Source organism: Drosophila persimilis, unplaced genomic scaffold (genome assembly GCF_003286085.1).
Source record: "Drosophila persimilis strain 14011-0111.01,24,50 unplaced genomic scaffold, DperRS2 tig00000808-arrow-arrow-pilon, whole genome shotgun sequence".
In the NCBI taxonomy this organism is placed as follows: Eukaryota; Metazoa; Arthropoda; class Insecta; order Diptera; family Drosophilidae; genus Drosophila; species Drosophila persimilis.
The window spans coordinates 1,104,733-1,222,407 of NW_020825357.1; the positions used below are offsets into that span (position 1 = coordinate 1,104,733).

Sequence of the window (117,675 nt, forward strand, 5' to 3'; positions counted from 1 at the left end):
TTCTATAACTTTAAGGACATACGAGTTTGTCTGTGTGTGTGTGTGTGTGTGTGCCATAAATATCCATTTTGCCACTAGTATCCGAGGGTATCCACGGGGGCAAGGGCAACAGGCGTCAGCGAGGTGGCAAAGAACCGAATACTCGCCCCCCCGCCCCGCCCCCCCCAGAAGATGATTCAACATATCCCTCGAATGTTGCACCATTTGTTCTGGGATATTTTGAATTATTTTCCGGGTGGGGGAGGGGGGGGGGGGAGGGATTCGTCGTTGGATGGTGTTTTGGGGATTAAACATTTCGGTGCCACACTCCCTGGCCTCTGCGGCCCGATGCCACCCACAAAAATGGAGTCTCGTATCTTTTGTGTGGCAGGCATTTATGTACTTTTTCTGTTTTTCGTTTGACTCTTTCGATTTTGTTTTTCTTTTTTTTGGATACGATTTATCACAGCTTACAAAAATAAAATCATAAAATCAAAAACTCTAAGGATTAGAACTCTTTATATATGTAGATCGTGTAATGGCATCCCATCGGAGCCACGCCCACACGCGGGGCGGGGAGGGGACGCACACTCGTTCATCCAGATACATTTCTTCGCTCGCACTTTCCGTTCGAGTGGAGCCCGCACTCCCCCCCCCAACTGTGTGGGCATCGCTGGCACAATGGGATCTATCGATCAATCAATCAATCAATCATTACACCAATCTGTACATCATTCATTCAAAAGTACAAAAAGCTAGTAAAATCAAAGGAAAGGGGGATCGGGGGATGGGGGGATGGGGAATTGGGGGTAGGGGGAAAATATGCTTAAACTATGACTAAAGTTTTTCATTCGTTTGTCGTTTTTTTTTTTTGTTGTTTTTCTCTCTTGATGATTGACTTATTTGAGGCTCTTCTTCTTTTTGCTGCTGCTGGGGATCTGCGCCCACAGCCTGAAGAAGTACTCGTCGCGTTGCAGGAGCCTGCCCCGGGCATACGAATGGATATCGGCGTCCATGTTGTGGTCCCTCAGCCACGACGAGGTGTTGCAAGTGCTCATCTCAGTGCGTGGCTCGTCGGGCAGGCTTTCATGACCTGCAAAACGGAGGAAAAACGGGGGAATGATCTCTTCCTCTCTTCTGCCTGGAGGGCAAATCCCCTTCTGTTGATGCCTACCTGCTGTCATGACCTTGTAGGGCTCCTCCGATTCGAGAGGTTCGCTCAGACCGATCTCGTTCTTGGCGAATATCCGTATCATGTACTCGTGGTTCTCCTGCAGATCCCGGATCTGGAACCGCTGCACACCGGCCGGCACACGACCCACCTCTATCCACATGGTCTTCTTCATGTCGCGTATGGCAATGTGGTAGCCGAGCAGTGGCGCACCACCATCTGACTCGGGTATACCCCATTCGAATATGTGAGCATTGGCGGCTAGGACACGCGCCTCCAGGGGGGCAGTCGGCGGCGACGGAACGGCTGCGGAAAGGGGATACAAGAAGGGATTTCACGTTAAAGAGGGAATCTCGAGGGAGGAGGGCTTCCTGGGAGCCTTACTGGCATGTGTCTTGAGGGATATGCTCTCGGTGACGGCCGGGGCACCCAGGCCCATCTCGTTCTCAGCCGAGACACGGAACCAGTATTCGCATTTCTCCTTCAGATTATCGATCGTGTAGTGCAGCTGATGTGCATCTAGGGTTATGACCTTCGTCCAGGTCGTCGACGTCGAAGAGCGTTTCTCCACGCAGTAACCTGTGGAGAGAGCAGGAGACAGTTTTATGCGGGCCCTTTTGTCCACAGCTCTATCCAGGGTTTACCTGTGATTTCGGAACCACCGTTGCGCGCTGGAATCTCCCAATCGAGGGTCACGCTGCGGCTCGTCACGTCTGGGGCTCGCAGATTCTGTGGAGGCGATGGCGGGGCTGCAGGCAAAACAGAAAGAACGATTAAGGTTTTCCCCCTACTTCTCAGGGCTATGGTTTTCTACCTACCCATCGTACCAGGATCGTTTTCATTAGCTGTGTTAGAAGTGGCAGCAAAGCATTAGAAGCGTTTGTGTTTTTGTTTGACGAAAAGCAAAAGCAAAAGCAATAAGCATAAGGAAAAGCTTGGGTTTTGAGCGGAAAAAACTCACTTATTTTACGACCCACGAGGATCTTTTCTGTGGTCTCGTAGGCCTCGCTGGTGCCCGCCTCGTTGCGGGCGTAGATCCTGAAGAAGTAGCCCTTCGTGCGCAGGACCTGCTCCACATGGATGTTGGTGACAGTGCCCAGGGTAACGCCCACCGAACGGTAGACGGTTTCAGTCTCTTCCCTGATCTCCACGATGTACTCGAGGATCTTGGAGCCACCATCGCTCTCGGATGGCTCCCAGGCCAGGGTAAAGGAGGTGTCGTTCATGCCCGAGACATTGGTGGGGCCGCGCGGGGGTGAGGGTTTTTCTGGGGGTAATCAAGATACAGAATTGATACACCCATATTGTAGGTGTTTGATGATCTGCTTACCAAACTTCTTGGTTATCGTCACGGTCTCCGATTCCGTGGGCTCCGACTCTCCGATGGGATTGGCGGCCACCACACGGAACATGTATTGCGAGTTCATGGACAACTTTTGGATGGCATACGAGTGAATGTCCTTGTCAAAGTCGGACACCTTCATCCAGACGTTGTTCTGGACGTCGCACTTCTCGAGCGTGTACTTTTGGATGTCCAGACCGCCATCGTCCACCGGCGGTGTCCACTCCAGGATGATCGAGTCCTTCTTCACGTCCTTGATCTCCAGGGACTGCGGCCGGCTGGGCTTGTCGATCACCTGGACCGTGCACTCGACATACGAGGAGCCCGACTCATTCGTGGCCGTCACCTTGTACTTGCCAGAGTGTTCGCGGCTCAATTTCTTCACGGAATACGTCGATGTGGTCTCCGTGGTCTCAATGGACGTCTGTTCTGTCTGCTCGACGGAGTCCTTGTGCCAGGCGACCGTGGGCCGGGGATAGCCGCGCACCGTTGCTGGAATGGTGAGAGTGCTGCCTGTGCGGAGCTTCTGCTGCAGATACTTGTCCTCCACCTCGACGACGGGCCTCTGTTGCAGCTTCAGTCTACAGGAGGTCTCCACGGAGCCCCTCTCGTTGCTAGCCACACACGTGTACGTGGCTTCAGTCTCAATTGTTGTCTTTTCGATAATATATTTGGCCACACGGTTCTCGTAGCGCAGGCTGCTCGACGACTCGAACACCTGTCCGTTCCTCTTCCACACGACCCTTGGCTCTGGAATGCCGCCAAACACGCAGGACAGCGTGACCTCCTTGTCGAGCTCCGAGCACAGGTCCTGCAGGGGTTCGCGCACACTGGGCGCCTCGGTTTCGACCTTCGGCACCAGGCGAATGGGCGGCGACAGCGGCGATGGCGGGGAGGGTCCCACCTCGTTCACGGCTATCGAACGGAACACGTATTCAGTGTCGATCTTCAGCTTCGAGATGGTGTACGTGGTATCCTTGATTTTACGTATTTCAGTCCATCTGCAAAAACACAAAAAAAAAAGCTGGAATTGGGATCTTTTTCTTTTGGAAGAAACAACAAGAAGGGCGAAAAAACCTTTCCATTATGTTTTTGCTCCAAGGACAGTGCGTGGGCCTGAGCATATAGGGGTATGTGGATGTGTGTACCATCCAGAAAGTAGCATTTCGGACACCATAAAGTACAGAATCAATATCCGAGTCAATATAGTCCCAATGAGCGCCTAGAACTGTCTACCAGTTTGCCGAATCTGATTCAGATCGGATCATTATTATAGCCAGAATGAACAAATCAATTTTGCAGTGGCTACGCCTACCCCTTCCACGCACTTACTCATTCTATCACTGTCCCTCTCTCACACACTCTTTCTGCTGCAGTGCTGCGGTCGTAGCGACTTCCCCCTCCTTTTTGCTTCGTTCACTGCCGGCCAGTGTCGGGTTCTTCTGCCTGAGAGATCGGCTTCTTTTTTTCTCTCTCTCTCTCGCTTGCACACAGCTTTGCAAGGCAATTTGTATTGCATTTTTTTTGTCTGCTTTATGTTGTTTTTGTGCTCGAGAAATAATCTGCAAAGCGATAAGCGCCTCAACAACAACAAATGGACGCTGGTCTGGTTGAAGTTTTTGCTCATTTGCTTTTGTCTTGTATTTGTTTTTGTTTCAGGAAGTTGCAAAAGGGTGCGCGGGGTGTCAGGTAGAGAAAGGAGACCGCGATGCTTGGATTTTTTCTGTCTTTTTTCAGTGGGCAGATCTCGCATGCGATAAATGTATTGAGTGTGCCAGAGCAAAGCTCTCCCATGCTATCGTTCGGGCGATGCTTTCTTTAGAAATGCAATTTTAATGGACATAGCCATTTAAAGGCTCAATAAATTGGCCAGAAACAATGGAAGATGTTCTTGGCGCAGGCTGTCATATTCGATATAATCCCACCGTCAGAAGGGGGGCCTTGTTGAGTGGCAGGGGGAGGGGGGGGTGCTACTTACTTTTCTTCCTTAACATCATGGTATTCGAGAATGTATTCAATTATTTCGGACTTTCCATCATCCTCGGGTGCCTTCCAGTACAGCGTAATGGAGTCATGCATCACCTCCAGTGGCTGCGGAGTGCCAGGTGCCGTGGGTTTGCCTGCCGAAGGAAAGGATAGGATTATTTTAATTATGATTTGGGTCTTGCCACAGTTAGTGGCAGTGGCAGCTGTTGTACTTACGCATTATAACCAAATGTAGGCTGGCCTCTGCCTCGCCCACGGGATTCACCAGCTTCACCGTGTACTCGCCCTCGTCATCGTCGACAACCTTTCGCAGGGTCAGGGTGGCACACTGTTCATCAATCGATGGAGTAACGCGCTTTGACTTGGGTATGACAACATTCCGGGTGGTCCAAACGGCCTCCGGCTGGGGGGCACCGCCCGTGTACTTGACAGTGAAGGTGGCATCCTCGTTCTCCTTCACCTTCAAGGTCTGCTCCTTGTCAGAGGTAATGACGGGCGGCAGCTTGAGCTCCTCAACGCACAGCTTTGTGCTGCTGGTGACGTTCTCGGCCACACAGCTGATCTCGCCGGCATCCTCGTCGCCGGCCTCATGGATGACCAGGCGCCGGACAGTGCCCTCGACGAATACCTCATGCTTGGGATTGGGTTTGATGGGCTTACCCTTTTTGAACCAAGTGACCTCCACATCGGGCTGCGACAGCTCCACCGTGAACTCGGCATCGGTGGTCTTCGTGGCCAAGGTGACGTCTGGCAGGCGGACGACAAAGTCCACCAGTGGCTCCTCCACTGTCAGAGTGGCCTTGGAGGTTTGCTCGCCCACTTGGATGGAATATTCGCCGGCATCCTCTGGCCTGGCCTTGACTATGCGCAGGGCCTGCTTCTTGCCGTCGATGGCCAGTTGAACGCGGTCGTTGAACACCAGCTCCTTGCCGTTTTTGAACCACTTGACCAGGGCGTCGCCCTTGCTGAGCTCCAGCTCAAAGATGGCGTTCTCTCCCTTCGTGACGGAGACATCCTCCAGGGGATGGATGATCTCGGGCGGGAGCTCGATGACCGTGAGCTCACAGGAGCACTCGTGGCCCTCGATTTTGCAGGTGTACTCGCCCTCGTCGTGGATGGTCGTGTCGCGGATGACCAGACGACGCGACTTGCCGTCCTTGATGAATTCCACATTCTTGTTTTCGATCGTGATCTTCTCGCCGTCCTTGAACCAGGTGACCTCGGTGGCCTCCGTGGTCAGTTCGACGTCCAGAATGGCCGTATCCTTTTCGGTCACCTCGTAGTCCTCGAGGACCTTGATGAAGTCGGGCTTGCGCTGAAGGACCTCCACGGTGGAGGTGGTCTCCTGCTTCTTGACCTTGCACACGTACGTGCCGGAGTCCCTCAGATTGGTGTTCCGGATGACCAGCTTGTGCGTTTTGCCGTCCTCGACGACCACTCGGTGGTCCATGCCGGAGAGCTCTTTGCCGTTGAAGAACCACTTGGTGGTGACGACGTGGGAGGTCTCGCACTCGAGCGTCAACGATTGCACCTCCTCGATGGTGATGGTTTTCTTTAATTTCTTCGTGAACGTGACCTCGTCGACCTCCACGATCACGCGGGCGCCATGCGATGTCTTGCCAATGGGATTGCTGGCAATGCACTTGTAGTCCCCGGAATCGGTCTCCGGGTTGGCATCCTTGATGATCAGCTCGATCGTTTCGCCATCGTAGATCTGCTGGATGCGTTCGCTGGGGAACAGAGGGGCGTTGTTGAACAGCCACTGGACCTCGGGCACGGGATTGCCCGAGACCTTGGCGGGCAGACGTATCTCCCCCTTTTGCGGGACATTTTGCTCCTCGAAGCGCTCCACAAACAGCGGCGGCTCTGCATTTCCACTGGTGGGTTCTACGGGATGGAAAGAAGTAGCCACAAATTAGAGAATTTTCCGCAGGGAAAGACATCCTTCTATGCTGTAAGACACGGAACAAAACCTACCTTCAATCGTCAGATTGGCAGTGGTTTCCACACTGCCCAAGGGATTGACCGCCTTTACCGTGTACTCGCCCTTTTCGGACTTCTTGGGGGTGATCAGCGTCAGGGTGTGCACATCCTTGTCGGACTTGGCGTTCTTAACGGGCTTACCGTCCTTGTACCACGTGACCTTCGGCGGGGGATTGCCCACGATGTGGGTGGACAGGACAACGCTCTCGCCCTCGCGTATGACCATGTTGCGCAGTGGCTCGAGGATCTGGGGCGCCTCCTTCTGGCTGGTGCGCACCTTGAGGGTGATGGGCAGACGTGCCTCGCCCTCGCGATTGGTGGCAATCACCTCGTAGACGCCCTCCTGCGACTTCTTCACCTTGGTGATGTGCACCACGCTGCAGTACATGTGCATGTCCGATTCGGTGACGACTCGAATGTTCTTGATCTCCTCCTCGTCGATGTCCTCCCCGTTGAAGGTCCAGACAATGTCGGGCTCTGGCACAGCCACCAAACGGCACTCGAGAATCACGTTCGTGTTCTCGTCGACATACTGCGCCTTCGGCTTCTTCGAGAAGGTGGGCGGTATGCCCTCCAGAATGTCGGCCAGTGAGGACTCACGGGACATGCTGCGGCGCGACAGGGCAGTGGCGTCTGAGCCGTGATCCGACAGTGGACTCTCGACAATCAATTCCGTGGTGCTGGACGTGAAACCGGCGGCATTCTTGGCCACGCACGTGAATTTGCCAGCGTCCTCGGGGAACACCTCGCGAATGATCAGAGTGGCGACGTTATCGTCATCGTAGAAGATCTGGAAATCCTGCGAGGGCTTGATGATGGCCGTCTCGCGGAACCAGGCGATCTGCGGCCGAGGGCTGCCCTCGACCTTGCACTCGAACTGCACCGTGTAGCCGTCGGGCGTGTGGATGGGCTGCAGTTTCTCAATGAAACGCGGGGCAACGGGCTTGTCTTCGGGTCCCGGGCCTTAACAGATTCACAAAATCACAGAAAAACAGAACAACGATCATCGGTTTGTTAGTGAAACAATAAACGAGGACAGCAACAATACTCTCACAGTGGTTTTAGTTGGATCAAAGATTGGAGAACGCAGCGGGAGAGCCTAAGCTGTCCTCCCGGTTCATGGTTCTTCAATCTTTACACAGGATTCGAAAGAAGAATCAACTTACGTTCAAAGACCGGCAGCTTGTCGATCTTCTCGTGGAGCTTGTTCTGCACATACTGTGCATACTCCTCGGGCTCCATCAGGTACTGGGCTGGCACCCAGCCCTCCTCCTCGGTGATGCTCTTCTTCACGTACCACCACTCGGAGCTGTGGCGTCCCACCACGGTGACCTTTTCACCTTCCACCAGATTGATGGCCTCATCGTTGTCGGCAATGTAGTTGCATATCGAATACATGATATTGGGATTTTCAGATTCTAAAAGGTGCGCAAAGAGTGGAACGTAAGTGGAGGGTACTTTTGGGGAAGGAGGTGTACTCAGATTCCCATAAACGAAAGAGAATATTCAAAGAAATTTCTGTTTCGCTATAGAAAATGTCTCCATAAGGGAAACGAATCATTCAAAAACTCGATGTAGAAATTTCCCATAAGCGATTAGGCACATTTATTTCGTAAAATACAAACATGGACCATACGCCACGAGTGCTTCTAGGGCTTAATGTATTTGAATTATTGAAAATATTCAAGAAAAAGATTTAATAAAATTTTTTCAAGAAAAATTGAGTGAAATTTTGTAGTAAATTTATCATTGGAGGAGTATTCTGCGAATTGCCAATGGAACAGTGATTTTTGAATTGAAACATTGGCAAAGGAACATGACCCTTGATAATGGAACATTGGTAATGAAACTTTTGTGTTGAAACCTCTTTCTTTCATTACAATTGGGACTGGGACAATGGAACAATGATAATAGAACATGGATAAAGTGAAACAGTGGCCATGGAACATACCTTCGACATTCATTTCCCTGGTGATATTCAGCGAGGCGCCATCTGTACCGAAAGAGAAAAACAATGTTAATTTTCATTCCAGCGAAAAGTTCCAGAGATTTTTTATTTTTGTTGCAACAATAAATGGGTGGGTGGGGTGTGGGGTGGTTATGCATTAGCTACTGACACACAAATACTTTTGTCGGGTAAACATTTTACCTTGCCACACGCTGTGATATCATATAAGCAGAATGTATATGTTTTTTGTTTGTTTTCAGATTGAATAAAGCATTAGATTCCTCGCTCTAGACCTCTAGAGGCGGGAGCCCGACTTACCTTCATTGTAGAGTTGTTGGATAACCTTTCGCTTCTTTTTGAATGTCAGCGAATCCTCATCGTAGGTGATGGAGTCCCGCTTGGGCTGCCGGATGCCAATCAGGAACTGTTCCTCCTCCTCGTCCTGAACGGAGTAGCTGGGCTTTGGCTGCTTCTTGGGCTTCAGCTTGAAGTCGACCTCATCCGGCGGCAGCTCTTCCACCATGTACTCTTCGGGCTCCTCGACCTCATCGATGGTGTCCTCGTCGTCGCGTATTTCTTCGATGACTTGCTCCTGGCCATCGTCGTAGTCCTGCATGATCTTAATCTTTGCCTCGTCGGCGGCCTCGTTGTAGGTCTTCTTGATGGGTTTCTTGATCTTGATCTTGCCAGACATGGAGACCTCCTCCTCCGCGTAGGAGTCGAGGGCAATATTGAACTCCTGGTCGACATCCTCCTTGGTCTTTGTGCTTCTCGCACGGAAGGTCACGTTCTCCGTTTCCCCGTACTCTGGAATGTCCACCTTCTTCCGGCGCAGCTGCTTCTTCACGGTGTAGGCCTCCTCGTCCTCTTCGGTGATTTGCAGTGGCTTCTTCTTGGCCCTGGCGCTGACGACAAACTCTTCGATGTCCTCGCCCTCCTCGTACTCCTCTTCCTGGCGTTGGATGGACAGCTCGGCGGCAGCCTCGTCCAGGGTTTGCGGCTTCGCGGGGCGTTTCTTCAGGACAGTGCCGGTCTCTTCTACGCCCTCGTTGATCGTGTGGGGCTTCTTGAACGAGAGACTGAACTCGGTTTCCTCGTGCTCCTCCACTGAGGGTTCGAAAGGCTTCTTGGGCTTGCGGCGCACTATGACGGCCTCTTCGATGATTTCCTCCTCTTCGATTTCCACGGGCCTCTCCTCGACGACGGTCTGTTGCAGCTGCAACTCATCGGCGGCCTCCTCCACGGGTTTCTGTGGCTTCTTCTTCTTCTTGAGTTGCACCGTTTGATCGGAGGTCTCTTCGGTGACGATCTTCTCCTTTGGCAGCTTGACATCCACAGAGAATTCCTCTTCCTGGATCTCCTTGGGGGCCTTGGGCTTCAGTGTGACTTCAGCAACCACTTCTTCCGGTTCGACAGGTTCGGGTTTCTTCAGTTTGATCACGGCAGCATCCACAATGTCCTCGGGGACGGGTTCCGCCTTGGGAGCCTTCTTTTTCTTCACTTGCACCTCCTCGACGATTTCTTCTTCGACAATCGGTTCGGGGATGACCTCCTCTTCGATCTTGACGGTGAGTTCTTCGGCAGCGACCTCTTCCACGGGCTTCTTGGGCTTTTTCTTGACAATCTTTGCCTCTTCCTGGACCTCTTCGACCTTTGGCTTGGGTTTTAGGGTGACCTCAGCCTCGGGTTCCTCCACGACTTCGGGTGCCTTGGGTTTTTTCTTGGGCAGACGCACCTCTTCCTCCTTGGGCGCCTCTGGTTGTACCTCTTCGATCTCTGGCTGGGTCTCCGTGATGCCAATGGTGTACTCCTTGGGTTTTTCTTCGGGTACCTCTTCAGGCTTTTCTTCTGGGACCTCCTCGATCTCCTCAACGATTTCCTGGACCAGCTCTGGCTCTGCGGGCACCTCCTCTGTGATGGTTACCTTGAGCTCGGCGGCAGCCTCTTCGACTGGAGCCGCCTTCTTGGGCTTCTTTTTGATCTTGGCCTCCTCGGAGACCTCTTCCACGGGCTTCTTGGGCTTCAGTACAAACTCTGCCTCGGGCTCTTCCACCACTTCGGGGACAACTACTGGGGTCTTCTTTTTCTTCTTCTGCAGCGTGACCTGCTCCTCGGGCAGCTCCTCGACAGTGGGGACGGGCGTCTCCTCGATTTCCTCAATCTCTTGGACGAGCTCCACTTCGGGGGCCTGCTCTTCGATGACGGTGATCTTGAGTTCGGCGGCCTCCTCTTCGGTGGGTTGTTCGGGGACGATGGTGATGCTGGAAACAGCCTCGACCTCTTCGACGGGCTTTGGCGCCGGGATCGAGACGGCCGCTTCGGGCTCCTCCTTGACCTCTGGCTTGGGCTTCTTCTTGCGAATCACCTTGACCTCTTCCTCGATGGATTCCTCCACTATTTCCCGTGGAGTCTCTTCAATGACCTTTACCTTGTGCTCTTCGTAGACTTGGGGCTCGGGTTCTTCCACAATCGGTTCGGGTACGACCTCCTCCTCCTGGGGAATCTCCTCAACAGGTTTCTCGGGTGCTTCCGTTTCCGTGACCCCGATCCTGTAGGTCTTGTCCTCCACCTTTGGAGCCACAACTTCCTTGATTTCTGTGACCACTTCCTCGACTTCTTCGATGATGGGCGCCTCCTCGGGGATTTCCTCTGTGATTTGAATCTTTAGCTCCTCCGCCGCCACTTCCTTGACCTTCTTCTTGGGCTTTTTGGTCTTGATTTGGGCCTCCTCGGTGACCTCTTCGATGGGCTTGGGCTCCTTGAGGATTATCTCTGTGGCCGGCTCATCGGCGAAGGTCACCGATTGCTTGCGTTTCTTGACCGTGAACTGTGCCTCGCCTTGAGGCTCCTCCACGGGCTTTTCTGCGGCTTCCGTTTCGGAAATGCGTACCGTGAATTCTTGTGGTTTTTCCTCCACGATTATTTCCTGCTTTTCCACAATTTCCGGTTTGATTTCTTCGGGCACTTCTTCGGGAACCTCGGGGGCTGCCTCCGTTTCCACAACCTTGATCTCCAGTTCAGCGGCTGCCTCTTCAGGTTTCTTTGGCTTTTTGGTTTTCTTCTGTTTGATTTCGGTTTCCACATGGATTTCCTCCGTTTTCTTGGGTTCTGTCAGCACAAATTCGGCCTCCACTGCCTCGGGCTTGGGTTTGGGCTTCCGCTTGAAGACGGCCTCGGCTGGAGCTTCCTCCTCGGGCTGTTCTTCGATGGCAGTGACCTTTTCAGCCTCCGTTTCCTTGACGCTGATTTCATATGAATCGAAGGACTCGATAACCTGTTCCTCGGACTTCTCCTCCTCTACCTTGGGAGCTTCTTCGATCACTTCCACGGGCTTTTCCTCGACGGGGGCCTCAGTTTCTGTGACACTGAATTCGTATTCCTTGGGTTTCTTGGTCTTTTTCTTTTCTTGGGGTTTCTCCTCCACCACGACTTCCTCCTCTTCGACTGGTTGTATCTTTTCTTCTTCTACGACCACAATCTCTTCTTCCTTCACCTCTTTCTTGGGTTTCTTCTTGGACTTTTCCTTGACGGTTACCTCCTGGGGCAGGGGTTCCTCGGGTGTGGGTTCCGTAAGCTTCAGTTCAACCTCAAACTGCTCTGCTTCCTCGACGGGTTTCTCCACGGGAATTGTGACCTCTGCGGTGACCTCTTCAACCTCTGGTTCCTCGACCTGGGGCTCTTGGAGCGTCACCTCGTACTCTTCGGGCTGCTGTGGCTTTGGCTTCTTGCGGCGCGTCACAACCTTTTCTTCGATGACTTCTTCGGTGGTCTCGTGGCGCTCATCGAAGTCGATGACTCGCACCTTGTGCTCCTTGGGGGCCTCTTCGGGCTCCAGGACTGTCGTCGTGATCTTGTACTCCACGGGTATGTCCTCGGGGACTTCTTCGGGCTGCGGTGCCTCCTCCTTAACCTCCACTTGGGCGACCGGGGCCTCTTTGGGTTTCTTTTGCTTGACCTTCACCTCCTTGGGCTTTTCTTCTTCAATGGGAACCTCTTCGGGTGCCTCTTCCTGCTTCAGAGAGACCTCGAACTCCTGTGGGACTTCCTCGGAGACCTCCTCCTCCTTTGGTTGGATCTTCTTGGCCTTAGGTTTCTTTGGTTTCTTCGCTTCCTCTTGGGGAGTCTCTGGGATCTCCTCCGCTTTGGGTTCCTCGACCTTTGCCTGGACGATGGCTGCCTCCACGGGTGCCTCAGCCTCAGGGACCTTTGGCACTGGTTTCAGTTTGATTTGAGAGTCTGTTTCCTCTGGAGCTTCGCTTTCGGGAATGCGGAACTTCACCTCCTGTTCGGGTACCTCTTCCTCTTCCTTGGGCACGCCCGGGACAATCTCTGAGATGATTGTCTCCGGCTCTGGCTTCGACTTGTCCTTGGGCTTGTACTTGGTTTTCGTGGGCTTCTTCTGTTTCTCAGGCTTCTCCGGATGCTCAATGGGCTCCAGTTCCTCGGGCACGTACTCCGAAGGCTCAAAGTCCACGGGCTCGAAGGGCGGCACCACAAAGTGTCCTTCCTTGGGCTCCTTGGGCTGTTCCTCGACCACAACGACTTCCTTGGGCTTTCGCTGGAGCTCCACTTCCTCTTCGACCTCCTGGGGCTTCTGTGGGATCTTCTTGAGGGTGACATTCTCTGGCTGTTCCTCCTCCTTGGGCTTTTTCTTGCCCTTTCCGAGCTTTATTTTCACTTCTTCTTGCTTCTCCTCGGGCTTGGGAGTCTTTTCGGGCTTCTGGTAGGGCTTCTGCTCCTCGGGCTCCTCCTCGCTGCTGACATACTTCTCGTACTTCTCGAGCTCGACCTTCTCCAGGTCGTCCTTGATCTTTTTGATCTTCTTGGTCTTTGGTTTCTTGAACTTGAGGGCCTCTTCGGCCTCGTCGATGTTGCGCGAAAGCTCTCCATTGTCCTTCGTGGCGCCAATCTCGGTCAGCTTGGGTATCAATGGAGCCGGAGGATACTCGACCATGACCATGCGGGCCTTGAGCCGGAATTTGGGCAGCTGTACGGACTGCTCTTCGGTGGGTTTCTCCTTGCGTTTTCCTGGCTTCAGTTTGACCTGTTTCGGGACCTCTGCCGCCTCCACAATCTGCACTTTGGTGGGCTTCTGATCCTTTCGCTCGATTTTCATGGGCTCGAGATTGGCGAATTCCGGTTTCAGTTTCTTGGGCAGATCGAAATCGATCTTTTCGTACTTTTCGAGCTCCGTTTTCTCGATTTCCTGCTCCAGTAACTTGCGGATGATCTCATCGTGATCATCGGTTTTCTTTTTGATGATCTTCTTCTTTTTGGCCTTGGGCTTGCTGACATCCTCGGGCTGGTCCTCGGCAACGGGCTGCTCCTCCTCTTCCTCCACCTCCTCGATGATGGGCTGCGATTCCTCGATCTCTGCGATCTCATCGATGACTCGTATCTCGTGGATCTTCTCGGGCTGTTCCTCCTCCTCGACGATGGGCTCCTCGTGAATGATGCTGATTTGATAGTCCTTGTGTACCTCTGTCGCTTCACCTGTGTGGAAGATGCATCAACAGCTAAGTAAATTGTGATCTTAAGGGGCGCAAAAAGGATAAACCAGGATCCAGGATCCAGGATCCATTGGGGTTGGGTACCGTGCATTGCTTTTGCCAAAAAGCAAGCAAAAATCGTTGAAACTTTGGACAGAAGACATAATTTTTTGAAAGGCTATATTTACAGATACAGATAGAGATATGTATATATATTTACAGAAGGATTGAACATATTTTGTACAAAGGATTTAGGGATGTGTTAGCTGAAAGATGAAGGTTACGCATACATATATTCTACAAAGGATTTTGGGATATTTTGTAGGTGCAAGATGGATATTTTGTACAGAGGATTAGCTGAAAGATGGCGTTATGGTGGTGTTAAGTGGATCGTAAGAAACGGGTTAGAATGTAGGAACACACATGCGAAAAGGGTATTAATATTCGGGTTATTGTGTTGGAGGTTGGGGGCTTGGAAAAGGCTTTCCAGTGGAACGAACTGAAAAGGAGATTCAGAAGATCGTCAGCGACTAGGAAAGAATAGAAATTTAGAGAATTGTTGTGGGGTAGAGGGAAGACGCAACACGCGGTGTGGTATTCAACGAAAGGAACAAAAAAAACATAGGCGGACAGGCGCGAAAAGACAAAAGTCACAAAAGGAGCAAAAACGGAGCAATAGACACAGAAAAAAGGGAGCAAAAAGAGCAGCAAAAGACAGGGAAAAAGATAACAGAGATAACGGAGCGTAAAAGGAGTAAGAGACATAGAAAAAGAGCAGCAAAAGAAGTGGGCGAAAAACAGGAGAGTAAAAGAGCATTAAAAAAAATTTTACATTGAAAAAATGGAGCGTAAAAGGAGCGAAAAATATATAGAAAAAAGAGGAGTAAAAGTCAAGGAAAAAGAGGAGCAAAAAACGGAGCAATAGACATAGACAAAACGGAGAAACAGACACGGAAAGAATAAGGAAAAGGAAAAGAGTAAAACACGCAGAAGTGAACGGAGCAAAAATATGCTTTTGCTGCTGCTTGGCGGCGTCGGCGTGGGGTGGGATATTTTTTTCTTTTTTTTTTTCTCTTGGACTTGTTTTTTTTTTTTTTTTCTTTTTTTTTGTAGGTGTGTGTGGGGGGCGCTTCTCCAAAGCGAACTTACTTGTTGTTGTTTCTGTTTCAGGGCTTTCTTTGTGTGTTTCTGGTTTTGTTTTCTGTTTATGTTTAACTGTTTTCTGTGCTGTTGTTGTTGTTGTTGCTGTGGGTGCCTCTTCTTGCGGTGTAATTTGTGCAGTGGCTGTGTCCTCTTGTGCATGTATCGGTGTGCTTGTTGTTGTTGTTGTTGTGCTCTCTTCCTCATCGTCCTTGGGTATCTCTACAGTCGTCACGTATGTCTGCTCAGTGGGTTCGTCTGTCTCTGTCTTGGGTTTCTTCTGGGTCTTTGGTTTCTTTGTCTGGGGTTTGGTTGATTCGGGGCCTACCTCTACTGGCTGGGAATCCTCTTCCTCGGGAAGAACCTTTTCCTCCTCGGGAAGAGGAAGAGCCTCTTCTTTTTCTACCTCTTTTGGTGTCTCCTCTTCTATCAACTTCTTCACATAATCATCTAGCTCCTCCTTCTTTACCTTCTTGACGGTTTTCTTGGACTTTGGCTTGGGTTTCGGTACCTCTTCTTCGGGCTGTTCTTCCACGGGAACAACGACTGCCTCTGGCTGTGGCTCCTCATCCACAATGACCATCACGGAATCATTATCCTCGCTTTCGATGGTGGTTATCTTGAACGTGGTATCCTCCTTGGGTCCCTTTTTCTTCAGGACTCTCTTGGTGGTCTTTTCCTGAATGGGTTTACCCTCTTCCGTGACGATCTCCTGGATTTGAACCTCCTCCGGCTGGACCTCAACAATCTTTACCGGCAGAAGAGGCTCTTCTTCGGGAGCTTCTACCTCGAGGATCTTCACCTGGGCCAGTTCTTCGGGCACAGGCGAGGCTTCCTTCGTCGTTTGCTTGGCTTTCGGTTTCTTGTCCTTCTTTGGTTTGCCCTCGGGGGCTTCCTCAACCACATCGATGGGCTTTTCCGTGGGCTTGTCCCTGACAGTCGGTTCAAAGTCGAATTTCTCATACTTCTCCAACTCCGTCTTGGGCGTCTCCATGTCGATGAGCTTTTGTATGTAGTCGTGGATGTCGTCCTTCTTGACTTTCTTGGTTTTCTTCTTGGGTTCCTTGGGTTTCTCATCCTCTTTGGTGGGGGCCTCGGGCTCGTATTCCACAATTGTGATTTCCGCTTCCGGCTGATCATCCCTCAAGACTTCTATGATCTCGATTTGACCCTCGCCATCGGGTCGCTTGATCTTGCGCTTGGTGGTGACCTCCTTGTGGGTCTCCCCGGCGGCATCTGTGGTCTCCTTGACCTGCGTTTCGCTTTCGATGACCTCGATGGTGAAGGGCTTTTCTTCCTGGGGTTCTGCGGAGCTTTCCTTGATGGAAATTTGATAGGAATCGAGAGGAGTTTCTTCGGTGGTTTCTTGTGGCTTTTTGGATGGCTTTTTCTTTTGGGGTTTGTCTGTTGAAGCGGTTTCCTCCTTGACGGAAATGCTGAATATTTTATCGTCAGGTTTTTCAACATCGGATTCGATTTCTCTAACTTCCAGAGGCTCCTCCGGGAGTTCTTCTTCCTTTGGTGCTTCCTCAGAAACGATGACCTTTGCCTTTGGTTTCTTTTTCTTTTCAGGTTTCGGCGTTTCTTCCGTTTGATCGATCTCATGTTCGGGTTCTTCTACGATCGGCATCGAAACCTCCACAGTAAAGACCTCTTCTGGCTGAGGAGTATCCTCCGGCACGCTTTCCACGACAGAGATTTTCTCTGGTTCTGGTTTTTCCTCTTCAACAGCTGCCGGCTTCTCCTTCTTGGCCTTCTTTTTGGGCTTTTCTGGCGTTGGCTCCGATGGCGTTTCTTCTGCGACAGCCACAACAGCCTCCGGTTCGATAGGCTTTGGAGTTTCCTCCTCAATCACGGCCTTGATGAAGTCCTCGACATCATCCTTTTTGATCTTTTTCGTACGTTTCTGCTTGACCACAGGCTCGACATCTACCGTCTCCTCCGAGGGAGTTGTCGTGGTGACTGTGATCTCAGATTCATTTGTGTCTGCATCCGTGACCTCGACAATATCATGAACTACCTCCTGGGGACCCTTTTTCTGCTTGATTTTCTTTGTTTTGACGACCTTTTCCCTGACTTGACCCTCTTCGTCGGGCACCTGTTGAATCTCGACCGTTTCCTCGAGCACTACGATTTCAAAAGACTTTTCTTCGGGCTTTTCCGGCGAAAATTCTCTCACAGTGATCTTTAGTTTTGGCTCCTCCTTGGCCTCCTCTACCGTTGGTTGTTCTTCCTCGGGAATGGGGGTTTCTTCTTCGGATTCTTGGGGTTTTTCGGTGGGTTTTTCCTCATGAACCTTGACCTTTTTGGCGGGTTTCTTTTTCATTTTCACCGGCTCATCCAAGTCGATCTTTTCGTACTTTTCCAACTCTGTTTTTGGTATATCCTGCTCGATGAGTTTTTGAATATAATCGTGGAGATCGTCCTTGGGGACCTTCTTTGTTTTCCTGACCTTTTTGGGTGCCTCTTCCTGGGGAATGTCCTCCTTCAGAGGCTCCACCTCTTCGGTGTGCACTATGACCTCGTACTCGGGTGTGTCCCCCTCCGTCATGGTCTCCACAATTTCGATGATCTCCTCCTTGGGACCCACCTGCTTCTTGATCTTTCGCTTCGTGACCGTCTGCTTGGTGGTTTCCCCCTTGTCGTCTGTGATCTGCTGCTCCACGGCCTCCGTTTCGAGTTCTTGGATCTGGAAGGATGGTTCCTCCAAGGGCGCAGGTTCCTCCGACTCAACGACGATGGTTGTATGTTCGGGGAAGACTTCTTCGGGGATATGCTCATCGGATATGGCCTTGACCAAATATTCTGGCGATTCCTCTTGTGAGGGTTGCTTTTGAGTCTTGGGTTTCGAAGGTTTCTTGGTCTTTGGTTTGGGCTTATCGTCTGTGGCAGTCTCCTCTGTAACACCGACAGTGTAGGCAGGGGTTTCATCGGGCTTTTCAATGACGATTTCCATAGTTTCCACAAATATCTCCTCTGGTACTTGAGGTTCCTTCGAGTCCGCCTCTTCTTCTGTTTCTGTGACTGTATATTTCTTGGGAGATTTCTTTGCTTTTTTGGGTTTCTCCTCTATAATCTCTTCTGCCTCACTTTCCACGATTTCAATGGGTGCCTGTTCCACGAATTCCTCAATAACGTTGATGACATATTCCTCGATTTCATCTTTTTTCAATTGTTTCGGCTTCTTGAGGATCTTCTTTACGGGCTTGGGCTCTTCCTCGGTGATTTCCACCTCATCGGCGTTCACTTCAGTGACTGTCACCTCCGCAATGGGCTGATCCTCGCTGGTGGTTTCTGTGATCTCAAAGACCTTCTCCTGGGAACCCTTGCGGCGCAGAACCTTTCGCTTTTTGATGGTCACCTCCTTGATGGTGCCCTCTTCATCGGGCTGCTCGACGACCTCCACAGTTTGTTCGATTTCCTCCAAAGGAACAGCGGGGATCTCCTCCTTTTTGTCCTTTTTCTTCTTTTGGGGCTTTTCCTTCTTTGTCGGTATCGGTTTTTCCTCGGGACTCTCCAGGGGTTTCACGGCCTCCAAGAATTCATCGGCAACGTTGACCAAATATTTCGTAGAATCCTCTGTCTTCTGTGGCAGCTCCTGCACGTCCTCTGGGAAGATCTCCAACTCTTCCGGTTCCTCCACTTCTGGTTCGATTTCCTCGACATTGAATTCATGGATTGTCACAGGCAAACCATCCACCACGTCCACAGTTGTCTTGTGATGTGTCTTCACCTTCTTCTTGGGCTTCTTGGGCTTGTCATCCATCTCTGTTGGCTCGTACTGTTCCAGCTCCGTTTTCGTGATCTCCTGTTCGATCAGCTCTTGGATGTACTTGTCCAGATCGTCCTTGACGGGTTTCTTTTTCTTGATCTTCTGAACAATCTTCAGGGGTTGCTCCTCCGCGACGTCCTTCGGTGCGGCCTCCTCCGAGGGCACTTCAGTCGTTGTGAATTCTATGATGGCCTCGGGATTGTTCTCCTGGTACGTTTCTGTGATCTCAATGATGTACTCCTTGGGGCCATCCTTCTTCTTGAGTTTCTTTGTGGTCTTCACCTGCTTGACCTCCTCTCCCTTTTCGTTGACAATGTCTTCGATGACGGTTTCGGGGGCCAACTCCTCAATGCGGATTGTCTGCTGCTCCACGGGTTTCTTTGAAGGTTTCTTTGGCTTTGGAGTTTTTGGTTTTTGTTCGGGAATTTCCTCGGGAACATCGGATTCGACTTCCTCCTCCTCAAACCTCTGTGGTTCCACAAATTCTTCCAGGACGTTGATGATGTAGCTTTGAACTTCTTCTGGTTTCAGTTTCTTGGGTTTCTTGATGGGTTTCTTCTCCTTGATCTCGGGAACAACTTCCTCCGGCTTTTCTTCCTCTATAATCTCCACTATAGTCACCTCCGCCAAAGGTTCATCATTCGTTTTGGTTTCGGTAATCTCGAAGATCTGTTCCTTGGGTCCCTGTTTCCTGACGATCTTTTTCTTTTTCGTTTCCACCTTCTTTTCGGTGCCATCCTCTTCGGTTACCTTAACGATTTCCACGGATTCGGAGATGTCTTCAATCACTGGTTGTACCTTTTCAACGTCCTCGGGAAGTTCCTCAAACTTATAGGGCTCGACGTATTCTTCCAGAACATTGATGATGTAGTTTTTGACCTCTTCGGGCTTCAGTTTCTTGGGTTTTTTGATGGGCTTCGTTTCTTTGATCTCGGGAACGGCTTCCTTGGGTTTTTCTTCCTCGGTTATTTCGATGATGGTTACCTCCGCCAGAGGCTCATCGTTCGTTTTGGTTTCTGTGATCTCGAAGATCTGTTCCTTGGGTCCCTGTTTCCTGGAGACCTTCTTTTTCTTCACTTCCACCTTCTTTTCGGTGCCATCTTCTTCGGTGACCTTAGTGATCTCCACTGTTTCCGAAAGATCCTCAATGATGGGTTCCTCAAACTTGTAGGGTTCCACAAATTCTTCAAGGACATTGATCACATAATCCTTTACTTCTTCGGGCTTAAGTTTCTTCGGCTTCTTGATGGGTTTTTTCTCCTTGATCTCCGGACCTTCTTCCTTGGGGGTCTCTTCTTCGGTAATCTCCACAATGGAAACTTCAGCCAGAGGTTCATCATTCGTTATGGTTTCGGTGATCTCGAAGACCTGTTCATTGGGTCCCTGTTTCCTTGAAACCTTCTTCTTCCGGACCTCCACCTTCTTTGGAACACCATCCTCTTCAGTGACTTCTGTAATCTGCACAGTTTCGGGAAGTTCTTCAATAATGGGTTGTTCTTGTATCACCTCTTCAAACTTGTAGGGCTCTACAAATTCTTCCAGAACATTGATCACATAATTCTTGACATCTTCCGGTTTCAGTTTCTTGGGTTTCTTGATGGGTTTCTTCTCCTTGATCTCGGGAACAACTTCCTCCGGCTTTTCTTCCTCTATAATCTCGACTATAGTCACTTCAGCCAGAGGTTCATCATTCGTTTTGGTTTCGGTGATCTCGAAGATCTGTTCCTTGGGTCCCTGTTTCCTGGCGATCTTCTTCTTCTTCGTTTCCACCTTCTTTTCGGTGCCATCCTCTTCGGTTACCTTAACGATTTCCACGGATTCGGAGATGTCTTCAATCACTGGTTGTACCTTTTCAACGTCCTCGGGGAGTTCTTCAAACTTATAGGGCTCGACGTATTCTTCCAGAACATTGATGATGTAGTTTTTGACATCTTCGGGCTTCAGTTTCTTGGGTTTTTTGATGGGTTTCGTTTCTTTGATCTCGGGAACAGATTCCTTGGGCTTTTCTTCCTCGGTTACTTCGATGATGGTTACCTCTGCCAGAGGCTCATCGTTCGTTTTGGTTTCTGTGATCTCGAAGATCTGTTCCTTGGGTCCCTGTTTCCTGGAGACCTTCTTTTTCTTCACTTCCACCTTCTTTTCGGTGCCATCCTCTTCGGTGACCTTAGTGATCTCCACTGTTTCCGAAAGGTCCTCAATGACGGGTTCCTCAAACTTGTAGGGTTGCACCAATTCCTCAAGAACATTAACAACATAATTCTTGACTTCTTCGGGTTTCAGCTTCTTCGGTTTCTTGATGGGTTTTTTCTCCGTGATCTCTGGAACATCCTCCTTGGGTTCCTCCTCTGTAATCTCCACTATGGAAACCTCCGCCAGAGGTTCATCATTCGTTATGGTTTCGGTGATCTCAAATATCTGTTCTTTGGGTCCCTGTTTCCGTGAAACCTTCTTCTTTCGCACTTCAACCTTTTGTGGAACACCGTCCTCTTCGGTGACACGGACTTCCACCACTTCAGAAATGTCTTGAATGACGGGTTCTGGCTTTTCCTCTTCCAGCACCTTGATTTTCGCTGATTTCTTGGGCTTGGACTTGGGCTTCTCTTCAACGACCTTTACTTGCTGATCCGTGGGAGTTTCCTCGACATCTTCGTGATCGCTTTCCTCTACCACTTCAACGGGTTTGAGATCTTCATGATCGATCTCAAACTCTTGAATGATAACCTCATAGACTGTTGTGGGCACACCATCCACCACCTGAGTGGTTTTCTTGTGTTGTTTCTTGATTTTCTTGGGTTTCTTCACCTCCGATGTCGTGGACTCCGATACACGAACTTCGAATTCTTCCAGTTCTGGCTTCGGAATATCCTCTTCGATCAGTTCTTGGATAAAGTTGTCCAAACTTTCGGTCTTGGGCTTCTTTTTCTTGACGATCTTTATCTTGTGCTCCTCCTGGGGTTGTTCCTCCGTGACTGGTGTGATTTCTGTGGTTTGTATTACGACTTCTGCCTCGGGTTTGTTCTCTTCATAGGTTTCAATCACTTCAATGAGGTATTCCTTGGGTCCAGCCTTCTTTTTGAGCTTACGTTTGGTGATCACACGTTCCACTGTCTGTCCCTCCTCATTGACTGTTTCTTCGATGATTGTTTCGGGTGCTAGTTCTTCCACCCGAATTGTAAATTCAGATATGGGCTCTGTAGGGGCCTCTTCCTTTGGTTTCTTGGCGGGTTTCTTGATTTTCTTGGGTGTTGAGTCCCTAACTTCCACAGAATATGATTCGGCTTGGGGTGCTTCCTCTGATTCAGTTACAGATACAGTATCTTCTGTGATGGTTAATGTCTCTGGGGTTCTTTCAGGTTCCGTTTCTGTTATTTTCACCTTTTTCTGCTTTTCAGATTTCTTTTTCTTATCCTTGGGAAGGCTTCGAACTTCTTCTGGTTTCTCCTCTTCTGGGGAAACCTCTTGCAGGGCTTCCTCTTCAACAACAGTCGTGATAAAGGAGGTAATGTCCTCTTCTGGCGATTTCTCGCGCTCTGGAACCGGTGTATAATCTTCGGATATCTCCGCAATCAGCTCTGTAGGCGCCTCTTCCACAACCTTGACGATGTATTCCTTTAGTTTTTCCTTCTTCACCTTTTTCACTGTTTTCTTGGGTGCCTCCGGTTTATCTTCCTCAGGAGCATCCGTCGTATCTTCTGTTGTTTCTGTGGTTATCACGATGACCTTCGCCTCTTCGGGGATATCCTCGGGAGCCTCGGTTTCAATGATTTCAATCTCGTACACTTTGGAACCTTTCCTGGTCTTGACCTTTCGCTTTTTAGTGATTTTCTCTTCCTGGATGTCGAGTTCTTCAATGACTAGTGGCACAGTGTCCACTACCTCCTCGAGGACAACTATGGGTAGGGTTTCCTGTAGATCAGCAATTATTTCATCCAATTCCGGGACGATTTCCTCTTCTGGCTCTTCGATCTCCTCCTGTGGAGCCCGCTCCGAATCGATCTTCTTGATCAAGAACTCATCGTAGACCGGAATTATCTCCGTTTCAAGGGTTTCCTCTTCCTTGATGATTTTCTTGGCCTTGGGCTTCTTGGCCTTTGGCTTTTCCTTGGGCTCGTGTTCCGTGACTCCGATCTGAAGCGTTTCACCCTCTGGGAAGACGGGTTCCTGAGGCTTTGGTTTCTGTTTCTTGGCCTTCTTTGGCTTGCCATCCACATCGATTTTCTCGTATTTCTCTAACTCTGTCAAGGGAATCTCTGCGTTGATCAATTGCTGAATGTAGGCATCGAGTTCATCCTTTGTCATTTTCTTGGTTTTCTTCTTGGGCTTTTCTCTTGAAGGAATAACCTTCTCCTCCTCCTTTGCTTCGCTAGAGGTTATTGTTACTTCATAGAGCGGCTCTTCACCTTCAGAAGGCAAAGTTTCAACGATTTCAAGGATCTCTGTTTCATTACCCTTTTCATGGAGGATTCTGCGCTTCTTGGGTTGCTCCTCAGAAGGAGCCTCAGGCTGTAGTTCCGTGAGTTTTACCTCAAAGAAGTCTTCTGTACGAGTTTCATAGAACTTTTGTTCAGGTTCTTCCTTTATTTCGGCCACAAATTGCTCAAGTTCCTCTTGGTTCATGCGTTTGACCTTCTTTTTGAGTGTTTTCTTGGGTTTTCTATCAACCTGATCTGTTTCCGAACTTGTGATGGTAATTTCATAGATCTTTTCATCAGTATCTTTTGGTGAAACTTCCACTATTTCAATGGTGTTTTCCTCAAGATCAGTTTTCACCTTAATCTTGCGCTTTTTCTTGGGTTCTTTGATGGGTTTCCTCGGCGATTCCGCTGTTTCCTCGGGAGTGACTTCTGGCTGTAGTTCCACAACTTCATATTTGAAGAATGGCTTAAGTTTCACTTCTTCCTGGACATCCTCTGGTCGTTCGCCTTGACGGTAGCGCAGCTTTAGATCATCCTCGGGAGTTTCTTCAACGTCCTTCGGCTTTCCTGGAGTGATTTTGTGCTGAATTGTATCGGGTGACGGTGTAACCTTCTTCTTTCGCTTGTGCTTGGGTTTGTCGAGTGTTTCAGTGTCTTCAACGATAGATGTATCCGATTCTCCAGGTTGTTCCGAAGTTCTTTCGAAATCTGTCAGCTCCAAGGGCTCAAAGTGGATTGTGTCCTGTGGTTTCTCGGACTTTTTGGACTTCTTTTTCTTTGGAGCCTCCTCTTCGACCACATTTTGGGGTTTCTCTTCGATATCCTCTTCTTTGCCTTCGATTTTGACGGGTTTCAAGTGAACCTCTTCCAAGGTTTCGACATTCTGTGGAATCTTGCCCTTGCCAAGTTTTAGCTTTCGAATTTCCTCAGGAGTTTCCTCCGTTTTCTTCTTTCCACGCTTGTACTTGGGCTTGGGTTGCTCCTCATCCGAAGGTTGGCTCTCCTCAGAGTCAAAGGTCTCGAGATCGGGCTGCTCTAGCTCTGCCTTTGAGGGCTTGCGGTGTTTGAACTTCTTGGGACGCAGCCGCAGGACCTCTTCGGCCTCTTCGACATTGCGAGAGAGTTCTCCACTCTCCCGATGGGTATCCAACTCTGTCAGGACATACGGGAAGCAGTACGGAGAGTACGGTATGAACCGTATCCAACTCTTGAGTTTCTTGTTCTTGAAGGAAGCTTCGGCCTTCTTCTTTTTCTCCACCTCCGGGCGTTGCTTGGGCGTTTTCAGCTTCAGCATTTGTGGGAATTCGGCCACCGAGGTGATTTCCAACATTTTGGGTCGTTTAAATTCCATTTTCTCGATTTTCATGGGAGTCAGCTTCATTGGTTGGGGTTGCTTGAAGGACGAATCACGACGAGCCCTTTGCGGGAGCTCCATTTCCGTGCGCTGATATCCCTGAATGACTGTCTTGGGTATCTCCTGATGGATGAGGAACTGTATGTACTCATCCAATTCATCCCGTTTCGATTTAACGACCTTCTTTTTCTTGGGCTTGTCTTTCTTCTCACCAGTAGCAGTAGGACTCTCCTCAACCTTACCCTCTTCTATGACCACTAATTTCTTTGGTTTGCGTTTCTTAACCCCTGTCTTTTCCCCAGGACCCTCCTCTGTCAGTGTCGTCTCCCCTGTAGGACCCTCCTCTGTCAGTGTCTCCCCAGTAGGAGACTCCTCCTGCTCCTGTTCCTCCTCAACAATTGTCTCCCCCTCAATGGGAGCCTTGGTAGATGGTTTCTTTTTCTGTTTCTGTTTCTGTTTGGGTTCCTTCTTGTCGTCTCCTGCACTTACAACATCTTCGGGTTCTGTGATAGTGTACTCTTTGTTGTTCTGTTGGTCTGTTTTCGAGAAAGAATTATGTGTGTTTTTTTGTGTTAGAGCTAGACTAATGTTTTGTACACTCTTATATTTGCATTTTATATAATGCTTTAAAACACCTTCAAACTTTGTGTGGAACAAAGTTAAGTGTTTGGAAACATACCATACGCTTGCAAAAAAAAAAATTACTTTGTGTGTGGGTTAGAGATTTCATTTCAATTGAAAATGTACGCAATTTCGTTTTTGGTTTCAGAATTTTTGGATGTCACGTACAGAAAAGTGCAGTGTTAGTAAATATTTTGTGAGAATTTATGAAGTGTTTTCTCATGTTTGCATGTCTTTATGTTTTGTATAATGTTACGAGTGTGATTCTTTTGCTAAATACTGAAAGACTGAATGACTGAAGGACGTTTGTTCTTTGTTCTTTGAGACGCGGCTTGTGGTATAGTATATGGAGTACATGTTGTACATAGTATAGTTTGTTTATAAAGTAAAAATCACCTGTTGGCTCGCTGACTTCAACAATTTCAAGGTGTGGTGTTGATTGTGGTGTTGTAGTGTCTTCTGGAATGGGTTCGGTATCACTGAGTACCTCCTCAACAACGATGCCTTGCTCCTCCTGAGAGATTCGTTTCTGTTCGGTTTCTATTGTGGTCTCTCCATCTTCGTTTTGTACAGATTTGAATGTCGTTATGTATTCGGTTGTTGTGTTTTCGGGCTTTGCTTGTTTCTCCACTGTTTCGTTGTGTTTTGTTTTGTGTGTGGGGTTTTTTTTTCGTGTGGAATGTTTAAAGAAAATATGTTATTTACAGATCTAGATATCAGGAACTATAAGAATACTTTAAGTTGAATAAAATGTTGAAAAAAACTAAGAAATTTATGCGTATACTTCAATTTGTGTTGTAGAATGAATGTAGAATGGATAGTGTAGATAGTGTTTTTTGTGTTCTTACCCTTGGGTTTTTTGTGTGGCTTTTGTTTGTGTTTGTTGGTGGGTGAAACCTTTTCATCGTCGCATTTACTAATATCGATTATATCGGCGATATCAGAGAGATTTTCATCGCTTACAACCCGTATCAAGGAATAGGGCTCTTTGCCCTCTTCCTCGATTGTTTGTATCTGGAAATATTCCAGATCCTCTTCCTCTGGTCCCTGTTTCTTGAAGGTACGCGTCTTCGTCGTCTTCTTCTTTGGCTTCTTATTGCTGTCCAGCTCCTCGGTGAATGTTGTCTCCTCCGGCAACTCTTCAATCGGTATGGGGGCGAAATCATCAGCAGGCACAACCTCCACTTGAACTGTTGTCAGGGGTTCCTTGTCGTCTTCGACGACTGTCTGAACCGTTGTCACTTCGTCGAGTTTATCGTCGAGGTTCTTTTTGAAAGCCCTGGACTTGACTGTCTTCTTCTTTTTGGTACCATCTGGAGAAGTGTATTCCAGCTCTGCCACTTGTTCCGGCAGCTCCAAGGACTTATTGTCTTCCGGTTTCGATTCGGTTAGAGGCTGTTCTGTCACTGATATCGAATAGATGGGCTCTGCATCATCTTGTTCAATGATATCAATTTGAGTAACCTCTTCCATCTTGTCACTCGTCGGCTTTTTAATCACACGTTTCTTTGTTTTCACAATCTTTGGCGCACCTTCTTCGTCTACTGTTTCCGACTCCAGGACCTCATCGGGTAGTACCACTACCTCAGAGATCTTTTCCTCTGGCAGTTCAGGGAAGGGCAATTCAAAGTTCTCTACTGTCACCTTTGTCTTTGGCTCCTTTTCGTATTCCTCGACAGTTTGAATCTTAGTTACCTCCATGTTGGAGCCTTTGATCTTTTTGATAATTCGTGTCTTGACAACAGTCTTTGTGGGAGTACCATCTTCCTTCTCTGAAAGAATAACAGACTTTCTCTCAGGCAACTCGACCACAGTCTCCTCATCTTCAGGCTTTTGCACAATAACTCTCTTCTTAAGCTTCACTTTGCCACCAAATGGAGTCTTCAGATCAGTTTCTTCCACCGTGACTGTTGTCTCTGGCTTCTTGTTATCCTCTTCGACGGTTTCGATCTTGGTGACCTCTTGCTTATCACCCTTGACCTTCTTAATTACGCGAGTGCGTATCTTCTTCGTCTTGGGTTTGCCGTCTTCAGAGAAAGATTCCACCACGCGAACCTCTTCTGGAAGCTCTTCCACCTCATCGGGTTTCTCCTCTTCGTAAGGAACCTCCTCGACGGTGACGGTAGTCTCCGAAGGCTTGTCATCCTCCTCGACGGTTTCGATCTTTGTGACTTCTTGCTTGTCTCCCTTGACCTTCTTGATAACGCGAGTACGGATCTTCTTCTTCTTGGTCTTGCCATCTTCGGAAATGGTTTCCACCACACGAACCTCCTCTGGAAGCTCCTGGATCTCCTCGGGTTTCTCTTCTTCGTACGGGACCTCTTCGACGGTGACTGTAGTCTCCGAAGGCTTATCATCCTCCTCGACGGTTTCGATCTTGGTGACTTCTTGCTTGTCTCCCTTGACCTTCTTGATAACGCGAGTGCGGATCTTCTTCTTCTTGGGCTTGCCGTCTTCGGAAATGGTTTCCACCACACGAACCTCCTCTGGAAGCTCCTGGATCTCCTCGGGTTTCTCTTCTTCGTAAGGGACCTCTTCGACGGTGACGGTAGTCTCCGAAGGCTTGTCATCCTCCTCGACGGTTTCGATCTTGGTGACTTCTTGCTTGTCTCCCTTGACCTTCTTGATAACGCGAGTACGGATCTTCTTCTTCTTGGGCTTGCCGTCTTCGGAAATGGTTTCCACCACACGAACCTCCTCTGGAAGCTCCTGGATCTCCTCGGGTTTCTCTTCTTCGTAGGGGACCTCTTCGACGGTGACTGTAGTCTCGGGTACCTTGTCATCCTCCTCGACGGTTTCGATCTTGGTGACTTCTTGCTTGTCTCCCTTGACCTTCTTGATAACGCGAGTACGAATCTTCTTCTTCTTAGGCTTGCCGTCTTCGGAAATGGTTTCCACCACACGAACCTCCTCTGGAAGCTCCTGGATCTCCTCGGGTTTCTCTTCTTCGTACGGGACCTCTTCGACGGTGACTGTAGTCTCCGAAGGCTTGTCATCCTCCTCGACGGTTTCGATCTTGGAGACTTCTTGCTTGTCTCCCTTGACCTTCTTGATAACGCGAGTGCGGATCTTCTTCTTCTTGGGCTTGCCGTCTTCGGAAATGGTTTCCACCACACGAACCTCCTCTGGAAGCTCCTGGATCTCCTCGGGTTTCTCTTCTTCGTAAGGGACCTCTTCGACGGTGACGGTAGTCTCCGAAGGCTTGTCATCCTCCTCGACGGTTTCGATCTTGGTGACTTCTTGCTTGTCTCCCTTGACCTTCTTGATAACGCGAGTGCGGATCTTCTTCTTCTTGGGCTTGCCGTCTTCGGAAATGGTTTCCACCACACGAACCTCCTCTGGAAGCTCCTGGATCTCCTCGGGTTTCTCTTCTTCGTAAGGGACCTCTTCGACGGTGACCGTAGTCTCCGAAGGCTTGTCATCCTCCTCGACGGTTTCGATCTTGGTGACTTCTTGCTTGTCTCCCTTGACCTTCTTGATAACGCGAGTACGGATCTTCTTCTTCTTGGGCTTGCCGTCTTCGGAAATGGTTTCCACCACACGAACCTCCTCTGGAAGCTCCTGGATCTCCTCGGGTTTCTCTTCTTCGTAAGGGACCTCTTCGACGGTGACCGTAGTCTCCGAAGGCTTGTCATCCTCCTCGACGGTTTCGATCTTGGTGACTTCTTGCTTGTCTCCCTTGACCTTCTTGATAACGCGAGTACGGATCTTCTTCTTCTTGGGCTTGCCGTCTTCGGAAATGGTTTCCACCACACAAACCTCCTCTGGAAGCTCCTGGATCTCCTCGGGTTTCTCTTCTTCGTAAGGGACCTCTTCGACGGTGACGGTAGTCTCCGAAGGCTTGTCATCCTCCTCGACGGTTTCGATCTTGGTGACTTCTTGCTTGTCTCCCTTGACCTTCTTGATAACGCGAGTGCGGATCTTCTTCTTCTTGGGCTTGCCGTCTTCGGAAATGGTTTCCACCACACGAACCTCCTCTGGAAGCTCCTGGATCTCCTCGGGTTTCTCTTCTTCGTAAGGGACCTCTTCGACGGTGACGGTAGTCTCCGAAGGCTTGTCATCCTCCTCGACGGTTTCGATCTTGGTGACTTCTTGCTTGTCTCCCTTGACCTTCTTGATAACGCGAGTGCGGATCTTCTTCTTCTTGGGCTTGCCGTCTTCGGAAATGGTTTCCACCATACGAACCTCCTCTGGAAGCTCCTGGATCTCCTCGGGTTTCTCTTCTTCGTAAGGGACCTCTTCGACGGTGACGGTAGTCTCCGAAGGCTTGTCATCCTCCTCGACGGTTTCGATCTTGGTGACTTCTTGCTTGTCTCCCTTGACCTTCTTGATAACGCGAGTGCGGATCTTCTTCTTCTTGGGCTTGCCGTCTTCGGAAATGGTTTCCACCACACGAACCTCCTCTGGAAGCTCCTGGATCTCCTCGGGCTTCTCTTCTTCGTAGGGGACCTCTTCGACGGTGACTGTAGTCTCGGGTACCTTGTCATCCTCCTCGACGGTTTCGATCTTGGTGACTTCTTGCTTGTCTCCCTTGACCTTCTTGATAACGCGAGTACGAATCTTCTTCTTCTTAGGCTTGCCGTCTTCGGAAATGGTTTCCACCACACGAACCTCCTCTGGAAGCTCCTGGATCTCCTCGGGCTTCTCTTCTTCGTAGCGGACCTCTTCGACGGTGACTGTAGTCTCAGACGGTTTGTCATCCTCCTCGACGGTTTCGATCTTGGTGACTTCTTGCTTGTCTCCCTTGACCTTCTTGATAACGCGAGTGCGGATCTTCTTCTTCTTGGGCTTGCCGTCTTCGGAAATGGTTTCCACCACACGAACTTCCTCTGGAAGCTCTTCGATCTCCTCGGGCTTGTCCTCTTCGTAAGGGACCTCTTCGACGGTGACGGTAGTCTCCGAAGGCTTGTCATCCTCCTCGACGGTTTCGATCTTGGTGACTTCTTGCTTGTCTCCCTTGACCTTCTTGATAACGCGAGTGCGGATCTTCTTCTTCTTGGGCTTGCCGTCTTCGGAAATGGTTTCCACCACACGAACCTCCTCTGGAAGCTCCTGGATCTCCTCGGGTTTCTCTTCTTCGTAAGGGACCTCTTCGACGGTGACGGTAGTCTCCGAAGGCTTGTCATCCTCCTCGACGGTTTCGATCTTGGTGACTTCTTGCTTGTCTCCCTTGACCTTCTTGATAACGCGAGTGCGGATCTTCTTCTTCTTGGGCTTGCCGTCTTCGGAAATGGTTTCCACCACACGAACTTCCTCTGGAAGCTCTTCGATCTCCTCGGGCTTGTCCTCTTCGTAAGGGACCTCTTCGACGGTGACGGTAGTCTCCGAAGGCTGGTCATCCTCCTCGACGGTTTCGATCTTGGTGACTTCTTGCTTGTCTCCCTTGACCTTCTTGATAACGCGAGTGCGGATCTTCTTCTTCTTGGGCTTGCCGTCTTCGGAAATGGTTTCCACCACACGAACCTCCTCTGGAAGCTCCTGGATCTCCTCGGGCTTCTCTTCTTCGTAGGGGACCTCTTCGACGGTGACTGTAGTCTCGGGTACCTTGTCATCCTCCTCGACGGTTTCGATCTTGGTGACTTCTTGCTTGTCTCCCTTGACCTTCTTGATAACGCGAGTACGAATCTTCTTCTTCTTAGGCTTGCCGTCTTCGGAAATGGTTTCCACCACACGAACCTCCTCTGGAAGCTCCTGGATCTCCTCGGGCTTCTCTTCTTCGTAGAGGACCTCTTCGACGGTGACTGTAGTCTCAGACGGTTTGTCATCCTCCTCGACGGTTTCGATCTTGGTGACTTCTTGCTTGTCTCCCTTGACCTTCTTGATAACGCGAGTGCGGATCTTCTTCTTCTTGGGCTTGCCGTCTTCGGAAATGGTTTCCACCACACGAACTTCCTCTGGAAGCTCTTCGATCTCCTCGGGCTTGTCCTCTTCGTAAGGGACCTCTTCGACGGTGACGGTAGTCTCCGAAGGCTTGTCATCCTCCTCGACGGTTTCGATCTTGGTGACTTCTTGTTTGTCTCCCTTGACCTTCTTGATTACGCGAGTACGGATCTTCTTCTTCTTGGGTTTGCCATCTTCAGAGATAGATTCCACAACGCGAACCTCCTCTGGAAGCTCTTGGATCTCCTCGGGCTTCTCTTCTTTGTAAGGGACCTCTTCGACGGTGACGGTAGTCTCCGAAGGCTTGTCATCCTCCTCGACGGTTTCGATCTTGGTGACTTCTTGCTTGTCTCCCTTGACCTTCTTGATAACGCGAGTGCGGATCTTCTTCTTCTTGGGCTTGCCGTCTTCGGAAATGGTTTCCACCACACGAACCTCCTCTGGAAGCTCCTGGATCTCCTCGGGTTTCTCTTCTTCGTAAGGGACCTCTTCGACGGTGACTGTAGTCTCCGAAGGCTTGTCATCTTCCTCGACGGTTTCGATCTTGGTGACTTCTTGCTTGTCTCCCTTGACCTTCTTGATAACGCGAGTGCGGATCTTCTTCTTCTTGGGCTTGCCGTCTTCGGAAATGGTTTCCACCACACGAACTTCCTCTGGAAGCTCTTCGATCTCCTCGGGCTTGTCCTCTTCGTAAGGGACCTCTTCGACGGTGACGGTAGTCTCCGAAGGCTTGTCATCCTCCTCGACGGTTTCGATCTTGGTGACTTCTTGCTTGTCTCCCTTGACCTTCTTGATAACGCGAGTGCGGATCTTCTTCTTCTTGGGCTTGCCGTCTTCGGAAATGGTTTCCACCACACGAACCTCCTCTGGAAGCTCATGGATCTCCTCGGGTTTCTCTTCTTCGTAAGGGACCTCTTCGACGGTGACAGTAGTCTCAGAAGGCTTGTCATCCTCCTCGACGGTTTCGATCTTGGTGACTTCTTGCTTGTCGCCCTTGACCTTCTTGATAACGCGAGTGCGGATCTTCTTCTTCTTGGGCTTGCCGTCTTCGGAAATGGTTTCCACCACACGAACCTCCTCTGGAAGCTCCTGGATCTCCTCGGGTTTCTCTTCTTCGTAAGGGACCTCTTCGACGGTGACTGTAGTCTCCGAAGGCTTGTCATCCTCCTCGACGGTTTCGATCTTGGTGACTTCTTGCTTGTCTCCCTTGACCTTCTTGATAACGCGAGTACGAATCTTCTTCTTCTTAGGCTTGCCGTCTTCGGAAACTGTTTCCACCACACGAACCTCCTCTGGAAGCTCCTGGATCTCCTCGGGCTTCTCTTCTTCGTAGGGGACCTCTTCAATGGTGACTGTTGTCTCGGGTACCTTGTCATCCTCCTCGACGGTTTCGATCTTGGTGACTTCTTGCTTGTCTCCCTTGACCTTCTTGATAACGCGAGTGCGGATCTTCTTCTTCTTGGGCTTGCCGTCTTCGGAAATGGTTTCCACCACACGAACCTCCTCTGGAAGCTCATGGATCTCCTCGGGTTTCTCTTCTTCGTAAGGGACCTCTTCGACGGTGACAGTAGTCTCAGAAGGCTTGTCATCCTCCTCGACGGTTTCGATCTTGGTGACTTCTTGCTTGTCTCCCTTGACCTTCTTGATAACGCGAGTACGAATCTTCTTCTTCTTAGGCTTGCCGTCTTCGGAAACTGTTTCCACCACACGAACCTCCTCTGGAAGCTCCTGGATCTCCTCGGTCTTCTCTTCTTCGTAGGGGACCTCTTCAATGGTGACTGTTCTCTCGGGTACCTTGTCATCCTCCTCGACGGTTTCGATCTTGGTGACTTCTTGCTTGTCTCCCTTGACCTTCTTGATAACGCGAGTGCGGATCTTCTTCTTCTTGGGCTTGCCGTCTTCGGAAATGGTTTCCACCACACGAACCTCCCCTGGAAGCTCCTGGATCTCCTCGGGTTTCTCTTCTTCGTAAGGGACCTCTTCGACGGTGACAGTAGTCTCAGAAGGCTTGTCATCCTCCTCGACGGTTTCGATCTTGGTGACTTCTTGCTTGTCTCCCTTGACCTTCTTGATAACGCGAGTACGAATCTTCTTCTTCTTAGGCTTGCCGTCTTCGGAAACTGTTTCCACCACACGAACCTCCTCTGGAAGCTCCTGGATCTCCTCGGGTTTCTCTTCTTCGTAAGGGACCTCTTCGACGGTGACAGTAGTCTCAGAAGGCTTGTCATCCTCCTCGACGGTTTCGATCTTGGTGACTTCTTGCTTGTCTCCCTTGACCTTCTTGATAACGCGAGTGCGGATCTTCTTCTTCTTAGGCTTGCCGTCTTCGGAAACTGTTTCCACCACACGAACCTCCTCTGGAAGCCCCTGGATCTCCTCGGTCTTCTCTTCTTCGTAGGGGACCTCTTCTATGGTGACTGTTGTCTCGGGTACCTTGTCATCCTCCTCGACGGTTTCGATCTTGGTGACTTCTTGCTTGTCTCCCTTGACCTTCTTGATAACGCGAGTGCGGATCTTCTTCTTCTTGGGCTTGCCGTCTTCGGAAATGGTTTCCACCACACGAACCTCCTCTGGAAGCTCCTGGATCTCCTCGGGTTTCTCTTCTTCGTAAGGGACCTCTTCGACGGTGACAGTAGTCTCAGAAGGCTTGTCATCCTCCTCGACGGTTTCGATCTTGGTGACTTCGTGCTTGTCTCCCTTGACCTTCTTGATAACGCGAGTACGAATCTTCTTCTTCTTAGGCTTGCCGTCTTCGGAAACTGTTTCCACCACAATAACCTCCTCTGGAAGCTCCTGGATCTCCTCGGGTTTCTCTTCTTCGTAAGGGACCTCTTCGACGGTGACAGTAGTCTCAGAAGGCTTGTCATCCTCCTCGACGGTTTCGATCTTGGTGACTTCTTGCTTGTCTCCCTTGACCTTCTTGATAACGCGAGTACGAATCTTCTTCTTCTTAGGCTTGCCGTCTTCGGAAACTGTTTCCACCACACGAACCTCCTCTGGAAGCTCCTGGATCTCCTCGGGTTTCTCTTCTTCGTAAGGGACCTCTTCGACGGTGACAGTAGTCTCAGAAGGCTTGTCATCCTCCTCGACGGTTTCGATCTTGGTGACTTCTTGCTTGTCTCCCTTGACCTTCTTGATAACGCGAGTACGAATCTTCTTCTTCTTAGGCTTGCCGTCTTCGGAAACTGTTTCCACCACACGAACCTCCTCTGGAAGCTCCTGGATCTCCTCGGGCTTCTCTTCTTCGTAAGGAACCTCTTCGACGGTGACTGTAGTCTCCGACGGCTTGTCATCCTCCTCGACGGTTTCGATCTTGGTGACTTCTTGCTTGTCTCCCTTGACCTTCTTGATAACGCGAGTGCGGATCTTCTTCTTCTTGGGCTTGCCGTCTTCGGAAATGGTTTCCACCACACGAACCTCCTCTGGAAGCTCCTGGATCTCCTCGGGCTTCTCTTCTTCGTAGGGGACCTCTTCGACGGTGACTGTAGTCTCGGGTACCTTGTCATCCTCCTCGACGGTTTCGATCTTGGTGACTTCTTGCTTGTCGCCCTTGACCTTCTTGATTACCCGAGTGCGGATCTTCTTCTTCTTGGGCTTGCCGTCTTCGGAAATGGTTTCCACCACACGAACTTCCTCTGGAAGCTCCTGGAACTCCACGGGCTTCTCTTCTTCGTAAGGGACCTCTTCAACGGTGACTGTTGTCTCGGGTACCTTGTCATCCTCCTCGACGGTTTCGATCTTGGTGACTTCTTGTTTGTCTCCCTTGACCTTCTTGATAACGCGAGTACGGATCTTCTTCTTCTTGGGCTTGCCGTCTTCGGAAATGGTTTCCACCACACGAACCTCCTCTGGAAGCTCCTGGATCTCCTCGGGCTTCTCTTCTTCGTAGGGGACCTCTTCGACGGTGACGGTAGTCTCCGAAGGCTTGTCATCCTCCTCGACGGTCTCGATCTTGGTGACTTCTTGCTTGTCTCCCTTGACCTTCTTGATAACGCGAGTGCGGATCTTCTTCTTCTTGGGCTTGCCGTCTTCGGAAATGGTTTCCACCACACGAACCTCCTCTGGAAGCTCCTGGATCTCCTCGGGTTTCTCTTCTTCGTAAGGGACCTCTTCGACGGTGACGGTAGTCTCCGAAGGCTTGTCATCCTCCTCGACGGTTTCGATCTTGGTGACTTCTTGCTTGTCTCCCTTGACCTTCTTGATAACGCGAGTACGAATCTTCTTCTTCTTAGGCTTGCCGTCTTCGGAAATGGTTTCCACCACACAAACCTCCTCTGGAAGCTCCTGGATCTCCTCGGGTTTCTCTTCTTCGTAGGGAAACTCTTCGACGGTGACTGTAGTCTCCGACGGCTTGTCATCCTCCTCGACGGTTTCGATCTTGGTGACTTCTTGTTTGTCTCCCTTGACCTTCTTGATTACCCGAGTGCGGATCTTCTTCTTCTTGGGTTTGCCATCTTCAGAGATAGATTCTACAACGCGAACATCCTCTGGAAGCTCCTGGATCTCCTCGGGCTTCTCTTCTTCGAAGGGGACCTCTTCGACGGTGACTGTAGTCTCCGAAGGCTTGTCATCCTCCTCGACGGTTTCGATCTTGGTGACTTCTTGTTTGTCTCCCTTGACCTTCTTGATTACGCGAGTGCGGATCTTCTTCTTCTTGGGTGTGCCATCTTCAGAGATAGATTCTACAACGCGAACCTCCTCTGGAAGCTCCTGGATCTCCTCGGGTTTCACTTCTTCGTAAGGAACCTCTTCAACGGTGACAGTAGTCTCAGATGGCTTGTCATCCTCCTGAACGGTTTCGATCTTGGTAACTTCTTGCTTGTCTCCCTTGACCTTCTTGATTACGCGAGTGCGGATCTTCTTCTTCTTGGGTGTGCCATCTTCAGAGATAGATTCTACAACGCGAACCTCCTCTGGAAGCTCCTGGATCTCCTCGGGCTTCTCTTCTTCGTAGGGAACCTCTTCGACGGTGACTGTAGTCTCCGACGGCTTGTCATCCTCCTCGACGGTTTCGATCTTGGTGACTTCTTGTTTGTCTCCCTTGACCTTCTTGATTACGCGAGTGCGGATCTTCTTCTTCTTGGGTTTGCCATCTTCAGAGATATATTCCACAACGCGAACCTCCTCTGGAAGCTCCTGGATCTCCTCGGGTTTCTCTTCTTCGTAAGGAACCTCTTCAACGGTGACAGTAGTCTCAGATGGCTTGTCATCCTCCTGAACGGTTTCGATCTTGGTAACTTCTTGCTTGTCTCCCTTGACCTTCTTGATTACGCGAGTGCGGATCTTCTTCTTCTTGGGTGTGCCATCTTCAGAGATAGATTCTACAACGCGAACCTCTTCTGGCAGCTCCTGGATCTCCTCGGGCTTCTCTTCTTCGTAAGGAACCTCTTCGACGGTGACTGTAGTCTCCGACGGCTTGTCATCCTCCTCGACGGTTTCGATCTTAGTGACTTCTTGTTTGTCGCCCTTGACCTTCTTGATTACGCGAGTACGGATCTTCTTCTTCTTGGGTTTGCCATCTTCACAGATAGATTCCACAACGCGAACCTCCTCTGGAAGCTCTTGGATCTCCTCGGGCTTATCTTCTTCGTAAGGAACCTCTTCAACGGTGACAGTAGTCTCAGAAGGCTTGTCATCCTCCTCGACGGTTTCGATCTTGGTGACTTCGTGCTTGTCGCCCTTGACCTTCTTGATTACGCGAGTGCGGATCTTCTTCTTCTTGGGTTTGCCATCTTCAGAGATAGATTCTACAACGCGAACCTCCTCTGGAAGCTCCTGGATCTCCTCGGGCTTCTCTTCTTCGTAGGGGACCTCTTCGACGGTGACTGTAGTCTCGGGTACCTTGTCATCCTCCTCGACGGTTTCGATCTTGGTGACTTCTTGCTTGTCGCCCTTGACCTTCTTGATTACCCGAGTGCGGATCTTCTTCTTCTTGGGCTTGCCGTCTTCGGAAATGGTTTCCACCACACGAACCTCCTCTGGAAGCTCCTGAATCTCCTCGGGCTTCTCTTCTTTGTAGGGGACTTCTTCAACGGTGACTGTAGTCTCGGGTACCTTGTCATCCTCCTCGACGGTTTCGATCTTGGTGACTTCTTGCTTGTCGCCCTTGACCTTCTTGATTACCCGAGTGCGGATCTTCTTCTTCTTGGGCTTGCCGTCTTCGGAAATGGTTTCCACCACACGAACCTCCTCTGGAAGCTCCTGGATCTCCTCGGGCTTCTCTTCTTCGTAGGGGACCTCTTCGACGGAGACTGTAGTCTCCGCAGGCTTGTCATCCTCCTCGACGGTTTCGATCTTGGTGACTTCTTGCTTGTCGCCCTTGACCTTCTTGATTACGCGAGTACGTATCTTCTTCTTCTTGGGCTTGCCATCTTCAGAGAAAGATTCTACAACGCGAACCTCCTCTGGAAGCTCCTGAATCTCCTCGGGCTTCTCTTCTTCGTAGGGGACCTCTTCAACGGTGACTGTAGTCTCAGAAGGCTTGTCATCCTCCTCGACGGTTTCGATTTTGGTGACTTCTTGTTTGTCGCCCTTGACCTTCTTGATTACCCGAGTACGGATCTTCTTCTTCTTGGGCTTGCCGTCTTCAGAAATAGATTCCACAACGCGAACCTCCTCTGGAAGCTCGTGAATCTCCTCGGGCTTCTCTTCTTCGTAAGGAACCTCTTCAACGGTGACTGTAGTCTCGGGTACCTTGTCATCCTCTTCGACGGTTTCGATCTTGGTGACTTCTTGTTTGTCGCCCTTGACCTTCTTGATTACCCGAGTGCGGATCTTCTTCTTCTTGGGCTTGCCATCTTCAGAAATAGATTCCACAACGCGAACCTCATCTGGAAGCTCCTGGATCTCCTCGGGCTTCTCTTCTTCGTAGGGGACCTCTTCGACGGAGACTGTAGTCTCCGCAGGCTTGTCATCCTCCTCGACGATTTCGATCTTGGTGACTTCGTGCTTGTCGCCCTTGACCTTCTTGATTACGCGAGTACGGATCTTCTTCTTCTTGGGTTTGCCATCTTCAGAGATAGATTCTACAACGCGAACCTCCTCTGGAAGCTCCTGAATCTCCTCGGGCTTCTCTTCTTTGTAGGGGACTTCTTCAACGGTGACTGTAGTCTCGGGTACCTTGTCATCCTCCTCGACGGTTTCGATCTTGGTGACTTCTTGCTTGTCGCCCTTGACCTTCTTGATTACCCGAGTGCGGATCTTCTTCTTCTTGGGCTTGCCGTCTTCGGAAATGGTTTCCACCACACGAACCTCCTCTGGAAGCTCCTGGATCTCCTCGGGCTTCTCTTCTTCGTAGGGGACCTCTTCGACGGAGACTGTAGTCTCCGCAGGCTTGTCATCCTCCTCGACGGTTTCGATCTTGGTGACTTCTTGCTTGTCGCCCTTGACCTTCTTGATTACGCGAGTACGTATCTTCTTCTTCTTGGGCTTGCCATCTTCAGAGAAAGATTCTACAACGCGAACCTCCTCTGGAAGCTCCTGAATCTCCTCGGGCTTCTCTTCTTCGTAGGGGACCTCTTCAACGGTGACTGTAGTCTCAGAAGGCTTGTCATCCTCCTCGACGGTTTCGATTTTGGTAACTTCTTGTTTGTCGCCCTTGACCTTCTTGATTAGCCGAGTGCGGATCTTCTTCTTCTTGGGCTTGCCATCTTCAGAAATAGATTCCACAACGCGAACCTCCTCTGGAAGCTCGTGAATCTCCTCGGGCTTCTCTTCTTCGTAAGGAACCTCTTCAACGGTGACTGTAGTCTCGGGTACCTTGTCATCCTCTTCGACGGTTTCGATCTTGGTGACTTCTTGTTTGTCGCCCTTGACCTTCTTGATTACCCGAGTGCGGATCTTCTTCTTCTTGGGCTTGCCATCTTCAGAAATAGATTCCACAACGCGAACCTCCTCTGGAAGCTCCTGAATCTCCTCGGGCTTCTCTTCTTCGTAAGGAACCTCTTCAACGGTGACTGTAGTCTCGGGTACCTTGTCATCCTCCTCGACGGTTTCGATCTTGGTGACTTCTTGCTTGTCGCCCTTGACCTTCTTGATTACCCGAGTGCGGATCTTCTTCTTCTTGGGCTTGCCGTCTTCGGAGATAGATTCTACAACGCGAACCTCCTCTGGAAGCTCCTGAATCTCCTCGGGCTTCTCTTCTTCGTAGGGGACCTCTTCAACGGTGACTGTAGTCTCAGAAGGCTTGTCATCCTCCTCGACGGTTTCGATCTTGGTGACTTCTTGTTTGTCGCCCTTGACCTTCTTGATTACCCGAGTGCGGATCTTCTTCTTCTTGGGCTTGCCATCTTCAGAAATACATTCCACCACACGAACCTCCTCTGGAAGCTCCTGGATCTCCTCGGGTTTTTCTTCTTCGTAGGGGACCTCTTCGACGGTGACTGTAGTCTCGGGTACCTTGTCATCCTCTTCGACGGTTTCGATCTTGGTGACTTCTTGCTTGTCGCCCTTGACCTTCTTGATTACCCGAGTGCGGATCTTCTTCTTCTTGGGCTTGCCGTCTTCGGAGATAGATTCTACAACGCGAACCTCCTCTGGAAGCTCCTGAATCTCCTCGGGCTTCTCTTCTTCGTAGGGGACCTCTTCAACGGTGACTGTAGTCTCAGAAGGCTTGTCATCCTCCTCGACGGTTTCGATCTTGGTGACTTCTTGTTTGTCGCCCTTGACCTTCTTGATTACCCGAGTGCGGATCTTCTTCTTCTTGGGCTTGCCATCTTCACAAATAGATTCCACCACACGAACTTCCTCTGGAAGCTCCTGGATCTCCTCGGGTTTTTCTTCTTCGTAGGGGACCTCTTCGACGGTGACTGTAGTCTCGGGTACCTTGTCATCCTCTTCGACGGTTTCGATCTTGGTGACTTCGTGCTTGTCGCCCTTGACCTTCTTGATTACCCGAGTGCGGATCTTCTTCTTCTTGGGCTTGCCATCTTCAGAAATAAATTCCACAACGCGAACCTCCTCTGGAAGCTCCTGAATCTCCTCGGGCTTCTCTTCTTCGTAAAGAACCTCTTCGACGGTGACAGTAGTCTCAGAAGGCTTGTCATCCTCCTCGACGGTTTCGATCTTGGTGACTTCTTGCTTGTCTCCCTTGACCTTCTTGATAACGCGAGTACGAATCTTCTTCTTTTTGGGCTTGCCGTCTGCGGAAATAGTTTCGACAACGCGAACCTCCTCTGGAAGCTCCTGAATCTCCTCGGGCTTCTCTTCTTCGTAGGGGACCTCTTCAACGGTGACTGTAGTCTCAGAAGGCTTGTCATCCTCCTCGACTATTTCGATCTTGGTGACTTCTTGCTTGTCGCCCTTGACCTTCTTGATTACCCGAGTGCGGGTCTTCTTCTTTTTGGGCTTGCCGTCTGCGGAAATGGTTTCCACCACACGAACCTCCTCTGGAAGCTCCTGGATCTCCTCGGGCTTCTCTTCTTCGTAGCGGATCTCTTCGACGGAGACTGTAGTCTCCGCAGGCTTGTCATCCTCCTCGACGGCTTCGATCTTGGTGACTTCTTGTTTGTCGCCCTTGACCTTCTTGATAACGCGAGTACGAATCTTCTTCTTCTTGGGCTTGCCGTCTTCGGAGATAGATTCTACAACGCGAACCTCCTCTGGAAGCTCCTGAATCTCCTCGGGCTTCTCTTCTTCGTAAGGAACCTCTTCGACGGTGACTGTAGTCTCGGGTACCTTGTCATCCTCCTCGACGGTTTCGATCTTGGTGACTTCTTGCTTGTCGCCCTTGACCTTCTTGATTACCCGAGTGCGGATCTTCTTCTTCTTGGGCTTGCCGTCTTCGGAAATGGTTTCCACCACACGAACCTCCTCTGGAAGCTCTTGGATCTCCTCGGGCTTCTCTTCTTCGTAGGGGACCTCTTCAACGGTGACAGTAGTCTCAGAAGGCTTGTCATCCTCCTCGACGGTTTCGATCTTGGTGACTTCTTGTTTGTCGCCCTTGACCTTCTTGATTACGCGAGTGCGGATCTTCTTCTTCTTGGGTTTGCCATCTTCAGAGATAGATTCTACAACGCGAACCTCCTCTGGAAGCTCCTGGATCTCCTCGGGTTTCTCTTCTTCGTAGGGGACCTCTTCGACGGTGACTGTAGTCTCGGGTACCTTGTCATCCTCTTCGACGGTTTCGATCTTGGTGACTTCTTGCTTGTCGCCCTTGACCTTCTTGATTACGCGAGTGCGGATCTTCTTCTTCTTGGGCTTGCCATCTTCAGAGATAGATTCTACAACGCGAACCTCCTCTGGAAGCTCCTGAATCTCCTCGGGCTTCTCTTCTTCGTAGGGGACCTCTTCGACGGTGACTGTAGTCTCGGGTACCTTGTCATCCTCCTCGACGGTTTCGATCTTGGTGACTTCGTGCTTGTCTCCCTTGACCTTCTTGATAACGCGAGTACGGATCTTCTTCTTCTTGGGCTTGCCGTCTGCGGAAATAGTTTCGACAACGCGAACCTCCTCTGGAAGCTCCTGAATCTCCTCGGGTTTCTCTTCTTCGTAGGGGACCTCTTCGACGGTGACTGTAGTCTCGGGTACCTTGTCATCCTCTTCGACGGTTTCAATCTTGGTGACTTCTTGCTTGTCGCCCTTGACCTTCTTGATTACGCGAGTGCGGATCTTCTTCTTCTTGGGCTTGCCATCTTCAGAGATAGATTCTACAACGCGAACCTCCTCTGGAAGCTCCTGTATCTCCTCGGGCTTCTCTTCTTCGTAGGGGACCTCTTCGACGGTGACTGTAGTCTCGGGTACCTTGTCATCCTCCTCGACGGTTTCGATCTTGGTGACTTCGTGCTTGTCTCCCTTGACCTTCTTGATAACGCGAGTACGGATCTTCTTCTTCTTGGGCTTGCCGTCTTCTGAAATAGTTTCGACAACGCGAACCTCCTCTGGAAGCTCCTGAATCTCCTCGGGCTTCTCTTCTTCGTAAGGAACCTCTTCGACGGTGACTGTAGTCTCGGGTACCTTGTCATCCTCCTCGACGGTTTCGATCTTGGTGACTTCTTGCTTGTCGCCCTTGACCTTCTTGATTACCCGAGTGCGGATCTTCTTCTTCTTGGGCTTGCCGTCTTCGGAAATGGTTTCCACCACACGAACCTCCTCTGGAAGCTCTTGGATCTCCTCGGGCTTCTCTTCTTCGTAGGGGACCTCTTCAACGGTGACAGTAGTCTCAGAAGGCTTGTCATCCTCCTCGACGGTTTCGATCTTGGTGACTTCGTGCTTATCGCCCTTGACCTTCTTGATTACGCGAGTACGGATCTTCTTCTTCTTGGGTTTGCCATCTTCAGAGATAGATTCTACAACGCGAACCTCCTCTGGAAGCTCCTGGATCTGCTCGGGTTTTTCTTCTTCGTAAGGAACCTCTTCAACGGTGACTGTAGTCTCGGGTACCTTGTCATCCTCCTCGACGGTTTCGATCTTGGTGACTTCCTGTTTGTCTCCCTTGACCTTCTTGATTACCCGAGTACGGATCTTCTTCTTCTTGACTTTTCCGTCTTCCGCAATTTCCTCAATGACTTGCAGAGTTTCGGGGGTTTCCGTGATTGCGGTTTCATTAGTTTCTTGTTTGTGTTTGGGTGTTTTTTGTGGTGTGGTGTGTGGTGTGTCTGTGGTTTGTTTTGTATCTGTGTAAAAAAGTGTGCGTTTAATATAAAGTTCTGTTTGGAGAATGTGGGGTGTTTGCTTTGTTCTGTGTAATATGTGCTTGTGCTTTGGTTCTTGAGGGTCGAAGGGTGGGTGTAATGGAAGTAATACGCCTTTTTTTGCTGAACTTCTTAGACTAAACTTAGTTGGATACTTACCCACAGGTGGTGTTACCGTTTTAACTTTAAAAATCTCTTGTGTAATACTCTCCGCTAACAGTTTCTGTGTGTGGTCTTCATCTTTCGATGTGTAAATTGTGGCTTGTGACTCGTTTGTTGTGGAAAGTGCTACAGCATGTGTTACCCTTTCAGGGAGTGCAGTTTCAGGCATTGATATCGGGAGGAGGAGGTCAGAGGTATCCTCCGACACAAATTGTGTTGTTTGTAAAGCATTCTTCAGGGTATCCTCAACCAGTGTTGGGTGTAGCTTCTCCCCAGTGAGTGTGACTTTTGGACTCGTTGTTGTGGCTGTGTTGAATATGTCTGGTTGTTCTGTTGTGGCTATGGATGTGGTGTTTTCTTTGATACGTATACTTGCGTTCTGTGGCTGTATGTGTTGTTCCTCACTATCTAACCGATTGACATTCTCTTGTGCGATTGTTAGCTCATTCAGATACGTACTCTGTGTGGTTATCGAAGGAAGCGCTTGCTTTTCATCTACTTGAGGGCTTGAGATCCTCTCGCGAATGGTTCCCTTCTCATGCAACACACTTGTCACGGCTGCCACTCTTGTATCGGCTGGTGCCAGCTTTGCCTGTTCTCTGGATGGCGTTCCTTCTTCCAGCAAAGTGCTTACCACTTCACAGGGAAGCTGTTCGCTTTGAACAATGTTTTTGTGTGGCACAGTTTCTGGTGTTGCTTTGCCCTCCAGGGGCTTCTCAGTCGGAACACGACCCAAGGATGGCATCACAGACACCTCTTCCACCACCGAAACCTTCAACTCAGAAATGACAGTGGTATCCGTTGACGGGACTGCACTAATTGGCTTGAACTCTCCATGGCCCTCGATGTTCTCGTAGACATTTACGGTTGAGCTTTCGACGGGCTTAAGGAGCGTTTCTACAGAACGAGTCTTTGTGCGGATACGGTCGCCCTGCTCTACGACCATCTCTGGCGACTGCTCGTAGGTCTGTTGCTCGGCCACACTGGCAATCTCATGTGGCGCCTGGCGAGTGAGTTGGGCGTTACGCTCGTCTGGCTTTTGCAGGTCATACGATTCCTGGATGGAGCTGATGCCCAGAACCTCTTCGGTTACCAGAGACTTCTTCAGTTCAACGTTGGACACGCGCGCGGTGTCCCCATCGCGAATGGGTTCGAGCGGGAGATTTTCTTCCTTGAGAAGTGTTGATTGTATAGTTGTCACATGGGCACGATTGATTTCGGAATCCTCTACGATCTTTAGGTATTGACCGTCTTGTTCCGATATGTCCTTGATATCTTTTGTGATCTCATACGTATTGATCTCTGATATGGTGGTATGGACATTGGTTTCATCCGATTTGACCTTTGCTTGAGCAAGGCTCTCATACTCAATGATGGCTTCACTCGTCAGTTCGAGAGGTAATTGAGTTTCCACCATGTGCGATTGAGTGATCCTCTCGCTGGACGTGGGACTCACTTGGAATGTTACAGGACCTTGTGGCGTCTCTATTTTATTCACATTTTCCATGGGAATCACTTGAGTGATGAGTGTCTCCCTTTGTGTGCCTTCAATGAAGGCCTTGCCATACGATTCTTGAATGATCACCTGCAGGGTCTCTTCCTTATCCATAATTAAGTCATCGAATCGGACCTGGACCTTCCTAGAGTCCTCTCCACTGACTAGATGCCTCTGTGCCTCTTGTGGCGCTGTGGTCTGAGTATCCAAAATACTTTCGGAGGATTCCAGAGCAAACACATCTGATGTTGTGAGGCCTTGGAGGAGATCTACCACAGGTTTTGCTGTGGCCTCTTGGGGCTTGAGAGCTTCGATTGTAGACTCCTTTTGGAAGACACCCGGTTGTGTGTCCACCGATGTTGCCTTAAACATAACATCCATGGACTCAGCAGCACTTACGGGGACTATATCTGCAGTTATGGGTAAATTCTCCGACTTCTCGATACCCTGGACCTCGCTGACTGTTACCTCGTGCTTCCTGCCTTCATAGGTGGACTGTGCCACCCGCTCGTCTGTTGGAAGAGTGAGCAATTCGTCGACATCCTCCACAGTCTGCGTCCTTGTGGTGATCGGTAATCCAAGCAGTGAAGATATCCCATCTGCTGTGGCCACAGCATAGGTTTGTTCAGGCGTTGCAAGTATTTTCTCTGCCTCCACAGTTTGTTGCAGCTCTGTGGCATGAGTGTGTGCCAATTCGTGGGTGACTTGTGCCTGCTGCACGCTGCATTTATCAGTTGGACGATCTTCTCCCATGGATTCATAGACCGCTGTGGTGTCTACCATTTTTGCATGCAGATTGGTGTCATCCTCCGTTAGTTTTGCCTTCTGTTTGGGTGTACTTTCCTCGCCCAGCACCTTCTCCGATTCCAGAACCCTCTGATCCTCAAGGATGATGGAGTGGCTTAGATTGTCCTGAACTTTGAAGGCTGTTCGTTGATCTGTTGGCTTTTCTTCGAAAGGTTGCGTTCCATCAACGACCAGGCACTCGGTGACCATCGTATGCTTGTGTGGAACCATCGACTGTTGGGGGCTTAAGGTTTCTGGCTTTATGGAGTCCACAGATCTGGACACAGTGTCATATACGGTGGTCTCTGTAGATTTTGTTTCATTGAAAACATCCATTCTGGGTGAGGCATATTTATCCGAGACACTGAAGTCCTCTAGCTTTCCAGTGCTCTGGCTGTCCAGGACTCCCTCGGTAAGGGCTGCCGTCAGAAGGTCTGCCGACACAGGTCTTGCCTGCTCTGCCTCTGGGGCGACTACTCTCAGATCTTCCTCATGCTCAAAGGTGTTCTCCTGTCGAGCCAAGGCCAATCCAGTGGTGGAGTCCAGGGCAATCTTCACGAGCTGTTCGCTTGGCTGGGGCACGCCTTCCAGCAGCTCCTCTTTCTCCAGAACTTCTGTTTCACGCACATTTATCTCCTGGCAGCTAGTAATGACGGATTGCCCCGTGGCCGCATGTGGCAGGAGGCTGCTCAACTCCGTAACTTGATCCAAAATATCGACCTTCTCCGAGAGTGGGATTTTCTGTGAGAATTCATTGAGTTTTGGTTGAATCTGAACCTCCAGTGGTATTTCTTTGTCCCTCAACTCCTGTGTTCTTTCACTCACTATTGCTGTGGTGGTCTTTAAAGCTGAAGTTGTTTCCATGATTTCTACATTCGTCACGGATGATTTCTGATAATCCGGAGTGGCATAGTCCTGCAGTCCTTCGAGAAGGGTGATTTGCTCCACCTTGGGCAATGTGATTTCTCCTATGTTCAAATGTGCCTGTTGTTGTGGCAGTCTCTGCTGATCTTCGATGCCTTCCAACGATTCCATATGCTGCGATCTCTCGGTATTTGCCACCTGCAGCGCCCTGGCTGCACCAACGGCTGCCGATTGGACTGGATGTGGCTCTTCTAGGGGGATTTCGGTTTCCTGCTCCAAAGTCACGCACGAACTGGTCTCCAATTGTGGCAACAAATCAAAGTGGGACTCGGTTTGCTGTTCTTGTGGCTGGACATCCTTTGGTCGCGGCTGTAGACTTTCCAAAGACGAATTTTCCATAATATTGGTACCATATTGCTGCTGCATGCTGACATCTGCCCGGGCGGCCGTTGGTTTTCCTTCATGTGGTTGCTGCCCCGTGGACTCCATGGGCACTATCTCCATTCCCTCTGCATGCCTGAAGTCCTCTGTGGTGGGATGGGCCCTCGTTTGCTGTTCTTTTGGCAGGGTATCTGCAAGTTCGCTGCTCGTTTCGCTAATCTGTACGTTCGTTACCTCCAACGGGTGTTGGGTTTCATCCATTAAGACGGTTCCACTCTTGAGCTCTGGCTGTGGCTTCGCCTCCAGGTAGCTAGTTCCTTCCATAAGATCGGGCTTAAGTGCCACTCCAATGGGCATTGTATCTAGAACTTGAATTGCCGACACGGAACGTGTATCTGCCGGTGCGAGATCCCCAGAAGTTTGTCCCACATTAACCTCAAAGACTGTTGTTACTCTGAGATCCACAGGGACTATCTTTTCTACAGCGGACTGTTCTGTTTGGGGCGAATCCTGGGGGAATGCTTTCTCCTTTTCAGCCACCGTATCCTGCTTGATCTCGAGCGCTGTTTGCTCTACGATATTCATTGTGGCATCCAAAAACTCTGGCACTACGGAAAGGAGTTCCTTTTCGGTGTGAATCACAGTGGGAGCTGCCTGTATCTCTGCCACTAGCTCGCCATCAGATATGTTGATCTTTCCCTGTCCCTTGGGGTGTTCAACATCTGGAACAGAGCCCAAGGTGTCGTACAGAGCCTCCTGACTGCTTTCCGCAGCGCCATATGCCTTGGTTAGCGTTTCCTTTGCGGGTTTTGTGGTCTTCACAGGGGCTTCTATCAGGTCTTGGGCCATCTCCACGAGATTTGTCTCTAGAGTTTCGCCAATTGTCAAGGCACTCGATTGTCCTAGGGTACCCTCAACGACCTTTGGGGTCTCCTGCAAGCCCAAATAACTTGCTGCCTCCTCATTTGAGACGGTTTCTTGGGTTACAACATGGCGCTGGGTTTCCAACTCCATGATGGCGCTCTTTTCATCAGTCGTGAAGTCTGGGATTTGCTCTTCCAATGGACTATGGGCATCTGCTGTGATGTTGATCAATCCTTCGGTTAATACCAAGTGTTGCAAGGCCTTTGTGTCTGCCACTCGTGGCTTGGTTTCGCTTTCTTGGACGGACTCAAAGGGTTCTGTTTCTTGAGTGACGAGGGGAACTTCTTCTGGCTTAAGACGGACATCGGCAGTACCCTTTGTGGGCTGGGCTTCCAGGGGTATGGTGTCTACACTTTCTAGGACCTGCGAGGCCCTGGTACTTACGGACTTGTGCTCTAGAATACTCCTCGATGATGTCTCCTGGCGAATCTCCGATGCAGGTTTCAGTTCTCCCACAGAATCCTCTGGTTGGCATTCGCTTATGGCAAGACTTCGATTTGAAGCTAATTCTGGATAAATCTTCTCAGCTATTGGCTTTATCTGAACTACATCATTTCCCAAAGTTTCACCTATCGTTTCTTCGGTGATTAGAAGACTTTCCTGATCCAGGAAATGCGATTCTATAGTCTCCTCCTTCATGGACCTACTCTCCTTGAGCTGCTCAATGCCCTCCAATATTTGGGGATGCTCCTCTGTGAGCTCATGGGACAACAGAATGTCGCCATGCGCCTGCTGGCCTACAGTTTTCAGTGGCTGCAGATCATCTATGGGCTCCTCTATGCTTGGCGATTCCACCAGCAAAGGACGCGATTCCTTGACCTTGCGCTGGGCCTTTACGCTCTTGGGGATCTTCGAGGGCTTCAGCTCCTTGGGCGAGGCCTCTCGTGCCTCTGTTTCGGTGACATCCACTGCGTGTTGATGCCGCACTTCGATTTGTTCACCCAAACGAGTTTCTTGTGGCCTTTTGAAGTCCTGGGCCCCAACTTTTTCGAGTGCCACACACTCCTCACTGATGGCCAACACCTTCTGGGGCAGTATATCGTCCTGTACTTTAGCTGGTTGCGGTTTCGGTGTCGAAAGCTCTGTGGCCTCTGCACTGGCAATTGTTTCGACCGTGTCTCTGGGTAGATTTTGCATGGATAGTGTTTCATATGGCAATGGAAGCTCTTGCACTTCCTCGAGGGTTTCCTCCTCTTCGATGGGTGTGGTTTCTTCATGTTTCTGTAACTGTATCTGTTGCTGTACCTCTTCTTGTATCTGTATCTGTTGCTGTACCTCTTCCTGTATCTGTATTTGTTCTGTATGTTTCTTGTGCTTTTTCTGCGTTTTCCTTTTCACAATTTGCTGTTGGACAACAACCTCTTCTGCTGTTGCCTCTGCCTCTGCCTCTGCTTCTGCCTGTATGTGCACTTGTTCTTGTTGTACGAGTATCTGTTCTTGTTGTTGTAGTACTTGTATCTTTTCTTGTTGCTGTATGAATTGTTTATCCACTTTTGTGGTTGCTGTTTCTGTGAATGTAATGTTTATTAAACAATGACAATGTCTCGACCTCTCTACTAGTATTTGTGTGGTTGGTTGGTTGGTTTGTTGTGTTGCAAGAACAATAAATGAGATTTCAAAATATGCAGAAAGCCAGGCAATAAGCGTTCTATTCATCGATTAGTATCTGTAGTATACGAAGTATCTTATATAGCCAGTGCCGTAAAGCCGTAAAATGAGTTGCACAGAAAACATTTAAATCATTTCTTCGGGAATCGGTAATCGGTAATCGGTAAACGGGAATATCTTACCTCATGTGGCAGGGGTGTGGGCATCATCTTGGGGCATTTCGTGCATTTGATTGAAGCAGCTCTTCTACGTGTACTCTTGTCATCAAATGAGCATTTTGAAGAAGCAAAAGCATTATAGTGGGCATGAAAATCAATTGTTATATCGCTTATATGGTATTTATAGCTGCAGCAAGATATACATATACGATATATATAGCCTTTTTTTGTTGTTTAGTGATGGTTGATTAGCTGTTAATGGGGCATACTACTGTTTTTTTTTTTTAGACTCTTTGGAATACTCTTTAGAATATACACATGATTTTTTTGTTTGTTTCTCTTTTTTTTTAATTGTTATATTTTTGTAAATTATTTTGTTTTTCAATGTCATAAATATTAATATTTTTGAGACTGTAGTTCATATGGTGGGATCGTGGTTGGTTGGTGGTATACATCGTTACTGGTGGTAGGATTTCGTTATATATATTTTGTGGTTTTTTTTGTTTGTTTGTTTTACAGATCATCTGTGTTTATGTTCAAACCTTCTTCAACGATTATCGTTCGTTCCTCAATAAAAGTTTCCTCTGCACGAGGGTTATTTATTGTGGGATTCATGGGAGTCATGTGGTGCACGCAAAGGTAAGTATTTTTTGTTTACAAAGCAGATTTGACATGTTAAAAAGTAAAAAAAGAAAGATAAATAAATTTACATTTTCTTATCGCGTTTTATCTACCAGAAGCTTTTGCGGCAAATACTCACCGATTTTGACATGCGTTATAGCCTCGTGACTTTCAATTATTTGCGATGTCTCTACTATTCTCTAGATTTTCGATTTCACACAACCAAAAGTATATAAAAAAAAATTGATGAAAAAAAAAAATGTGAATACGTCAATCATTTATCTGAACGAATCAGAGCTCGCAAAAAACCCTCAGACACAGAAAAACCTATAACGAAAGCCTAGTACATCCGATCTTGTATCTTTAGAAAAAGCTTAGAGGGGGGGAAAAAAATGGTCTCGTAAGTCCGTTGTGAGAGAGAGAGGAAGACAAGAGTCTTATCGAAAAAAACCCATAAATTATAATAGATTTAATTATAAATTAAAAAAAGTCTAAAAAGGAGTATTTCTTGAGCAAAACAACATCAAATGTATCTTTGTATTAAAATAATTCAATTTTTTGTTCCTTTTTTTTTCCTTTGAAGATCCTAAAAGTGTCGAGGATTGTGTGCAAGCTCTGCTCCTAATTAATATCTCTTCTTTAAACCCAATTCAAAAACAGACATGAAATTTAAAATAGATATTTTCTTTCCAACAAAAAAAAAAAAAAAAACGAGAAACGACAAACGATTAACAGAATTTCAAACCTCCTTTCCGCATATCTTCCAGTCCTGCGATATGAAATCCTCCCTAACAAACTTTCGTATGACAATCTCGATCGTGATCTCGTATGTCTGTATCATACGTATAAAGGCCTTGAAGCCGACGGTGGCGGCCAGTATGGTCTCATCCTCGTTGGAAGATTCACTGAGGATTTGGGTGATCAACTCCTCGTGTCCTTCGCGCTCGACCAGCTGCACTAGAGCTGCCTGAGACTCGGGTTTCTTCAGGGAAATAAAGATATTCTGCTCGTACATGTACGTGATCTCGTAGTGAGTGCAGCCATAGCGCAGGAGGAGGCCGATGGTGGCCAGATCTCGGAGGGCTGCCTCGCCCGAGGCACCAAAGGATACGGCCTCAACGGACTCGAGCAGCCACTGGACCTCTTCGTGCTGCGATATCACATGTATATCCTCGATGCTGATGGTCTTTTGGGTGATTTTTGTACGTATCAGCTCGACGGTTTTTTTCAGTTCAATCGTTTTACTGGATGTGTATTTGATTTCTTCTTTGGCAGACTTTTCTTCTTTGATTTCTTGATTTATTTCCTCTTTGATTTCCTCTTTGACTTCTTCCACTTCTTCGATCTCTTCTTCGATTTCTTCTTCGGACTCTTCTATGACTTGACTTCTGCGTATCTCTGCATCTGCAATCTTTCGATCTTTGACCTGCATCACCTCGGAAACCTCACTCTTCTCTACGAGTATAGAGACAGGTTGTTTCACTTTGTAGACATTCATGGTCGTTGTGGCCGCAGGAACTATGCGTATCTCGGTCTTCTGCATCGCAGAAGAAGCACCCGTTCTCTTGACCATTGAGGAGGTCTTCTTGCCGCCAGCCTTCTTCTTGATGACCCTTTTGGTCGCAACGACCTCTTCTTCAACGTTGGATGTGGACGATACCTCGAACTTGGCCCGCGTCATTGTCATGCCGATCTCATTGATGAGCTTGCAACTGTAGTAGCCGCAATCCTCTTGAGTGACTTTCATGATCTCTAACGTTGCCTCGTGCTCCTCCACTACCATGCGATACTTTTCGGAGGCCCTAAGCTGTACATTGTTGAAATACCATTGAATATCTATTGAGAGAGAGTGACTGTCAGCGCCCCTGTGGATCTCTCACTCGCTCTCTGGTCGTCTCATACTATACCTGGCTGCGGATTGCCTGCATATTGTATGCGAAACTTTGCCGTTTCCCCCAGGACACACCGGCTGTCGCGCATTTCGTTTAGTAGCGATGGCGAGCATTTAGCAGCTAAAAAGCGAGACATAAGAGATGGCATATATCTATGGATTAGAGAACTACAGATAGTATCTAAGAAGCAGTGCGATCTATGCAGTGGAATGGCTGAGTGTATCTTTCGGTGCTAGTGTACTTACATTTACTGATTGTTTTTCTGTTAACAGTTTCATGTTTCAATGACTTCAACAATATATAGAACACAAAACACGTGAGTGGCATGCAACAAGATCTACAGAAAAAGTGAAGAGTTCAAGCAGCGTTCTGAAGGGGAATGTTATACGAATTTCTTTGGTTTCAGATAGAACACTTTTTGGGTACATTTTACGGGGTTAGTTTTTTGGTTTTTTTTTTTTTTTTTTTGTATAAATTTTGAATAAAATGGAACAGGAACATGGAACCAATTATACGATGTATAATGTATTACTTGCAGATGAAAGATACACAGATACTACAGATACTGTAATACTGTGCTACTGTAAGAGATACATTTTGGTATATACGAAAAGATAGATTATACTAAAATCAAAACAAAAAAAAATAGGCGTTTACTAATTTTAAAAGTTCAGATGGGGTTTCAGGTGGGTTTCAGGTGGGGGGGGGTTTTAGGGGGACAAGCCTTACAGCTGTAGGAGCCACAGATATCTCTGTGCGAGTGTGTCTGTGTGTGGCAACACTGTACATTGGGACAAATACAATAGATAGAGACAGATATAGAAGACAGACGAGATAGAAGACATTGGACAAGAATATTTGTTGGTGAATTTATTTTTGTTGTTGTTGTTGTTGTTTTTTGTGGTTTTAAGACAAAATTACAGACAAAGGACAGGAATTTGTTGTTGTTTGGTGTGTTTTTGTTTGGATAAACACGAAAGATTAAGAAAACACATATACACATAACAGTGGAACAAAAGAGAGAGAGAGAGAGATAGAGAGAGCGGCTGAAAAAGAGAAGGATACATACCTTTGAGTGCCACCTGCATTTCCTCCATCTGTGTGACCCATTCCGGTTTGCGATAATCCTTGGATCCAACGATGCCTTTGATTTTACATATATATGAGATACAGATACGGTAAAATTATTAAATGTATGCACTCGCACAAATAGATACTTTTCGCCTGCAAGAGATACATTTTATCTTAGACTAAAATCGAGTTGTGTGTTGTGTGTGCCTCAAAAAATGTGTATCTTTTTGGGGGATATTTTTGGGGGAAAAATAACGGGGAGGATTGGGGGTAAGGATTTTTGCTGCTGCCAGAACCTGTAAAAGAATTTTAACTAACAAAATTCCATAAAAATACAGAGCATATACATATGTATTGTATATCCTATAGATAGAATCTCTATAGATAGTACCTTCGACGGAAAACAGAGCCGTTGTCACTGCCACGCCCAATGGATTGTACGCCTCAAAACTAATGGTGCCCCAATCATCGGGATACACATTATTGATCACCAGCACCGATGTGCCGTCGTCGAAATTCTCAATTTGATATTCCTCGGAGGCAAAGATTTGCTCATCGTCGCGCAGCCATTTGACCTTGGGCTTGGGTCGTCCAATGACCTTCACCTCCAGCTTTGGCTGTTCGCCCTCTTTGGGTTCGATTTTCTCAGGTAGTTTTTTAATGATTTTCGGTGCTTGTTCGTCGATTGAGAGGGTCTACAGATACAGATACAGATACAGATATACAGAAAATTTGTTGGGGTCTGAAACGGAGAACACTCTCTCAGTCTGTCGTCGGTTCTTACTCTATCAAGTAGATCCTCCTCAGATCCTGTGAGTCCAGTGATTTCAGAATCGGGGATATATTCAAATGCTAAAAGATACATACAGTCGAAAGAGCATTATCCACAAGGAATTTTCCGAACGCAAAACAGAAACGAGGAAAACGAGGAAACGGGGAAACAAGGAAACAACGAAACGAAGAAACGTGGAAGAATTATTTACAAAAGAAAACGGGAGGCGGTTTCCCAGTTGAGAAAATAGAGAGAGAGAGAGAGAAAAACATCACATGCAGGAGGAGAGGAGAGTGATTATTGGGAGAGGAAAACACCTATAAGTATCTAAGTATCTTTTTTTTTTTTTTGGGGGGGTTTTTGGGGGATGCATTGTAGTGTGTGTGTGTGTGTGCGCGTATCTGTAGAGACAGTGCAGCATCTACTTTCACTACTTTCACTACTTTCTAGTACTAGTACTCTCATCTGGTTATAGAACGAACGCTTAGATGATGATGATGCTCAAAAGTACCTTGAATTTTAACGTTTGTCTTGGTCACTGTCTTGCCAATCTTATTGCTGGCCACGGCCTTGTATTGGCCCTCGTTCTCGGGGAACACTTCGGTAATCTGCAGCTGGCAATTGCCTTGCAAGTCCTGCGATATCGTAGTTTCCTTTGTCTCGGCAATCTTCTCCTCGTTGTGATACCATTCCACCTTGGGTGTGGGCTTGCCCCGCACCCGGCACTGCAGCAGCAACGCCTCACCGTCCATCACCTCGACGGGCTGCGCGAGCTCCTCGGTGAAGCGTGGCGATTCAAATTCCACTGCCTCCTCCTGGGGCAGGGCCTCCAGTAGATTGACAGTCGCCGTGGACGTCACCGAGCCACCCACGTTCTCCGCCCGACAGGTAAAGGGTCCAATGAACTTCCGCTGGAAGTCCTCAATCAACAGAGTGGACTTGTTGGCCTGGCTAACGATGCGGCACTCGTTGGAGCTCTTGATGGGCTCGTTGTGGACGAACCATTGGAAGGAGGACAGCGGCTCCGACTCCACGACAGCCTCCAGGATGGCCACCTCATGCTCCCCAAAGTACTTGGGCTCCAGGGGCTGCACGAAACGTGGCGGCTGGATCTGCTGATCGGGTTTCGAGTCGGACACAACCACCGAACCCGACGACTTGGCCTCCCCGACCTTGTTCTTGGCCCAAACTTCGTATTTGCCCGTTCGCTTGCGCGTCATATTGATCACCGTGATGACGGTGGTCGTCTCCGTGGTCTCCACAATGATCTCCTCGTTCTCCACGATCTCCCGGCCATTGCGCATCCACTTGATCTCCGGTCGGGGCAGACCATCGTACTGGACCTCGAAGCGAAGGGTGCCTCCCGTGGGCACCACGACGGCGTTCAGTGGAGTGACTGTGGGGGGCTTTAGGATCTCCTTGGGCTCCTGCTGCGCCTCATCCAGGCGACTCATGATGTTGGCATTGCCAATGGCACGTCCAAACTGGTTTTGTGCCTGCACCGAGTACGTGATGGCCTCATTCGGCGGCGGGTTAAACACCTCCAGGGCCACATCGCCCGTCTGCTCGTCGTGGAACATTTGGACGGTTTCGCTGGGCAGAACCTCCTCGATGCCGCGATACCATTTGACCTGTGGGTGGGGCTTCCCGGCCACCTGACAGGTCACCGTGACCTTCAGCCTCTCGGGCTGTTTCTCTTCGGTGAACTCGATCTTTAGGGGTTTCGTAAACTGTGGCGCGACGCCTTGTTCTTTTTCTAAATGGGAAGTGGGTTTTCCAAATAATAAATATTTTGTGTGTGTTTGTAGGGGATATCGTTGGGGAGGATTATATACAAAGGGGGCTTGTGGATAGGACCATGGACTGGGGCTGGAATGTAACTAAAGGATGTGCTAAAACTAATGCAAAACTCACCGAGAATAATGTTGGTACGACTTGTGGCCACTCCTGCCTCGTTCTTGGCCTCACACGTGTAGACGCCCACATCGCTGGGCGTGACCTTGGCGATCTTCAGCTGCGCCACCTGCTCCACCACCGTGATCTCGTACTTCTCCGAGGCAAAGAGAAGTATGTCATTGAAGTACCAATTGATTTCGGGAAAGGGCACTCCCTCCACCTTGCACTCCAGCACTGTGGGCTCTTCGGGGACGCATTGGCGGGGTCGCAGCTTCTCTGTGATGCGCGGTGGCTTGATCTCCTTCTTCTTTTTCTTCACGAGCTTCCTCTCCTGTCCGATCACCTCCGAAGTGGTGGTCTCCTGCTGGTTCTGTGTGAGCTGCTGATCCTCGATGAGCTCTTCATCGGCCACGCGATCGATGCCCTCCTGGATGCGCTTCTGTGTGATGAGCTCCAGCTCCGGCAGCGGTTGACTGTCGTCCAGAACGACCCTACGCTTCTCCTTCTTGATGATGTTCGAGGTGACCTTCATCTCGAGATCGCGACGGACATCCTCCACGTCCAGTTCGATCAGCTGTTCCGTGGTGATGAACTGCGGTCGCGTATCTTCAGTCTTTTTCAGCAAGGTGATGGTTTTTTGTGAGATCTCTTGGAACACTTCGTCCACCTTTTCGATTTCCGCAATGGCTGCTTCGAGGAGTTGCGGCTGTCCCTCGACGGAGGCCTGTTTCAGGCGCTTTGTGCGCTTCTTTTGGGCCTTTTGCTTCGCCTCGGCGGGGCTCTCCTCTGAGGGAATGACCTCCTCCTCGGGCAGGACATCCTCAGAGACGGCCACCACTTTGTCATCGTCGACGGGAAGGACCTCGTCGACCTCATCTTCCTCGGCAATGGGCTCGGCAAATGGCTCGGCCATCTCCTCCGAGACCTCATCCACCGAGGGCGTGGCCTTCTTTAGCTTGGGCTTCTTTTTCTTTTCCTTCTTGACCTTGGGGGCAGAGTCCTCGGGCACTTTGAGGGGTTCCAGTTCCAGTTCCTCCTCTTCGCTTTCGGGCTTCTCTTGGGGCACCAGCTGGGGCCCTGGAATGGCCTTTTCTGGCTGCTGTGGCGCCTCCGCTGGCTTCGCGGGGATGGGCTTGAGCTGCACTTCCTCGGGCTGCTCGGCGGGAAGCAGATGCCGCTTGCCCTTGGGCCATTGCTTCTCCTCGAGCACCTCCTCCACGGGCTTCTTCTTTTCGCCTCGCTTCCATGGCACTTGGGGCTGCTCCTCCTCGATCTTGGGCTCCTTCTCGAGGTCCAAGTGCTCCGCTTCCTCCAGCTGGGTGGGCTCTGCATCGGGAATATCCGGCAGATCCTCGTGCTTGGGCTTCTTGACCCTTTTGGTCTTGCGCTTCTCCTCTTGGATGAGCTCTTCCTCGACCTTTTCCACGTGCTGCAGGTCCACTTCTTCGAGTTTCACTTCCTCGGGCTTGATGGACTTCCTGGTGGTGGGCTTGAGACGCACCTCCTCGATGGTGGCCTCCTCCGGCAGCGTTTTCTTTGGTCGCGAGACACGCTTGAGAGCCACTTCTTCCACCTTTTCGATGATTTCCTGCTTCTGTGGCTTCGGTTTTGGTGCTGCCTTTGGTTGTACAGGCTGCTCCTCTTCTGGGATGGGCTGCTGCACCTCTTCCTCTGGCTGTTGCTCCTCTTCCTGGGGCTGCAGTTCCTCTTCCTCGAGCTCTTCCAGAGGTTCCTCTTCCGGCTCTTCTGAGACCTCTTCTGTGGCTGTCTTTGGCTTGGGCTTCTTTTTCTTCACCCGCTTCTTGGTTACATCCACAATTTGCTCCTCGGTGGTGATGACCTCCTCCGTTTCGATCTCCTCTGGTTGTGGTGTCTCTTGCGAGACAACAGCAGTCTTTTTCAATGGCTTCAAGGACACCTCCTCCACTTGTTCCTTTTCGGGAAGAGGCTGTTGCTTCCGGGGCGTCCGCTTCAGCTCCACCTTTTCTACCTGTTCTACCACCTGTTGGGGCTTGGGTTTCACTTTTTTGGGTTCTTCTACTGGAAGAGGTTCTTCAGCGATGGGTTCTTCCACTTCTGGTTCTTCAACCTCTTCTGCGGGTTGTTCTTCTTCGGCTTCTTGTTCTACGGTTACCTTGCTCTTGGGTTTCTTGACCTTTTTCACCTTTTTCTTTTCTTCCACGATCTCTGCTGGCTCTTCTACGACCTCTTCTTCTTCAGGTGCCTCTTCTTCGGGCTGTTCTTCTGTGATCTCGATCGTTTCTTCAGTCTTTTTCGGTTTCTTGACCTTTTTCACCTTACGTTTTTCTTCGACAACTTCTTCTTGGACCTCCAAGATCTCTTCCTGTTCTTCCACGATCTCTTCAGGCTCTTCAACGATCTCTTCAGGCTCTTCCACGATCTCTTCGAGTTCTGCGACAGTCTCTTCTTCGGGAACCTCCTCTTCAGGAACCTCCTCTTCAGTCTTTTCAACAATTTTCTTTGGTTTCTTGATCTTTTTGACCTTTTTCTTTTCTTCTACGATATCCTCCTGCTCTTCCAGGATCTCGACAACCTCTTCGGGGACTTCTTCCTCAGGAATTTCCTCCACAATCTCTTCCTGAACCTCTTCCGTGGCCTTGGGCTTCTTGATCTTCCTGATCTTGCGCCTTTCCTGGACCACTTCCACCTCCTCTTCCACAAGGACCTTCTCGATTTGCGCATCGACCTCATCGGGGTGCTGCTCTTCTTCCACGGGCTCTTCTGGTTCGGGCTTGGGTGCAGCCTTGGGCTTCTTCTTGCCACGCTGCCACAAAACAGGCTGTGGCGTCTCCTCCACGATGGGTTCTTCGGGCAGGACGTCGACAGCCTCTTCGTAGGTCTGGACTGGTGTTTCTTCCAGCTTTTCCTCGACAACTTCTTGGGGCTTGGGCTGGGGCTTCTTTTTCTTGCCGCGCTCCCACAATTGAGGCTGGGGTTGAGGCTGAGCCTTCTGCTCCTCCTCCTCCAGGGTGTCCACTGCCACTTCGAGCGTTTTGGGAGCTGCTTCCTCGACAACTTCCGCCTTTGTGGCTGGCTTTTTCTTGCCACGCTCCCACAGCACAGGCTGCGGTTGCGGCTCTACGGGGACGACCTTTTCCTCCTCTAGAGTGTCGACTGCCACCTCTAGAGTTTTGGGTGCCTCCTGCTCCACTGTCTGTTGAGGCTTCTGCTTCTTGCCGCGTTCCCACAGCACAGGCTGGGGCTGTGCCTCCACTTGGGGCACAGGCTCTTCTTCGAGCAGCTCATCCGTGGCCTCTTCGTAGCCCCTTTGGGCCGGCTGCTGCTCCACCAACTGCTGCACGGGTCTGGTGGTCTTCAGGGGCTTCAACTGGAAGTCCTCCGCCTTCTCCGCTTGTTTGGGGCGGGGTCTGGGCGTTGGCTTCAGCTGTACCTGCTCCACCTTCTGCTCGGGTTCCCGTGGGGGAATCACGCGGCGGACGGCTGTCTTTTTGGTCTCCTCCACGATCTGTTGCTGCTGCAGGACCTGGGTGGTCTGCTGTTCGACCACTTGAGAAGTCTGCTGCTCGATCACTTGAGAGGTCTGTTGCAGCACCTCCTGAGTGGTGGTCACCTGTTCCTGTACGACCTTCTTCTTGCCGCGTTCCCATAGGACTGGCACCGGCTCGGGCTGTTGCTGTTGCACGGGCAGGGGCTCCTGCAGCACGTCATGCAGCTCCTCGTAGGTCTGGGCGGCAGGCTTTTGCTTCTTGCCGCGTTCCCACAGAACGGGCTGCTGCTGTGGCTGGGCCACTGGCAGAGGCTCCTGCAGCACGTCGTGCATTTCCTCGTAGGTCTTTGGCTTCTCCACCAGCTGCTGCTGCTGTTCTTGGACGGGTGCCTGGGGCTGGGGCTGGGCCTGTTCCGGCTTCTTCTTGCCACGATCCCAGAGGACGGGCTGCTGTTGCAGCAACTGCTGCTCCTGGGTATCCTGACGCTCCTGCAAATGCATGAGCGAGGAGTCCTCCACTTGAATGAACTTCTGGGGCTCCCGTGGCTGGCGCCAGTCGAAGGCCTCCTGCTGCGTTCGCTGATTGACGATCTTCTGGTGCTCGTACTGCTCGAGGCTCATCATCTGCGAGTCCTCGATCTGCACGAACTGCTGTCGCTGGGCCTCCTCGATGAGGCTCTGCTGCTGGACCAGTCTCTGGCGATCGCTCGCCTGCGAAATGGTGTCCTCCACGGAGGTGAGGGGCTGCAGCTGGGGCCGCTGCTGTTGCTGCTGCCGCCAGTTGACGGCCTGCTGCTCGCGGATCAGACGCTGGGCCTCCAGCTTCTCCCGCTCGGAGACGTGCATGATGTTGACGTCTTCGGTGGTGATGAAGTGCTGCTTGTAGATGCCCGACTGGTCCTCCTCGTACCGCTGGAGGTCCTCGCGCTGGACCATCTTCGAGATGGAGCCCTTGGAGCTCTCATCGATGGTGAGGAGAACCTCCTCAGCGATGGCCTGCTGTGCCTGCAAGTGCTTCAGTTCCACTTCCTCGATCTTGAACTTGTCGATCTGCTTGGTCACACGCTGCACGCTCTTCAGCTGCTGCCGCATCTCCTTCCAGGGTATGAGGTCCTTGTTGTTCTGCTGCTGGGTGATCAGCTTGTCGATCTGATCCGTCATCTCCATAATCTCCACGCTCTCCATGCTCTTCAGCCGCTGGATCTCCTTGGTGCGCTGCTCCTGTGCCACCTGCGCCTGCTGCGGCAGTGGCTCCTCCGTCTCGATGGCTCCTTCGAGGGGACGCAGATAGACCTCGTCGATGTCGAACTTGTTCAGCTGCTCCGACACGCTCTCCACTTGCTTGAGCTTCTCGCGCATCGTGATCCAGGGCACCGCCTCCTTTTCTGTCTTGCCGGCAATGATCTGCTCCAGAGTGGCGCCCAGACTCATGATGCCCCGATCCCGCTCTGTTTTGATCGACTTGAGGACCACTGTGGCCGCCTCCAGCTTCGGAGTGGGCTTCTTCTTTTCAATGGGTGTGGCCTTCAGGCTGATGGTCTCCTCAGTCCAGGACTTGACAGGCTCCGGCTTGAAGCCTGGCAGGAAAACGCCCTTGTCCAGCGAACGTCCACGATTCGGACGCGAGGACTTGCGCCAGGGTATCACCTTTGTGGCAGGCTGCAGGGACTTGCTCCTCACCTTCGGCTTCTTTGTGCGCGACCTTCCCTCATGACCATTGACCCCCAGATACTGGCCAAACTGCTGCTGTTGCTGGCCTCCCGGCTGCAGCTGTTGTCCTGGCTGCAGGGGCGAGTCGGGTGCATCCTCCCGGCCGGAGGATGAGGACTCATCTTCGGCGGAATCAATTGTGCGCAATTGAAAGGCCGAGATTCGTCGTTCTAAACGAAGCGTGGAAAGGGGATCTTTAATAAAAGGAATCTCTCCATAAGGACAACCAGAGTTCGAGACCAAAACGAGCGGCGGGCCCACTTTCTCCCACTTACCTTCGACTACACAGAAATAATCAAATATATATATGTATAAATAAATCAAAATCATATGCAAAACAATGAACTTGAAACACGCATAAATAGTATATATATATTTTTAGTGGATTTACAGACAGAGGAGCAGGGCAGAGCAGATGAAACCGAAAACCAGGCAGTGGGTGGGGCCCACTCGCCCACTCCTCCGCAGCCTCTGATTCGATGACCCTGAATATAAGTCCATAATACACTCAGAGAAGAAAGCCCTGAGAATCGATTCGATTTAAGAATTTTGCACAGAAAAAAACAAAGTATTTTCCATTAAATTTTACGATTATAATGGAAGTATTTTATCTGAATATATTTCATATTTAAAAAAATATTTCCCCACAAATTTATTTATTTTAAAGTGTTTTATATTTATTAAAAATTTGGCATATATTTATGTTTCAATCAAAGTGAATTTTTCTTTAACTGAGGGTGTATGTGGGATTGTGGGCCTAGAGGGACCTCTAGGTCATGTCTAAGTCTCTTCAGAATACATATTTTAGCTAATTGGCATTGATAAAAATAGTATGAAACAGTCAGTCACATAGTCACATAGTCACAGTCTCTTCGTTTGAGAGGTGACATTATGGTTTATCTATGGGTCCTATGATTCATTAATCGGGCATGACGGAGCAGCAGCGGTCCTAAACGTGGACGTACAATGATTAAAATTGCATTAGCCTGCACCTAAATCCTATATCTGTCTCTGTGGCACATTGTCGTGACAAAACGAATTGCCTCTGCGAGTCATCATCATTACGACGATCATTAAATGGCTGCCATATGGATGTGGCCTCTGTGTGGCAAGTACAATTGAGAGCAAACAATTCGGAATGTGTTGTTGCCTCCAAAAATAGATATCTGATTAGTGGCGGCTACGTCACCAGGTGGGGCTCTGGCTGCCTCTATAGAGCGGCCATAGACAGATTTATGGGCGGGGTGTGTCTGCCTGTTGCTGCCTGCGCGGTATTTTCAGAGCGAGCGCAGCAGCAGTAGCAGCAGCAGCAGCAGCAGCAGCAGCGCACTGCACAGATCCATACGAGATCTCGATTCTCATTCCGTTTTAGACAACAAACGGGCAATGTTCTGACCGACAAAATGGAGCAGAGTGTCTCCTCTGCGAAAAAAAAAAAACCAATTACCTGTGCGATTTTTACCTGTGTTTTCATTCGGATGATTGGCTGATTGATGGCAGGCATGCAACAGCGGTGGCAACAGCAACAGTAGCAACGGTAGCATTGTGGCAGTGTGGCAGTGTGTGTGTGGCAGTGGTGGCAGGGAGCAGGAGTTATCAAAAACAAAGTTTTTCTTTCAAATTAATGCATTTTGCTTGAATTTATTTATAGACGCGATCGGTTTTGGTTTTTAAGTATTAAATACATGATAAAAAATACAATTAAAAAACAAAAAAATAATGTGGATAGTGGACAGTGGATAGATAGTACTGTGTGTCTATCGGTATCGGTAAATCGAGAGTAATCGATAAATGATAAACATAAATAAAACAATTACAAATCGGAAATCGTATCGGTACTTAAAAACAAAAAGAGTCGCATGAGTTTTTATGATTAATTTTTTAGTAAAGCTCACAAGCGGCAAATAATCATCGATTTTCTCTCTCTATTTTGGACACATTTTTGGAATTCATTTACAACAAATGATTGATGATTGAGAGTGTGTGATTGACAGAACAAGATGGAAAACAAAATTAGTAAAGAAAACAGTAGAAGCGGTAATAAAAAATGAATTATAAAATCTCATGCAACATCACTACAAAAATAAATAAATTTTAAATTAAAATATAAACAATACATAAATCATTATCATCATTATCATCATCAACATTCGATGTGAGGATACACACGGATATAAACATATTTGAAAGGACTGTCTGGGGATACACGTTCGTAGGAGGATCGTACGTTTGGGTTTTTAATTTGGTAAGAGTCTTGATCGTGAAGAGTCCTATCTGAAAGCGCATCTTGAACCGTGCTAACGTGAGATTTCTTTTGCAGCATCGAACGGGGCAGTAGCATCATTCCTTGGAAGCAAGAAAACATCTTTGGGCCTGGCAGCTAAATATATCTGAGGGAAAACTACATGGGGGCAAGACATGATTCACGTCTGAAGCTAAAGGTCCCGCCGTGGCTCGATGAGTGAACAGCCGTAACTGATTAATCTAATTAAATTCATTTCTGCACCATAAACAGAATCATCAATTCATGTTCTTGTCTAATGAGTAAATGGCCAACTGCTGCTGTTGGCCAACATCTTTCTTGGCTATAAGAGTTCTTCTCGACACACACAACCCCCCGGGGATCGCTTTTAGGTAATTTATTTAATTATTTTCTGTATTTTCTCCCACCCCGCAGAACTATAGAAATTTCTTTCGTTTTTTCTTTGGGTTTTTTTTGTTTTTTATTGAAAATAAATTTCAAGATTTACTTGAAGCGAAAAGCGGAAAATACATAAAATGTTTTTCATTTGTTTGCCTGAACGAAAGAACACCAGATATCCAGACAGCGGCTGGACCCAAAAATAGACCTCCGCCGAACCGAACAGCACGGATTTTTTTAACGCTAATCTATTGGAAATTAGTTTTCTCGAAAGCACAAAGCAAAACATTCTCCAAAAACAAAATTCAAAATAGAACAAATTGAGGGAGAAAAGCGTACATATAGAAGAATATCTATAGGGAAAATTTTCAGAGGGAAAAATAGAGATTCATTCGAATGGCAGATGAAAAGCCCATGGCTGAATGGCTTTCGATATTTTTGTGTTCTAGTTTTTTGGCTAGAGATCGCTCGCTGTTGCTGTGTGTGTGTGTGTGTGTATCTGGCAGATACAAGACACCAGAAACAGAACACAAAACGAGCAGAACAGAACAGAACCAGCAAGAGCAGTGCAGTGTGTGCGCTAGATGTGTCATCCATAATATTTTATGCTAATATTCACATGAAAATATAACAACTTTCACGCTCGAGCGGAGGCGGTCGAAATGTGCGTTTTGTTTGCACACGGCCCCAAAAAACTACACTCTGCACACGACTGATGATTGTCGGGACTATATATAGTATAGTATCTTTGGGATACTGTACAAAATATTATATACACGACCGAGTATTCCTAAAGTGGCCTGCCTGCCTGCTCGCCTGCCTGCCTGCCTTCTGCCCAAACTCGTACGTGGTACGGCGGCACCTATGTGGTGTTCTGGTCTGCCGTTCGGACATAATTCGTTGAAAGTATTGTGGCTGTACATAAGCTGGCTGCCTTATTTATAAATCGACTCATCGGGGGGCCTAGAGGTCTATCTATCTGTACCTCAACATTCTTTGAGTCATTTTCAATTTCACTCATTGTCGCTGGCTACAGAATTTTCAATTTGAAATTTTCAATTTTCAATTTGAAATTTGTGGGTTGCTTTTCTGCTGCTGCCAGAACGATGCTTCTTGAATAAATGTTCTATAAATATTTATGGGTTTTGCAAAATACTTGTAATTATTTTTATTATTTTTTCAATTAAAATTTTTCTTTTCTTGCGTTTTTTTTTTTTTGTTTTGTTCTTTGGTTAATTGTTTTTGTTCCTGTTAAACATTATATATATTTGTTGTTGTTTTTGTGGTTTTCACATTTTGCAAAAATTGTTAGTAAAAAAAAAACTCGTTCGTTCGGAAAAAAGTTTAGAAAAAAGTTTTAGAAGAGAATCTCCTTGAGTTGGGGAAATCTTCCAGAGGTTCTTCGCTTTCAAATATTCTTCACTCTCAAACTTTTACGACTAGTAGTTGATCAATATCGATAGGTTTCGATAAATCGATAGTTTTTAGGTAGTAGGATCGTACGAGTAGTAATTGTTGGTTATTTTGTATGTATGTACGTTCGTAGCTTTTTTGGGGATTCGTTGCGTCAGTTATTCGTTTCAGTATTTTTCAGTATTCTGTACTTGAAGTATTCTCAGCTCTGAAACTATTTTTCAGTATTTTCTAGTATTTTTTCAGTATTGTTTTGAGCATTCTTTGGAGTTGATTTTTTTTTCTGTTGGTTGTTGATGGTTTTTTTTTTGTTTTGTTTTTGTTTTTGTTGAACACGGTTCGCTTACGTTTGGTTTTGTGTTTGCTTGGTATTTTTGTCGAACTCTGGTTTCGGTTTTGGCTTAGTTTTTATGTTTAATCCTTACTTTTAACAGTCAGTTTGGCTGAGGACTCGACCTGGCCGGTGGACGAGGTCACACGTACTGTAAAGATGCCCGAATCCTCCTCGTAGGTGGTTCCAATCAAAAGCACAGCGCTGTTGCCATCAAAGATCATCTGAAATTAACGCGAATACATATATATAGATATGTGTGTACATTGGATGGGTATATTTTTCAAGATTAAAACATTCCGAGCGCTAGAAACATGAAATATCTGCCATCTTTGAGTGTAAAACCCACCTGGAAATCTGGGGTCTCAGGGATCAGCTGTCCCTCGCGGAACCACTGAACACTGGTGGCCTTCACCTTGCCCGTCACCGTCGTCTTGAACTGGGCGGGCATGCCCTCCGTGACGGAGACATCCTTCAGGGCCGTGATGGTGGGTGGGGCGTCCAAATTCTCGATGGGACGCACCTTCAGCTGGGCGCTGGTCTGGATGCTGCCCAGCTTGTTCTCGGCCACACACTTGTAGGTGCCCTCGTCCTCGGGGAAGGCCTCCGAGATGATCAACTGGTAGTACTCGCCCTGGCGCGACATTTGGAAGTAGCGCGACGGCTTCACAAAGTTCTCGCCTCGCATCCAGCGGGCCGTGGGCGTGGGCTTGCCGTCCACGCGGCAGCGGAAGATCACCTTGCTGCCCTCCTCGACCGACTGGCTCTTCAGCTGCTCCACAATGTGGGGGGCCTTCTCGCTGCCGGGTGTTGTGGGTTTCTCCGGCTTTGTGGGCGACTGGACAACGCAATCGCCATCGCAGCGCGCCTCTCCAGCGGAATTGACGGCCACACACTCGTAGCGGCCGGAGTCCTCGGCGAAGGGTTCGATGATCAGCAGGGTGTGGATGCTGTCCTCCTCGAGCATCTTGAATTTGATGCTCGGATGGATCTTCATGCCGTTCTTCAGCCAGTAGACATCCATGGGCTTGGTGCCGGTGACCTTCGCATCGAAGCGTGCCAGCTGTCCGGTGGCCACGGTGGTGCTCTGAATGGTGTTCACAAAGCTCGGGGGCTGGATGCCTCCCTTGCCTGCACGACGACGCTCCTCCACCACGAGATTGGCACTGCACTTGGCGGTGCCTCCGCGATTCTCGGCCACGCACGAAAAGACGGCCGAATCCTCGACAAACACCTGGCGGATGATCAGAATCGACTTGCCGCTGAACGTGTGGATCTGCAGATCGGGCGAGTTCTGGATGGGGAAGCTCTCGCGGTACCATTTCACCGTCGGATTGGGCTCCCCGTCGAACTCCACCTCGAATTTGGCCTGTTCGTTCTCAAATACGCGGCAGGGCTGGATCTTCTTGGTGAAGACGGGGGCCTTGGCGGGCTTCACGGGTCCCTTGACGACACGCTCCTGGATGGTGCCCTTGTGCTCCACTTCGGTGGTCTCGGTGGCAGTGATCTTGCGGGTGATCTCCAGATCACCTTGAATCTCCTTCTGCACTTGCTGTTGCTTGTTCATGTGCACCTCGCGGCCATGCACCGACGATTCCGAGGGCTCAGCGGTGCCCTTTGGCGGCGCAGGCTTGACTTGAGTGGTGCTCGTCTGCTCTTGACTGAAATTCGGGGTAAGCAACGGTCTACTTGGGGGTTTTCTTGAAGGTTTTTCCCACAGATACTTACAGATTCTCTTCGTACGAGTGGGCCATGCCCTTGGCCGCGGAGCTGCTGACAACCTTCTCGCCGGGAATGGCATACTGATGATTGTCCCTCCTCAGATTGGTTTCCTTGAGGAGCTGCTCCACCTCGAGGCTCTGCAGCTTGTTGTAGTACTCCTCGCTCTTCTTGGCCTTCACATTCTGCTGCCAGTCGGGTGTCTGGGGCTTGTACTGCTTCGGCTTCAGATGCTCCACGCCCTTGAGCGTGTGCGCACTCTGCTCGGACAAATATTGCTTACGTTCATCGAATACCTTTTCCAGCTCGTTGTCCTGGCGTTCCTTCTGATAGGCGGCTAGCTCGTAATCGTACCAGGCTGTACATTCGAAAGGGGAGCAAATTTCGGGGATCAATTCGGGGGTCACACACATAAAGGAAGAGCGGGCAAAGCAAAAGGTTGTTTAGACACAACATCATGCTTGTACAGGGATGATACTAGTTAGTCTTTATAGTAGCAAGTATTATAGAACACATAGATCATAGATGGGGCATTTTATGCCAAGGAACGGATTCTTTGATTGGAGAAACCAAGCAAATCTCTTGCTCCATCATAGCGGGACCTTATTTACGCATTTAAACCCCTTCTATGCTTTCCAGTCAGGAATATACTTGTGCACACTCCACATTCTCTTCGTTAAAACATCATCTATGTGGTTCTATAATCTTTGATAAAACACTTCATGCCTTAGATCTAAACATTTTAGTCACTTGGAAATCGATTTAGTACAAAGAATATATGATTATTGGATTAGTTTTTTTTTTTTTGGAGGTCTACTAGATCCTTTTTGATGAATAAGGACAGACAGAGGGATAGAGAGATAGAGAGAGAGAGACAGAGAGAGGAATAGATACAGAGATTGAATGACAAGCGGATGATGACCACAGATTTAAGAACAGACGGATAAATTGCACACACACGAAGAAGAAAAACTATCATAACCACACCATATTACCCATTGGTCCAAATGGCAATACTTAGATCGAGAGATACAGAGAGAGACAGATATTGAGAGTCCATTCTGGGTCCTCTGGGGCGGGCTTCTTCCTTCGAAAAGCGCTCTCCTACAATAGGATCCGATCGATCTCTTGGGAGTGGAGGGAATTATAGGGGTGGCGGGATTTTTCAGGAATTTTTGAGGGATTTTTTCGGGTATCTTTTTGTGGATTGTTTCTCTAAATTGTATTTCTACTTTCAAACGTGGGTGCAGCTACGGGTATCTATGTATCTTTTGTGGCATGTTGTAATGTATAATATTTACAAATGAGTTTTTCATGTGAGAGTTTTTTTACGAGTATGTGTGTGTGGTTTTTTCTACTGCATTTTCTTTTGTAAAATTTGTTAAGTTCTAGATAGCTTTTACCATAAATTGTAGTGGATTAAAGTGTGTCAGAGTCATGGACTTACGGCGTGGGGAGTTCTTTAGGACATTGCGATAGTCATCGGAGCGTGAGACGACCTTCAGTTCGGTTTGGGTGATGGATTCACCCACAGAATTGCGGGCAATGACCTCCACTTTGCCAGTGTCGTATTGGCGGGTCTTCGGGATATCCAAATGGAACATGCCATCGTTGGTGAGCTTATAGCGAGAGCCCTACACGGAATAAAGAGGGTTCCATTGAGCAAACAGATCTATCGAGAACGATTCTCATACGTACATGCACCACGGTGTGGCCATTGACCAACCACATGACCCTGGGACGTGGATGTCCAGTGACACGGACACAGAATCGGGCGGGTTCGCCCTCCTCCACCGTCTGGGGTTCGATTTTGCTGACAAAGACAGGCTTAGATCGGGGCTTGGCATCGGGATCGGCCTCCTCGGGGACACTAAACGGAGGATATATTTGATTAGAGTTCATTCCTGTAGAGAGGATATCCCTGGGGAACACTTACACCTGCCATGAGGCCTCCATTTCTCGTATGCGATCAATGCTCTGCATATGAGCAGGCAGCTGCGAATCATAGACAATGCCTGGCTTTCCAGAGACCTTGATGAAGGCTCGGGTCTCGTCCTTGCCATACAAATTGGTGGCACGGCAGACGTACTCTCCCGAATCCTCGGGATAGACCCAGCCAAAGTTCATGGCCACATAACCGAAATCGTAGATGGGCTGGAAGCGGTTCTCTACAGAGAGAGAGGGGATATCCTTTTAGCATACGTTTCAGGGGTGGGAGCTTTGAGTACTTACTGTACAGCAGAGGCTTGCCATTGAAGAACCATTCAACCTTCATGTTGGGATCACCCACTGGCGCCAATTGGCATTCGAACTTCGTGACGGCCATCTCCGTGAGCGTCAGCTGTTCCTTGATTTGGGTCACAAATCTCGGCGGCTGCTTGCGGTCCGGATCGAACAGATCGTCTTCTGTGAGATGCACTTCCGAGGTGTACTTCTTGATGGTGGCCTCCATTTGGGTGAGGGCATCAGAGCGTTTCATGCCGCGGGGCACTTGGTTCTGCAACAAAATGGTAGGCAGTTCTAAAGGAAAGAAAAAGAAGAAACAAAAATTAGATTGAAGAAAAGAAAAAAAATGCAAGAAAGTGTGGGGGAAACTCACTTTTGCAGGAGACTGTGGCTCTAGTGCGGTCCTCGCCATGATTGTTGATGGCACGGCACACGTACTCCCCAGAATCCTCGCCATAGACGTACAGGATGTCCAGAGAGACGAAGCCCATGTCAAAGATATTCCTATAGCGATGGCCCGAGGGCAGGGGCTTGCCGTTGCGATACCATTCGACGCGCAGGCTGGGATCCGTTTTGGGTTCCACCTGGCACTCGAAGCGCACGGCCTCGGCCTCCTCGACGGTGACGTTGGTGATCTGTGTCACGAACTGTGGTGGTCCGTACTCCTGTTCGACGATCTTGGGTGCCTCGGGTATGCGTCCGCGCTCGAGTTCTTTGAGCTTATCGGAGGTCATGCCCTCGGGCAGCTGCGACTCGTAGACAATGTTGTGCTTGCCCTTGCACGTGACCTTGGCGGTGGTGGTGGCAGTGCCCCACTTGTTGGTGGCACGACACGTGTACTCCCCGGAGTCGCGGGCATAGATGTAGTCCACATCCAGAGCAATAAAGCCGAAATCATTCAACTGATGGACCCTCGAGCCAGTGGCCATCACGCGGCCATTGTAGAACCATTCGATGCGCATCGAGGGATCGCCGACGGGCTCCACGCGGCAGTCGAAGTGAATGGGACCGCCCTCGGGGACATCCAGGTTGTCCTTGATGTCCTCGGTGAACTTCGGGGGATTGGGCTGCTCCTCATCGATGATGATCTCCTCCCGCTTGTGCATGCTCTCCTCCAGCTTCTGGAGGCTCTCGGTGCCAGTGCGGAAGTTCGAGGGCAGCTGCGGCTCCATGACGATGCCCTGACGGCCCTTGACCTGCAGCTTGCAGGAGACCGTGGCCTCGCCGTGCTTGTTGGTGGCCTTGCACGTGTACAGCCCAGTGTCCCGCTGATAGCATCCCGCAATCTCGAGGATCACGAAGCCAAAGTCATTGATCGTCTTGATGCGAGAGCCGGCCCACAAGGCCTTGCCATTGTGGAACCAGTCCACGCGCATCGAGGGGTCGTTGATCGGCTGCAGACGGCACTCAAAGTGCGCCAGAGAGTTCTCCGTGATGACCATGTCGAAGGGTGTCGTGATGAACTCTGGCGGCTTGCCAGTGTCGTCGTCGGGCACAAACTCTGTGCTGCGCGAGCCCAAGCCTTCGAGCTCTGCGATGCGATCGATCGTGCCCTCCATGCCCTTCGGCAGCTGCGATTCCATGATGATGGATCGCTTGCCCTGGATTTTCATGGTGGAGGTGGTCACGGCCTCGCCGTACTCGTTGATGGCGCGGCACGAGTACTCCCCAGAGTCCTCGGGATACACGGGAGAAATCTCGAGGATAACAAAGCCAAAGTCGCAGAAAGTGCGGAAGCGAGAGCCCGCCTTGAGGGGACGTCCATTCCAGAACCATTCGACCTTTAGCTTGGGGTCGTCCGCGGGCGTTATCCTGGCCTCAAAGTGTGCATTCTCGCCCTCCCGCATGTTGTCGATGTTCTCGAGGGGCACCGTGAAGACGGGAGCCTTGCCCTTGGTCTCCTCGGTGGTGGTGTCGTCGCGTGTGCGGACCATGCTGTACTCCAGATTGGCGATCTTCTCAAGGCCGCCCTCCATGCCGCGCGGCAGCTGGGAGTCCAAAATGAGGCTGGCCTTTGAGGTGCACTTGAGGGAGGCTCGCGTGGAGTCCTCTCCGTATTTGTTGACCGCCCGACACTCGTACACGCCAGAGTTCTCTTCGTAGCAGTACAGGATGTCCAGGATAACGATGCCAAAGTCGTGGAAAGTGCGGAACCGATGGCCATGTGGCAGTTTCTTGCCGTTGAAGTACCATTCCACCACCAGATCGGGATCGGTGATGGGCGTGAGACGGGCCTCAAAGTGGGCGCTCTGTCCCTCGACCAATTTGGTGACATCCGCGATTTGGGTGATGAATTTCGGTGGCTCTGCCACCGCGGGGGCACTGGTGTCGCCCTGCGGGCCCTGGGGGCACTCCAGCTCGCGGATACGCTGCAAGGAGTCAGGCTGCAGGCTGTCGTAGAAGACGCCGCCGCGTCCGCCGCAGTTGAGAGTCGTGCGGGTAAAGTCCTCGCCGTATTTGTTCCAGGCACGGCACACATACTCGCCGGAATCGTGGTCCTGCAGGTAGGCAATGTCCAGGACAACGTAGCCGAAGTCGGAGACGGTCTTGATGCGATTCGAGTGGCGCAACAGGGTGCCGTTGTGGTACCATTCGACCTTCAGCTCCGGATCGTTGACCGGAATCAGCGTGCACTCGAAGTGCGCCGCCTGGCCGTCCTTCAGGCCCTCCAGTGGCTGGATGTGGGAGGTGAAATGTGGCTTCTGGCCACGTGGCTTGTCCACGCACTCCAGCGTGCAGCTGATTTCGGCAGTGCCATGTTTATTGGTGGCACGGCACGTGTAGGTGCCAGTGTCCTCGATCTTGGTGCCGAGGACCTCCAGGGCCACCGTTCCGAACGCATAGATGGTGCGCACGCGGTGGCTGGCCTCCAGGACCTTGCCATTGTAGAACCACTCGATGATCATGCTCTGATCCCCGACAGGAATCAGATTTGCCTCGAAATGGGCCAGCTCTCCTTCCCCAATGTCCGCAATGTTCACGAACTCCGTGGTGAAGCGCGGCGCAATGCCCAGATCGGGCTGCTCCGGCTTCGAGCCGTCCTTGCGCAGTGAATCCTCCAGGTCCTGGATCTGCTCGAGACCCTCCGCGCCCTTCGGGTGCTGCGTGGACTCAATGATGCTCTCCTTCGTGGAGCAGAAGATGGTCGTGGAGGTGAAGGCCTCGCCGGCCTTGTTGTACGCCTTGCACGTGTAGATGCCCTGATCGCGGGCATACACCTCGATCATGTCCATCGTGACGAACCCAAACTCCGTGGTCATCTTGAACCGGGAGCCATGCTGCAGCATCTTGCCGTTGAAGTACCACTCGATGAATAGATTGGGGTCCTCCTTGGGCTCCACATTGGCCTCCAGATGGATGGGCTGCGCCTCCGACAGATGGAACTCCGCCTGCAGAGGCTTTGTCCACACGGGCGGTGGGTACTGGGTCTCGGGCTTGGTCGATTTCTGGGCATAGCGATTGGCCAAGGCCTCTTCTGTCTCCTGGACGGCCTCCAGACCGCTCTCTCCCTGGGGATGCTGCGTGTCCAGGAACATGGTCTTGCCCCCGGTGCACTTGAGCGTGCCCGATGTGGTGGCCGATCCCCGGCTATTGGTGGCCTTGCACGTGTAGATGCCACTGTTCTCCGCATACGAGTTATTCAGATCCAAAGCGCAGTAGCCAAAATCGTAGATGGACTTGAATTTGGCCGCCGCCTGCAGCGGCTGTCCATTGTAGAACCACTCGATCTGCATGGTGGGATCCCGAGCGGGCTCCACGTTGCACTCGAAGCGCACATTGTCCGACTCCTTGCACTCGATGTTGTTCAGGTGCGTGATGAACACCGGGGTCTCGTACGTGGGCTCTGGGGCGGCAGGACGATCCGCCTTGGGCGCCTCCAATGCCCCAATGCGTGGCAGGGCATCGGGATGCAGGGAATCCGCCTGCAGCCAGTGACGGTCCTCGATCTTCAGAGAGGACGTGGACACGGCCTCCCCGATCTGGTTGGTGGCCTTGCAGGTATAGATGGCACTGTCGTCCTCCCTCAATCCGTTGATGGAGAGCGTCACCAGGCCAAAGTCGAAGGTGCTGCGTATCCTCGAGCCAGTGGTCAGGGAGATGCCGTTCTTGAACCACTCGATGCGCAGATTGGGATCTGCTCGGGGCTCTACTTGGGCCTCCAGCAGGACATGCTGTCCCTCGTGCAACTTGTCGTACGATTGCAGATGTGTCGTGAAGACAGGCGCCTGCTGAGGCGTGGAGTCCACAAACATCTCCGGGACGCGGTTCATGGCGGCCTCCTTCAGACGGATGGCCTCCCACGATTCAGGGATCAAGGGCTGGCCGTCGATGTTCGACTTGGTCTTGACCTTCATGGCCGTAGAGGAGACAGCCTCGCCGGCGGCGTTGTAGGCGCGGCACATGTAAACACCGGCATCCTCCGGCACCACTGCGGCAATGTCGAGGGTCACGAAGCCAAAGTCGTGGGTGGTGCGCAGGCGGGAGCCCATTTGCAGCTCCACGCCGTTGATGAACCACTCGAACCGGAGAGAAGGATCTCCCACGGGAACGACCCTCGCCTCGAAGTGCGCATGGGCGCCCTCCCACACCTCCGATGGTCCCGTGAGCAGCTGCGTGAAGATGGGCTTCTCGAAGAGACGCTCGGGCTCTGTGGGACGTGGCGCCAACGGTTTCTCCAGCTGATGGATGCGACTAATGCTGTCCGGGTGTTGGGTGTCCATCAGGATGCTGGCCTCGGACACAATCCGCATGGAGGCGGTGGTGACGGCCTCCCCGAGCGGATTGACGGCACGGCACATGTACACGCCCTCGTCCTCCTTCCGGATGTGCGAAATGTCCAGAGAAACGAATCCAAAGTCGGCTTGCTTGGTGATGCGAGAGCTGTCCTCGATGATCTTCTCGTTGCGGTACCATTCGACCTTCAGATTGGGATCCCCCACGGGGATCAGGCGCGCCTCAAAGTGCGCCGTCTGGTGCTCATTGATCCGATCGATGTTCTGCAGCGGCTGCGTGAACACCGGACGCTGGCGAGTGCCGGGTGTCTCCACCTCCTGGCGCTGATGCGGCGCCGCGGACTCGAGCTTGCGGATCTTCTCCAGACCCTCCGGGTGCTGCGTGTCCGAGATGATGGTGCCGCGGGCAATCACCCGCAAATTGGTTGCCGACACCGCCTGTCCCATGGCATTGACGGCCCGCACGGAATACTCCCCGGCGTCCTCGGCGACGGCATGGGTGATGTCCAGCGACACGTAGCCAAAGTCGAAGGTGATGTGGAAGCGGGCCGCCGATGGCAGGGGCTTTCCGTTGTGGTAGAACTCGATGCGAAGGTTGGGATCGTGCACCGGTGCCACCTGGGCCTCAAAGTGCGCCGTCTGTCCCTCGTAGATCTCCGTGGAGCCGCGCAACTCCGCCGTAAAGTGCGGCGGACTGATGGGATGATCGCCGACCTCAGTGCGGGCATTCACGACCTTCGATTCCAGCTTCTGGATCTTCTCCAGGGCATCAGGGTGTTGGGTGTCCAAGATCATGCTGCGGCGGTTCAACACCCGCACATTGCAGGTGTTCACCGCCTCGCCCAACAGATTGGTGGCCTTGCACATGTACGTGCCGGTGTCCTCGCCATACACATAGAGGATGTCCAGTGCCACGTAGCCAAAGTCGTGGGTGGTGCGGAAACGATGGCCCATCGGCAGTTGCTTGCCGTTGCAGAACCACTCGATCTTCAGATTCGGATCGTTGATGGGCTCCACGCGGCACTCGAGATGGGCGTGTTCGCCCTCCTTCAGGTGCTCCAGGTTGCTCAGGGGCGTTAGGAAAATGGGCTTGGAGCCCTTCTCCTCAACCACGGGCTTTGTGGGTGGGGCATAGCTCTCCAGTTGGCGGATCTTCTCCAGTCTTTCAGCATCCATAGTGTCCAGATCGAGGGTTTTGTTTGCTGTAAGAAAAGGACCAGAGATTATAGTGGGTGGGCCCTTCTAGGGAGGCTTGGGATATCCGTACCTGTTACGTTTACAGCACATGTCGTCACTGCCTCTCCAATGGCATTCTTGGCCTTGCACATGTACGTGCCAGTGTCCTCGGCATGCGCATACAGGATGTCCAGGGCCACGAAACCAAAGTCGTAGGTGGTCTTGAAGCGATGTCCTGTCTGGATGGGTGTGCCATTGCAGTACCACTCGACCTTCATTGTGGGATCGTTGACGGGTATCAGTGTGGCCTCCAGGTGCACTGGCGTGCCCTCGTTGACCTTGGCGTTGCGCAGAGAGCGCCCGAACTGCGGTCGCTCTGCATGGAACTGCTCTTCGTCCGCCTTTCGCTGGAACCGTGAGGCGTCCTCCAGATGGGCAATCTTCGACAGAGCGTCCTCGTGCTGCGTCTCATGGATGATCGAGGAGCGGGAGGTGACATTCAGGACGATCGAATTGACCGCCTCGCCCAGATTATTGGTCACACGGCAGGTGTACTCGCCGGAGTCTTCCGCATAGACCGTGAGGATGTCCAAGGCGGCAAAGCCGAAATCGTAGGTGGTGCGGAAACGATGGCCCGTGCTCAGGGGCTTCCCGTTGTGGAACCACTCGACCTTGAGATTGGGATCCGGATACGGTTCAATGCGGCACTCGTAGTGGGCCGACTGTCCCTCCTTCAGGTTCGTGGGGCCAATGAGCTTCGTGACAAACACCGGGGCCGTCGTGACCGTATACTCCTCCTCCTCGCGTCGCTGGTAGCGGCTGTGGTCCTCCAGTTGATGGATCTTGTGCATGGCTGCCTCGTGTTGGGTCTCCAGCTGAATGGCCGTCTTCGATTGGACAATCAGCGAGGCAGAGGTCACCGCCTGACCCAGCTCGTTGATGGCACGGCAGCTGTAGCTGCCTGAATCCTCGGGATTCACGTACTTCATGTTCAGCGCCACATAGCCAAAGTCATGCATTGTGGTGGTGCGGTTGGAGGCCTCGATGGGCTGGCCGTTGCGCAGCCACTCGACCTTCAGGTTGGGATCGCCCACCGGGATCAAACGCGCCTCAAAGTGCACGGCCTGGTTCTCGGCGACACGAACATCCCGCACGGGCATCGTGAAGACCGGAGCCTGGGAGACAAACTCATCCTGGACGCTGATCCGCTGGCGCTTGGAGCCATCCTCCAGGTGCTGTAGACGCGGCAGAGCCGTCTCGTGCTGCGATTCCAGGTAAATCGATTTCTTCGTGTGCACCACAGCCACCGCGGAGGTGATGGCCTCGCCAACGGCGTTGAAGGCGCGACAGGTGTAGGTGCCGGCGTCCTCTGGCAGAGTGGACATGATATCGAGAGCCACAAAGCCAAAGTTGGAGGTTTCCGTGAAGCGAGAGCCCGACTTGAGGGGCAGATTGTTGTGGTACCATTCCACGCGCATCGATGGATCCGAAACGGGGATCAGGCGGCACTCAAAGTGCGCACGCTGGTTCTCCTTGATCTCGATGTTCTTCAGGGATGTGGTGAAGACGGGCGCCTGCTTGGTGCTCTCGTCGATCTCCTCGCGACGGCTGTACCTCGAACGGTCCTCCAGATAGTGGATCTGCTCGAGACCCGCCTCGTTCTGGGTCACCGTGACGATCTGCTCGCTGCTGCGGCACTGCAGCTCCACTTGGGTCTCGTCGGAGCCAATCAGATTGACGGCCCGGCAGGTGTAGATGCCCGAATCCTCGGCAATCAGGTGGACAATATCCAAAGCCACATAGCCAAAATCATGGATGGGACGGAAGCGATGACCCACGGTGATGGGACGTCCGTTCTTGAACCATTCGACCTTCAGATTGGGATCCGTGACGGGTTCAATCTTGCACTCGAAATGGGCGTGGCCGCCCTCGCGGGTGTTGGTCAGGCTCTTGGGTTGCGTGAGGAATCGCGGACGGATGTTGACGACCTCATCCACCTCCACGTTGCGACGGTACCGGGATGTATCCTCCAGATAGGCGATCTTTTGCAGGCCCGACTCGTTCTGGGTTTCCAGGATCAGGTCGTTCTTCGAGGTGATCCTCACGGAGCAGGAGGTGACGGCCTCGCCGAGCTGATTCCTCGCCTGGCACGTGTACACCCCCGAATCGATGGCATAGCAGCCCAAGAGATCAAGGGCCACGTAGTCGAACTCGTAGGCGGGACGGAAGCGATGGCCCGTCTTGACGGGCTTGCCGTTCACGAACCATTCGATACGCATCGAGGGATCCCCCACGGGCTGCAGGCGGCACTCCAGATGGACATTGGTGCCCTCGACGGTCTCGATGTTGTGCAGCGCCCGCGTGAACTGTGGCGCCTGCATCACGGTGATGTCCTCCTCGCGATGCTGCCGACGACGCGAGTCCTCCAGCAGTTGGATCTGCTCCAGGGACTGTTCGTTCTGGGTCTCCGTGACGACATCCGTGCGGTCGATGACCCGCACACAGGCAGAGGTGTGGGCCGTGCCCAGGTGATTGGTGGCACGTACCGTGTACTCTCCAGAGTCCGCGGCCGTGGCCTTGATGATGTCCAGAGCCACAAAACCGAAGTCGTAGTAGGTCCTGAAGCGAGAGCCCACTGTCACGGGGCGGCCATTGTGGAACCACTCGACGCGCATGGTCGGATCACCCATGGGCTCCAGACGGCACTCCAGATGGATGTTCTTGCCATCATGGATGGGCTTGGGATCGGCCAGGGGCTGGACGAACACGGGCTTCGACTTGGAGATCTCCTCAATGTCGTACTGGGGCTCCACGAATGGCTTGTTCTCCAGATTCTGGGTCTTCTCGTAGAGGCCACGATGCATGCTAGATGTGTCGATATTGGAACGAGCTGCGAAAGGGAACAAAACAGAGGATTAGATGGTTAGGGAGGGGATGATTCTCCAGAGAATTGGCATGTTTTCTGTACGTACTTTCCACTACCATCGTTGCCTGCAACTGAGCTTCACCTAGCTTGTTCCTGGCCACCACCAGATAGACGCCCGCATCCTCGGCCCTCACTTGGGATATGTCAAGGGCCACGTAGCCAAAATCGTAGTACGTTTGGATGCGATTGGCGGCCGTGATCGAGCGTCCGTTGTGGTACCACTCGATCTGCATGCCCAGATCGCTCTGGGGCTCCACGCGTGCCTCGAAGTGGGCGCGCTGGCCCTCCAGGATCTTGGTGGTGCCCTTCATGGGCCCCAGGAAGCGGGGAGCCTGATTGATGCAGATCTCCTCCTCCTCGCGGCGCCCGTAGCGCGAAGAGTCCTCCAGATGTTGGATCTTCTGCAGACCCCCGGGGTGCTGCGACTCGGAGACGATTTCATTCTTTGAGATGACCGTCAGCTGGGCCACGGTGGTGTCCTGGCCCATGGCGTTGTAGGCGCGACAGGTGTAGGTTCCTGCATCGTAGATGGTCAGCTGCTTGATGGTCAGCGCCACGTAGCCGAAGTTGTGGTAGGTGGTGATGCGGCTGCTCGCCTCCAGGGGCTGGCCGTCCTTCAGCCACTCGACGCGCATGGTCGAGTCGCCGACGGGCTCGAGGCGCGCCTCAAAGTGCGCATGCGCGTGCTCCCGCAGATCGAGCTGGTTCTGGATGGGCGTCTTGAACTGCGGCGGGGCAATGGCCTCGGGGGCCTCCTGGACATGACGACGCTGCTGGGACTTGCTGCGATAGTCCTCCAGCTGCTCGGTCTTCTCGATGTAGCGCTGCTGCTCGGGTATGCCCAGATCGGCGGTGACCTGAGAGCGCACATGGACGCGGATGATGGACTGACTGATGGCCTCGCCAATGCGATTGACGGCGCGCACAGTGTAAGTGCCAGAGTCCTCGGCTCTCAGGTGCAGGATGTTCAGGGAGACGTAGCCGAAGTTGAAGATGGCCGTGATCCTGGAACTGGCCGTAATGGGCAGGCCATCCTTGTACCACTCCACGCGCATCGAGGGATCGTTGACGGGCGTCACCTGTGCCTCGAAGTGCACATTCTTGCCCTCCTCGAACTCGCCCAGATCGCGCAGCGGGCGTATGAACTGCGGAGCCTGGTTGAGTTGCTCCTCGGAGCTCTCCTGGCGCTGGTAGCGCGAATAGTCCTCCAGCTGCGAGATGTACTGCACGCTGTTCGGATTCTGCGACGACTGATCGATGGACGGACGCTGAACCACCGAGAGAATGGCCCGGGACTCGGCCACGCCACTGGCATTGCTCACGCGGCACATGTATTCCCCAGAATCGTGGCCCATGATGCTCAGCAGATCGAGAGCGATGAAGCCAAACTTGAAGACAGATGTGGCACGGGCACCTAAAGAAAGACAGGCGATCAATATAGGAGTTTGCCTGGATGATCGGTGTACTTACTGGCTGCCAGGGGACGTCCATTGAGGTACCACTCGACGACCATTGTGGGATCGCCGACGGGCTCAATGCGCGCCTCCATATGGACGCGACCGCCTTCGGTCTGCTGCACATTCTGCAGCGGGATAATAAACTGCGGCGGCGGATACACGCGGTCCTCCTCGCCAGGACGCAGATGGGGCTTGGCGCGCTCCACGTGGCGCAAGTAGATGATCTCGGGGCCAGGAATGGGCCTACAACAAGAAGGATATCCATGAGTATCTATGGGATGCACAGGTATCTGTGTCTTTTTTACTCACTCTGGCTCGATCACTTTGGTGGGTCTTGGGAGATTCAAACGCCTCTGTTCTTGCGACGGCTGCTCTCGGGGCACTTCCACATAGAGCCTGGCCCGGTTGGCCGTGGATCCGGCAATATTCTGAGCCGTGCACTGGTACCAGCCGGCGTCCGTGGCCTGGACACGCGGTATCTCCAGACAGGTGGCGCCCCCATCAATGCCCACAAATCGCTCGGCCGTTGAGGAGATCTGAACGCCATCCTTCTGCCAGGTGATGCGCGGCAGGGGCGTGCCAATGGCATTGGCACTCATCGTGATGGGTTCGCCCTCGCGGACAGTCATCGTGCTGAAGCGCTGAACAAATTGCGGTGCAACAACCTGTTCCTTCTCCAGCACATTCAACTGCGCCTCGATGGCCACCTCGCCGGCCTTGTTCCGGGCCAGGCACTGGACAGCGCCGCCATCCAGCCGGGTCACGTTCGTGATCATCAGCGAGTGGCTGCCCGATTCGTTCACGAGAATCTTGTGCGAGGCATCGTCGCGCACTTGACGGCCATTGATGAACCAGAAGACCTCCGGATAGGGATTTCCAGTCACCCTACAGTCGAATCGCGTCATGCGTCCTTCGGTTACCTCGCGATCGGCAAAGGCCTTGACGAACGCCGGGGGCAGGGCCTTGCCCGCCTCCAGCTGCTCGGCCATCACGTCCACGGACTTCGGCTCGTAGGCAGACTCCGCCGCAGGCTCCACGGCCAGGACGGCAGAGGAGACGACACAGCCCTGGAAATTCTCGGCCAGCAGGGTGTAATGGCCGCCGTCCTTGGCGGTGGCATTCTTCACGCGCAGCGTGGCCACGCCGCTCGAATAGGAGATCTCGTACTTCTGAGACGCCACCAGACGCTGGCCGTTGTGGAACCACGTGAGACGGGGCTTCGGGTTGGAGCCCACGCGGGCGGTGAACACCGCATCGGAGCCCTCAATGAGCTTCGAGCTGCGCGGCTTCTGCGAGATTTGTGGGGCGTGCGCAGGGCCCAGGGAGCGGTCGAGCTCCTGGGAGAGCTGGGAGTCCAGCTCGTAGCCAGAGCGACGGGTGATGGCCTCCCGGAAGGAGACCTCGCGCAGCAGTCTATACTCAAAGGTGTCCACGCGGAACTCCTCCTCGATGGACGTGTACGAGTACCCGTTCGAGTAGATGTTCTTCTCCAGATTCTGGATGGGCTGCTGCATCGCTGGCATCGGTGCCCCCTCCGGCTGGATGTAGACACTGCAGATGGCCTCCCCGTACTGATTGCGAGCGGTGCAGGTGTACTCGCCCTCATCCCCGGGCCCGATCTGATTGATCAGCAGCGAGACATCGCCGGTGGCCTCGTTGTAGCTCATTCGGAACTTCTGGGACTCGAGAAGTGGTGCGCCTTTTCGGGTCCAGGTCACGAACGGCTTCGGATTGCCACGCAGCCGTCCCTCGAACAGGGCATTGCCGCCCTGAGCGAAGCGAGCGTTCTTGAAGATCTGCTCGAACACCGGCGGCGAGATGTCGCCCTGGGCATAGACGTGTGTCAATGCGGGGGGCACGTAGTTGATGCCACTGCCGCCGCCAATGATGGTGCCACCGCCAGAATGTTGTTGGACTGAAAGATAAATTCCGATTAGAATTTTTGTGATTTTTGATAGCCGGCAATGAGAGCAACAAAATTATGTGGGTTCAAGGCATAAATAGGGGATTTATAGGCAACAAAAAATACACAAGAGGGAGATTTAAACCTGGAAAGTCTTTCCTTTTTGGGTGCAAAAGATTCCACAAAGAAAAGAGTGTCCAGCGTTACAAATTGTATGAAAAACCATCGAAATGGTATTTACTACAATTTATCTTTTAAATACCATCTATGAAACGTATATAATTTTAATTATTTCTAAAATAAATCCAAAAATTAGAATTTCCAAGTTTGTGCCTCAAGTAAAACTTAAGGATAACTTCCACCCCAAAGGTCCTTAAACCTTATTTTAAAATTCATTAACTTTAAGTGAACTTCAAGTTCATTTACTCGTCGATTAGTATCTCTGAAAGGGTAAAAGTTAACTTATTTGTAGAGTTGGCACATGAATGGAACTATTTATAGTGGGGATCATCCATAAGCAAACACTATCTATAGGTGCGAAGCATCTAAAAGTGTGCCTGCATATCTGTAGATTGTTTGTATTCTATCTAGAAGAATTTGTTTATCAATTGTATCTCTAAGAAGTGTGTCATTAGCGTAAGGTACTTGTAGATACATATGTATGTGGTATGTGGTATCTACAGGTTGACGACTTCCGAAACAGCTGATTGAAAGAGCACGCACCATTCGAAAGGTAAACAAATTTTGAGAAACAGCTGTCTCTCTATCTTCCTGCCTCTCTGCTTTCTCTTTGGGGTCTGCTCTCCCGCAAGCACCGACCGATCGTATAAGAGACGAGAGAGTATATCCTACTCACTCTTGCCCACAGCTGAAATGTAAACAAATTTCTTGGCATCGCACGACGACTCTTATACGCCCATAGATATAAGTAGATAAAGTATCTATATGTAGGCAGTATCCGTATATGTGTGTCAGTGCAGTCTTATGGGATCTTGGCAGATGAAAAGATAAACCTATAAATAGTCTGCCGAATTTTGTTACGAATTTCGACTGCCTGATCATCAATTAAGATTTAAATGATGAAACACCAGTTGACACATGAATATAAATATATTATGTACGAGTTGGAACACCAGTTGACACATGAATATAAATATATTATGTACGAGTTGGAAAAGATTCTTTTTCCCTTTCTCCCTTCCCGAGTGTTTGTTCTTGGGTTTCTTTCGGGACATTTTAATGATATACTTATATATATTTATATAAGAAGGTGTGCATATGTGTATATTGAGAATATAAATGTTTAAAGTGTAGAGAAATATTTATGAATATTTTCTTCAAATATTTCTTTAGTATATTTATTGGTTTTAGCTGTAGGAAATACGATTTATCTTGAACTTATTATCCAATAAACATTTCTAATGCTCTGTATTTTCTCATTTTTCGCAGTTTTCCTTTGTCGGGATTTTGTTTATTGCAATGGATACGTTTCTGGTAAGCTTTTTCCATCTGTTTACATTGAAATTACAGTATAAATAAATGCAGAAATTCTTGAATATTAGATTTTTACGTTTTAGATTTTCCCCTGAATTCTATGGCTCTTTTTTCATTGATTCTTGGTAAAATAACTCCCTACAAAAGGGATGAACAATAGGGATATGGAATAGGGACGATTTTAACGTTTCAACGATCCCAAAATGGCTGAAACTTTCCAGAGCTCTATAAAGAAAGTGGAGCGGAGAAAATGGTGTACTCTAAAGGAAATTCAATCTTTTTCGGGGTTAAAATAAATATCGAAAAAGCTATAGGATGCTCTTCCGTTTTCTATGAAAAGAAACGACTCTATGAGACCCAATAAAATGAGACGATCCAGCCTCAAGCCTATCCCAAAATCTATCCCCTAATTGTTCTGAAATAAATGTAAAAAATAGATGTAAGCCCCCAAATAGATCGCAAGGCACAAATGAAACCAACGATTGATTCGGTGGGGCCGCATGCAGTAAAGGACATTTTCAAGGTCACTTTTGGTGAAATAACAAGCAGGATGATGAAAAGCTCTTTGCGTCTGCAGCAACGGGAGGAAGAGTCGCCTCATTGCGGAACAGTGGGGATTCTAAATCCACGGTGTGAATCCCCACTGAAGCCTTAAGGGTGGAGCCTTCCCCCCCCCCCCGCCGCAATGAATGAACCCCTGCGCGTGGACTGACCTCGTTGCTGGGTGCTGGTGATTTGACTCCTCTGAACATGCTGTTCGGTGCGGCTAATCCTTTGCTGCTGATGCTGCTCCTGGCTGGAGTGCGAGTACTCCTGAGTGGAGTACTGCTGCTGGTGCTGCTGCACTTGTTGCTGCTGCTGCTGCTGCTGCTGCTGCTGCTGGTAGGGGTTCGGATTTTGTCGTTGCATTTTGTTGCTTCGTTATATATCACTGATATACTATCATTTGACAAATGACAACCAAATCAGGAATGCAGATGAAACTGCACTTGAAGAATGGAACACCTCTCGATCACTTTTCTCTTTTTTGATTTGCTTCTTCACTTGATATACTTTTTCTATTTTTATATATATTTATCTATGTATCTTTGATCTCGCTTCTTTATGATGCTGAAATCGAATACAGCGCAGCGTCGGGCAGGAGCAGCAGCAAGAGCAGGGGGGCAAGAGATGGAGAAGAAAAATCACATTAAATTCAACGAAACCAAAAAAAAACAACCAAAAAACCAAAATTAAATTTCCAAAAAAAATGTTTATGCATTTTCACTTTTTATTCGAGTTTCGAGAGATACAGATACACATTTGTCACTGCCACTTTTTGGCAAACATTTATTATGTCTGTCGTTCGGATTTTGTATCTTTTACTTGATTTACTTTTATGCATGGACCTGTCACACGGTTTTTGTTTAATAGATCTCTCTCTCCGTGTCTCTGTCTCTGTCTCACACACACACACACACACACACACTTTGATTTTCTTTCGATATAAATCAGATCTAAAGATCTTTCTTCTTCATATTCATATTCCTTGGGCTGTGAGGCATTTTCCCCAACTATTTTTAGCACCACTGCGACACATACAGTCTCCCCAAAAAGCACATGCACAGGCACACAAACAAAAAAAACACACACACACACACACATACACATACACATCGGATCGGTGGTTCGGTGGTAGCTTCTTATTTTTCACTGGTGCTATTAATAAACGTTTTTTCTTATAAAAAAAAAAACAAAAAACAATAAAAAAAATTGGTTTGAACTCCTTTTTCCCACAGAGAGGGAGAGGGAGAGGCATTATCCCAGCTCGAGCGGCCTGTAATCCTTGCCAGGATCAGCCAGGATAATGTCCGCATGCATATGTACACTCCCTGATATATGTATATGTTTTGTTCCTATATTTATAGCATATACATATATATATATGTATGCATATATCTCTTGATATCTGTGCTTGCACACGATTTCACAGTACATTCATTGGATTGGGTGCGGACCACCACCGAAAACCGAAAACCGAAACCAAACGAAACGTTACGATCCGATACGATCCGATACGATGCGATACGATCACCACGTAGCACACACGACGACCGAAGGCACCACCGCTCGTGTGATATTTTTAGATATTTAGCGCACTGAAAAATTCTTTCGGAATTTCTGATCTTTTTTTTTTGTTGTTTTTTTTGTTTTTTTTTTTTTTTTTGTTTTTTGCTTCTTGTTCGAAAAGTGGTTTCGTAACCAGAGAAAATGTTCATCATTACTTTTTTCCATTCACTTGATTTTGATCCTTACTTTATGAGATCTTGTTATCCTTTCGATGTTCGTGTGTGCGTGTGTGTGTGCGTGGGTGTGGGTGTGCGGTTGGCGGTTGTACAATACAAAAAAAAAAAAAAAAACTAAACTCTTTATCGATATATCCGTACCGTATGTGTGCGCGTATATATACGATATATATAGAGATATATGTATATTCTTTTACCAAAAAAAAATATCTATTTTCAAACTGTTTCAAGTCATAATCCCCGAGACTGAAACCAAGACACGTCGATCGTTTGTGAGGTGCGAGCGAAGAATGACAAAATCTTGTTGAGAATGCGATCAAATAGCTCCGCGCTGCACACACGACACGATCTCGTGCCCACGATCGCCTAACCGAAGCGAGGAGAGCCAGAAGCGAAGCGCCATATGCCACAGCCGAACAAGGTTCGGTGGGGTTCGGTGGGGTTCGGGTGCCCACCGCTCCATATGATATATTTTTGCACTTTCCATGCGCTTGCTGTTGTTGTTGTCGGGGAAAACGCTCTCTTCGATGATGCGCTCTGCGATGCTACCGATGATGCACTACACATGTCACTGCGGGGCATATCATTTCGAGAGAGAGAGAGAGCGTGAGATGCAGAGAGATCCTAGGGGGTCCTTGCAGATTTCGTATGCCTCTGAGCTTTTCAAAGAGGAGAGTCTTGTATCTAAAGATAGTTTTCAATTAAAGTTGCTGTGAGTCTTGCAACCCCAAAACAGATCCATCGAAAACCATATGCCAAACAGGCATTTGGCTTTTAGTTTCCCCAAAAGAGATCTCTGCTCTCTCGAGAGAGATCCCCCTCCATAGTGTCTCTCCCTCTCTCTGGTGTGTTCTCCTGGTGGGTTTTCTTCGGAAAGTGTTCGGGTTTTGAGTAAGTTGGCTAAAAATATATGGCGATTTATTTTTGACACGTATTTTTCAACATTGTCTGCACAAAACGAAGAAAATCAAGAAGAGCCATCCCAGAGAAATTCTAGATACAAATGCATACACACGGCACAGATTTAAATATATCTATTGATTCCAGATATATGTGTGTACGCTGCAAAGATAGATGCAATCCTTATGTTCTGGATGCCACAGGATGTATTCATCAGATTGGATAAATAAATATTCGTTGCATTCGCATGTGGAAATAATATTATAATTTAGGATACGATTCGTGTGCGATTCCTCCCTCCTCCCTCCACATATTTTCCACATAATTTATTTTATTTGTCTAAAATTAAAACCACATACGATAGATAGATAGATAGATGGATATATATAAAATGTTGGCTCATTCGCCCCCAGTGTCCCGATATATACGGGCCACTTCTTGATTATTCATTCTCGTGTGTCTTAATCATCAGCCTAGAGGTGTTTCGGGTGACCAATTGATCGCGAATGCGGCTACTTTCTATTTCATTTTGGCCTATTTCATTCAGAAATAACACTCGCTTTAGATACAAATTGCACCTAAAATGCTTGGCTCGGATCGGCTTTGGATTTTTGTCCATATTTGGCCAACAGACAGACAGACGGACGGACAGACATAGCCTTTGGCTGTGCTTTTTACGGCAACCCGGTTTTCAATGGTCATGCAATATTGTTTTTATTTTTATTTTTTATTTTTATTTCTATTTCTTTTTATTGTTGCACTCAAATTAATTGTTAACATGGACAGAGAGCTACTGCAACTCGTAGTTGTACTGTCGGTGGCATGCTACAGTGGCAGCACTCATTAAATTACAAAAACTTGTGTGTGAGATTCTACGGGTATCTTGGAAGTGGTCGAAAGGCGGACTAGAGACCAGAGACTGGAGACTGGAGACTGGAGACTAGAGGCGCAGCCAGGCGCAGCAGACGGCAAAGTTTCGACTGTCACCGACACAAGATACAAATGTATCTACCCCATTAAAATGCTACTAAAAGATAAGCTGCAGCCAGCCAGGCAGCCAGGCAGCCAGGCAGCCAGGCAGCCGCACGCATCTCTTGGCCAGCACTTTTTCCACTTCTTCTGGTTTTAGACAGTTAGAGGCCGGTTCTGCAAGCCAGCGATGCGCCACGATCCGACGCACTGGCAGCTGTCTCTGAGATTAACAGCACTTATCTCTCCACACCAGAACGAAAGCTGTATCTACAAGTGGCATAGAATCTGTATCTTATCTGTATAGTATCTCACAGAGAGAAGGATGGAGAGGGGGAGAGAGGGAGGGAGAGATGCTGGCGAAAAAATACCCATCTTATTATGTCATTTTCTGCTTCAAGAAAGAATTTCAAGGAAAAAAACATTTCACTTTGCTTTTAATTAGTATTATTAATTGTTTGGTAAACATAATTAGACAGCTGCTGGGACTGTGGATTAGATGCTTAATTCTAGTACATATATTAGTTCAAAAATTAGTAGGGATTCACGCGTTCTCTCTCGTGCGTTGGGGTTGGGGCGGGGGGGAGTTTTGCTCTGGCATTCAATTTACTGCAAACAAGAGAAAGAATTCAAGTTCAATTAACGTCAAGGAACAGAACATCAAAGGATGATGATCACAACAGATGCTGATGCAGATGCAGATGCAGATACAGATGCAGATGCAAAGATGAGTTGACACTGGAGTATGAGAGGAATCATGCAACATGCAGCAGAGGGGGACCCCAAGCAGAGACCCAATCCCATCTTAAAGCTATAAATACACACACACACACACACACACACACAGATTTTGTGGCAGGCATCCCAGAGATGTAATGAGTCGCATAAGCAGAGCAAAGCAGCGATGCAGCCAAGAGCTGCCCCACAATGAGGCAGTCGTCTTGTTTTGGCATCAAATTTCGCGACCACTGCAGCTTGCCCCCAGTCCCTGGCCCCCACCACCAAACCCCAAGCCAATCCATTCAGCAAAACCATAAAACCGAAACGAAACGAAACGAAACGTCGACGATGCCGAGAGACCGAGGAGCTGCATGCCAAGCGGCAATTTACGTATAAAATGTCCAAATGTGGTTGACTTTAACTCACAGAAAAGACTCAAAAGACTCGCAAGACCCTGCCAGACCCTGCCAGACCCTGCAAGGCGGGTGGCATAACTCATTTTCCACATTTCGAACGGTTTATCCTCAAAGTAAGCGCCAAAGAATGTATTCAAATCGTAATCTAATCGAGAATTGTGCCTGATATTCGAAATATGGTGGAAAGGTGGAGAACATTGCAGAAAAAATTGCATTCTCGGAAAGGATTGTTTATCTTATTTCCCTATTCTATAAATTCAACACATTCCCCATACTTTTAGATACATTTTACAGATACTTTAGAAGAAAAACTTGTACTAAAACCTTTTTGAAAACTCCAAAATGAAATATCTTTTAAATATATATAAGAATATTGTTTTCCTCTTTAAATGATATTGTTTTTCCAATCAGAAATGTTTTACCAAGAAGTATCTTGAATTTACTGAAAGATACTTATGCTTGAAGTGCAACTAAAACCTTTTCAAAGTCCCTAAAATGCATTGAACTTTGAATGAGACTGCATCTAGAAGTTCTTCTCTCCCTGATCTCTCTTTTATCTGCACCCTGATATTTGATCTATACTCGTATCTGATTTGAAAGGGTATTCCCTTAATCGACCTTCTCTGAAATGCTAGCCCCTTCTGCTCGCTGGCGTTTTCCTATCAATTGTTTATACAATTAGACACACGAGCCGCAGTGCCAGAGGCCTCGTCCCATTCCCTCCCCCCCGGCCTTTAGTGTGTCTCCCTTTCTGGTAAATGAAAGTTGCAATGTGGTGCAGATCCGAGAGATACACAGCGATACTGAGAGATGCAGAGATGCAGAGCGTACAGCGTAGAGCGTACAGCGTACAGCGGTGGTGGTGGTGGTGGTGGTGCGGTGCGGTGCGTGTGGTTGTAATCTATATTTAGTGATTTTACATGCGGTACCTCAAAGATATTTGAAATATGTTTGTCTATATGCGATGGTATTTCATGGCATGGGGCACGACTCGGAGATGCTTGCTGCCCCATTTTGAGGCCAGCAATTTTCCAGATCGCCTGCCTTATGATTTAGAAAAATGCTTCGAATACGCAAATGATTTTCAAAATGATTTAAAAATGTTTAAACTAAACGTAAACCAAACACCAGCAAACCAGCAAAAGTATTTAAATTTTTTGCTCACCTGTTTGCTCGCGTAGCTGCGGCTCCTCGCCAAAGTCCGAGATGGAGACCGTCTTGGTGCTCACATAGCTGATGGACTCGATGGTGGTCTCCCACTTCTGGAACGTGTTGATGGTGTCGCTCCGCAGGGCTCTCGTCGAGGCGGAGTGCTGGTGGCCTCGCAGCGGCGTGGAGGAGCGCAGCGACATGGTCGACGTGGCCGAACCCAGGGAGGAGCTCGCCGGCGATTGCGATTGCGATTGCGATGTCGACGTTGAGGACGAGGAGAACGAGGCTGATTTGCGTAGAGGCGTCTTACCAGCACCGTTGTCCAGGGGTCCCTCCATTCGCCGATCCTCCTCTTCGGTTATGAGTAGACTGTCCGTTTGGGTCCCCTGATCTGCAGAGGGAGAGAGTGCAGAACGGAGAAAGTTGCAAAATTAGTAACGCGGAAATGATTGGAATCTTTTTTGGTTTTTATAGCTGCACTGCGGCTGCGTCTCTGGTTTTATATTCCTGTTCAATTAGCTGAAAACAATTAAATTGTTGCGCCATTCGGCTGCCACTGCTGCCACTGCCACTGCTGCTCCTTTGGCCATTAACGGAATTCGTGTTTATGCTAAAAACTTGGCCCCATTTTCATCATCAGCAAACACCATCATCATCATCTTCTGACTTTTGAATTGCTGCAAATTTGCAGCTCACTGAATTTTCTATTGTTTGCCCAGGGTATTATGAACGGGAGGAACCAGAAGATACAATATCGTATGCCAAGGTCCCCCATTTTCCCTTCTGGAGCTATTAGAAATCGGAATTGACAGAATAAGAAAAATCCATCGTACCAAAATTGTTTGTAAAAATAAACAAAAGGCTAGAAAAATTGTTAAAAAATTATGAAAAAATCGCTGGCGGGAGTATCTGGGCAAGCGAATGAAGCTAGTGAGCAGGGGGTTGAGGCTTGTGATATTTAATAGGTTTTTCCATATTAAATTCGAGGAAAATTATATCGAATTAATATTATTTTATCACGCTTCTGGCATGGGAAAAAGAAAACCTGTTTTCATTGATGAAACCCCAAAAAAATCCAAAAGTCTGTGCTTTCCAAGGACTCGTAATAGTTTTCGATGATCTCTGCGAAGAAAAAGCCTGCCCCTAGGGTATCGGGTACTTCGTTTCTCTCTCGCTCTCGCTCTGCCGAGTGTTTCTTGATTATATTTGCAGCAGCATTTTTGTGTTGTTTTCTTTGCTAATTTACAGCGTGCGTATAAATAAATTTGCTGCCAAGAAGATTCGTTTTGCGGGCCAGAACGAACCAGAAAGAACGAGCGGCTGACTGACTGACTGCCAGGCTGCCAGGCTGCCACTCGGTGGCAGGGTCAACGCGTGGCAGGCAGTCAGGGCAGCAGGGCGGCTGCTTGCCGCATGTTCAACGAGAGAGAAAGAAAGCAGCCTACGTAGTACGTACTGGCTGCCTGTCATCGGGGCTTATGCAACTGAATTTGTGTGTGGTGCCACGGCGGGGCTTTCAATGTTGCGCCCAATTAAATTAAATCTATAGATGTGTATATATATTTAGACATTAAAATATTATAATACTTAAAAAGTAGCAACAAATTCCGAATAGATTTCGAAGTGCTAAATGGTTGTACATTCCCGGATTCTAGCCGGCATTTGCGTAGTTCTCTGTGGATCTGTGGATCTGCTGCTGCTTTATTACACTTTTGAATGGACCAGAGCTGATAGAACGGATAGAACGGATAGATATAGCGGCTCTAGAGAGTCCGTGGGTTGTCGGTGGAAAACAATTTTACGATTCTCTGGGAACTAGTTTATAATATCGAATTCTCGAATGATGTGGTGTTGGCTCTTATCCATGTATATCTATCGGAGGATAGAGATAGAGATAGAGATAGAGATATACATATATATACTATATTTTGTTGTTGCATCGAAAAGCGGAAATATATTTTTATTATTATTTATATGCGACAAGTGCGGTCCCGGGGCCCGAAAAATAGTACCACACAAAAATTAATATACAAATAAAAACTATTTGCAATTCGACGGGGGAAAACAACGTAGTTGCTTAACGATCATTTCTAGAACATAATTTACTCTCCCATCTCTCCCATAAATTCCCACGTTGACCACGCCTTTCCCCTGTTGAGCAATTGAACCGTCAATAAGCCACCAATAAACCACTCATGAGAGATCTAATGCCCCATCTAATGGAATCGCAGACAAAAACGAAAAGCAACAAGGAGAAACCCAAACGAACAAAAATCCAAGGAAAATATGAAAGAAATATTTAAAGTAGCAAACAGTAGGAACAACAAAATTTCACTTCTGTGTGTGTGTGTGTGTGTGTGTGTGTGTGTGTTTTTCTGTGTGTGACTCTTCTTGTGTTGGCGCTGAGTTCATTTTGGTATTTTTAGAAAATTGCCTAATTAATTTAGAAAAACTCTCGCGAGCCAGCGCGCACCACAAGATGCGAATGTTGTGCATAGGAGCTATTCATCACGAAAAAATTTGTGCCAGGAAGCGACAATTTTCGTGGTCCAAAACGGAGGAAAGAAAGTCTTCAATTTAACTGAAAAGGGGCCGCCAGAGTCCAAAATACTAAAGTCCAGTGGCACGAATGAGTATTCAAAGGATTCACAAGATTTTCCCATTAAAATCCTGCCAAAATAATATTCATTCAAAAGCGAATTGAGGAGACAGAGGACTCTTTTGTGGCCACATTTTCCCCACAAGCTTGGTTCAAAAATCATTTTCATTAAACTATCAAATGGTTTTCCATCGATACAAAAGCCCTGCACAAAATGACACTTGGAGAAGTGGCAAGGGAGCAGGGAAATGTTTTTTCATTACCAGCAAAAGGGGGTGAAGCTCTCCCTTTGCCCCCCCAAAAAGTTTACCATAGATTCAGATTCAAAAATATCACATCATACAAACAGTAGAATATGAATATTTGTTGTCCATGGACAACCATGGGGATGGGTGAAATGTACCAAATATCGGCACTGGCACAACATTTGCCACACGATAGATATACACAGATTGTGTGTGTTTTGTCCAAGCGGCTGCAGCCGGCTGGGGTGGGGAAAAAACCGCTGCTAGAGCGAAAGAAATTTTGCAAATGTGCCAAAAAAGTATGCAAAAAAAAAAAGCCAAAAAAAAAAAAATAAGGAATGGCCAAAAAATACACAAAAAAGAGGAGCAGCCAGTACAAGGCCGGACACGGGCCGCATATGCGAAATGTTTTTCATGTTTCTCTTGTTGTATTTTATTTTTTTATTATTTCGAAAATGTATTTTGACAAAGTTGTGGGCACACATAGATTTTCGAATTTTATAAGCAATTTAATGAGTCATTAATATGTATGTATGGATAATCGAGAGCCCCGCCGGACCATATGTTTGATTTCAACGAAAAATGATTCGTTTTGAATCGCAGGCGATGCACTGAAAATGATTCAGAAGTGTTTTTGGGGGGTGCCTTTCGACGGTCTTGGATGCTGAGTAACACAGCATGCAATTGGGACACTTGGACCACTGCCTAATGGCCTGAACACCGAGAGCACTTTGGCCCACAATACGAAATTGGCAGATTGGCAGGCGGTACATGCTCAACACCCACTACCATCCACCCACCAGCAGGCCACAACCAACATCCCACAACTAATCATCGACAGAAGTGTGTCATCCATCCCAAAATTAGTGGACCAGTGGGTGGCGATGGGGGGCACAGGCGGCGGCGTACAGGTAGATTGCCATAGATTTCCGTGTCAGTGTCAAGGACTTGCCAGCCGCAGTGGGAGAGAACGAAGAGGACGAGTGGGAGTGGGAGGAGGCCCAAATTGTGCTGGGCCTTCTCTGTGTGGACGTGGACGTGGACCCATTACCTTGACTTGACAGCCAGCCCACAGGCCCCTCGCAGAGTGTTTATGTCTGGGGGCCGTCCGTAGCCGTCTCGTAGCGAATTTCTCGCATTTTGCGCCTTCGATTCTTGGCAAGCGATCGCGACAAAAGAGCAAAAGGAAGAGCAACGCGAGATGCCAACAAAATGAGATAAATAAACGTTGCCGAAAAAACCCAAATAAATCATTTATGAGTCGAGCGAGCCAAGCGAAAACCTCCCGAACATCTCCATTCCACACAAATCCAAACATTTGTTTAGCCTGGTTCCTTATAGAACTGGGAATCGGAGGGGAAATACTCGGTATTTTAGTGGCAATGAGTAATGATTGAAAATCTGCTCAAGATGAATGTATTTTTTAGGTTTTGTAATTCATTCAGAATATCATTCGGAAGATCATCGTTTTCCCCCGTTGGCAGCTCCACAAATTGTACGCTAAAGCAATAATTAATCACGAGCATCCACATCAAAGTTTATCAAAGAAAAATATTATTAATGTCCGAATCAATCTGCCAGAATATATATCTCCCGAAAGATCTAACGAACGGCTATAGTATATCGGAATGTAAACATTTTCGAAATTTTCAATAAACTTTTTGCTTATAAGGAAAATATAGTTTCCAAAAAAAAATTTCATATTTCCCAAGAATTTTTGTTTGGAAAATATTTTCAAAATATTTCTTAGGAATTTTTCAATATTTTCCTTCGAAAATCCATAAATAAATATCACAAAAGTCGGAAATTTGGAAAAAACATTCAGCGATCACTTGGCGCCATCTAACGCCTGCGTTTTTCCAAAAGCTTTTTCGAAAACCGAGCAGAAAGCTTTTTCGAACAAAATTGTTAGATTTTCGCTGTAGAGAGCGCCAGAGAAAAAGCTTTCTAGCGATCTTTAGAGAGAAAAAAAAAAACGAAACGAAACTAAGGAAAAACTTGAAAAATATATGGAAAAAGAGAGGAATTTAGGAATAAAAATTAAAATTAAAGGAAAAAGATCATTAAAACTTAAAAAAAAAGGAAATCATAATAAAAACATTGGGTAATCCTTGGAAAAATTTTGAAATGTAAATTTATAAACGATCGAAACTACAGAAAAAATAATATTTAAAAAGTAAAACCGGAAAGTCGATGGAAAATCCAGAAAAAAATAAAGATTAAAACTAAAAAAATTCCACAAATAACTGGAAATGTGAATTTATAAATGATCGAATGTACCACAACAGAAAAAGTAATATTTAAATAGGAAAAATAATTAAAAATACAAACTCCTGAAAAGTGATACTTTTTGAAACGGGAAAGTCGATGGAAAGTCCAAAACAAAATAAAGATTTAAACTAAAAAAATAATGTTTAAAAAAACTCAAAAAATATCTGGAAATGTAAATTTATAATCCATTGAAAAAACAGGAAAAATAAAATATTTAAAAAGGAAAAATAATTAAAAATACAAACTTCTGAAAATTGATACTTTTCGAAAGGGGAAAATCCAGAATAAAATACAAATTAAAACTAAAAAAACATTTTTAGAAAAAACTCCCCAAATAACTGTAAATTCAAATCCAAAAAGGCTAAACCTTTCCGAAATTGCAATTCAAATGAAAATCATTGTTCCAGGCTTCGTTTTAATATATTGATTTATTTTGATATTTCGACAAAAAAAAAACACAAGTAATACTATAATTCCTTTTGTTTATATGCATGCATCCTTAATAATGGTCCTTCGTGGGCTGATCCGATCCGATCCGATCGTGAACCGTATATCTGTAGATGGAGTTTTTGGGAGTCCACAATGAACCTCGAACGAATACGATTACAATACAATACAATAAGGCGAAACTTTGGCATTGAACAAATAAAAGTAAATCATATAAATATAAATAAATAAATAGTGGTACGATTAGTAGTATGCCTCTTAGTATCTAAATCCACGGTTTGTGCTCGAAACATTCAAATTTCCGCTTGTGCTGGCGGCTCCCAGCGGATTCATGGCGGTGCAAACGTAGCTTCCATTGTCGTCTGCAAATGGATCGAAATTTTGAGACGGTTACCAGAGGGGGGGGGGATAATGAGCTTGTGTCCCCGTTTATGGGTCCCCGATGGGTGGTGCGGGGCAGGGGCATACACTCACCCGGATAGGCCTGTGGCAGTGTTAGACGGCACACGCCGTTCCGGTACTCAATGAAATGCCGACTGCCGTGCCCCAAATGCCCGCCGTTGTGGCTCCAGTTGACCTGCGGCTGCGGATGGGCCTGGACAATGCATTCGAAACGGGCTGTGCCCCCAACGCCCACTGCAATGTCTTTCAGGGGCTACAGATGGACACAGAGAGAGCCAGAGAGAGCGAGAGAGAGAGAGATTACCGAGTGAGGGGTCAAAGGTAAATGACTCGCGCTTACCGTTATGAATAATGGCTGCCTTTGTGCCTGCTCATCGCGGCTCAAATGGGCATTGACGGGTTCCGTATTGGGCAGTTCCGGCACTGGGTGTTCCACAGAGAGAGAGAGAGAGCGGCACAGGGGGTGGCGGGTGGCGCGTGGCGGATGAAAAACCATTAGAAAATCTCTCGGCTTCTAGGCATTTGTTCAAAGCGGGGCATCCATTAGTGGGATTAGCAGCATCAAACGCGAGCGGTGGCACACATAAACTTATATATATTTTCTTTTTCTTTTCACTTTTTGTACAGATTTTTAAGCACACAAAAACACAAGAATTTCCATGCAACAAACAAACGAAACGAGGCAGAGCGAGCAAATAAATAAAAAAAAAGAACCAAAGAGAGGACTTTGCATGCCTCTCTTTTGGGGGTTAAGATCTCATGCTTTTTGTCGGTGTTAAGGATACGCCTAGGTGCCTATATGCTACATATATTTATGTATGGTATATATATACACGGACTACTGTCCTGATGGCTGATCAGGGGTTAATCACAAAAATTGAGAGAGAAGAAACAACATCGATAGCGAGTGGTGTGATTTTTGGCATTAGATCAACGCTTGATTGTTTGATTGATTGATTGATGGAGTGCATCCTTTCATATCCTGTACCTGTGCGGACCAGTTGCTGTTCGGTTGGGAGACGCGGCGCCTGGGCGTGCAACCGATCGAGATGTATGTCGAGGCTGTGGCTGTGGCTGTGGCTGCTCGGCAGACTGTAGCGCTTCTGGGGATTGTAGCGAGCGGCCAAACGCGGCACGCCCGAGGGTCCCACATGGCGACGTTGTGTTTCATTGTCGGAACTATAGCCAGGAGCGGAGTTATAGCCAGGAGCGGAGTTATAGCCAGGAGCGGAGTTATAGCCAGGAGTGTAGCCATAGACGGGTGTGGCGCCTTGGACGGGTGTCGCCCCATAGCCTGGTGTGGGCGTACCCCTGCCCGTGTGCTCGTGCTGCACGGGTATGACCAGCTCATTTCCCGGGGCCAGCTTCAGGGGATACGGCGAGTGGCGACCGCCATTCTGGATGGGCCCGTGGCCGCCGTTGCCCTTGCCGTTCCACTGGCTCTGGACAAACTTGTGGCCCTCGCCGGGAAAGAGTATACCGAATTCGTAGCCAAAATCGTATTTGAAATAGATCAAACCGGTGTTGGGGTCGATGCATTTGGTGCCTGATTTGGACCGCGACATTAGAAAGGGAAGTTTTATACAAAACCAAAAAACAACTTAAAGATACACAACATACACGTGGAATACTTGAACGATGAAACGATATGGTCTCGATATGGATTAGTGTGGTATTTTTTTTTGGAATGGTCTTTCAGGCGAAACGATAAATAAAATTTCTCAAACCAATTTTTCAACTTAAAAAAAGTCCAATTCAAATTCAAATTCAAATTCCAATTCAAAATGGATAAAATAATGTTGTATCTACTGCTGGATTAGTCTCTAGATGGTTAAGGAACTGCGGCGCACTCACCGTATTGGGAGACCCGCGACTCATCGCGATAGGCCTGCGGCTGGTTGCTGCCTTCGCTGGGGGCACGCTTGAATCCCGGTCGCAGGACATGGCCATGGCCATTCCTCTGCTGCTGCTGCTGCTGCTGCACATCCCTGCTGACATCCTCGATGAATTGATGGGACTTCTGCAGGAACGTGGAGCCCATGCGCTTGCCCTGACCCTCAGCCTGCTGTTGCAAGGTGCTGCTGCTGCTGTTGTATCCACAACGCGGCAGGGTGCCAGCCCTATCTATCTGATCCATGGACTGCTGCTGCTGTTGCTGCTGCTGCTGCTGCTGATGCTGTCCCCTCATCGTGGTGTTTCTGTTCAAGGACTGGGTGCTGTGCTGCGTGGTGACTGTGCTGCCGCCCCGCTGCTCCTTCCGCAGAGTGTTCACATCCACGTGGATCTTGGTGGGCATTTCGGGGCCCCGATCGAACTCCATTGGGGAGAGCACCCTCTCGTAGGCGCGTGGCAGGCTGCAGGAGCGTGCCGAGCCCTGGGGCGGCGCCACACGGCGGTATCCCCGGGTCAGGCCGTCGCCGTAGGGCGACCAGAGCGGCTGGATGCGCGGGCCGCCCTCCACCTCGCTCTCGTAGTCGCTCTCCCGGAACTCGCCGGGTATGAATTTTGTGGGCGTGGCCGGTGGCGGCAGATGCGACTGCCGCGAGGGCGTGCGACTCGGGGCTGGGCTGTAGGGGAAGGGCTCCAACGGCTGCTGCTGCTGCTGCTGTTGGCTGTCAAAGTGAATGATGCGCTTTGTCTGCTGCATGTTGACCACCCGCTGAGAGCTCTCGGTGGACTCGTGCATCTGCATCGAGTTCTTGGTCTCGGTGGCGACCTTCGCCAGATGCATGGGGGCACCAGCAACAGCATTGTAGTACATGGTCGGACGAGAAGGCGAGTGCTGCTGTGGCTGCTGCTGCTGCTGCTGCTGTGTGGCAGCTATAAACTTGGCTGCCACAGGCTTGGGCTTGAACACAGGCTGCTGCTGCTGTTGCTGCTGTTGCAAGAACTTGGATTGCTTTGAGCTGCTGCTGGTGCTGCTCTCCGTCTTGATCTCGTGACGAATCTCCTTGCCAATCGGCTCGAACTTGGGGCGGCCCTCGTGGGGCATGGGCTCGAACTCCATGGGCGAGGGGGTGATCACCACCACCGGGGACTTGTGCCCGTTGGTGGCCACGTTCGTGCGCGGCGTGGGTGTGGGGGGGAAGACCACGCGGTAGCCCTTGATGTCCGCCTCCGACTCGTTGGTGCGCGACACCGAGCGGAAGCGTTCGTCCACCTCGCTGCTGTAGTCACTGAACTCTGCCGCCGGGGTCTTTCGCTGGGCCGGCACCGGACTCGGCTGCGGCAGGACCGTGACGGGCCCTGTCGACGAGTACTTGGTCTCCTGGTGGTGCGAGGAGCTGCTGCTGTAGTTGCTGGTCACCTTCGAGCTGCTAAAGAAGTCCTGCGGGACGAGATCGAACGGTACAAAGTATTAGCAACGATGGCGGGGGTATTTGTGGGCGGAATACACATAGGAAATGGCTTGTTAGATCAGGCAAATGCAGAACATGTTTTAGGGATACAAAAACAACGACAATGAAGTCTCAATGTGAAGGGTTAAAGGGCAATGTTTAGTGGCTTTTTCGCTTCGAGGGAGTTACATCCCCCCGCCCCCCTCCCCCTCAAGTGCTAGCAACAACAACAACAAACAAGAACAACAACAACAACAACACACAGAGATATAGTGACAGACACAAGTACAGAGAATTATTTGGTGGTATCTAAATGCGAACCTTCGCCTCTTGGGATTGCTTTTGTTGCAGCTGCGGCTGTGGCGCCTGTGGCTGCGGCTGTGGCGCCTGTGACGCCTGTGGGGTATAGTAAATCGTTGCCGGTGGCTCGGGCTGGAGCTTCTGTGGACCGGCGCCCCCACCCAAGGTGGTCGATGAAGACGTCTTCGTTTCGTAGTAGCTGCTCTCGGATTTCCTATAGTTCGAGTGCTCCTCGGTGTCGGCCGCATAGCCGCTCGACTTGAAGGACGCCGTCTCCGCGGCGAGGGGCTTCTGCTGGGCCCTGGGCTCCGCATCGCTCTCGCTGCCGCTGTACTTGTACCGATCGCTCTCGTAGTCGCTCTCGTAGAGGCCCAGCCGGGTGGGCAGCACTGGCGGTGGCGGGCGGTAGGCGCTGGCGGCGGGCGGCGTTAGGGTCGGCACCGAGTGCGGCAGCACCTTGCGCGGGCCCTGCAGCAGATTCTGCTCCAGCTTCTGCTCCATGCTCTCCACCAGCGAGCGGCGGCGCACCGCCTCCTCCGGCTTCGGGGCGAAACAGATCTCCGGGGGCGTGCCCGGCTCCAGGTCCACATTCACCAGATGGGTGACCGACTGGGGCGGTATGCTCTTGGCTATCTGCTGCACCAGGAAGGGGGCATTCAGCTCCTTTGTGGGCGTGGCGGCTGGTGGGGCCGCGACCCCGGCTGGCGTCCAAAGCTTGGACATGGCCACGCCCTCGGCCGAGGGCTTGGGCGAGGGCGAACGGGGGTTCTGCTGGGCGGGCGTGGCCAGGACCGCCGCGGGACGCACTATGGGCTGGCCGTACTCCACTTTGACCTCCTTCGTGAGCGTCGTCTCGTGCTGCACGCTCTGCAGGGCTCCGAGGGGGGGCGGGAACACTGGCACCCCGCCCTGCGGCGGCGGCTCCATGGGCTGCACTTCCGACAGGATCTTGATCTTCTCGTTGATCAGCGGCACCTTGGGCTCCCTCCGCTCGGCCTTCGGCTCGTAGAGGAACTCGGGCGCATCGCCCGGTATGAGATTGAGGCTTCGCAGCTCCTCCGCGAGGCTCTGGGCGTGCGGCTGCCGCACCACCGTCTCCAGGGGCTTGAAGGCCAGCGGCTTGGGGCGCTGTGTGATGGTCTCCTCGTCGATCTTCTTGAAGTAGTCGAAGGACGACGAGGACTTGTGTTCGCTCTGCTCGTATCTGGTGTTGGTCTGCGTTTGCATCTGCTGTGGCTGCTGTGGCTGTGGCTGCTGTTGGCCATAGAGTGCGGCCACCACTGGCGTGCAGGGCTTGGGCGGCACTGGCGGCGGGGTTTGGGTCACTCCGGTCTTGAAGCTGACCGTGAAGGGGGTCTGGATCGGTATCTGTATCTGTTGTGTGGGGGCGGCAGTGTTTGTGGTGTGGCTGGTGGCTGTATCGGTGGCTCTATCGGTGGCTCTATCGGTGGTGTCGGCGGTGGGCGGTGTCTTGGGTCGCGGTGCCAGCTCGGGCAGTTCCAGGTTGAAGGCCGACTTGTGCTCTAGACGCATGGTTGCCTCGGTGGTGCAACGATGCTCAGTGATCACCTTCGACTCGGACAGGCCGTGCAGGTCGTTCGCATGGGTCACATCGCTCTGAGTGCTCTGATACGACTGTGGCTCCTGCTGTGGCTGCTTCTGCCATGAGAATGTGTGGCACGATGAGTGGTTGTGGTTGTATGTGTGGGCGTTTGTGGGCGTTTGTGGGCGTGTGGAATGATCAAAGCGAAAACCAATCGAGCGGAGGAAGGACACGAGCGACGTTGATTGAGAGATTGAGAGAAGAAAGATTCACAAAGAAAAGGTTTTTGTTTATTAATTTTTTTGTTTTTTCTTTTTTTTGTAAACTTAACAGCGTCGAAAAAAGAATAGATTTAGATTAGAATAGAGTTTAGAATAGTTTTAGAATCGAAGTATAGATCGAATCAGAGTCCAATCGAATCGAATCGAATCGAATCGAATCAAAGATGAAATCTTTATGTGTTTATAGGTGATCTTTTTGAAGGATAATGCATTGATCGTTGGATCGGTGGTTGGTTGTTGGTTAGATATTGAGCACATGCACACTTACTTCGGTTTTAAAATCGCTCAAGGCCGATGCTGTCGCGGCCGTGGCGATGGGCGTGGGCGCGGCCGTGGGCGTGGTCTCATACACAATGGTCTTGACGACCTCTTGGAGGCGCTCCGGCGATGGCTCCAGAATGGCACAATCGGCGATGCTTTTGGCCTCCCCGCCGGCATTGGTGGCTCTTACCATATACTTGCCAGAGTCAGAGGTTTGTGCTGCAATAAAAGGGGGGGTAAAGGATATACCGAAAGAGGGGGTGAGGACTCCAAGGGCAGTACCTTTCTCAATGATCAGACGATAGGAGTTGCCCTGGGCAAGCAGTCGGTGCGGGGATATGCCGGCATCTTGTATGGGCTTGTCGTCCTTCAGCCAGAGCACAGTGGGGTCTGGCAGTCCTGTGACCTCCACCTCCATGATCAGCTTCTCGCCCCTCTTGGCGACCTGTGCCTGCAAGCGCCTGCCAAAGACTGGCGGAAAGATGGTCTCTGCGGAAAGGAAGAAGCCACATTTGAGATGCTCCAAAGACGGGAACCACATGAAAGATCTTCAAATTGGGGGCGAATGGAACCACTCAGTGGAACATAAACATTAGCCTACACTTTTTCGGTGTCATTGCAAAATCATAGATATCTGGGGATCTGTGGATCTGTGGATCTGTGGATCGGTCTGTTGTTTTTGCGGTTAAAATTTACTTGAAACAGCCGTCCCACCCAATCAGCGGCCATAATGAATAATTCGCTCAGACATCGGACATCAGGCAGGCAGTAAAAACATATCTAGTATAATGTATAATCCCCAAAACGCGGCCCCCAAAACCACACAAGACGACAAAAATCTGCTAAAATCTCGAGTAAATAAACGATCCCCATTTACATAATAATAATTGCAGACATCAGACAGCCCCCACATTCACATCCTATAGACCCCCCTCTATAGAACCGCAGGCCCCCACCCCCACCCACGACCCCACAACGAGGAATATTTATAAATTTCGTGTAAGAAAATCTTTTTTGCATTTGGCCTTTTTTTTCCCCGGGGATGAAAAACTATTGAAATTTCAACAATAACAACAACAATCGTTCGACCCCACTAAAAACTCATCAATATTCCGCGAGGGAGCTGCTGCCTCGAGGCATTGACGTTTGAAGATCCATACAATGACACTTTAATGCTCTACGCTGATTGATGTGTGGCACGAACGAGCACCGAGCGGGCCGAGCGGGCCGAGCGGACCGACCAGACGGGGAACATATGATATAGGGTCTATCTCTGGGCTGGGCTGGGCTGGGCTGGGCTGTTCGAACATGTGTATTCTATAATGTCTATGCTAGATGCTAGATGCTATATGCCATATTCTATGTTTAAGATATTTAAAACACTTTTCGCCAGTTCATTAATTCTGCGAATTGGTTTTTATAGTACACACACAGACACACATCTACATACAGAAATATGTATCTATGTGTTTACCATGGCTCCCGAAAAGAAGATTTTCGAGAGGAAAAAAGAAAGTTAAATCCAAGAAAATACCAAAAGGGAAAATAGTAACATATTTTATAGAGTTTTTTACTCTTGGAGCCCTGTACAGTTTTTGCCTTTATTTTTAATTAATATATGGAAACATTAGCTCTCAAAATAGAGCAGTATTTGAGCAGAAATTGTATCAGTGCTTCTGTGTTTTTTTTCAATTGATTTGTAAATCATTTTGGTGGCTCTTTTTCGCAAGAGCAATTTTGGGAAATTTTCAGAAAATATTTCATTGAAACCTTTCGAAAATAAAGACTAATCTGAACCCAAATTCTATCATCTACTAAAATCTAAAGAAGTTTTAAAGGCCTTCCAAGGCATACGTTTTAGACGAACTTATCTTTGGCTTCCCGCTTGGTTGGGATCTAAAATTCGCAGAAATCCGCAGAAGGAATTCCCATAGTCTTAATGGCCGCCAAAATGATGGATCATTGTTGGGAATAAATTGCCATTTCTTTCTAGCTTTCTAGAAGTGGAAATTTCCCCAAGCAAATTCATGAAAATTGAGGGCCAAAAGCAATCATAAATACAAGTAGAACCCAACCCATATGCCCGTATACCAAAAAAAATACTGTAGGAAATACTCACTTTTGACCACCAAATCGGCGGTGCTGGTCGATTGGCCCACGGCATTGGAGGCTGTCACCGCGTAGCGTCCCGCATCGGCCACGCCCACCTGCTTGAGCTCGATGGTGACGCGATTGAATTTATTGGAGATTTTCGTGTGCGGATCATCGAACAGCTGGCCGCCGTTCTTCTCCACCTTGATCTCGGGGGAGGGGTAGCCGTCGTAGATGGCCTCCATGCTGACGTCGGCGCCCTGATCGACGATCTTGCCCGTGAGGGGCGTGGTGAAGCGAGGGGCAATCTCCTTGCGCAGGCGAGTGGGGGAGTCGGGGATGGTGATGGCCGGCAGGGGCGAAGGACCCCCGCCGTTGGCGGCCGACTGAACGACCGTGAAGGACTTCTGCTGCAGGCTGGGCGCGGTCATCTCCTTGCTCTTGTGCAGCTCCTGGTAGTGGTGGCTCTCCATGATCTCGGGCCGCTGCTGGCCCAACTGCTTCAGCGACTGGTCAATGTGGGCCGAGGAGTGGTGCACCTCCGTCTGGGGCACGTTGCCCTCGTAGGAGTTCACCTGCGACGTGGAGGTGGTGGTGAAGGTCTGCTTTTTGATGGTCACACGCGACGACTCGGTGTTGTGCTCCTGGGTCATGGTCTGCAGGTCGCTGGAGGCGGGCAGGCCGCTGCCGATGATGTTCAGGAAGGCCACACAGGTGGCCTTTCCCGCCTCGTTCTCGGCCACACAGCTGATCTTGCCGACGGCATCGTGGGTGAGCTTCTGGATGGTCAGCACCTGGCGGTCGCCGCTCGTCGAGACGAGGAAGTTGTGGCCGTGGACGGGCTGGTCGTTGAAGAACCAGTGGACCTTGGGCGTGGGCCTGCCCTTGACAATGCACTCGAACTTGACCACGTCGTCGATGCTGCCCTGCTTGTCGCTGAAGAGCTCCCTGAACTCGGGACAGGCGTGTCGCTCCACGATCTCCACGGAGGACTGGCTGCTGCGACGGTTCTCGGGGGCATTCACGGACTTTACAATCAGATGCGAGAAGCACTTGGCGTCCCCCGCCTGGTTGGAGACCTTCACCGTGTAGACGCCCTTGTCGTCGACGCTGGCGTTGTTCAGGATCAGCTTGAAGACGCCCGACTCGGGGTCCCCCGTGGCAGTGACGCGATCGTCCAGCTGCAGCTCCTTGTTGGTCAGATACCACTGGGCGCTCAGCGGCTGGTCGCCGCTGGCCTGCACCTCCAGGACCACCTGTTCGCCCTCATCGGCCAGCACATCGGACAGCAGGCGCTCGAACTTTGGCTGCGCGTCCTTGGGCAGGCTCTGCCTCTCCACCTGGGCCCTCGTGGCCGGCTCGGCCTGCAGGTTCAGCGGCGTGACCTTCAGCTCGCAGCTGCTCGATGTCTCCCCTGCTGAATTGATGGCCACCACCTTGTAGTGGCCGGCGTCCTCCTGGTACACCTCCTGGACGATCAGCGAGCAGCGATCGCCCTGGAACAGCAGCTGGACGTCGGCGGACTCCTTGACGGGCCGCTCGTTGTGGTACCAGATGACCTCTGGCTCTGGTTGACCCACAATCACGCAGTCCAGACGCACGGGCTTGCCCTCGAAAATGGAGACATCCTTCAGCGGCAGGTGGACTGCCGGCTTGATCGGCTCTATGTCGCTGGCCATCTCGGAATCGGACGTTTCGTTGGGGAGGCGACCCTTGACAATGACGTTGCAGCTAGTGTATGCCTCTCCGGCTAGATTCTTGGCGCTCAGAACGTACGATCCGGCGTCGTTGGGATAAGTTTGGGGGATTATCAGCGTTACGCGGCCGTATTCATACTGAAAGTACAGAGTAAAAGTCATTGGGAAACTCATCAGAAAACGATGGCAAGACATGGCATTCATTCAGTATTCACCACACCACACCCGAACCCGAATCCCAGCCGATCCGAGCCGATCCGAGCCGACCCGAGCCGATCAGCACCGAGACGATCGGAGGCTAATGCTTTCATTTTTGTTCTAGTTTTTGTTTCATTTTGTTTTTTGGTTTTTCTTTCTTTTATTTCCTCTTAATTTTTTTGCAATTGAATGTTTCTTCTTTTTTACACAAATTTTCAATCTTATTTATTTGAGTTTTTGTTCGTGTTGTTGTTGTTGTTGTTGGAGTGTGTGCGGATGTGGGCAGAGCAATTGCGATCGCCGATCTCTGGGGCGCATCCGGCGGAGGCCCAAGAAGAGGCTTTTGTTTTGTTTATTTGCTGCTCTTTGTTTTGCTGGCCCCAAATTGCAGGAAGCCCCCGAGCACAGGTGTTCAATGGGAGAGAGCAAACAAAGCGATCACCGATTTTCAATTACGAAAATGGTTTTAAACCAGTGATTGAAACCACAGTGAGATCATGTTTGTGGAATATAAAGAGCATAAAACAGAATGACAGAATGGCAATTAAAAAGTGCGGCCAATGAAGTCATTTCTGAATTTTTTTGCCAATTTTTTCGCTGAATACTCGTCTATACATACATATGTATGTATCTATATCTTTTGCAAATTTGTATATACAATGTTGGCGCCCACAATAAACAAATTGCCTGACGCGCGATATCCCGGGTTTGGAGATTCTTGGGGGTGTGGGGGGAGGGGGATGGACTGACTGTGACTGCCACACTGTGGTGAATTGAATTTGCCACGTTGCACGGCTCGTTGCAGAGTCTGCGACGAGTGGTAGCTGCCAAAAAAGTTGCAGCTATTAGATATTAGATATTAGATATTATATGGCCGCTATATGTTCTCTAAATTGCAACGAAAGATAAAGTGCGTTGGCGTATTTTCAGAAATGTTTGCCTTGAATTTACTCTCTCTCTGTGTGTGTTTGCAACCCAAAATGCTGACCAGTGACAGAGACAGAGACAGACCCAGAGGATGTTGTCGATGGTGTACTAGATCATCAGCCAAGGGAGCGCCCCGTCTGATGCGTCTACGCATTCATCCGCCACTGACGTCAGTCCGTTCGCGATCCCCATCCGAGCAACTAAAACATGATGATATTTTCTTTTCCAAATTTTGGAAAACGCCCACAGAACCACAAATTATAGAATTATTTCGATATTCTCTGGTCTCTTTTTTCTTTCCAGCCAAAATTTGTGTACAGTATATACCGCGTATATAGTATTGTGTATATGTCTATGGCACTGTCTATATGGAATTCGCCAGACAGTTGTCGAGGGGGGCGGCATGGCGATTGGTGGGTGGAGGGGGGAGGGATTGTACTTGGTGGCATTTTATTTTACTTGGAATTTTTGTTTACCCTTTGCTTTGCTGGGGATCTTGCATTGTTGATCGGAAGTTCTGGGGCGGGGAAATGGATCGGAAAGAAAGTATTCCAGGGCCGAAAATGGGTCAACATTTTTCGAAAATTCAACTGGAAGACTTCTCGAAACTAGTATTTTTAGGGGACTACGATTGTGCCATCATTCTTGTATTATGCCAGTAGATGTCCTTTATTTTCAGTATTTAGTTTTGGTAGTATTTTTCTGGTATTTTCTAATATATATTGAGTATTTTCTTGACTTTATTCCTAATATTTTTCCTGTTCATTTTGACTATTATTACGATATGTGTTTCTACTATTTTAGTATTAATTTTTTGGTTTATTTTGATTTGTATTTTTCTGGTTTTTGTCTCGATTTGTTAAATTTGATATAAATTGTTTGTGTTTTATTTTTGGTATTTTCTGGTATTTTTTGTTGGTATTTTTGGTATTTTTTGGTATTTTTGGTATTTTTTGGTATTTTTTTGTATTTTGTTTAGTATTGTTGATAATCAAGGACCTCCTAGTGAAGGATTTAAAAAATCTTTAAAATTTTCGTTTGTTTTTTTTATCAAAAAATATCATAGATAGTCAATCTATCATATCTCTTCCCCCATCATTAGAATTACTATTGGGATTCTTCTCTTTAGAGTATCTCCGTCTTCTGTGTGCCAAAAAGAACAAATCTTTCTTCTTAAATCCACACAAAATGTTTCAATTTTTTAAGAACAAAAGATGGAATTCCGAAGAAAGTACCGTGCAAAAATACAAAGGAAAATTCCAATAAATCCCAACAGATGAGTTTTTTCAAAAGATTTTCTATCTACAGATAAATATATTTTGGCAAAATTGAGTATTTTGAATGGGATTTTTGACCCCACGAAACGTGGTGGAAGTGAAAACTCACCTTTGCATCGCGTGGCTGGAACGGCTTGCCGTTGTGCACCCAGCAGATGTCCGGTCGGGGTATGCCACTCACGACGGCCTCCAGCTTGATCTTTTGGCCCACGCGGGCCATGGCATTCGACAGCGGAACCTTGAAGCTGGGCAGTTCTGTGGGCTCCAAAGCTGTGGCGAAATAGAGCATACTTTTAGGAGATCGATCCATGGGGGCGATGGTTTGCAGTTTTGCACTTACGTTCCACAATCAGGCTGGCGGAACAGTGCTCGATGCCCGCCGGATTGGAGGCGCTGCAGGTGTACACCGCGTCGTCCTCGAGGAAGACCTCCTCGAAGCGGAGCGTGGCCTCGCCGTTGTTGTAGCTGATGACGTAGTCCGGCGAGTCGTCGATGCACTTGTCGTTCTTGAACCACTGCACCGTGGGCAGGGGCACCCCCGCGACGATGCAGCCGAACTGGAAGGAGCTGCCCTCGGTGGCCTTGCCGCTCTCGAGGAACCGCAGGATGCGGGGCGGCACCAGCTGCAGCTCTGCGGCATTCTCGCGCACTGCCAGCGTGGCATTGGTGTCGCAGGTGCCCACCAGGTTGGAGGCGCGGCAGCTGAAGCGCGCCGAGTCGGCGGCGAAGGTCTCCTCGATCACCAGGCGACAGATGCCCTTGTCGAGGCTGGTCTTGTAGTCGGCGTGGCTCAGGATGCTGATGCCGTCCTTGAACCACTCGACGGCGGGCTCTGGGGTGCCGGTGACCTCGCACTCGAACACGAATCGGTCGCCCTCGCGGGTCACGGCGTCCTTGAGGGGGCGCACGAACAGCGGCGAGGCGTAGCGCAGCTCCGTGAAGATGGAGTTCACCTGGATGTCCTTGCGGATGTTCTCGGTGACGATGCGCTGCTGGTCCACCTGGTCGCGCAGTGTTTGCAGGCGCGTGATCTCCTCGCGCTGAATGCGGGCCTCCTCCTCGCGCTTGGCGCGCGACTCGTCCTCGCGCCTGATTCGGATCTCCTCCTCGCGCTTGCTGTGCAGACGGGCCTCCTCCTCGCGCTTGGCAATCTCCCGCAGCGTTTGAATGCGCATCTCCTCCTCGCGGGCCGCCTGTGCCCGGGCCAGTTGCTCGCGGGCGGCCTGCTCCCGCACGGCCTTCAGCCGGGACTCCTCCTCGCGAACGGCCTGCTCGCGCAGCGCCAGCTCCCGGGCCACCAGCTCCCTCTGGGCCTGCTCGATGGCCGCCTGCTGGCGCTGGCTCTCCAGACGGGCCTGCTCCTCCCTGGCCGCGCGCTCCCTGGCCTCTGCCTCGCGCATGGCCTTCTCCCGTTCCGCCTGATCGCGCGAGTCGCGCTCCCTCTGCTCCCGCTGCCGCTGCTCCTGGTTCAGGCGCTCCTGCACAATGTTGATGTCCATTTTGAGCTTGATGAAGGACTGGAAGATGTTCATCACGTCGTTGTAGAGCGCCGACACCTTGCTCATGTCGTGGGCGCACTGCGAGGCACTGTCCAGCTTCGAGCGCAGTCCCGGCTCCCGACTTGTGACATAGTTCTCGATGTCGTTGACGAGGTTGGCCGCCTCCACAGAGTCGCGCAGATACGGGACCTTGTTGGAGACGCTGCTGTAGAAATAGCTGATCTCCCGATATTCGGCATCGATCTGAAGGAATCCTCGGATTAGAATGGGTCTTGGGGGGAGTTTCTTGGCGCTGGCGTTACCTTTTCGACAACCTCGAAGAACTCTGTGGCCTGGTTGAGGCTCTTTCGTTTCTGCTTCACCTGATCCTTGAAGCTCTGCCACTTGTCGTTGAGTTTACGGAGCTCCTCCTTGACGTACTGTTCGCTTTCGGGATTCGTGATCAGCAGCTGCTGGCTCGTCGAATCTGTGAACTTTTCAATGCGCTTCTCGAGCAGCTAAATGGAGGGAAAAGCATGGAAAATATACTCAAAAGGCGAGTAAATGCGGGCAAGCGTCTGGGAGGGCACAAGAAAACGGGGGGAAAAGTGCAGCCAAGCAGCGGATCTCCATCTAAAAGTATCTTTCCCTCAAATGCCAAAAAGCAGAAAGTGCAATAGAAACGTGCCAGCATTCGAAATGTTGTGTGTATCTGTATCTGTAGCTGTATCTATGTCTGTATCTGTATCTCTCGTTATGCAAAGATGTATTTCAAAAGTTTTTAATTACAAACTAACGACAGCTGCCGCTGTCTATCTCTAAGGCATCCCCCATCCCCCATGCCCCATGCCCATCCGCTGACAGCTACAACATTTTCAAAGTTGCGATGCGCCCGAGAGAGTAAAAAAAAAATGTCATTTGGAAATTTGATGAATGTTTTTTTTGGGTGTTCAGAACTCTGTTTTGCTCATGCAGAGGGGGCAGCGGCGGTGGGGGGGTAGATATATGCATATATCTATTCTACAAGTATCTATCTATCTATCTATCTATCTTTCCATCTACCTCGAGAGTGTGGGCTGTTTGGCCCCAGCGTTGCTGATGGCGAGTCGATTTCAATTGCTTGGGCATTGAACACTATAGAAAATGGATCATTAAATCATGAAATAACCAAAGAGATCTGCTCTCTGTTTTGTTTTTCTCTTCAGTCTTGTCTATAAACATAACCCACCTCAACACTTTGGATCTTCCACTTGCACTCGGGGGGAGGGGGGGTTCACTCACCTCAATGGTACGTTCAAAATACTCAAATGCCAGCGATGTGGTCTTGGCCGCCGCCAGACTATCGACACTCTGGCCATTGATGTCGTGCAGCTGCTTGCTGACGCTGTCCAGACTCCGATCGATGTCCTCCAGATCGTTGCGGAACTGCTCGATCTTCTCGAGCCGCTCGAGCGACGACATTCTGGCACTGCACTGCGTCTCGAAGTGAATGCGCAGAATCTCCAACAACTTCAGAATGCGATCGGTGTCGATTTCGCGTGCCCCCGGCGGCTCCAGCACGCGCACCCGATCGATCAGCAGTTCGGATTGTGTGATTAACGATCTAAATTTATCCATGCAATGATCGCGGAATCTCTCGTGCTCTGCAATGCTGCGCTCCACACTGCCCGTGGATGGGGATGGAGAGGGGTGCGGCTGCTGCTGTTGCCTCGCGAAATACTCATCGATCTCGTTCCGCAGCTGGGCAATGTTCTCCAGGAAGAGCAGCACGCTCTCGATGAGAGTGCGATAGTCGTACTTGATGCCGTCGAGGCGGGCCTTCAGCATGCGCAGATTGTTGATCACCTGCTCGATTTTGGCCAGCGACTGCTGGTCCTTGGTCTGGATGCTCAGGGTGGTCTGAATGCGGTGCTGGATCTCGTCCTGGGCCCGCTCAATGTCCTGGCCGACGAAGCTCAGCTTCTCCCGTATGCCCGACAGCAGCTGCTTCGTGTCCATCGAGGGGGAACCGAAGACGGGATACAATTGGGTGTCCACTTGGGTGCTCTTGGCAACCGTCTGGGAAAAGAGAGTTTGATTCTGGGCAAGGGCAGGGGCGGTGACCAGGGGCCTCCTCTACTTACCTCCTCGTTATCGCTCATGACTTTCTCTAGCAGATATTCAACTTCTCGCTTCTCCTGGATGGTCGTTGTCCAATTCTCCAAACTGCTCGTCACGTCGCACTGCCGCTTACTGAAACCGTTCAGCGTCTCTTCCACTGCCTGCGTCGAGGATTTCGTCTCGAGATATGGATCCACAATCTATGTATGCGTGTGTGCAGCACCAAAAATAGCATAGACCAAAAAAAAAAAACAAAATAAATGGAAAAAATTAGTTTTTCCTTATTTTATTTTGGTTCTTCAGCTTCAGCTTCTGCTTCTGCTTCGTCAAGTGTCGCAGTGGTTTTTTTCTTTTTTCGTACAACGGCGCGTGGCACAACGCATCTGCCTTTGGCCAGGGTCTGGTGCGTTCTGGCCACAACACAACACCACATCCACATCCAAATCCGAGGAGAGTCCAGGCCATGCCAGAGACCAGAGACCAGAATCTAGAGACCAGAGACAGACCTATCTATAGCCCTCGCAGCGCGCAAATTGCTTTGCTTTTATTTATGGACTCAACTCGAGAGGAAAACTCGAACCAGAAACAGAAACAGAAACAGCAACAGAAGGAAGGAAAACTCGAAATACAGCCACCAGCCGAAGCAGCAGCGAAATTTTCTAATTTCAAAATTTTCTTTTGCGGCTGTTGGCTCTCTTTCGTTTTCTTCCCGGTTTCATGTACTACTCGAAACGCACATATGGGGGGGGGGGGGGGGGGGGGGGGGGGGCTATGGATGGGGCCAAATGACGACGTTGTCGTTTCGAATAGATGTTTATGGCCAACCAAATCATATTGTTGATAATTTATGGGCCACGAAAAGCCAAAGGATGCCATCTCTGGCATGGAAATTGAAGTTCGAATACTCTTTCGGAGATCTAAAGCATCTTTGCAGATGATAACTCTATCGGGCATTGATAGAGGCTTAAACTGAAGCTAGTTTTCATTGGAATCGATGTGAGGTTACTCTGGAGCTTGACTTCTGTGGATCTCTGCACTGAATTTGTACGTTCTCTTCAAAGGGAAGGCCAGTCGGAAGAGCTTATCGCTGATCTAACGCATCTTTGGAGTCGGAAAAGCTTTCGGAAAGACCTCTTCAATATTAATACTCATTTAGTGCAGAGATTGATGCCTCTTTTGGCTGTCAATCTATAGCCAATTTTCATGAAAATGTTTGTGGGATTTCTAGCCTAGATCATGGAGATCTCCGCAATCAATTTCCATCTTTCTTGGAAAACTCCTTTTGGAGAAGTTGTGGATCTGGAGCTCAAAATCTATGGATCTCTGCAGTTTTATTCAGTAAAAGTTGGAGCTAGGAGAGGATTACCCTATAGAAGATACTCTTTTTACTAAAGCTAACATTGCGAGGCTCTAAAATGATATCTGCAACCGACTTGCAGCTTCTTTTGGAAGGACTACAAGTGGGGAATACTCCAAGGCACTACGAAGGTCCCCTGGCTTCAATAAATAGGGTTTTCAGATGTTACGAAGCCACAACTTGGTAGATATGAGAGCTCCGTAAGCCCTGAATTCGCCAGAATTTCATAATACAAATTTCCCGCAGCTGACTCGACTGCCTCGCGTCCTCTCTCTCTCCCTCTACCTCACTCTTTTACAGAGTAGCTTGGCAGGGTTTGGCGTTTTCTCTCACTCTCCCGCTGTGCCACTAGCTCTATCCTTTTCTATTCCATAAATGGTCTTTATGGTGGATCTACAGATATTTCCAATCGAAGGCTGAAGATAGGTTATCCATTCACTCTTTCTACACCTCAGATGCAGTTCCATTCGAAGCCCTGGCCATAGCCAGCGTACCCCTCTTCTGGGCAGATACTTTTGTGCCGACACAGCTATTGTACTCCCATAGTCTATGTGCAGATGGTTTATGCTTTTCAGAGCAGCATTAGACAGCGGTTGCAGCGTGCAAATGTGGCAGCTGTCAGCGGCTCGAAGGCGGAGCATGGCAGAGATGCGGGCGGCAAGCGGGACATGCAAAAGTGGCGCAAAGCTCTCAGAGAATTCCAAAGAAACGACTTGGTCTTAAAAGTAAAAGATTCTCCCTCCCTGGGGCCCGCGGGGATACCGACTTTCAAGTTGATGAATCGCTGTCCGCGGGACTTGAGCTCGCCGAAGGCCAGGATAATGTTGGACCACGTGGCCTGGAGGAACTGCAGCTTGTGCTCGTCGGGCGTCTGCTGGAGCTGGCGCTGCAGGTGATCCAGCTGACTAGAGAGCTCGTTGGCCTGCTCGAAGAACTCGATCAGCAGGGAGACGTAGTCGACGCGCTTCAGCACCAGATCCTTGAGCTCGATCCAGTGCTTGTGCAGGGACTCGGCCTTCGAGTCGACATCGTAGCGCTGCTGAGGGCTCAGCGACTCCAAGTGGACTTTGATGCTCTCGAGGAGTAGGTTGATGAGTTCTCCCTTGATCTGGGTGGGGGAAACGGAAACGGAAACGGAAAGGGGGTTCGTTAGAGTCTTAATGGGGTTTCATAGTGTCGCTGGACTCACCTCCAGGTCCTGCATCAGCTCGTGATGCTGCAGGAGGAACTGCTTCGACTGCTGCAGATTCCGGCCCATGTCCACGCTCTGCTGGAGATGCAGCTGCCCGGAGGCCCGCAGCCAGGCCAGGAGCTCGTTGTGCTGGGCGAGGAACTCGGCGAGGGCTCGCTGCACCTTCTGCTGGTCCTCGCTGCTGTGCGCACAGATGCCCTCGATGTAGGCCTTGCGGTTCTCCAGCTCGTCGAGGACCCGCTTGACGCCCTGCGTCTCCGGTTGCGTGCGGCCCACCTCGTCCAAGATGCCGTAGCCGAGTCGCAGCGGCTCCTCGGTGAAGCCTCGCACGTCGCGCTCCACCTTGGAGAACATGGCATAGCTCTCGGGCGAGTTCGGCGGCAGCTTGACGCTCGCCAGCTCCAGCTCCAGCTTCTCCAGGACACTGAGCGTGTGCTCGGCCTTGGCGAAGAACTCCCGCGACTGGTGCAGCCAGTGCTCGCGCTGATCCACCAGATCCAGGTGCTCGGTGCAGCCGCTGAGGACGGCATAGGCCCGGGCACAGGCCTCGTCCCCCGCAAAGAGACCCGCCGACTGGACCTTCTCCTTGGCGCGGGTGATCTTCAGCGCCCGATCGCGAAGGAGCAGCGCCTGCTGCTTCCACTCCCTGTACCGGGCGAGCATCTCGTTGGCCGTGTGCTCGCACTCCCCGAGGCTGTACATGGTGTTGAGGTCCATCCGGGCCTTCTGCAGGGCCGCCTCCAGGTCGATCAGCTCTCGTCCGAGCAGCCCCAGGGCCAGGCACTGCTCCATCTGGGTCTTGCGCGTCTGCCAGGCGACCTCCAGGTCGTTCCTGCGGTCGTGCAGCGCCTCCAGCCACTGCTGCACCTGGTGGACGGCCCGCGTGGCGTCCCGCTTGATGTGCTCGGGCCGCGTGTCCAGGGTCTCCAGCTTCTCGAGCTCCTCCAGCTGCGAGAGCAGCTCGTTGCCGTCCTTGAGGGCGGCCATCACGCCCGTGAGCATGTCGATCCTCAGCTGCTTGAATCTGTTGAGGAACTCCTGCACATGCGGCACGTCCATCGGCTGGGTCGGCTGGGTCTCGCTGCAGGCCATCTCCAGCTGGTCCATGCGCCTGAAGCACTGCGTCATTTTGTCGTGGAACTGTGTGCAGAGCAGCAGAATGTGCTGCCGGTCCTGCAGCAGGTTCAGGATGTCCTGCCAGATGACGTTCAAGGTGTCGGCCATGGCGTTGACCAGCTCCGAGCTGATCCTCTTGCTGGCCAGCAGCTTGTCGGCCTTCTGCACGAACTCGTCCATCGGTCCGGGCAGGCTCTAGAGGGCGGGGTGTCAGAGGGGCTTTAGACGGGGGCTCTCTCGAAGCTGGATCTCTGGCTTACCTGCAGATTTCGCAGGGTATCATCGTGCTCCCGCTGCATGCGCACGGACTCTTCGAGATTCTCGCCCAGCGACGTGATCTTTGGCTCCAGCTCGACGACTTTGATGTAGATCTTCTCGGGACTCTGCAAAGAATTATCGAAGATGAAACGATGAAACGATGAAGAAAGTTTTCTCCCACAAGTTTGCTCAAGGAATTCTTCTGTTCGCCCTGTTTTCGAGTCACGTTCCTGAGCTCCCAGCCAGCGGCAGCCACACTCGTGTGTCTGCATTTCTCATTCATGAAAACTTGTCGCCAAAAACCTGCTCAAGAGCAAAACGACAATGCTGCACAGAGCAGCTTCTAATTTTGGATAGGCACCACCGCCGCCAGAAGCAGCCGCAGCGGCAGGAGCACCACTTGTGGCAGCCACAGCCGCAGCAGCAGCTCCACTCTTCTCTGTTCTGTTTGATTGCAATGAAGGTCAACACTGGCTGTTTATGGTAATGGCATCCGTTAGGTTTTCCTGTTGGGATGAGCATGTGTCGATACATGGAACAGAACCGAACAGAACCGAACAGAGCGCTGCTGTGTATGTGGAAAGTGCCACATGCCACAGAAGATACACAGCAGCAGCAGCAGCAGCAGAATAGGAGAACTGGCTGGCTTTTGGGGGAGGTGGGAAAGGGGGCTCTTGCGTGGGCGATTAACCATTTATTTTGTGACTCTTTGGGCCATTCGATTTAACGATCTAATGACCGGCAATCAATCAATTTACAAAATCATTTAATAGCCAAACAATTAAACTAAATGTGGTGCCCCGTTTCGATCCGATCGGAGATCATTCGACGGAGTCACTGACTCAATGCTACGTGAGTGAGTTTTCAATATGCAAAATGATAATTCTCATAAACTTTGAATAAATTAAAGCCAAAAGCGGGGCCGGGACGGCCTAGCGGGACGGGCAACGTCTAACTGAAATATGAACCATAAATGGTATGACATCACTATATAGTAAACAGCCCCCCACCCAACGCCTCCCCCCGCCCCACGCCGCGCCAGGCCATAACGAGACGATGTACTTTTATGCATCACTCGTAAACCATTATGCATATGGCCAGGCGCCCCGCCTCCCCCCCCCCCCCCTCCGCCAACTCCTGCATCTGCATCTGAATCGTATTTCAAGTGTTTTTCGTCTTTTTGCACGCACCGAGCCGTTAAGACTGCATTTTGAAGGCATTTCGTCGGCCAAGGCGCATGTGCGGCACTTGTGCAATCCCCAAAGTACGACCGAGGCGGAAGTAGAAGAGACTTTCGAGGGGACGGGTGGCATGGCCGATGATATAATGCCCCAAAAGCCCCCCCAGCTCTAACAAACAGTCGATCGAGAGGGAACAAGATCAAGCGGAGGTCCGGAGGTCCGTCCATCGTCCACTTTCAGAGGCGCTTAACGCCAAACACGTTTTTGGCTTTTAAATTAATACTTTGTGGCAGCGGATAGAACACGATTTCGATATGAAATTACCTTGGTTCTGGCTCTGTCCCACCTCCCCTCCCACCTCCCCTCCCTCTGGGGTTCTTTCTTATCGTTTTGTATGAAATCATTGCGCATTTTTATGGAGCGCCGCAATGCCGCAATGCCGCAATGCCGCCGCCGCTCTTTCATTACGAACCTGCCCGCTCGACCCCCCCCAAACCATTGGCCACGTAATCCCCGAGTGCCAGCCCGATCCGATCGTTGATTTAATTGGGAAATAGCCATTTTTGTGGAGGCGTTGGCTTGATTTTGCAGGATTTATATGCCCCGATCGAGGGGCAATTGAAAAGTGTGGGCTCCAGATCCTTCTGTATGGGAAACTATTTAATTATGGATGGAAACAAGATTCAACTTTCGACTCAGCGATTCAGCATGTACACAAATACCCTCTATGTATGCTTAGAGGCAGTTTCGACGAGAGATTTGTGGCTTCTTTCTTGGAGGCTTTCATTGAAGGGATGACCAAAAATTAAGTTGGTTTTGTCACATTTTGAGTTTGAAAGTTTACCCGAATACCCCTAATGTGTGGTCAAAGCCATTCAGCACGTACGGAATTGGCCTCCCAGCTTTTTTATGGGTTTTTTAAACTATTTTTGTAATCCAAGTTTGTATTTGTTGACCAGAAGATTCCTCCCTAATCATTGAGACTCGAATCATACGTTGCGTGTATTTTGTTTTTGCATTCTCGGGACCGGTCGCCGTCTGCTTGAGTAGAGGAATGGGCCTTTTCGATTCTAGTTTTCATGGCATTGATTGGAGGAGAAGTCCCCCCAAGGAACCCCTGGATTTTCCCTAATTTCATCTAAGCAGCACTCTTCGTTTGTTTTCCTTTCCAAAAATCCCCCTCAAACCTTAATAAATTCCCTGTTAGGCAGAAAAATCGAATTAAATTCGCAATTAATGTGCAATATTCAGAGTTAAGAGTTCATCGACCGAACCCTGACCTAATATTTGCATACATTTAGTGTGAAAATGAAATGCGTGTTCATCGGCACAGCCCAAACGAGCAAATGAACAAATGAACAAATGAACAACTGAACACACTCGAATGCCGTGTCTGTCCGCCTTGGGGGGGAAAGAGGACCACTTTTATGGGCAGCTTGTGCTCTCGATTAAAGGTAAAAGCTAATTGAATACATGATTGAATACAAGGCTCATTAAAGTGACATAAATCAAATGTCTGTCTGTCTGTCTGTCTGTCTGTCTGTCGGTTTATAGGGAAATGTGTACCATAAAAAGTTTATACAAATATCAGGCCAAAAACTAATAAAAGTCCCTATTAACATTGGCTGTGTGCCTCCGATACAGACGGCAAATATACTCATCGTGGCAGCATTAATGTATTGTACAAATACGACAACACGACAACACGAGAATATGCAAATGTATTCGAGTATTTACTTTGGGGGCACTCAATACCCCTCCGCCCCTCTGCCGCCCCTCTGCCGAACCCCCTGCCACGCTCCGACGCGCCTTCCATTAAAACCCAACTTGATTTTTGTCATAAAACAAAGCACAAAAAGCAACAAACAAATCTAGTGCTCTGATGTTCTATTAACAAAAGGTTAGTGCTGGCTTTTTCGCATCATTCTCAGATCATCAAATCAGCGTCATCATCCATCGCATCGCATGGCTGTCGTGTGTGCCTCGGCGAGTGATGTCAGACTTTTGAGTTCTATAAATACACAATATATATCGTTATAAACATAAAACCAGCAACAAATTTGTGTTCAGGTTCGGGCTTTGGGGCTTTGGGGCTTTTCTAGGTCGCACTTTCCCAGGCCAGAGATACTCTCTCGT

The 117,675-nt window shown here is 49.7% G+C and overlaps 2 protein-coding genes across 3 annotated transcripts; both read right to left on the minus strand.

Annotated features, from left to right (window-relative positions):
- Window positions 1-427: 427 nt before the first annotated feature.
- Window positions 428-83,540, minus strand: LOC6601226 (titin). 2 transcript variants are annotated; one of them, XM_026993230.1, is made up of 41 exons: window positions 83,252-83,540; window positions 79,451-81,056; window positions 79,155-79,384; window positions 77,731-79,098; window positions 74,850-77,648; window positions 69,223-74,784; window positions 68,856-69,143; window positions 68,560-68,791; window positions 68,322-68,493; window positions 68,071-68,257; window positions 66,633-66,981; window positions 65,254-66,565; window positions 64,999-65,128; window positions 55,359-60,689; window positions 53,956-55,200; window positions 53,457-53,524; window positions 53,064-53,367; window positions 52,671-52,745; window positions 40,726-42,692; window positions 38,809-39,660; window positions 33,859-35,187; window positions 27,607-29,811; window positions 26,049-27,180; window positions 25,597-25,830; window positions 24,976-25,115; window positions 21,313-24,903; window positions 20,317-20,982; window positions 15,048-19,632; window positions 10,241-13,902; window positions 8,728-10,195; window positions 8,413-8,454; window positions 7,628-7,879; window positions 6,456-7,424; window positions 4,695-6,365; window positions 4,471-4,612; window positions 2,481-3,493; window positions 2,112-2,417; window positions 1,795-1,899; window positions 1,535-1,729; window positions 1,154-1,456; window positions 428-1,072 (listed from the first exon to the last, which is right to left on the minus strand). In XM_026993230.1, the coding sequence occupies exons 1-41, from the start codon at window positions 83,445-83,447 to the stop codon at window positions 879-881; spliced, it is 48,477 nt and encodes a 16,158-aa protein (XP_026849031.1). In that variant the 5' UTR covers window positions 83,448-83,540; the 3' UTR covers window positions 428-878. The 2 variants fall into 2 exon arrangements, with proteins under 2 accessions (XP_026849031.1, XP_026849032.1); XM_026993231.1 differs by lacking the exons at window positions 15,048-19,632; window positions 20,317-20,982; window positions 21,313-24,903; ... (5 more) ...; window positions 38,809-39,660; window positions 40,726-42,692 and having other exon boundaries at window positions 83,252-83,529.
- A 10,964-nt stretch (window positions 83,541-94,504) lies between these two features.
- LOC6601133 (titin) lies at window positions 94,505-114,641 on the minus strand. Its single transcript, XM_026993180.1, has 19 exons — window positions 114,540-114,641; window positions 114,361-114,483; window positions 112,982-114,295; window positions 112,559-112,900; window positions 110,459-110,635; window positions 109,617-110,393; window positions 109,398-109,469; window positions 108,659-108,853; window positions 107,198-108,599; window positions 106,967-107,127; window positions 102,787-104,593; window positions 100,950-101,156; window positions 100,675-100,886; window positions 98,604-100,241; window positions 96,799-98,272; window positions 95,933-96,490; window positions 95,285-95,367; window positions 95,017-95,197; window positions 94,505-94,904 (listed from the first exon to the last, which is right to left on the minus strand). The coding sequence occupies exons 1-19, from the start codon at window positions 114,639-114,641 to the stop codon at window positions 94,801-94,803; spliced, it is 10,929 nt and encodes a 3,642-aa protein (XP_026848981.1). The 3' UTR covers window positions 94,505-94,800.
- Between the last annotated feature and the right edge of the window lie 3,034 nt (window positions 114,642-117,675).

Coding starts and splice junctions, on each gene's coding strand:
- LOC6601226 (XM_026993230.1), bottom strand. CDS start 83,447: ATGCAACGACAAAATCCGAACCCCTACCAGCAGCAGCAGCAGCAGCAG. Junction 68,494..68,559: donor ATGGAGGCCTCATGGCAGGT/GTAAGTGTTCCC, acceptor TCCTCCGTTTAG/TGTCCCCGAGGAGGCCGATC. Junction 35,188..38,808: donor CTACAGTCACCGTTGAAGAG/GTTCCTTACGAA, acceptor ACCGTCGAAGAG/GTCCCTTACGAAGAAGAGAA.
- LOC6601133 (XM_026993180.1), bottom strand. CDS start 114,641: ATGAATGAGAAATGCAGACACACGAGTGTGGCTGCCGCTGGCTGGGAG. Junction 109,470..109,616: donor ATTTTGAACGTACCATTGAG/GTGAGTGAACCC, acceptor CATTTTCTATAG/TGTTCAATGCCCAAGCAATT. Junction 108,600..108,658: donor TCTTCGAGGTTGTCGAAAAG/GTAACGCCAGCG, acceptor GGATTCCTTCAG/ATCGATGCCGAATATCGGGA.